The sequence below is a fragment of the Diorhabda sublineata genome, chromosome 9 (assembly GCF_026230105.1).
Source record: "Diorhabda sublineata isolate icDioSubl1.1 chromosome 9, icDioSubl1.1, whole genome shotgun sequence".
Lineage (NCBI taxonomy): Eukaryota > Metazoa > Arthropoda > Insecta > Coleoptera > Chrysomelidae > Diorhabda > Diorhabda sublineata.
Window position 1 is genome coordinate 550,637 of NC_079482.1, and position 137,377 is coordinate 688,013.

Genomic DNA, 137,377 nt, shown 5'->3' on the forward strand with positions numbered 1-137,377 from the left:
AGTTATTCAAAAACTATATACAATGAATGTCTTGATAATTAATCACACGTCATTTTTCTTCTTTTTATCAAATTTTTGTATTATTCCGTTATTAAATTAGTAACTTTTTGCTTTGTGTCTAAGGGACATATGGAATCGCTTAACTGTGACGTTGGTTCCCATTAGGAGCGATCAGTGTACAATAAATTTTAAATGGTTCTCATCAGAAGTGGTGAGATAATAAAAAAATGAAGACTAGTTTGTGTTGTGACTCGTGTAAAAAGCTAGTTATTCAAAAACTATATACAATGAATGTCTTGATAATTAATCACACGTCATTTTTCTTCTTTTTATCAAATTTTTATATTATTCCGTTATTAAATTAGTAACTTTTTGCTTTGTGTCTAAGGGACATATGGAATCGCTTAACTGTGACGTTGGTTCCCATTAGGAGCGATCAGTGTACAATAAATTTTAAATGGTTCTCATCAGAAGTGGTGAGATAATAAAAAAATGAAGACTAGTTTGTGTTGTGACTCGTGTAAAAAGCTAGTTATTCAAAAACTATATACAATGAATGTCTTGATAATTAATCACACGTCATTTTTCTTCTTTTTATCAAATTTTTATATTATTCCGTTATTAAATTAGTAACTTTTTGCTTTGTGTCTAAGGGACATATGGAATCGCTTAACTATGACGTTGGTTCCCATTAGGAGCGGACTTTACTTATTTCAAATTCACGTAGCTGCGAGGGTATATATTGTATATCGAAAATTGAAAATAATATATAATTACTGGTTCTTTGAAGAAGCTTTATCGATTATAATAACAATGATTAAGGATAATATAGGATTATTTTACAATTACGTTGTGTTAGGAATATAAAAGTTGGATACTAAGAAGACTTTTTCTCTAGGGGTTGTATTTTAGAAAATAAAAGGGTGTATCGTGCTTTGTAATCAAGTGATTCGCTAGACTTATAAATTCTTTGATATCATTTTATTACAGACTACAAATAACACTCCTAAAAATAAAAATCGGATAATGGCGATTTATTACGAGGGTAGATATTTTTGTAGTGACAATAATACAAAAAAAAACGATTAGAAATCACGAATTTGTCATATTTCATTCTACAATCAGTTTAATAGAAAAATCTAAGTGATTAAATCACGTCGCTCTTAATTATCAACCTTTAAATAACAATTTTATATGATATTTAATGTTTATATTAGTTTCTAAATCAGATCATGATCGCGCTGTCATGAACACAGTACTAACGAAACGTGACAGCTGACAGATACGTTAGTTCCGTTCGCGCGAACATCAGCTTTGACGCCATATTGTTCTAATTATGATGAAATGTCAATGTACGATACGGAAATGAAATTTCAAGCCTATTACATTGATAAATCGTCTGATTTTTTTCATCCATTTTACTTAAAATTGGTTTCTCGATTAGATAAAAATCGATCTTTTACAAAATACAGATATTATTGAAATTTTTTTGAAATTCCGCGTTTATGTGGTCAAATCATAATTTCTAGTGAATAATTTCACCATGAATTATATAAGTACAATTTCAGATATTTCAAATTTAATTATCAACCTTTAAATAACAATTTTATATGATATTTAACGTTTATATTAGTTTCTGAACAATCTCAATCAGATCATGATCGCGCTGTCATGAACACAGTACTAACGAAACGTGACAGCTGACAGATACGTTAGTTCCGTTCGCGCGAACATCAGCTTTGACGCCATATTGTTCTAATTATGATGAAATGTCAATGTACGATACGGAAATGAAATTTCAAGCCTATTACATTGATAAATCGTCTGATTTTTTTCATCCATTTTACTTAAAATTGGTTTCTCGATTAGATAAAAATCGATCTTTTACAAAATACAGATATTATTGAAATTTTTTTGAAATTCCGCGTTTATGTGGTCAAATCATAATTTCTAGTGAATAATTTCACCATGAATTATATAAGTACAATTTCAGATATTTCAAATTTAATTATCAACCTTTAAATAACAATTTTATATGATATTTAACGTTTATATTAGTTTCTGAACAATCTCAATCAGATCATGATCGCGCTGTCATGAACACAGTACTAACGAAACGTGACAGCTGACAGATACGTTAGTTCCGTTCGCGCGAACATCAGCTTTGACGCCATATTGTTCTAATTATGATGAAATGTCAATGTACGATACGGAAATGAAATTTCAAGCCTATTACATTGATAAATCGTCTGATTTTTTTCATCCATTTTACTTAAAATTGGTTTCTCGATTAGATAAAAATCGATCTTTTACAAAATACAGATATTATTGAAATTTTTTTGAAATTCCGCGTTTATGTGGTCAAATCATAATTTCTAGTGAATAATTTCACCATGAATTATATAAGTACAATTTCAGATATTTCAAATTTAATTATCAACCTTTAAATAACAATTTTATATGATATTTAACGTTTATATTAGTTTCTGAACAATCTCAATCAGATCATGATCGCGCTGTCATGAACACAGTACTAACGAAACGTGACAGCTGACAGATACGTTAGTTCCGTTCGCGCGAACATCAGCTTTGACGCCATATTGTTCTAATTATGATGAAATGTCAATGTACGATACGGAAATGAAATTTCAAGCCTATTACATTGATAAATCGTCTGATTTTTTTCATCCATTTTACTTAAAATTGGTTTCTCGATTAGATAAAAATCGATCTTTTACAAAATACAGATATTATTGAAATTTTTTTGAAATTCCGCGTTTATGTGGTCAAATCATAATTTCTAGTGAATAATTTCACCATGAATTATATAAGTACAATTTCAGATATTTCAAATTTAATTATCAACCTTTAAATAACAATTTTATATGATATTTAACGTTTATATTAGTTTCTGAACAATCTCAATCAGATCATGATCGCGCTGTCATGAACACAGTACTAACGAAACGTGACAGCTGACAGATACGTTAGTTCCGTTCGCGCGAACATCAGCTTTGACGCCATATTGTTCTAATTATGATGAAATGTCAATGTACGATACGGAAATGAAATTTCAAGCCTATTACATTGATAAATCGTCTGATTTTTTTCATCCATTTTACTTAAAATTGGTTTCTCGATTAGATAAAAATCGATCTTTTACAAAATACAGATATTATTGAAATTTTTTTGAAATTCCGCGTTTATGTGGTCAAATCATAATTTCTAGTGAATAATTTCACCATGAATTATATAAGTACAATTTCAGATATTTCAAATTTAATTATCAACCTTTAAATAACAATTTTATATGATATTTAACGTTTATATTAGTTTCTGAACAATCTCAATCAGATCATGATCGCGCTGTCATGAACACAGTACTAACGAAACGTGACAGCTGACAGATACGTTAGTTCCGTTCGCGCGAACATCAGCTTTGACGCCATATTGTTCTAATTATGATGAAATGTCAATGTACGATACGGAAATGAAATTTCAAGCCTATTACATTGATAAATCGTCTGATTTTTTTCATCCATTTTACTTAAAATTGGTTTCTCGATTAGATAAAAATCGATCTTTTACAAAATACAGATATTATTGAAATTTTTTTGAAATTCCGCGTTTATGTGGTCAAATCATAATTTCTAGTGAATAATTTCACCATGAATTATATAAGTACAATTTCAGATATTTCAAATTTAATTATCAACCTTTAAATAACAATTTTATATGATATTTAACGTTTATATTAGTTTCTGAACAATCTCAATCAGATCATGATCGCGCTATCATGAACATAGTACTAACGAAACGTGACAGCTGACAGATACGTTAGTTCCGTTCGCGCGAACATCAGCTTTGACGCCATATTGTTCTAATTATGATGAAATGTCAATGTACGATACGGAAATAAAATTTCATGCGTATTATATTGATAAATCGTCTGATTTTTTCTTAAAATTGGTTTCTCTAATAGATTAAAATCGATCTTTTACAAAATATAGATATTATAGCATTTTTTGTTAATTCCATGTTTATTATTATGGAGACTATACGTTTCGTCTAATAATGAGTTACTGATGATTATTTCAAAGAAAATATTTATTTAGTTAGACACCAAACATATTATGCCTACCATTAGGTCCGCAAATAATGATAAATAAACACCCTTTTTGATTTTATCAATATTGATGACAAAATCTTCGATATATCACCCTTATTTTATAATATACCTCGACAGTTGTTTGTATTTGAATATACAGGGTGGTTTATTGTTTAAACAAGATGTATGATCAAAATCATTCATTTCATATAAAGAAATCTCAACCTAACCTAACTTATACAAAACAACTTCTCCCCTCCAAATATTGCGGTATAATAATTGACGGCGCACAAATTTTGTCCTTTTATAATCAAAACATAAACATTCCAGTTTTTCTGTGCTTGGGGTGGAGTTAAATAAAACGCTGTTGATGTTGTAATGTTCGGTGTTTTTTTACCGCAATGAACCAATGAGAAACGGAAAATGTTTCTTGATAATACGCGCAGGACAACGAAGGCGGGGAAAAAGAATAAAGAAAACGCCTCGCTAGTGTTTTAATAGATTCATGGCAACGTTAATTTTTATAGTACAGGCATTTAAGGCACTGATCAGGGAATAATTGAGAATTTAGTAAACCTCGTGTTATAGTACCTCTGATTTAGATTATAAGAATCGTGTTTTGTAGGTTATTGTTCAGAAAATTGCTCATTTTTTATAACTCATAAGTAATATAACCTCAAACAGTTCGAAATTTAAATAAATATTGAATCAAATATCATAATTTCTATATTATTTTGAACGTTATATAATATTATACATAATTATGAGCGACAACTGACAATTGACAGTTAGATTTTATAAGTTTGCAAGACGCAATCGAAATGTGCTGTTATTAATCTCGATTCTCATCGCGTATTATCGGTTATAATATTTCAAATGTTTCGAAAATAATCGATTATTAAGAGTGCTGATACCAAAACCGCGATAAATCACCAGTGTGGTACGTCAAGTTATGAATGATAATCGATTATTTTCGACTACATAAAAAGTAGGAAACTGTCCTCTCATATTATCGATAAAAAAGGTTGAATTATATTCTGTGGTTTCAAAATGTAGTGCTATTACGATTATTAACCTTTTATAGTTAGTCTGTGGCGGACTCTATTCAATTATTTTATCTATGGACAGAAGTAATCAGCAAAAGAATACACTTGATCGAAAGTCAAATGTCATTCAATTTATTGAACGTATCATTCGTTTGGAAATATTGTTGATATATAATTTATCAAGGAAGGGTATAAGTCACGGTTACGGGTTGCCTATACATGAATTTGCATCGGTTATACCGATTAAAGCGCCATCTCTACATTTACGTATAAAATGTAGTTTACTGGATAATACATATCGACATAACCTTACTTTTCTACATTTCCTGGATCTCTATTTAACTTCTACAATCTGGCAACAGTAGGAGCATTGTTATTTGATTCAATGAGTTATATTTTATTTAATTCAGGTCGATTTTCTAATTTGACCGTACTAAATAAATATCGTAGTAACGTTACTTTGTGTAATCTAATATTCAATAATAACACAATTGAATTCTTGCACGAATAATTAGATTGTCAGTATTCGTCGAGGGAGCGTAATAACACACACATATATATATACACGGGGTGAATTTTCGAAATATGGATTCGCAGAGTCCAAATTTTCGGTTTACGGAAACGCAAAATTCCGTTTTGCCGGTTTCGGCTTTTACCACTTACAGCTTGTTGAGGAACTGCAATTATTTATTATCGGCACAATCTCAAGGTTGGTAGAAAATATTTTTAGGATTTTCGCGAATTCAAAAGTTTTTTTTATAGAAATATATTTAATTTTATATTGTTCGGGTTAATCATTTATCAAATTTCTGATTTCTTGCAATTCATAAACCATGAATTTTGCAAACTAGTTATTTCTATGAACTTCAATTACGAGGTATGTCGAAAAAATTCTCATCTACATGCATCCTCGAATCGAATTATTTTTGTGAGATTTCTTGTAGTAAAATTTCGTAGGGACTATTACGAAAATACTTCGAAACGTTTTTTTTTTCTTGAAGTTTCCTCACCTTCGGGAAAAACCAGGAATTTGTATCGTTCTTTATTTGCATCATTTCGATATGAATAAGTTTGTTCACTTCTTGTCCAGGGACGTCCTCGACAACTCATAAATGACTCATTATTATTTTTATTTAACACAAACGACTCATAATTTGTAATAATTGCCATCACCATTCAAATTTTAATATTTTGTGAGGTAATTTGGGACTTTTTTTCAATTTGAAACGAAACGTTGAAGTTTACACGATTCCACTAAATCACTTCTTGTTAAAAATCGTATAATTTTCCGATTTTTTCATGATCAATGACAAAAATCGTTATAATAGACAGAATGCACAAAATTTCATTAAAGAAATCGATGAAAATCTACGAGAATCGAATCGAAACTTCATAAAGCAAATCGATTTTAATCGAATCTAAATGATTTTAATCTACTTGAATCGAATTTCCATAAAAAGAATCGATTTTAATCGAATCTAAATGATTCTAATCTAGATGAATCGAATTTCCATAGAAAGAATCGATTTTAATCGAATCTATGTGAATCTAATTTACATAAATAGAATTTTCATGAAACGAATCGATATTATTCTAATTTACATGATTAATCGATCTTCAAAATAACGAATCTATAAGATTCAAATTTACAAGAATCGAATTCTCATAAAACTAATCGATTTGAATCGAATCTATATGATTCTAATCTAAATGAATCGAATTTCCATAGAAAGAATCGATTTTAATCGAATCTATGTGAATCTAATTTACATAAATAGAATTTTCATGAAACGAATCGATATTATTCTAATTTACATGATTAATTGATCTTCAAAATAACGAATCTATAAGATTCAAATTTACAAGAATCGAATTTTCATAAAACTAATCGATTTTAATCGAATCTAAATGATTCTAGTCTAGTTGAATCGAATTTCCTTAGAAAGAATCGATTTTAATCGAATCTATGTGAATCTAATTTACATAAATAGAATTTTCATGAAACGAATCGATATTATTCTAATTAACATGATAAATCGATCTTCAAAATAACGAATCTATAAGATTCAAATTTACACGAATCGAATTTTCATAAAACTAATCGATTTGAATCGAATCTATATGATTCTAATCTAAATGAATCGAATTTCCATAGAAAGAATCGATTTTAATCGAATCTATGTGAATCTAATTTACATAAATAGAATTTTCATGAAACGAATCGATATTATTCTAATTTACATGATAAATCGATCTTCAAAATAACGAATCTATAAGATTTAAATTTACACGAATCGAATTTTCATAAAACTAATCGATTTGAATCGAATCTATATGATTCTAATCTAAATGAATCGAATTTCCATAGAAAGAATCGATTTTAATCGAATCTATGTGAATCTAATTTACATAAATAGAATTTTCACGAAACGAATCGATATTATTCTAATTTACATGATTAATCGATCTTCAAAATAACGAATCTATAAGATTTAAATTTACACGAATCGAATTTTCATAAAACTAATCGATTTTAATCGAATCTAAATGATTCTAGTCTAGTTGAATCGAATTTCCTTAGAAAGAATCGATTTTAATCGAATCTAAATGATTCTAATCTACATGAATCGATTATTCATAGAAAGAATCGAATTTGTATGACAGATATCTCTCATTGAAGAATAAAATGAATTTTTGTCCAATCAGTATAAATAAAAATTGACTAACAATGTCATTTTTTATTAAAGTGTAAAAAAAACCTTTCAAATAAGGTATTACAAGTCCCATTTTTTAAATCAGAAATATTTACAAACACGTCACCACTTTAAAATTGGTGACATCATCATAATCTCATATTATTTCAAAAATTTGCCTTAAAAAACTAAAAATCAACATGTTTGATTATTTTTATAAAAAAAATTGTTTTCAAAGTGATGCATCGTTCGATAATTTAGCTACGCTCTGTATATTATATAGACTGAATATACATTTGAATTTATTTTTTTAATATAAATTATAAATCACGGAACATGTATTTCCACGTGAAAATAATCTTCGCGTGTATAAAAAATTTACTTCTGCTTGTAGTTCATGCAACAAGAAAATAACCATTTTAATTTTTTCGTGAAAAAAAAAAACATTCTTGCATGACGTCTTAAAGGCGTGATTCCTCATTTTCATGCCAGGTAATGTTTCCGAAATGATATTATTGTTTCTGAAATAAATTAATGTGGTCAGATAAAACAATCCGAACGTGCACAAATCGTCTGGATCTATTTAAATACCGAGAAATCAAATAAACGAACTGGTTTCAAGTCGAACGGGCGGTACCTGGTTCTGAAAAATTTTATAAATTCACACTTTAGAAATTCTTAATGAGAATAAACAACGAATTTACGAAAAAGTAATAAATTTATTTAATATCAACGATTAATTAAATATATATTTATCTATGGTTGTAGATGAATTATTTTATATGAAAAAAGAAGAATATATTGAAATGTCATAGCTAACTTCATATTAATAAATCAAAACATAAATGGCGCCAATTTACTGAATGCTTATGTTTTCTAGAACCTCATTTTAAATCATTCTTAAACCCAGATTTGTCGATACGATGTCCGTCTACAGAAAATACAAACAAATCCTTTTTAACACCATCTTCGATACTGAGATACCAACCGTCATTCCATTTTTTACCAGAACAAATACGTAAGTACAGCTGAAATGTTAAAAAACAATTTTGTATTTGAGTATATCATTTAAAGGTTCTCGAACACCTCCTGATATAACTCAATATTCACCTTTATACGATTCATCTAATAACAGAAGACAACGAGGTGAAAAGAAAGCTATACCGGACGAACAAAAAGATGACAAATATTATGAGAGGAGGAGACGTAATAATCAAGCGGCTAAAAAGTCGAGAGATGCCAGAAAAATGAGAGAAGATCAGGTAAAATTCACGGGAATTGTTTAATCTTTTCAAAATTTAACTATATATGAATGCGGTTTGTTGTAGATCGCTCTGAGGGCCACAATATTGGAACACGAAAACGCCATATTAAGAGCTCAAGTTTTAACTCTTAGAGAAGAATCTTCATCATTGAGACAGATGCTGTTACAGAAAAAAGCCATAGAAATTGGGTCGAGGGATCCACAACTCTGCATTTCTTGAAGATAAATTTTAAAATTGTGATATTTTTGTTTAATTTAGGTGTGTACATAATTTCTATTAAATTATTATTATGAACTAATTGAAATTTCATTTTTGTTCGTTTTCGATGTTTACTACAAGAAAATATACGTGGTATGAATACAGGGTGAATGAAAAATGTACGTATGATATTTTAATATACTGTTTCAAATTTTCCAAAACACACAAACAATGACCTCAAAAGGTACGTGATTTTCCATTTTATTTACTTACTTTTTACACACAGTTCTAAATTTAAATTAAGTAAATCGAAAATTACATATTTTTTCGCGTCTATATTATCCATTTCAATAAAATTAAGTATAGAAAACTTTTCTCGGTGTATTCTGTTGTGATTCCAACTTAGTAGTAGTAATTACTACCTCTCTTTATGAAGCTAGTATCTATAATTTGATAGAAAATAAAAAAAAACAAATAGTAAATGTATAAAATATGTTTAATTCGTTGTAAAAAGTATAATAATGGGCTATTACAATTATTTTGGTCACTTTGGCGTTAATAAATATCAAAATTATACTTAAAATTGATAAAACATTTCGTTAAAAGAAAAACGTATAATCATTCGAATGTGTTTGGTCGTACGAAGAAAAATTCAGTACATTCAAATGTTTATCGGTGGTAGAAAACAGAAATTCCGAATCAAACGCCAAACTATATACAGGCGAACTTCCATTATATCCTTTTCGACAGGATTCCATATAATACATCTAAAAATGAAATTCTCCTATCGTACAGCTCGTTTATTGATAAAATTCACATTTTATTCAACTCGAACAATATTTATTTGTAGTAATACCCTCGTATACATTATTCCATACCATAACGTCAAACGTGTTAGGTTATGTAAACAACATACATAATAGATAAAGTTTGTGAAACTTTTCGATTATACTGTACAATTATCAATAAATATTCCAACTTTTAAAAAAAAATGTTATTACACAATAGGAAGTGTCTTACCTGTACGGCTCTCCTTTGTCGTATATCCCATAATACGATTCTACCGTGCATGTTAACACCAGTCATAATTGTATTAACATAATCATAGTCTAAACAATATAATACGGAACCGAAGGGATCAAAAAAGTTTTGTTCACTTTTGCCTGTTCTGAGATCCCATCTTTTTAAAACACTATCGTAACCACAAGTCCACAATATTTGTGGACCATCCCACCGGATATCTAAAATTCCACTACCAACCACTCTATTTTCATTAAATAATTCAACGTGGTCCTTATTTTGTCTATAAAATGAAGAGATTTTTCTAAATTATTAAAAAAAAACGCACTCAAAAAGTCTGTTATATTTGACAGATTTATTAATACATAATGGCTGTACTTCCGTATCCGCCCGGTTTAGTATCATAGTAAATTTTACAAATTACATAAATTGTTTATTTTTAGCGGCCCATTTTTAAGACTTAGGGGCTTAACTGAAGAGGGTGCATTAAGAAAAAAGTCAAAAATAATTGGTTAAGTTTTTATTTACTCACTTTTATTTACATTCGTATTGGAAACTGTTTATTGTTTTTGTATTTTATAGTTAGGTTAGGTTCACTTTAGCTTCAATTATTTTACCTTAATTGGTAGAAAAAATTGAATTGATAAAAGATGTTTTTTCTAGAAAATGCGATATATTTTTATAATCATGACGAACTTCCGCCAAACCGGAAGTCAACTAATCAAATTATTGCTAAATTCGGAAGTGCTAATTTCCGCCATATTTGAGCTGAATAAATGAATTCTGCGCGGGCGAAAACGCAAACTTATTATAATTCTAAACCGAGGAACGTATTGGAAGTATTTATATTTTGATTACCTCGTTATGTCATAAATAAATAGAGAACTAGGATGTTCGTTTCCCGAGGTACCCACAGCTAATTTATTTTCGTCTGATAAACTAATTTTCCATATACGATCGGGACAGACGATTTTTGTTAAAGAATCATTTATTAATTGTCCATCAAGTATTTTAACAATATTTATTATACCATTTCTTTCTCCGGATACAATTATACATCCAAATCTATCAATATCTACAGAATTTATATCTGTATGATGCCAGTTGTCGAGTTCATAAATAGCATTTCGATTTTTCAAGTCGTGTATCCTCATAGTTCCATCTCTATATAATTTGTATAAATAAACAATATTTGTTATTATTAGATATGAAATTACCTTAAACCACCTACAATTAGATTATTTCTTAGTTGAAAATTTACGATATCGGCATTAGTTGCGCCTTTCAAAGTGTAAAATGATTTTTCAGTAATTATACCAGTTTCGTTTCTCTGATAACATTTTATTTCATCTCCACGACTCATCCACAAAAACCTATCTGATATTTTAAGATACGGAATATATTTTTTTCTGCTATACAATAAATTACTTTCGCAATATCTTGCCATTTGCCAATTTTTCGAAATTCTAAGTTTATCTAAATTATTTAGTGGTTTGAAACACCTAAAATATAATTTAAACATATACATATTATAATGTTTATATATTCTTACCTCGAAAGAAATATTTCGTTCGTTTGATTAGTAACTGCCGGAAGACGTTTAAATTTAACAATCACTTTATCCCATGTTGATATAATTTCTTTAAATCTTTTGCAGGTCACAGTTAAATGACACAAATCTTTAATATCTACATAGGAAAAAATTTTAATAAGTAATTCTGTTGATAGCTGATCTAAAGAAAATCCCGAAGTCATTTTAATTTGATTTTTTTCTTAAACTTCTTTTTCTTAATCATAATTTATTATCATAAAACTACATTTTATAACGAAAAAAAAAAAGTAAATACTTATATGATAATCGTATACATTTGAAGTTCGTTCATTTGTAGATACAGCAACGTTCCCGAACTATTCATTGACGTGCGAAAATTATAAGAGAAAAATTATAAAAGCAATAAAACGACTTATAATAGTAACGTTTATTTAAATTCGTATTCATTTATATTTATAATGTGTATTTAATCAAGTATATGTTACTATTAATTTATAATATTTAAAATAAAATAATACTTTAGTACGACTATGATTCTTCGTATGCGTCACTAAAGCGCCATCTTCACACATTTGGCACCTCCCTGCTGGTAAAATGACAGTTGCAGTATGACGTTTCGTATTGTAATGTAAATAAAAAATTGTTTGGATGAAATGTAATTTTAATTAAAAGGCACACAAAATAGAGGTAATTGAAAATTAATTGCCCGTCGATTTTTTTTTAAATTAATTTTCTTTTTAGAACAAAATGTCTCGTCAACTGAATCAATCAGAACGGAAGCTTGCCGAAAAATTGATCATTTTAAATGATCGTGGAATTGGAATGTTAACGAGGATATATAATATAAAGAAAGCTTGCGGAGATGCCAAATCTAAACCGGGATTTCTTTCCGATAAGAATTTGGAATCTTCTATTAAAAGTATTGTGAGAAGATTTCCTAATATAGACGTTAAAAGCCTTACGCCAATACAAAATTTGAAAAACGAAATAATCAAATCTTTATCTTTATACTACTACACATTTGTAGATTTGTTGGATTTTAAAGATCACGTTTGCGAATTATTAACCAGCATGGACGCTTTTCAGGTAGATTTAGATATATCTGTTAATTTTGAACTTACAAAACATTATTTAGACCTTGTAACAACTTATGTATCTCTTATGGTTTTATTATCGAGAGTCGAAGATCGCAAAGCTGTTTTGGGCTTATTTAACGCCGCTTATGAAATTGTACACGGTTCGCAAGATCAGAGTTTTCCTCGACTAGGAAACATGATCACCGAATATGATGTTCCGTTTAAAAAATTGTGCGAAGAATTCGTACCACATTCTAAACTCCTAGCTCAAGCAGTGCAATCTTTGATTCCGATCTACGCACCTAGAAACGTTTCGGCAGATAAATGGCGTTCAGAACAGAAATTAACCCTAGTAGGCAACCCTTCGATGTTATTAAAACCGGTACTTTCAGAAAGAATGTCTTGCGAGTTTTTATCCTTGGATACTATGGAGAAATGGATAATTTTCGGTTTACTTTTGATGCATAATTTATTACAGCAAGATCATTATAATAAATTGTTTTTAAACGCTCTAGAATCATCTTGGGTGATTCCTTTATTCCGAGATGAAGTTATTTATATCCATCAATATGTATTGGGGTTTTTTGATACTTTAAAAGGTTATAGTAAAAGAATATCCGAGGTTAAAGACGCTTATACTCAAGCTGTTCAAAAAGCTGGTTATAATCATAGAGAACGAAGAAAATTCCTAAGAACTGCCCTTAAGGAATTAGGTTTGATTTTTATGGATCAACCTGGTTTATTAGGACCGAAAGCCCTAATGATCTTTATGGGTTTATGTTACGGTAGAGACGAAGTTTTATGGTTATTAAGACATAATGATAACCCACCGACGCATAAAACAAAAGGGAAATCTACAGAAGATTTAGTCGATAGGCATTTACCGGAATTATTGTTCCACATGGAAGATTTGAGGGTATTAGTGAGAAAGTATAGTCAAGTTATGCAGAGGTACTACGTTCAGTATTTATCTCATTGGGATGCTTTAACATTGAAAGATATTATGCAGAAATTACAAAATTGTCCCGAAGATGAAGGTATCATATTATCTTCGTTGTGTAATACTATATCTAGTGTATCAGTTAAACAAGTTGAAGAAAATGAAACTTTTAATTTTTTCGCTTTTCGTTTGGATTGGTTTAGATTGCAAGCTTATACATCGACGTCCAAATCACCTTTGAGATTAATTGATAATAAAAATCTAGCTCAGTTACTTGATTCAATACAATTTCATACTAAAATGGTGGATAATTTAGATGAGATGTTGAGAGAAACTTCGGATTTATCGATATTCTGTTTTTATAATAGGATATTTGAGGATCAGTTTCACATGTGTTTGGAATTTCCAGCCCAAAATAGATACATAGTAGCTTTTCCTTCGATCTGTAGTCATTTCCAACATTGTACACACGAACTGTGTCCCGAAGAACGACACCATATTAGAGAACGAAGCCTTTCGGTGGTCAATATGTTTTTAGACGAAATGGCCAAAGAAGCTAAAAATATAATAACCGCTATATGCGACGCCCAATGCAAAATGAGCGACAAGTTATTACCGAAGAATTGCGCTCACTTAATATCACAACAGATCAATAGAAAAAAGAAAGAAAAAAATAAAAAGAACACGGCGGAATTCGAAAAACCCGGTAAGGAAAGTTATAGGAAAACTAGAGAAAATTTAACTACGATGGATAAATTGCACATGGCTTTAACCGAATTATGTTACGCCATCAATTATTTTTCAAATATAAACGTTTGGGAATATACGTTCGCTCCTAGGGAATATTTGCATCAACATTTAGAGAACAGATTCGCCAAAGCTTTAGTCGGAATGGTGATGTACAATCCGGACACAAACGAAATAGCCAAACCGTCCGAATTACTAGTTTCCGTCAGATCTTATATGAACGTGCTACAAACAGTGGAAAATTACGTACACATAGATATAACTAGAGTATTTAATAATTGTCTTTTGCAACAAACTCAACCGATGGATAGTCACGGTGAGAAAACAATAGCTTCCATATACACCCAATGGTATTCGGAAGTGTTATTGAGAAAAGTCAGCGCTGGCAATATAGTTTTTTCGATGAATCAACGTTCCTTCGTCAGTTTAACCGTCGAGGGATCCATACCGTTCAATCCCGAAGAATATTCGGACGTTAACGAATTAAGGGCGTTAGCCGAATTGATAGGACCGTACGGTATGAAGCAATTGAGCGAAACTTTAATGTGGCACATAGCTAGTCAAGTGATCGAACTTAAAAAACTGGCCGAAATAAATAAGGACGTTCTTTTATCGTTACGTACCAATTTCGATAAGCCGGAAGTGATGAAGGATCAATTTAAAAAATTAACGAACGTCGATAACGTCCTACAAAGGATGACGATCGTCGGCGTTATATTGAGCTTTAGACAATTGGCCCAATCTTGTTTGACGGATGTTTTGGAATTGCGTATACCGTTTTTGGTTAGTTCTATATTGGATTTTCGACATCACCTACCCAGCGGGGATCCGATGAAAATAGTTAGCGAAATGACTTCGGCCGCCGGTTTACCTTGTAAAGTCGATCCGACTCTAATAGCCGCGTTGAAACTTCAAAAACAAGAAGGCGAAAACGACAACGAGCATCTGCTCGTTTGTCTTTTAATGGTATTCGTAGCTGTTTCGATACCCAAACTGGCAAAATCCGATCAATCATTTTATAGAGCGTCCTTGGAAGGACATACGAATAATATTCATTGTATGGCCTTGGCCGTGAATCATATATTCGGGGCTTTGTTTACCACTTGCGGTTTGGGCGATATCGAAGATCGAATGAAAGAATTTTTGGCTTTGGCTTCTTCTAGTTTATTGAGATTAGGTCAGGAAGCCGATAAAGAAGCTATAAGGAATCGAGAATCCGTTTATTTATTGTTGGATCAAATAGTACAGGAATCCCCGTTTCTTACTATGGATTTGTTGGAATCTTGTTTCCCCTATGCCCTTATCCGTAATGCTTATCACGACGTATACAAATTGGAACAGAATATGTGAATTTTTTGTGTATATTATCTTCAATAAAAAAAAATACGCGACAGGTCCACGTACAACATACATTCCCTAGGTGTCTGAACGTAGTTACATCCTCGCTTCTAGGATTTGGGAACCTCGTAAACTCCCATACCTAGCTACGCCACTGTCTAATCATGAAACTCTTTCCAATATCTTATAATTTTATTTTTATTTCCCATATTTAGCTACGCCACTGTCTAATTATGTAAATCTTTCCAATATCTTATAATTTTATTTTTATTTCCCACATTTAGCTACGCCACTGTCTAATTATGTAAATCTTTCCAATATCTTATAATTTTATTTTTATTTCCCATATTTAGCTACGCCACTGTCTAATTATGTAAATCTTTCCAATATCTTATAATTTTATTTTTATTTCCCATATTTAGCTACGCCACTGTCTAATTATGTAAATCTTTCCAATATCTTATAATTTTATTTTTATTTCCCATACCAAGATACGCCACTGTCTAATTATGTAAATCTTTCCAATATCTTATAATTTTATTTTTATTTCCCATATTTAGCTACGCCACTGTCTAATTATGTAAATCTTTCCAATATCTTATAATTTAATTTTTATTTCCCATATTTAGCTACGCCACTGTCTAATTATGTAAATCTTTCCAATATCTTATAATTTTATTTTTATTTCCCACATTTAGCTACGCCACTGTCTAATTATGTAAATCTTTCCAATATCTTATAATTTTATTTTTATTTCCCATATTTAGCTACGCCACTGTCTAATCATGAAACTCTTTCCAATATCTTATAATTTTATTTTTATTTCCCATATTTAGCTACGCCACTGTCTAATTATGTAAATCTTTCCAATATCTTATAATTTTATTTTTATTTCCCACATTTAGCTACGCCACTGTCTAATTATGTAAATCTTTCCAATATCTTATAATTTTATTTTTATTTCCCATATTTAGCTACGCCACTGTCTAATTATGTAAATCTTTCCAATATCTTATAATTTTATTTTTATTTCCCATATTTAGCTACGCCACTGTCTAATTATGTAAATCTTTCCAATATCTTATAATTTTATTTTTATTTCCCATACCAAGATACGCCACTGTCTAATTATGTAAATCTTTCCAATATCTTATAATTTTATTTTTATTTCCCATATTTAGCTACGCCACTGTCTAATTATGTAAATCTTTCCAATATCTTATAATTTAATTTTTATTTCCCATATTTAGCTACGCCACTGTCTAATTATGTAAATCTTTCCAATATCTTATAATTTTATTTTTATTTCCCACATTTAGCTACGCCACTGTCTAATTATGTAAATCTTTCCAATATCTTATAATTTTATTTTTATTTCCCATATTTAGCTACGCCACTGTCTAATTATGTAAATCTTTCCAATATCTTATAATTTTATTTTTATTTCCCATACCAAGATACGCCACTGTCTAATTATGTAAATCTTTCCAATATCTTATAATTTAATTTTTATTTCCCATATTTAGCTACGCCACTGTCTAATTATGTAAATCTTTCCAATATCTTATAATTTTATTTTTATTTCCCACATTTAGCTACGCCACTGTCTAATTATGTAAATCTTTCCAATATCTTATAATTTTATTTTTATTTCCCATATTTAGCTACGCCACTGTCTAATTATGTAAATCTTTCCAATATCTTATAATTTTATTTTTATTTCCCATACCAAGATACGCCACTGTCTAATTATGTAAATCTTTCCAATATCTTATAATTTTATTTTTATTTCCCATATTTAGCTACGCCACTGTCTAATTATGTAAATCTTTCCAATATCTTATAATTTAATTTTTATTTCCCATATTTAGCTACGCCACTGTCTAATTATGTAAATCTTTCCAATATCTTATAATTTAATTTTTATTTCCCATATTTAGCTACGCCACTGTCTAATCATGAAACTCTTTCCAATATCTTATAATTTTATTTTTATTTCCCATATTTAGCTACGCCACTGTCTAATTATGTAAATCTTTCCAATATCTTATAATTTAATTTTTATTTCCCATATTTAGCTACGCCACTGTCTAATCATGAAACTCTTTCCAATATCTTATAATTTTATTTTTATTTCCCATATTTAGCTACGCCACTGTCTAATTATGTAAATCTTTCCAATATCTTATAATTTTATTTTTATTTCCCATATTTAGCTACGCCACTGTCTAATTATGTAAATCTTTCCAATATCTTATAATTTTATTTTTATTTCCCATACCAAGATACGCCACTGTCTAATTATGTAAATCTTTCCAATATCTTATAATTTTATTTTTATTTCCCATATTTAGCTACGCCACTGTCTAATTATGTAAATCTTTCCAATATCTTATAATTTAATTTTTATTTCCCATATTTAGCTACGCCACTGTCTAATTATGTAAATCTTTCCAATATCTTATAATTTAATTTTTATTTCCCATATTTAGCTACGCCACTGTCTAATTATGTAAATCTTTCCAATATCTTATAATTTAATTTTTATTTCCCATATTTAGCTACGCCACTGTCTAATTATGTAAATCTTTCCAATATCTTATAATTTTATTTTTATTTCCCACATTTAGCTACGCCACTGTCTAATTTCGAAAAACACGAAATTCTTTCCAATTTTATTTTTATTAGGAGGATACATTAATTTAAATAAGTTTTTTTTTATTATCAATTTTGTGAGACAATGAATCGACCTCAACTAAAAGTTATTGATGGAGCATATAATTTTGTTTCTAATTATTTTTAGTACAAATTTGGTATTACTTGATGTTTATATAACGTTAATAAATAAAATATCGTTTTTAATAACATTACTCTTGAGAATATTGAATATACAGTGCTTTTCAGATAAAAGTATCCACCTTTAATAACTTTTGTAATATTTATTTAGTATTTAGAAAAAATCCAAAAACACGTCAATTTATGTTGGAAGGGGCAAGCATTATGGCTTATTTGAACTTACTGGAAAAGCCACCCCCTCACCCCTAGCAGCATCCCCTTTATTTTTTTAAATTACTTTTCATATTTTTTTATATAAAATTTGGATACTCCTCTTTGAGCTGATTTCAAAAATGTATAATACTTATAGGTTAAAGTGGTTAGTTTATGAGATAAACAATTTTTCTTTTAAGAGCACAAATTTTACTTATTATTTACTTTCACCTTATTTGCCTGTACTAAAATGGGTTGTACAACAGTTCAAACTCTTTAATCTTTTTAACTGTGCTATTTATTATGAAGTTACAATAAGTGTTCAAAATGAGTACCATTCACTTCCATACAATGGTATAATCTATTTTGAAATGCCTCTCTGACATTGCTTAATACGGCTGGATTTAATTGTCGACATTCATTTTCTATCCTCTCTCGTAAATCATCCAGAGATTCTGGTTGGGTAGCATAAACTTTTGTTTTTAAATACCCCCATAAAAAGAAGTCTAGGGGTGTTAAATCCGGTGACCTAGGTGGCCACTCCATCATCTGCCCCCTTCTACCTATCCAACGAGCGGGGAATGTTTCGTTTAAAAATTGTCGGACAGGCATAGCATAGTGTGGGGGAGCTCCGTCTTGTTGAAATACCAGTAAATCTTCGGAAAGGTTATCATCATTTTCTATTATTGTTGTAATACGTGGGTCAACCCCTTCCCTGAGTAACTCAAGATATGATTCACCATTTAAATTTCCGTTGATGAAGAAAGGTCCGACAATGTGGTCACCTAGGATACCATACCAAACATTTAACTTTTGGGAATGTTGTGTATGGAATTCACGCATAATATGTGGATCACTTTCAGCCCAATATCTACAATTATGCCTACTTACTAAGCCATTTAATGACCATGAGCATTCATCAGAAAAGCAAATATTGTTTAACAATTGTGGATTGTTATTGATAATTTGCGTCATTGATTCGCAAAACTCTAGACGACGATCAAAATCATCTTCATTCAACTCGTGCACCAACTTAACTTTGTATGGGTGGTACTTGAATTTATGTAGAACTCGGAAAACTGTAGAAGATGAAACACCGATCGCTCTACTTATCGTTGACAACGATTGGGGTTGTTGAGCCTCTAAGCTGACTTGCCCTAAAGTTGCCACTTGGATTGCTTCGTTATTTACGAGTCCCTCTCGCTTATGCACTTTATTGCAAACAGACCCTGTTGTGGTAAATTTCTCCATCAGTTGAATTACATACTTATGAGTTGCATGTCTTCCGTCATGTAATTCGTTAAATATTCTAGCAGCAGCTCTTGCACAATTATTATTTTGGTAGTATAAACCTACAATTTCAATTCTTTCTTGCAAAGAGTAAACCATTTCAGAGAAACAAAATAAATAATGTATCAAATTACACTATCAATAGTGACTACAAATTCTAGTTGACAATGTCAAACTTTAATAAAAAGTAGAGTTTTGGATTTTTTAAGTAGAATAAATAGCACAGTTAAAAAGATTAAAGAGTTTGAACTGTTGTACAACCCATTTTAGTACAGGCAAATAAAGTGAAAGTAAATAATAAGTAAAATTTGTGCTCTTAAAAGAAAAATTGTTTATCTCATAAAATAACCACTTTAACCTACAAGTATTATACATTTTTGAAATCAGCTCAAAGAGGAGTATCCAAATTTTACATAAAAAATATGAAAAGTAATTTAAAAAAATAAAGGGGATGCTGTTAGGGGTGAGGGGGTGGCTTTTCCAGTAAGTTTAAATAAGCCATAATGCTTGCCCCTTCCAACATAAATTGACGTGTTTTTGGATTTTTTCTAAATACTAAATAAATATTACAAAAGTTATTAAAGGTGGATACTTTTATCTGAAAAGCACTGTATATATTGTAACAGAATAAGTAATTTTATTGTTTTTAGTTTAATATTGTAATTTTTATTATTAAATGTATCAGGTACAATTTTTATATAAATTTTTGTAACCATATCTGTGTTTTATTTTGTCCGATTTATTGTATTTTTGGAATAAACGACTAAAAAATGTTGTACATTTTCTTCTGAAGTTTGTCGAGTTAAAGTTGGGAAAAAATTAAGAAAAACATTTGCCAGTTTTGTTATAACTTACCTTTTTACCCTATATTTAATTAGCTTTATTATATTAGTTAAAAGAATCTTTCTATATAATCCATGTATAACATTTCTTTATTTTCCATACTAGTCATTCCGACAACGTTTGAAATATGACATGTAACTATTTTCATAGAAATGAAAAATAGACACGTCAGCTGATCTTACACATTCTGATTACGATTGGGTTAACTCGATCTTAGATTCCAGCTGCACCAGTATTTACACTGAGGCGCGTTTTGAAAAGTTAGAAGAGGATAATACACAACAAAATTTTAGTGAACCATATAAATTTAACAGATCTATGATTTTAATTACTGGGTTCCGTTATCTAATCTAATGACACTGACAGTTGAGTATCGTTCAACAATCTACTTTATTTCGATCTGACTGTTTGATTAGTGTTTGCTAATACACATTTTGACACGATTGTAGTGAACCTTCTAAATGTAACAGATCTATGATTTTAATTACTGCGTTCCGTTATGTAATCTAATGACACTGACAGTTAGGTATCGTTCGATAATCTACTTTATTTCGGTAATATACATTTTTGAGCACTGTGAGTAAGATTTCTTTGCCCCGGATCTTGAAAGCTATCAGAATTGTTTTGACTTTTGACGTTTCGTTTGACATTTCAATTGTTCTATTTTCAATACATAAAAATCCATTGAGTATAATATTTATTACCTCCATTAATATACAGCAAATAAGCATTTAAAAAGCCAATTTGTGTATCTATACTGTTCTGACCAGCTGACTTTAATTATTATAGGTTAAATTTTTTTCGTTATTCGTTTACTATTCGGCAATTATCTCAATCAATCTGTACAACGTATATCACGTGATATAAATCGCTCTTTGTTCCGTGATAAGCATTACCAAACGTACCTAATGTCATAAATGATTGAGTTGATTGCGGTGATGCCAGATTTTAAATTATATTTGCATTACTAGTAGGAAATATTATGGGAAATTGGGTTAAAAGAAAAAAAATTCAATTTTCGTATGAAAACAGCTATTTAATCGAATATGTACATATATTAATTTTTACAATATTTATCAATACAGAGGTTAGCATCAAATATAGATTATCTTTGAGTCTTTTTGTCTGTGAAGAGAAAATACAGATAAGAACAAAATTACCCGTAATTTTTTAAAAATTGGATAATAATCAATATTATAATACGAATTTTTGATTATTTATTGTAATTAATTTGAAATTAATCTCGTTCAACTTTTTTTAATAAATAAAAGTTGAATCATTTATTATTTTGTCTGTACTTCTTCACAGATAATTTTTCTTTTGGTTTTATCGAGACACAATTATTTTGAAACAATCAAAATTAATTTTATCACATCTTCAGATAATTTAACAATGGTACAAAGACAATGTCAAAATTTGGTTAATATAAAAATAGCAATTTTTTTCGGACAAAGAATTTTAATCAGAAATTAGATTACCCCCTTCTTTTATCTCGTTACATCCTTGTAAATCTGAAAAATGGTAATACTAATTTTTTTTTACAAAAATTTCAATACACAATTAAAAATATTAATCCAAATTATCTAATATTACCCAAATATTTTTCAATGACGAATAAATTTCTCTTAAAACCATATACAGAATAATAATTTCCACGGAAATGAATAAAAGAACGATGTTTTTATCTTAATACCCTCGTAGAAGTAGAATAACCAATGGTAGTGATGCGAGTGTGGAATATAACAGTGATTTAATCACAGATAATATTAAATCCAATGATAGTAATAAAAATTTTATTAAAAAGTATTGAAAATCAACTTCTCACCCGTAATATTAATTATTTAAACCTTCTAGTTAGTTTACTTGTCTAATATTTTATTTTATATCAATTTAATGAGTTTATGTTGTAGTGGACATCACTAGTTATTTTATTTTTCGACAGTTTACACTACTGTCATGTTTATTATTGGGAGAATATTACTGTGTTGCCATATTTTAAATATTTCTTAGATCTTCTGATATGTTTATGTTTCTAAATGTTCTTGATATTGTCTCTTCGGTTTCAAAATTATTTTTTTTTTAATATTCTTCATCTATCTTTTAAAAATTATCGAATAAAACTAATTTTGAAACAGAAGAGACTTAAAATCAAAAACATTCAGAAACATAAATTTTGATATAAGATCAGTTAAATTTGGCAACATTGTGTTTAGCGAATTTATTTTTTGACAGTTGATGTGATGATTACTTCTTTAAATTTGGATGGAAAATTTATAGGTTCGAACGATTGTTATTAGATGGCGTTAGCTACAACGTTTTCGTTATTATAGTGATTAGGTGGAGTGTATAGTTGAATTTGATAGGTAAAAATTAGTGAAAAACAATGAAATTTCATCAAAAAAAGATTTTTACTGCGAAAATTTAGTTTTTTTCTTCAAATTCGATTCGAAAATCGAAAAAATTAGAAGGATTTCCGATAGATGGCGTCAGCTATAACGTTCTCGGTATTATTTGGAAAAAAGTGGGTACGCGGTGTGAAGTTAAGTTTGATAGGTACCCATTAGTTAAAATCAATGAAATTCCACCAAAAAAAATTGTTCCAGGTGAAAATTCTTATCCCGTATATAGTTTTTTAAGGAGAAAAAAAAACAAAAGTGAAAATATTTGGAATTACATCAATATGTTTAAGTAAAAATCGAATAATGTACAAACATCTTCATAAATATCAATAAGAAACAAAACAATGTGGCATTTTACAAATTGGTCTAGTAACCGAACCCCAATCCAAAAGAAATTTGAATTTTTCGGTTCATATATCCGAAATTTTCGTCCCTCACTGTATTTTTTATTTCGGTTCCAATAATTTCCTCTTTCTTCAACTCATTTTTTTTTTAAATTATACGTTATTGCACTACAGTTCAACGGTACATATTAACCAGGAAAAGAAAAAGAAAATAAAAGTTGGACAGAGTTCAGTTCGAATGCAACATTAAAATGTTTTCGTTAAAAGGAACCGTGAACGAATTCTACAGAATTTTAACAATTAAAAAAAGTTTCACAAAAAAAAACTCTGCCAAATTCCTCCACGGGTACGAAAAATATATAAATTTTCCAAAAAAAAGTTATATTTCAATCGACGAGAGTTTTTTTAGAAATTTTAAGGTTAGGTTTGGTTAGGATTTCCTTTTTTCATATTTCATGCGATAAAAACTTTTTCAAAATTCTTAATAATTCTCAACTACGATATTCAATTGTTTTTTTTTTCAAATAGTTCGTTTTTTTATGTACTTTTCGAAAAAAAAAAATAGTTTTTGGAAACAAATCATGGAATATACGATTTTTGGATATTGTATAAATAAAAAATACTTATCAACTTTTCGATCTTTTATGAACAAAAATATGGTGGACACCATTTCCAAACTGTTACCATATTTTCTTCTACATTAGTTTTCTTTTGTCGTTTCTTTTTTTGTACAAAAAGATGTTTGTAGAATCCTTTTGATAATTAACGATTTTATTCACGATAATGTTTCCGTGAATACCGAGTGACAACTGACAGTTGACATTCGACATGTCATACCTTGTCAAATTTGTATTATTCAAAAATTCGACGGTTTCCATTCAATTCTGCTCATAATTATTTAGAAAATTGTATATATTCACTATTGTGTCTTCTTAAATACTGAGTGACAACTGACAGTTGACATGTCATACGTTGTCAAATTTGTATTATTTAAAATTTCGACACTTTCCATTCAATTTTGTTCATAATTATTCAAAAAATTTTAAATAATCTCGATAATGTGTCTTTATAATTAACGAGTGACAACTGACAGTTGACATTCGACATGTCATACCTTGTCAAATTTGTATTATTCAAAAATTCGACGGTTTCCATTCGATTCTGCTCATAATTCTTTAGAAAATTGTCTAAGTTTTTCCTTATAAATACCGAATGACAACTGACAGTTGACATTCGACATGTCATACCTTGTCAAATTTGTATTAATCAAAAATTCGACGGTTTCCATTCGATTCTGCTCATAATTCTTTAGAAAATTGTCTAAGTTTTTCCTTATAAATACCGAGTGACAACTGACAGTTGACATTCGACATGTCATACCTTGTCAAATTTGTATTATTCAAAAATTCGACGGTTTCCATTCGATTCTGCTCATAATTCTTTAGAAAATTGTCTATGTTTCTTCTTATAAATACCGAATGACAACTGACAGTTGACATTCGACATGTCATACCTTGTCAAATTTGTATTAATCAAAAATTCGACGGTTTCCATTCGATTCTGCTCATAATTCTTTAGAAAATTGTCTAAGTTTTTCCTTATAAATACCGAGTGACAACTGACAGTTGACATTCGACATGTCATACTTTGTCAAATTTGTATTAATCAAAAATTCGACGGTTTCCATTCGATTCTGCTCATAATTCTTTAGAAAATTGTCTAAGTTTTTCCTTATAAATACCGAGTGACAACTGACAGTTGACATTCGACATGTCATACCTTGTCAAATTTGTATTAATCAAAAATTCGACGGTTTCCATTCGATTCTGCTCATAATTCTTTAGAAAATTGTCTAAGTTTTTCCTTATAAATACCGAGTGACAACTGACAGTTGACATTCGACATGTCATACCTTGTCAAATTTGTATTATTCAAAAATTCGACGGTTTCCATTCAATTTTGCTCATAATTATTTAGAAAATTGTCTATGTTTCTTCTTATAAATACCGAATGACAACTGACAGTTGACATTCGACATGTCATACCTTGTCAAATTTGTATTATTCAAAAATTCGACGGTTTTCATTCAATTTTGCTCATAATTTTTCAGAAAATTTTAAATAATCTCGATAATGTCTCCTTATAATTAACGAGTGACAACTGACAGTTGACATTTGGCTATTTTATATATGTTGTCAAATTTGTGTTAATCGATTATGCTCATAATCATACAGAAAACTGTTTGTATATATTCTCGATAATTTCTCCTTATAAATACCGAGTGACAACTGACAATTGACATTACACACGTTTTCAAATTTGTATTGTTTACAATTTCGATGCTTTCCACTCGATTCTGCTCATAATTATTGAGAAAATTGTTTGTTTATATTCTCGATAATGTTTCCTTAAATATGACAACTGACAGTTGACAGTTGACATTACACACGTTGTCAAATTTGCATTGTTTACAATTTCGATGCTTTCCATTCAATTCCGCTCATGGTTATTCATAAAATTTTATATATTCTCGATAATGTCTGCTTAGAAATACCGAGTGACAGCTGACAGTTGATAAAGGACAATAATGAATGTTTTGAAAGATAAAATTTTCTCTAGTCGATTGAAATATGGTTGATCATCAGCCTTTCGTTCGAAGGAAGCTAATAATAAAAAACAATTTAAAAAATCGCTATTAAAATCTCGAAAAAATTTAATCAACCTTAAAAATTAACGGTGACTATCAATACAAATGCACCCGTTTTTTTTTTCCTTTTCTTTATTCGGATATTTTCAATATATTTAAATTTTTAAGTTTTCCCGCGCACTTTGAAAAAAAGTTCCCGCGTAACTTGTTTTTTTTTTATTTGATCACAGAGCGCGTTGGCCGAAAGATTTTTCAAATTTTTAATCAACAGTCATTGAATTGCACATTTCGATATTTTCGGTTATGAAGGCGATTCCTTTTTTTTTTTTCGAAAACCCCCGTATATTAGATCAAATTCGAAAATACACCGAGTGTTGAGAGAAAAAAAAATCGCTTTTGTGCGAAAACATCGAAATTAACGGTACCGAACCTACACAGTCGACCCGGCTTCACTATCTTTCCCCCCGGCTTCATTATCTTTCCCCCCGTTTCCCCTTTCCGCGTGATGTACGAGCAGAAATGAGGCCGATACATCGGCGATAGGAGTACCGGGATAATCGGGCGGCGGGGAACCTTGCTGCTGTTCCCCATCCTCGTTTTCTTCATGTCAGACTTTGTTTCTCATCTCGTATGCGCCTGCGTACAATTCAGGATGGTTCTGACGACCGTAATTCTGCGCAGGCGGCGCTGTTGCTAGTGGGGAATACGCTATTGTATTATAAACATTAAAAGTATTAATTTTTCAAGTTTGTTAGTAAATTTATCGAGACAATTCTAGGTTATATTTAATAAATTAAATAACCAATGACGGTATAGTCGGATATGTGGGCCTAAAGCGGTAAAGTAGAACTTGGAAATGGAAATTTGGTATCAATAAGAAGATAGAATACAGGAAACCAGATCCAAGATCAATTTAATCAAATTTGTAGACCTAAAAATGACAAAAATTGTCGAGAAAGGAAAAATTTGAATTCAGTAAGTTTGTAACCGATACCCAAAAACGGTATAGTCGGATATGTGGGCCTAAAGCGGTAAAGTAGAACTTGGAAATGGAAATTTGGTATCAATAAGAAGATAGAATACAGGAAACCAGATCCAAGATCAATTTAATCAAATTTGTAGACCTAAAAATGACAAAAATTGTCGAGAAAGGAAAAATTTGAATTCAGTAAGTTTGTAACCGATACCCAAAGACGGCATAGTCGGATATGTGGGCCGAATGCGGTAAAGTAGAACGTGGAAGTAATAAACGTGATCCAAGGTCAATTTAATCAAATTTGTAGACTTAAAATGGCAAAAATTGTCGAGAAAAAGTAAATTAATTTAAACAAATAAAGCTAAAAAGAAAAATATGATCGATAGTAGTATTTATTTACCTTTGGGAGCATGATAATGTCCCCTACCTTCACCGTACCCCGGTCTAGGTCCTTGACTAGCTGAAGGTCGACTAGAAGGGTCTCGACGACTTCTATTCGATGGAGGATTCGCCCCTCCCGAATTATGAGGACCTCCGTGATTATATCTCTAAAATTTCGATTAGGAAAAATATTTTCTATTTTTTTGTTTTACTTTCTACACGCTCACTTACCATTCTTCGCAGAGTATTCATGGGCCTCCTCAATGTGTCGGTGATGCGTTGAGCTTTTTTCAATTTTGGATTCGACGAGGGCGTATGTACGGCGCAACATTTAATGAACAGCCCCATGAATATGATAAAACCAATACCCATCAAGAGCACGGCCCACCAATATTCGGTTATCCATTGAGCGACGTTTATTAACGTTTCCTTGTTAAGGAGAAGGTTCATTAGACGTACCAACGGTCCGTCCGCGTCCACGGCGCGACATTTTAAGAAAACATCGCAATAACCCTGAGAAAATTTAGTCAAAATTCAACTTGGTGCACGTAAATGGCGATTCTTTAGGAGTTAGTTCCAACTACAGTGTAGCTGGAGCTCCATTAACGTTTATACAAGGAAAAATGGGTTGGAGGATTGGAGGGAAACCGGGATCACTAAGGAAATGGGATGTTGTAAAGGAGATCCAATGATTTAATCAAATATGCGACCCTATTGACGTGGAAAATGACTCGGAATGAGAAAATTTGGATCCACGAGGCAATCTGATGCTGCAAGACGGATCCGAAGGCAATTTCGTCCGATTAGTTGACCTAGTATGGTGAAGGAGTACTCAAAATGTGGAAATTTAGAATCTGTAAGGTAAAAGGATGCTCCAACTGAGATCCAAGGATGATTTAATCAAATATGCGACCCTATTGACGTGGAAAATGACTCGGAATGAGAAAATTTGGATCCACGAGGTAATCTGATGCTGCAAGACGGATCCGAAGGCAATTTCGTCCGATTAGTTGACCTAGTATGGTGAAGGAGTAGTCAAAATGTGGAAATTTAGAATCTGTAAGGAAAAAGGATGCTCCAACTGTGATCCAAGGATAATTTAATCAAATATGCGACCCTATTGACGTGGAAAATGACTCGGAATGAGAAAATTTGGATCCACGAGGTAATCTGATGCTGCAAGACGGATCCGAAGGCAATTTCGTCCGATTAGTTGACCTAGTATGGTGAAGGAGTAGTCAAAATGTGGAAATTTAGAACCTGTAAGGTAAAAGGATGCTCCAACTGAGATCCAAGGATGATTTAATCAAATATGCGACCCTATTGACGTGGAAAATGACTCGGAATGAGAAAATTTGGATCCACGAGGTAATCTGATGCTGCAAGACGGATCCGAAGGCAATTTCGTCCGATTAGTTGACCTAGTATGGTGAAGGAGTAGTCAAAATGTGGAAATTTAGAATCTGTAAGGTAAAAGGATGCTCCAACTGAGATCCAAGGATAATTTAATCAAATATGCGACCCTATTGACGTGGAAAATGACTCGGAATGAGAAAATTTGGATCCACGAGGTAATCTGATGCTGCAAGACGGATCCGAAGGCAATTTCGTCCGATTAGTTGACCTAGTATGGTGAAGGAGTAGTCAAAATGTGGAAATTTAGAATCTGTAAGGAAAAAGGATGCTCCAACTGAGATCCAAGGATAATTTAATCAAATATGCGACCCTATTGACGTGGAAAATGACTCGGAATGAGAAAATTTGGATCCACGAGGTAATCTGATGCTGCAAGACGGATCCGAAGGCAATTTCGTCCGATTAGTTGACCTAGTATGGTGAAGGAGTAGTCAAAATGTGGAAATTTAGAATCTGTAAGGAAAAAGGATGCTCCAACTGTGATCCAAGGATAATTTAATCAAATATGCGACCCTATTGACGTGGAAAATGACTCGGAATGAGAAAATTTGGATCCACGAGGTAATCTGATGCTGCAAGACGGATCCGAAGGCAATTTCGTCCGATTAGTTGACCTAGTATGGTGAAGGAGTAGTCAAAATGTGGAAATTTAGAATCTGTAAGGTAAAAGGATGCTCCAACTGAGATCCAAGGATAATTTAATCAAATATGCGACCCTATTGACGTGGAAAATGACTCGGAATGAGAAAATTTGGATCCACGAGGTAATCTGATGCTGCAAGACGGATCCGAAGGCAATTTCGTCCGATTAGTTGACCTAGTATGGTGAAGGAGTACTCAAAATGTGGAAATTTAGAATCTGCGAGGAAAAATGACTGGATCAAGAAATTTTGGATTCACAAAAAGAAGAAATTGGGAATAAACGAGGAGATCAGAACCTGCAAGGGAGATTTAAAGACATTGAAGTCAAATACGTGGACCTAATGAGGTAAAAGGGAACTTAGAAAGTGGAAATTTGAACTCAGTAAGAAATTATTTGCTGTAAATGATGTTAAAGGGGAGATGAAATGCTGCAAGCGAGATCCGAGCACGATATAGTCAAACATGTACCTCCAAAGTGACAAAAAATTAATAAAAAAGAAGAAATTAGGAATAAATAAAGAGATCAAGGACGATCTAGATAAATATGTAGACTTAAAACGGTAGAAGAAGAAGAAAATTCGCCAAAAAGATCCTTCGCGTTAAAGCTGGATCTGAATATCGGAATATTGTGACGGGTAAACAGCCGCACGCCATTTAACGGCACCAATTGTAAGTTTATACAGCAACATCTATCGGGCAATTATAGAATTATTGTTTTAGAAGTTTCTGGAATTATGAATCGGTGGTTTCTAGACATTTTGGAAGGTTCTACGATGTACTAGAACATTGGTGACAGGAATTTCAAAATAGGGGGGTGTAAAGTGATGATGATAATAATGATATTTTTTCTTTTGCTTACTTGGAAGTTATCGCAAGGCGATCCCGGTCTCAGACTGATACCCCCGGGTGGTAATCCGACTTTTTCGGAAAATTCGCTGGTACTCCTGCATATATCGGTACCATTTTGACAGGCCAATTCGCACAATTTCCTCTTATCGATATTAGGGTGATCTTGCGTGGTTAACGAACACGCTTCCAAATTCCATTCCAAACAAATCGAACCAGTGCATTCGCCTTTGATGCATAATTGAGTGCCGTTATTGCATCTGGTTTTATCGGGTCGAGGTGTCGGCGCCGGACATTCGGCGCTGGTTCCATTACATTTCGACGATCTCGAACAATCCGATTCCATTTTGCATTCTTCGTTATGGTAAGCGGATATGAATTTGCATTCGCTGCTACAACAAGGTCCTTGACTCGGACTGCATTCTGTGCCGTTTCTTCTCGTACACCCCACCGCCGATCTATTCGATTCTTTGTCTCGAATGCTGAGTATTCTCGGATAACAGCATTGGTCGTTGCATTCTTTGTCGTCGTATCCGCAATCGCATTCTTCTCCGGCTTCGACGATTTTGTTGCCGCAAAAAGCGCCGGCCGAAGCCGTGAAACAATTTCTTTTTTTCTTGTCTTCTATGGCGTCGAGGACGTTGCTGATGTTGCCTATGCTACAGCTGGAGAATTTGCTGTTGTTCGGCCGATCGCCGCTGGTCGCTGAAGCGAACATTATGTAGTTACCGCTCGGCCCGCCAGGTCGACATTCCGGCGGGTAGTCGTGCTATTAAAAAAAAAAAAAAAAGGTAAACTCAAAAATGCTTCGATTTTCCAGAAAACTTTGAAAATTATCAAGATATTATTTGATTTCTTCAGAATAACTGCATTTTTTTGTTTGGAAATTACCAGTTTTTGAAAAATTTCTTAAATTTAAAAAAAACAATTCAAAACGTTTACAAAAATAATCGAATAAGGTTACCTAAATTTGAAAAAACTACTTTAATTTCCAGAAATATCGAGCTTTGTCACTTTTTCCTCGAATTTAAAAAAAACAATTCAGTTTACCACATTTTGAAAAATTTGGTAAACTTGAGAAGAAATCCCAAATTTTCAAAAAATAAGGGAAAGTAGAAAACTATAGAGATACTGGTCGAATTTTCCAGAAAATCTTAGGAAGTTACCAGATTTTGAAAAAATTGTTCAGTTTTCCAAAAACTTGTTCGAATTTTCAAATAAACTATGAAATTTAATAACACAACGTCGTCGAAAAGTTGGAAAAGATTACCATAATTTGAAAAAACTGTCAAGAAATTATCCAGAAATATTCAGAACGTTTTTAATCATCTGAGAAATTGTTTAAATTTTGTTATTACTGCTTGAATTTTCCAGGAAAATTCAGGTCACCAGGTTTTGAAAACTTTCTAAATTTTCCAGAAATATCGAAAAGTTACCAAACCTTCAAGAAGTTGCTTGAATTTTCTAGGAAGATAGAAAATTATGGAACTTTCGAGATATTGTTCGAATTTCCAAAGTAATCTGAGAAGGTTACCACATTTTGAAAAAAATCGCTCAAATATCTTAAAAAGAAACGAAATTTTTTCAAGAGGAATCAGAAAGTTACCATAATTTGGAAAAAATATTTAAACTACTCAGAAGGTTACCATATTTTGATGAAGGTTACCATAATGTGGAAAAATATGGTGAAATTTTCCAAAAATATCTAAATAGTTTTAGAGAAAGTAGTTAAAGATAAGAAGTAATAGAGATATTGTTCGAATGTTACAAGAAATACTCAGAAGGTTACCATATTTTGACAAAAATCGCCCAAAAACATCCAAAATACTCAGAAGGTTACCAGATTTTGACGAAAATCGCCCAAATATCTCAGATGAAAACGAATTTTAGTCAAGATAAAACGAAATTTCGTCAAGAGGAATCAAAAAGTTACCATAATTTGGGAAATACGATCCAAAAACATCCAAAATACTCAGAAGGTTACCAGATTTTGACGAAAATCGCCCAAATATCTCAGAAAAAACGAATTTTAGTCAAGAAAAAACGAAATTTCGTCAAGAGGAATCAAAAAGTTACCATAATTTGGGAAATACGATCCAAAAACATCCAAAATACTCAGAAGGTTACCAGATTTTGACGAAAATCGCCCAAATATCTCAGAGAAACGAATTTTAGTCAAGAAAAAACGAAATTTCGTCAAGAGGAATCAGAAAGTTACCATAATTTGGGAAATACGATCCAAAAACATCCAAAATACTCAGAAGGTTACCAGATTTTAACGAAAATCGCCCAAATATCTCAGAAAAAACGAATTTTAGTCAAGAAAAAACGAAATTTCGTCAAGAGGAATCAGAAAGTTACCATAATTTGGGAAATACGATCCAAAAACATCCAAAATACTCAGAAGGTTACAGGTTTTGACGAAAATCGCCCAAATATCTCAGAGAAAACGAATTTTAGTCAAGAAAAAACGAAATTTCGTCAAGAGGAATCAGAAAGCTACCATAATTTGGGAAATATGATTCAAAACCATCCAAAATACTCAGAAGGTTACCAGATTTTGAAGAAATGTTTCGACGTTACGAAAAATTTTTCTAAGAAAATCGCCCAAACTTTCACAACGTCTTCAAGAAGACCTTAGAGTTTACCATGTTTTTAGTTTTCAAAACAAAACTCAATATTTCGTCAAAATTTACTAAAAGGGTTTAAAAACGATTTAGCTAAAAAACACAAAATGAAACTGCACGAAGTGAAAATTTGTCAAAAATAATTCAAATTTCGAAAAATCCTCAGATTTACATATTTGTTATTTCATTTTTCGTAACGATGTGTTTTTAATCTTTTCTACGAATATCATGATGTTTGTCCAACATAAACAACATCAAAAATGATTTTAACGCAATTTTTCCGGGTTTTCGGGGTGATTTTTCAAAAAAAAAAACACAAAATGAAACTGCACGAAGTGAAAATTTGTTAAAAATAATTCAAATTTCGAAAAATCCTCAGATTTACATATTTGTTATTTCATTTTTCGTAACGATGTGTTTTTAATCTTTTCTACGAATATCATGATGTTTGTCCAACATAAACAACATCAAAAATGATTTTAACGCAATTTTTCCGGGTTTTCGGGGTGATTTTTCAAAAAAAAAAACACAAAATGAAACTGCACGAAGTGAAAATTTGTTAAAAATAATTCAAATTTCGAAAAATCCTCAGATTTACATATTTGTTATTTCATTTTTCGTAACGATGTGTTTTTAATCTTTTCTACGAATATCATGATGTTTGTCCAACATAAACAACATCAAAAATGATTTTAACGCAATTTTTCCGGGTTTTCGGGGTGATTTTTCAAAAAAACACAAAATGAAACTGCACGAAGTGAAAATTTGTTAAAAATAATTCAAATTTCGAAAAATCCTCAGATTTACATATTTGTTATTTCATTTTTCGTAACGATGTGTTTTTAATCTTTTCTACGAATATCATGATGTTTGTCCAACATAAACAACATCAAAAATGATTTTAACGCAATTTTTCCGGGTTTTCGGGGTGATTTTTCAAAAAAACACAAAATGAAACTGCACGAAGTGAAAATTTGTTAAAAATAATTCAAATTTCGAAAAATCCTCAGATTTACATATTTGTTATTTCATTTTTCGTAACGATGTGTTTTTAATCTTTTCTACGAATATCATGATGTTTGTCCAACATAAACAACATCAAAAATGATTTTAACGCAATTTTTCCGGGTTTTCGGGGTGATTTTTCAAAAAAACACAAAATGAAACTGCACGAAGTGAAAATTTGTTAAAAATAATTCAAATTTCGAAAAATCCTCAGATTTACATATTTGTTATTTCATTTTTCGTAACGATGTGTTTTTAATCTTTTCTACGAATATCATGATGTTTGTCCAACATAAACAACATCAAAAATGATTTTAACGCAATTTTTCCGGGTTTTCGGGGTGATTTTTCAAAAAAAAACACAAAATGAAACTGCACGAAGTGAAAATTTGTCAAAAATAATTCAAATTTCGAAAAATTTTCAGATTTATTTAATTTTTCGTAACGATGTACGTTTAAACCTCTATACGAATATCATGATGTTTGTCCCACGTAGACAACAACACAATTGCATGGCGCGCACAATTTTCTATAATTTTTTTGATTAAATTTGCTCAATACTTTATACAGTGCGCATCAAAAATTGTTCCAACTTACCGGCGATCCAAAATTGTGTCCGATCTCATGGGCCAAAGTGAGTTGCGACACCTTGGGCGGTACCCTGCTGTTATAATTAACGAAAGTGATGATACCGGTGTTCAAAGACCTCTTCGTCGATTGGTACATACCGCCGATGGTCTCGGTGTAAGTCTTGTATTTCTCGCAAATGCCGCCGGATGCGCCCGAAGCGCTAGCCACCCACGCCAAACCCAAAGTACCCCCGGTGAAATCCCTGTAAGTGAATACGTAGGCGAGGCAGAAGTCTTCGTGGTTACCCAAAGAGTGGATGTTGAGGAAATTGCTCACGTCTATATTTTCCAAACAGAACTGGTTCATTTCGCCGCAACCCCTGTGGTAACATCTGCAAGACGCGTCGTCGTCGATCTGGAGAATTAATTAATTTTATTTTATTTTTCGAAATAAATAAAAATCATTTTTACGACGGTACTAACTTTGATTCTTTGCACTTCGAATTTGATATTGCGATGTTCGTTTTTTCCGTCGAACTTCGTGTCGCGGTATATATAATTGACGGCGGTCACGTGATGGGCGATTAGGGAGAGAATTTCTTCTTTCGTTTTTTCGTTGACTTCGGATTGTTTCTTCGGATCCAAATGCTGGAAAAAACGCGATCAATTTTTTATAATAATAATAATAAAGAAGAAGAATTGTACCAACCTCGGGAAATCCCTCCCTGATGTGTCTCCAAATAAGGGGATCCGTCTGTATGTATAACGAGCAAGTATTTTTGGTATCGTCTCTTCTGGTGGCTCTTCTGTGTCTGGTGTTGCTGCGTTCATTGGCTTCTTTGGAATATTTATTGAGTACGTCTTCGAAATTCGGCGATTTTTCTTCGGATTTATCTTTTTTGTATCGGTTCGATTTGTTGTATTTTTTGTGTTTTGTTGGTTTTTGGTATGGCGTCGTTGGAGCCGTTGGCGAATCTTCCGTTTCCGAATATTGTATTTTATTCATCCATTGGATGACGTCGTCGTTAATGCCGCAACCGGCGGAATGCCCTGATAATAACATTTAATCCTAAATTTCACTTTCTGATTATAACCGATAACATATACGAGGGTTATCTCAATAATTTGCGACCTCAATCTAAACTCTCGGGCTCTTAGGTTCTATTTGATCATCGTGGACCGACTACGAACGTTCGGGATGGTTCAAAACCAAAGATTTTATCCAAAAATTTGATAACTAGTTCTGGAAGACTATTAAATTGAGGTTAATCGTCCACTGGTTTCGCCAGATCTACTTTTTAATTTGTTTGGCTCAATTCAAACGTGGATTAATCACCTTGGTTGATGAAAAACCTTCGGGACAGTCCAAATTCGATGATTTTATCAAAAAAGTTGGACAATTATTTTGGGAGGACCATTAAATTGAGGTTAATCGTCCACTTTTTTCGCCGGATCTACTTTTTAATTTGTTTGGCTCAATTCAAACGTGGATTAATCACCTTGATTGATGAAAAACCTTCTGTACAGTCCAAAATCGATGATTTTATCAAAAAAGTTGGACAATTATTTTTGGAGGACCATTAAATTGAGGTTAATCGTCCACTTTTTTCGCAGGATCTACTTTTTAATTTGTTTGGCTCAATTCAAACGTGGATTAAACACCTTGGTTGATGAAAAACCTTCGGCACAGTCCAAATTCGATGATTTTATCAAAAAAGTTGGACAATTATTTTTGGAGGACCATTAAATTGAGGTTAATCGTCCACTTTTTTCGCCGGATCTACTTTTTAACTTGTTTGGCTCAATTCAAACGTGGATTAATCACCTTGGTTGATGAAAAACCTTCGGCACAGTCCAAATTCGATGATTTTATCAAAAAAGTTGGACAATTATTTTGGGAGGACCATTAAATTGAGGTTAATCGTCCACTGGTTTCGCCAGATCTACTTTTTATTTTGGTTGGCTCAATTCAAACGTGGATTAATCACCTTGATTGATGAAAAACCTTCTGTACAGTCCAAAATCGATGATTTTATCAAAAAAGTTGGACAATTATTTTTGGAGGACCATTAAATTGAGGTTAATCGTCCACTTTTTTCGCAGGATCTACTTTTTAATTTGTTTGGCTCAATTCAAACGTGGATTAAACACCTTGGTTGATGAAAAACCTTCGGCACAGTCCAAATTCGATGATTTTATCAAAAAAGTTGGACAATTATTTTTGGAGGACCATTAAATTGAGGTTAATCGTCCACTTTTTTCGCCGGATCTACTTTTTAACTTGTTTGGCTCAATTCAAACGTGGATTAATCACCTTGGTTGATGAAAAACCTTCGGCACAGTCCAAATTCGATGATTTTATCAAAAAAGTTGGACAATTATTTTGGGAGGACCATTAAATTGAGGTTAATCGTCCACTGGTTTCGCCAGATCTACTTTTTATTTTGGTTGGCTCAATTCAAACGTGGATTAATCACCTTGATTGATGAAAAACCTTCTGTACAGTCCAAAATCGATGATTTTATCAAAAAAGTTGGACAATTATTTTTGGAGGACCATTAAATTGAGGTTAATCGTCCACTTTTTTCGCAGGATCTACTTTTTAATTTGTTTGGCTCAATTCAAACGTGGATTAAACACCTTGGTTGATGAAAAACCTTCGGCACAGTCCAAATTCGATGATTTTATCAAAAAAGTTGGACAATTATTTTTGGAGGACCATTAAATTGAGGTTAATCGTCCACTTTTTTCGCCGGATCTACTTTTTAACTTGTTTGGCTCAATTCAAACGTGGATTAATCACCTTGGTTGATGAAAAACCTTCGGCACAGTCCAAATTCGATGATTTTATCAAAAAAGTTGGACAATTATTTTGGGAGGACCATTAAATTGAGGTTAATCGTCCACTGGTTTCGCCAGATCTACTTTTTATTTTGGTTGGCTCAATTCAAACGTGGATTAATCACCTTGGTTGATGAAAAACCTTCTGTACAGTCCAAAATCGATGATTTTATCAAAAAAGTTGGACAATTAGTTCCGGAGGACCATTAAATTGAGGTTAATCGTCCACTGGTTTCGCCAGATCTACTTTTTAATTTGTTTGGCTCAATTCAAACGTGAATTAATCACCTTGGTTGATGAAAAACATTCGGGACAGTCCAAAATCGATGATTTTATCCAAAAAGTTGGACAATTAGTTCTGAAGGACCATTAAATTAAGGTTAATCGTCCACTGGTTTCGCCAGATCTACTTTTTAATTTGTTTGGCTCAATTCAAACGTGAATTAATCACCTTGGTTGATGAAAAACATTCGGGACAGTCCAAAATCGATGATTTTATCCAAAAAGTTGGACAATTAGTTCTGAAGGACCATTAAATTGAGGTTAATCGTCCACTGGTTTCGCCAGATCTACTTTTTAATTTGTTTGGCTCAATTCAAACGTGGATTAATCACCTTGGTTGATGAAAAACCTTCGGGACAATCCAAATTCGATGATTTTATCAAAAAAGTTGGACAATTATTTTTGGAGGGCCATTAAATTGAGGTTAATCGTCCACTTTTTTCGCCGGATCTACTTTTTAATTTGTTTGGCTCAATTCAAACGTGGATTAAACACCTTGGTTGATGAAAAACCTTCGGCACAGTCCAAATTCGATGATTTTATCAAAAAAGTTGGACAATTAGTTCCGGAGGACCATTAAATTGAGGTTAATCGTCCACTGGTTTCGCCAGATCTACTTTTTAATTTGTTTGGCTCAATTCAAACGTGAATTAATCACCTTGGTTGATGAAAAACATTCGGGACAGTCCAAATTCGATGATTTTATCAAAAAAGTTGGACAATTAGTTCCGGAGGACCATTAAATTGAGGTTAATCGTCCACTGGTTTCGCCAGATCTACTTTTTAATTTGTTTGGCTCAATTCAAACGTGAATTAATCACCTTGGTTGATGAAAAACATTCGGGACAGTCCAAAATCGATGATTTTATCCAAAAAGTTGGACAATTAGTTCTGAAGGACCATTAAATTGAGGTTAATCGTCCACTGGTTTCGCCAGATCTACTTTTTAATTTGTTTGGCTCAATTTAAACGTGAATTAATCACCTTGGTTGATGAAAAACCTTCTGGACAGTCCAAAATCAACGATTTTATCGAAAAAGTTGGACAATTAGTTTCGGAGGACCATTAAATTGAGGTTAATCGTCCACTGGTTTCGCCAGATCTACTTTTTAATTTGTTTGGCTCAATTCAAACGTGAATTAATCACCTTGGTTGATGAAAAACCTTCTGGACAGTCCAAAATCGACGATTTTATCGAAAAAGTTGGACAATTATTTTTGGAGGACCATTAAATTGAGGTTAATCGTCCACTGGTTTCGCCAGATCTACTTTTTATTTTGGTTGGCTCAATTCAAACGTGGATTAATCACCTTGGTTGATGAAAAACCTTCTGGACAGTCCTAATTCGATGATTTTATCAAAAAAGTTGGACAATTATTTTTGGAGGACCATTAAATTGAGGTTAATCGTCCACTGGTTTCGCCAGATCTACTTTTTAATTTGTTTGGCTCAATTCAAACGTGGATTAAACACCTTGGTTGATGAAAAACCTTCGGGACAGTCCAAATTCGATGATTTTATCAAAAAAGTTGGACAATTATTTTTGGAGGGCCATTAAATTGAGGTTAATCGTCCACTGGTTTCGCCAGATCTACTTTTTATTTTGGTTGGCTCAATTCAAACGTGGATTAATCACCTTGGTTGATGAAAAACCTTCGGGACAATCCAAATTCGATGATTTTATCAAAAAAGTTGGACAATTATTTTTGGAGGGCCATTAAATTGAGGTTAATCGTCCACTTTTTTCGCCGGATCTACTTTTTAATTTGTTTGGCTCAATTCAAACGTGGATTAATCACCTTCATTGATGAAAAACCTTCTGTACAGTCCAAAATCGATGATTTTATCAAAAAAGTTGGACAATTATTTTTGGAGGACCATTAAATTGAGGTTAATCGTCCACTGGTTTCGCCAGATCTACTTTTTATTTTGGTTGGCTCAATTCAAACGTGGATTAATCACCTTGGTTGATGAAAAACCTTCTGGACAGTCCAAATTCGATGATTTTATCAAAAAAGTTGGACAATTATTTTTGGAGGACCATTAAATTGAGGTTAATCGTCCACTGGTTTCGCCAGATCTACTTTTTAATTTGTTTGGCTCAATTCAAACGTGGATTAAACACCTTGGTTGATGAAAAACCTTCGGGACAGTCCAAATTCGATGATTTTATCAAAAAAGTTGGACAATTATTTTTGGAGGGCCATTAAATTGAGGTTAATCGTCCACTTTTTTCGCCGGATCTACTTTTTAATTTGTTTGGCTCAATTCAAACGTGGATTAAACACCTTGGTTGATGAAAAACCTTCGGCACAGTCCAAAATCGATGATTTTATCAAAAAAGTTGGACAATTATTTTTGGAGGACCATTAAATTGAGGTTAATCGTCCACTTTTTTCGCCGGATCTACTTTTTAACTTGTTTGGCTCAATTCAAACGTGGATTAATCACCTTGGTTGATGAAAAACCTTCGGGACAGTCCAAAATCGATGATTTTATCGAAAAAGTTGGACAATTAGTTTCGGAGGACCATTAAATTGAGGTTAATCGTCCACTGGTTTCGCCAGATCTACTTTTTAATTTGTTTGGCTCAATTCAAACGTGAATTAATCACCTTGGTTGATGAAAAACCTTCTGGACAGTCCAAAATCGATGATTTTATCCAAAAAGTTGGACAATTAGTTCTGAAGGACCATTAAATTGAGGTTAATCGTCCACTGGTTTCGCCAGATCTACTTTTTAATTTGTTTGGCTCAATTCAAACATGGATTAAACACCTTGGTTGATGAAAAACCTTCGGGACAGTCCAAATTCGATGATTTTATCAAAAAAGTTGGACAATTATTTTGGGAGGACCATTAAATTGAGGTTAATCGTCCACTTTTTTCGCCGGATCTACTTTTTAATTTGTTTGGCTCAATTCAAACGTGGATTAAACACCTTGGTTGATGAAAAACCTTCGGCACAGTCCAAAATCGATGATTTTATCAAAAAAGTTGGACAATTATTTTTGGAGGACCATTAAATTGAGGTTAATCGTCCACTTTTTTCGCCGGATCTACTTTTTAACTTGTTTGGCTCAATTCAAACGTGGATTAATCACCTTGGTTGATGAAAAACCTTCTGGACAGTCCAAAATCGACGATTTTATCGAAAAAGTTGGACAATTAGTTTCGGAGGACCATTAAATTGAGGTTAATCGTCCACTGGTTTCGCCAGATCTACTTTTTATTTTGGTTGGCTCAATTCAAACGTGGATTAATCACCTTGATTGATGAAAAACCTTCTGGACAGTCCAAAATCGACGATTTTATCAAAAAAGTTGGACAATTATTTTTGGAGGACCATTAAATTGAGGTTAATCGTCCACTGGTTTCGCCAGATCTACTTTTTATTTTGGTTGGCTCAATTCAAACGTGGATTAATCACCTTGATTGATGAAAAACCTTCTGTACAGTCCAAAATCGATGATTTTATCAAAAAAGTTGGACAATTATTTTTGGAGGACCATTAAATTGAGGTTAATCGTCCACTGGTTTCGCCAGATCTACTTTTTAATTTGTTTGGCTCAATTCAAACGTGAATTAATCACCTTGGTTGATGAAAAACCTTCTGGACAGTCCAAAATCGACGATTTTATCAAAAAAGTTGGACAATTATTTTTGGAGGACCATTAAATTGAGGTTAATCGTCCACTGGTTTCGCCAGATCTACTTTTTATTTTGGTTGGCTCAATTCAAACGTGGATTAATCACCTTGATTGATGAAAAACCTTCTGTACAGTCCAAAATCGATGATTTTATCAAAAAAGTTGGACAATTATTTTTGGAGGACCATTAAATTGAGGTTAATCGTCCACTGGTTTCGCCAGATCTACTTTTTATTTTGGTTGGCTCAATTCAAACGTGGATTAATCACCTTGGTTGATGAAAAACCTTCTGGACAGTCCAAAATCGACGATTTTATCGAAAAAGTTGGACAATTAGTTTCGGAGGACCATTAAATTGAGGTTAATCGTCCACTGGTTTCGCCAGATCTACTTTTTAATTTGTTTGGCTCAATTCAAACGTGAATTAATCACCTTGGTTGATGAAAAACCTTCTGGACAGTCCAAAATCGATGATTTTATCCAAAAAGTTGGACAATTAGTTCTGAAGGACCATTAAATTGAGGTTAATCGTCCACTGGTTTCGCCAGATCTACTTTTTAATTTGTTTGGCTCAATTCAAACGTGGATTAATCACCTTGGAGAGATTGCTAAAAAGCTACCAGGTTTTCACCAATCGTTTTCACCCCTCCGGCTACCCTTCCATGTTTCTTAACCTCAAATTTCCATTCGCAATAAAGAAACGTCTTTTGTCTTTTTAGAGTTAGATCGGAAACTTTTCAAACAACCCTCGTACGACATTTATTTAAAAAAACTATTCCGCTCAAATTTAAACGAATCCAAATGTTCGTAATATATCGAATTTAGTAAAAAAATTGTATTCACCTTCCCGTAAATGGGCGTACGGATCTTCGACATCATCTTCGTGGTATATGACGCTGTGGAATGTTCTGTTGTAACGATCGGAATCAGGGAAATAGTGGCGCGCTTTTTCTACGTAGTAAGCACCTTTCTTTGGTAACATTATTTTGCCTTCGAACACGCCGTCGATTACAGACCCGAAGGCGACGCTGTCCACTTCACCTGCAGCAACACATTTTATAAGATACACACACAGATCTTTCGGTTACGTTGTCGAAGATTCAACAGTTGAGCTGTTCTAAAGACAAATAACGCTTTTATTATACAAGGATTGTTCCAGAAGTACCTGGCGTGACCTAGAAATGGCGGTAGTTTCAAGATTTGAAGACGCCACGTTGTTTGGCGCAGCTACTGGGGGGATTACGGAGCCACGACGGAGAGGTTGGTGTGATGAATGTTTTTGCCAAATTTTAGACTTCCGTTATAACCGAACAGTGCCAGTTTCACGGTACATGTAGTGGACGAATTGGACGTAACAATATGTGGATTGATAGTTTTTTATCTAAATCGAGTTTTTTTATTATTTTTTGATGGAAAATAGCACGTGAGGTGATTTTATCACGCGTTTAACTACAAAAGTTGTTGTATTCAAAAGTTTTTCTCGTTTTTCTCGTCGAAGTTTACATCGAGAACATATCGGAAAGTAGGAGTAAATCTCTGTTCGGATATCATCAATCATAAATCTACGAAAACTTCGTTGAATGGAAAATTCGATATTAAAACGTTTAAGAAACTGACTTTCGCCCCGTCTCAACCAAAAAGGTTGAAACTTTTAGGGTATTTAGTTTTCGAAACATAGTCTAGTCTACAAACACTGAAGATTTAGCTGAAATTCTAATAAAATATTCTGCAGTTACACTTTCGAGGATATTGGACGAAAATTTTAATGAATCTGTTAAAGAAATCAACGAAAACTAAATCGTTTAGCCACCAAAGGAAAAAATCCACAGGAATTTATGTAGTTTTAGTTTTAATCAAGATACGGTATCGTTTTTACAATTTATGATAAGATATGTGGACGTACGACAAAATTTACTTGCCTAAAATATGCCCATGATAAATATGGGAAGTATCGACATCTAAGGGTTCTCCTTGAGGACCGTGCACTTCGAGTCTATCGTTGAAAACTTGGAGGTCTCTTTTCAACCGTATTCGAAAATCGTGACCGTGAGCTTTGAATTGTACGTGAACGTAATCGTCGGAGATGAGCGAACGTTTCGCCCTCGAGTGTGCCCTATGTACTGGTTCCGTGTCGTAGTCGAGGGTTTCATAATGGCGGATGTACTCGTTCAGTCGATCGGCTGAAACAAAAGTTCAGAAATGACAATCACCATCCTAAATATCTCGGAAAATATTGATTTTACAGAAAAAACTTTCAAATGAAAAATGAAGCTCATAAAAAGCTCTACAAAAAAGATTATATACATTTTTTACGTAAATGTATTATTTTAAGCCGTTATGATATAAAGTATCTTGACAGGAATCAAATTATTAAATTTATCCCAGTGAATTTCCCCAAGTGTATAACGGCTAAAATAATACATTTACGTAAAAAATGTATATAATCTTTTTTGTAGAGCTTTTTAAGGGCTTTATTTTTTATTTGAAACTTTTTTCTGTAAAATTAATATTTTCGTAAATATTTAGGGAATTAGTTGTAACGTTAGGTCAGAGAAGAATAGAGTCTTCTATAACAATTTTCCTAAATATCTCGGAAAATATTGATTTTGCAGAAAAAAGTTTCAAATAATAAATAAAGCCCTTAAAAAGCTCTACAAAAAAGATTATATACATTTTTTACGTAAATGTATTATTTTAAGCCGTTATGATATAAAGTATCTTGACAGGAATCAAATTATTAAATTTATCCCAGTGAATTTCCCCAAGTGTATAACGGCTAAAATAATACATTTACGTGAAAAATGTATATAATCTTTTTTGTAGAGCTTTTTAAGGGCTTTATTTTTTATTTGAAACTTTTTTCTGTAAAATTAATATTTTCGTAAATATTTAGGGAATTAGTTGTAACGTTAGGTCAGAGAAGAATAGAGTCTTCTATAACAATTTTCCTAAATATCTCGGAAAATATTGATTTTGCAGAAAAAAGTTTCAAATAAAAAATAAAGCCCTTAAAAAGCTCTACAAAAAAGATTATATACATTTTTTACGTAAATGTATTATTTTAAGCCGTTATGATATAAAGTATCTTGACAGGAATCAAATTATTAAATTTATCCCAGTGAATTTCCCCAAGTGTATAACGGCTAAAATAATACATTTACGTAAAAAATGTATATAATCTTTTTTGTAGAGCTTTTTAAGGGCTTTATTTTTTATTTGAAACTTTTTTCTGTAAAATTAATATTTTCGTAAATATTTAGGGAATTAGTTGTAACGTTAGGTCAGAGAAGAATAGAGTCTTCTATAACAATTTTCCTAAATATCTCGGAAAATATTGATTTTGCAGAAAAAAGTTTCAAATAAAAAATAAAGCCCTTAAAAAGCTCTACAAAAAAGATTATATACATTTTTTACGTAAATGTATTATTTTAAGCCGTTATGATATAAAGTATCTTGACAGGAATCAAATTATTAAATTTATCCCAGTGAATTTCCCCAAGTGTATAACGGCTAAAATAATACATTTACGTAAAAAATGTATATAATCTTTTTCGTAGAGCTTTTTATGAGCTTTCTTTTTTATTTGAAACTTTTTTCTGTAAAATTAATATTTTCGTAAATATTTAGGGAATTAGTTGTAACGTTAGGTCAGAGAAGAATAGAGTCTTCTATAACAATTTTCCTAAATATCTCGGAAAATATTGATTTTGCAGAAAAAAGTTTCAAATAATAAATAAAGCCCTTAAAAAGCTCTACAAAAAAGATTATATACATTTTTTACGTAAATGTATTATTTTAAGCCGTTATGATATAAAGTATCTTGACAGGAATCAAATTATTAAATTTACCCCAGTGAATTTCCCCAAGTGTATAACGGCTAAAATAATAGATTTACGTAAAAAATGTATATAACCATTTTTGTAGAGCTTTTTATGAGCTTTCTTTTTTATTTGAAACTTTTTTCTGTAAAATTAATATTTTCGGAAATATTTAGGAAATTAGTTGTAACGTTAGGTCAGAGAAGAATAGAGTCTTCTATAACAATTTTCCTAAATATCTCGGAAAATATTGATTTTGCAGAAAAAAGTTTCAAATAAAAAATAAAGCCCTTAAAAAGCTCTACAAAAAAGATTATATACATTTTTTACGTAAATGTATTATTTTAAGCCGTTATGATATAAAGTATCTTGACAGGAATCAAATTATTAAATTTACCCCAGTGAATTTCCCCAAGTGTATAACGGCTAAAATAATACATTTACGTAAAAAATGTATATAACCATTTTTGTAGAGCTTTTTATGAGCTTTCTTTTTTATTTGAAACTTTTTTCTGTAAAATTAATATTTTCGGAAATATTTAGGAAATTAGTTGTAACGTTAGGTCAGAGAAGAATAGAGTCTTCTATAACAATTTTCCTAAATATCTCGGAAAATATTGATTTTGCAGAAAAAAGTTTCAAATAAAAAATAAAGCCCTTAAAAAGCTCTACAAAAAAGATTATATACATTTTTTACGTAAATGTATTATTTTAAGCCGTTATGATATAAAGTATCTTGACAGGAATCAAATTATTAAATTTACCCCAGTGAATTTCCCCAAGTGTATAACGGCTAAAATAATACATTTACGTAAAAAATGTATATAACCATTTTTGTAGAGCTTTTTATGAGCTTCATTTTTCATTTCAAACTTTTTTCTGTAAAATCAATATTTTCGGAGATATTTTAAAAAATTGTTGTAACTTTATATCGGTACTAATCTAGACATTTCATTAAAAAAAAACTTTTTTTATAGTATTTTATAAAGCACGCGTGATTTAGTATAAAAATTATAACCTCACTTTATACAAAACTTTTTCCAATTCGTTTAAATTTCCTATCGGGACAAGATGTTAAAAAAACTAACGTTATATACATACAATTTAACTGAAACCCCCTGTATATGTATATGATTAATCTTAATAATTACAAACGATAAAAAAAATTGTTTATATTTATACTAATGATAACTAGGTATCGATAATAATAGAATGAGCGAAACAATAAATGGTGTTTATCATGATTGAAAGTATTTCTAATGTCGTTTATTTGATTTGAAAATACCTTCCATGGAAACACTGTTAACTGAACTCAATTGACGTTGTTGGATTTAAAGATGACGAACATCTTTATTTGGTATACGGCGATAAAGTGAATGAACTTATACCGGGTGTCCCGATATCAAAACCGAGCAAAAAATTAGTCTGGAAATTGTTTTGACACCTTTCGTCAGAGGGCGTTTGTTCGTTAATGAATGAACCGTCAGTCACGGAATACGATTTGAATTTTAAGATATTGACGTTGCCACATTTTCACTTTGGTGTTTATTTTGAGGAAATTTGGATGTAATTAAAATTAGAGGTAATTTTATACTTTTGCGGTGACCTCGTTTTTTTTGGGTCAAGAAAATCGAAAAAGTATCCGATTTTTTTGTGAAATCTTCGTTTTTACGGCGGATTTACGAAAAAAATTATGGGAATGGAAAAAAATTGAAACTTATATTGGTTTCGGGGCTTTAAATGTTCATGAAAACGCACTCGTTCACATATAATTGTTGATAACTTTTTTCAAAATAATCAAATCAAGTTGTTGTATTTTTTTTCATAATCTACATAAAAAAACGGACAAAATGAAAAAAAAATTTTTACAAAAATGTTGATTTATCATGCCAGAAAACCATATGAAATATTTAAGTGAGATAAATAATGAATAAAAAAACATTTTTCGAATTTTTTTTCCCAAAATTTTCGTTTTTTATACAGATTACCAATTTCAATGAAATCTAACGATTTTTTTAAATTTTCTAGACCGTTTATGATGACATTTAAAGTCAGAAAATCATAAAAAATCATTAAATAAGATAAAAAATGAATAAAAAAATATTTTTCGAATTTTTTTTCCCAAATTTTCGTTTTTTATGTAGATTACCAATTTCAATGAAATCTAACGATTTTTTTAAATTTTCTAGACCGTTTATGATGACATTTAAAGTCAGAAAATCATAAGAAATCATTAAATGAAATAAAAAATAAATAAACAAACATTTTTCGAATTTTTTTTCCAAAATTTTCGTTTTTTATGTAGATTGCCAATTTCAATGAAATCTAACGATTTTTTTCAATTTTCTAGACCGTTTATGATGACATTTAGAGTCAGAAAATCATAAAAAATCATTAAATAAGATAAAAAATGAAGAAAAAAACTTTTTTCGAATTTTTTTTCCAAAATTTTCGTTTTTTATGTAGATTACCAATTTCAATGAAATCTAACGATTTTTTTAAATTTTCTAGACCGTTTATGATGACATTTAGAGTCAGAAAATCATAAAAAATCATTAAATAAGATAAAAAATGAAGAAAAAAACTTTTTTCGAATTTTTTTTCCAAAATTTTCGTTTTTTATGTAGATTACCAATTTCAATGAAATCTGACGATTTTTTTCAATTTTCTAGACCGTTTATGATGACATTTAAAGCCAGAAAACCATAAAAAATCATTAAATGAGTAAAAAAATGAATAAACAAACATTTTTCGAATTTTTTTTCCAAAATTTTCGTTTTTTATGTAGATTACCAATTTCAATGAAATCTAACGATTTTTTTAAATTTTCTAGACCGTTTATGATGACATTTAAAGTCAGAAAATCATAAAAAATCATTAAATAAGATAAAAAATGAATAAAAAAATATTTTTCGAATTTTTTTTCCCAAATTTTCGTTTTTTATGTAGATTACCAATTTCAATGAAATCTAACGATTTTTTTAAATTTTCTAGACCGTTTATGATGACATTTAAAGTCAGAAAATCATAAGAAATCATTAAATGAAATAAAAAATAAATAAACAAACATTTTTCGAATTTTTTTTCCAAAATTTTCGTTTTTTATGTAGATTGCCAATTTCAATGAAATCTAACGATTTTTTTAAATTTTCTAGACCGTTTATGATGACATTTAAAGTCAGAAAACCATAAAAAATCATTAAATAAGATAAAAAATGAATAAACAAACATTTTTCGAATTTTTTTTCCAAAATTTTCGTTTTTTATGTAGATTACCAATTTCAATGAAATCTAACGATTTTTTTCAATTTTCTAGACCGTTTATGATGACATTTAAAGTCAGAAAACCATAAAAAATCATTAAATAAGATAAAAAATGAATAAACAAACATTTTTCGAATTTTTTTTTCAAAATTTTCGTTTTTTATGTAGATTACCAATTTCAATGAAATCTGACGATTTTTTTCAATTTTCTAGACCGTTTATGATGACATTTAAAGTCAGAAAACCATAAAAAATCATTAAATAAGATAAAAAATGAATAAACAAACATTTTTCGAATTTTTTTTCCAAAATTTTCGTTTTTTATGTAGATTACCAATTTCAATGAAATCTAACGATTTTTTTCAATTTTCTAGACCGTTTATGATGACATTTAAAGTCAGAAAACCATAAAAAATCATTAAATAAGATAAAAAATGAATAAACAAACATTTTTCGAATTTTTTTTCCAAAATTTTCGTTTTTTATGTAGATTACCAATTTCAATGAAATCTAACGATTTTTTTCAATTTTCTAGACCGTTTATGATGACATTTAAAGTCAGAAAACCATAAAAAATCATTAAATGAGTAAAAAAATGAATAAACAAACATTTTTCGAATTTTTTTTTGCAAAATTTCCGTTTTTTATGTAGATTACCAATTTCAATGAAATCTAACGATTTTTTTCAATTTTCTAGACCGTTTATGATGACATTAAAAGTCAGAAAACCATAAAAATCATTAAATAAGATAAAAAATGAATAAAAAAACATTTTTCGAATTTTTCGAATTTTTTTTTCCAAAATTTTCGTTTTTTATGTAGATTACCAATTTCAATGAAATCTGACGATTTTTTTCAATTTTCTAGACCGTTTATGATGACATTTAAAGTCAGAAAACCATAAAAAATCATTAAATAAGATAAAAAATGAATAAACAAACATTTTTCGAATTTTTTTTCCAAAATTTTCGTTTTTTATGTAGATTACCAATTTCAATGAAATCTAACGATTTTTTTCAATTTTCTAGACCGTTTATGATGACATTTAAAGTCAGAAAACCATAAAAAATCATTAAATGAGTAAAAAAATGAATAAACAAACATTTTTCGAATTTTTTTTTGCAAAATTTCCGTTTTTTATGTAGATTACCAATTTCAATGAAATCTAACGATTTTTTTCAATTTTCTAGACCGTTTATGATGACATTAAAAGTCAGAAAACCATAAAAATCATTAAATAAGATAAAAAATGAATAAAAAAACATTTTTCGAATTTTTCGAATTTTTTTTTCCAAAATTTTCGTTTTTTATGTAGAATAACAAAAAAATATTAAAAAATTCGTTTATAATCACATTTAAAGTCGTTAAACTAAACGAAATATCCAGTTGACATATTTCCCATAATTTTTTTCATAAATCTGTGGTAAAAACGAAGATTTTTTAAAAAAAAAACACTCAAAAATGTTAAATTTTCGATTTTCCAGAGCCAAAAAAAAGCGAGGGAACCGCAAAACTATAAATTTAACAAAATAAATTATGAAAATTGTTGCTTTTAATTAAATCGAGTTCGCGTCAGCACACAACATTCCCCTTCGGTGTTGTTTATATCCTTTGTATGAATTTTTTATAAAAACAAAAACATTCGCGTTATCCTCTCGGAATCCTTCTCTAGCCGTTTTTCCGTTCGCAGAATCGACAGGGCGCATCCGCCGACGCTAATTTAATTTCCAGTTAATTGGACTGAATGCCCTGATTGTATACTTTCCGTTTTCCTTTTTTTCCCTCTGTCTGCGCCATCGAAAACCCGCCGTTCGTGTACCGGATTTCCACTTGACAAATTTTGTTGTCAAACAAGCAATTTATACCCGTACGTCTACGGTTGACAAAAAAATATACGTCGCTCAATGATACCAAGAAAAAAACGCAATTTTTACTTCAATTTCAGCGATTGCTTCTTCATTCCAGCTGAATTTCTCACCGACGATCATTTTTTTTACTTCAGTAGTCACTGGGGACCAGATCTGGACTATACGGTGGATTAGGAAGCAATTCGTTCGATATAACCATCGTTGCATAGTCTTGGTGAAACAATGGTTTTTTCTTCCGACATATTAGGCCGTTTTTCATCGATTTTCGCATTCAAACGATCCAAAAACTTTATGTAGTATTCGTTATTGATTGTATCTCCATTTTGGAGACAGTCGATGAACTATATTGCATGCGAATTCCAAAATACCGAAGTCATAACCTTCCCAACTAAATGTTGTGCTTTTGAACCTGGTTCGCCGACTGCAGTCCACTCAGTTCATGATTATTTTGATTCCGGAGTGAAATTATGGAGTCAATTTGGAAAAAAGCTTCTTCATGTTCAAGGATACTGCCTTCTAATAGCTTTACGGCCCCAGTTAACTCACGATTTTTCGATTTACGATTAAATATAATCATTTTGAGGATTTTTTTGATGTTTTTTGTAGTAATCGACCCAATTCGACGGCTAAAACGTTCACCGTCATCGGGGTGTGTACTACGACGTTTAAATTCAGTAAAACCAAAAACAAATCGTTCGTTCCGATGAAGCAGATTCAAAATAATAGTTTTGAAGTCATTATTGAGCTTGTACAGTGATGTACAATGATTAAATAACTTACTCCACTTAAATAGCTGTCACCATTTTCTGACATATCGAAATGTCATGACATTTGACACATAGTGTTTTAAAAGTTGGTACTTCGTAAACGTCGTATGGATTTGACAACGACAGCGCCAACTGTGTGTCAATTGCGTAATGTTTTTTTAGAATATACTAAAATTAATTAGAAATATATTTGAAACAGCCGCTGAATCGGTAAATTACGGCAACGTTGCAATATTAAGCGATGTATAGATCGTGACTTAAAACGTCAACCATTTTGTGGTGGCGGAGTACAAAAAAAAAACTTTATTTCACTTCTAATAAAATTTTAATTTATATAACGCAATGTTTGCCAATATGGCGGCTGATTGTGACGTCACACACCTATTGTTTCGGTGAAGATCTCGAGTCTAGCCGACGTGAATAAAAAACAGGACCGTACTGGCTGCAATATTTGACGATTAAATATTTAATTATGTAATAAAATAAAAAAACAAATAGGAAAATATTCGTCCGATAATTATTTTTTTAATACCTATGTAAACTACGTATTAAAACGTTCAATCAATTTTAATTGGAAATATATACAAGTTGTTCAAATAAAGATTCGAAATTAATATTTTTTTTTTGTTATTTTTCATAGTTTAAGCAATTTTTACAAATTATTAAGGTTATGTCAGGATTTATTTTTTTGTTTTTTAAACTTACGCCTTATTTTTATCGTAAAAACGCAAAAAAAATTATTGGGATTGTTAATTTTTGGATTTTTTTGGGCCCCAATTCCAAATAATTACCGAATATTCTATTTATACAGGGTGTTGCGTCGAGATAATGCCGTTTGACGGAATAAATAAATATCAAAAAGGCCAGGGTCGGATTATGCCCAATGGTTAACAATCCTTAACTCGTACAAGGACAACGAGATATTTAAATAAAACGCCGTTCGCTATAAAGAGACATTCTGAAGAAAATTATCGTAAATTGTGATTATTTATCGAAAATATCTACAGGATATGATACAGGAGGTATTGAAACATTCCTAATTGATTACGTAAAGAAAAAATTTAATTGTACATGTTCGAAATTGGTACACACACTTCCGGAGTCTACGTAGGATATTTCTTTGGACTTAAAAGGTTGTTCGAAGGTTTTACCTTTACCTTTATCGCTGGTAAACACTAGAAACGAAATAATAACTAGGAATCTTTCAATTTCAATTACTATAATTACATTTTTGGGGCTATTTGACAATTTTATTGCGGTTTCCCAAATACGCGGGGCTAGCCGATGACGGTTCTTTGCAGAATATGAAGGATTTCAACATTTCCAAACCGTTTTATCCTTATATAACGGAATTAATCGGTAGTCCTTTATCGAAGGCGACGTCAATGACAAATCTTCTGTCGCCCGATCTTTTCCATTCAACGTTAAAAGGGACAAACTGTCAGGAACTCGAGCACTTTATTTTTATCCATTCACGTGAGTTCATGGGCTTTTCGACTTCTTTTTTTTTTTTTTTGTCTTCCTTTAATCTTTGTCCCTTTAATCTCCGACGTCTTTTCTTCTAGTGGCGGCCCACTTGGGCGAATTGTTGTCGGGCTAATTGGAATTAGATAAATCTCGTCGTTTTTCAACGTTCAATGTCCATTAAGAAATTAAGATATACGAGGTGTGGCGATTTATACACGTCCCTATATCCCATTCGGTTCGTACAACGTTCAGTTTGTTTTTCGTGCCTTATTTTTCGAGATTTTATCAAAATTCCATCTTTCCGAATAATCATCGATCAAATTTCTATTAGCACAAGTTTGTTTTTTTTCGAAATCACGCCACCTGTTGTGGATTAAATCAAATTTATGACGGTTTTCCATTCCCGTACTAAATCTCTTCGAATCCACTAGAAAAATAAAGTAAACTTTAAAAATTCATTCCGTGACGGTAAATTCCGTGTCTCTTTCGTAAAACCCGGGGGTTGTTTTAACCCCTGTTATTAGAATAAGATAGTAGTGGCTGTTGCTCCGTCGAATCGAACTTTTACAATTCCAAAACAATATTCAGTATCCGGTTCGAGTCCCGCTGGTCTGTCAAATGTCAATCGCTGGAGAATCGATTGAATCGATTTTTCGATTGCATCGAGTTTTATATAATTTCGATTTTCGATACGGGATTTATTTCGTGGATATCGTCCGAAATCTGGATAAGAAAACTATAGGGGTATTTCGGGACGATAAAATCACAAAATGGTGGCTTGTTTTTGTCGAAAAAACGCTTTTAGTTCCATTAGAGCAACGTGGAACGGTCAAATCCGTTGCTTTTATTCTACCGCTCTGATCGGAGTGTTTGTTGACGGTGATCGGTTGCGGAGTCACTAACAAAAAAACAACCATTAACATAGATAATTTATTATCATGCAATTTAGCATTAATCCTCTCTTTGAACACAATGCGCCGCTAAGGGAAAGGGCGATTTGATATCAAACAATTCATTGGGGTCTAGGAAGGCGGACGTAAAAGATTGACGAGACAATTTGAAAGATAAGATTCAAAAATAATGTCATATTGTACGAATTTGCATAATATCGACTAAAAAAAGGTTTTTTTTTTGAGGAATTTTGGATAAATTGCTACTAATTTTGAAGTGGAGCAATCCTGACTTACACGATACATCAAAGGACCATATCTAGTGCCTAAATCACCGTTAAATCACGGTGCGATTCCTAATTTTCTGTCTCAACGTTTCTAAAACATTAAATCTCTAAAATGATTAAGGCAAGTCCTCCTGATTTGCGCTGAAATCAATTTCCAAAGAACCGAACTTATCCACTTAAGGGCTCGATAGTTTACAATGCAAAAATAATGCACAATCATTTGCCAATTGAATCGAAATCATAGTTTCCCGCATTCCGCAGTAATTTGATTTATATTTTTAGTTTTTACAAGCTTTTATCTACAATTTTTTTGACATTTAAAAAAAAGACACACTCTGTACCAACGGACTGTGACGATTCGCCCATTTTTCCGCGTTTCCGAATTCCTTAAGGTCGTTATTTCGGCCTTAATCCGGTCCTGGTGACGATAATAAAATGATTTTTGTTCAAAAAAAAGTTTAATCGGATCCCGGCCTGGTTATTATATACTTTAACCTTCTGAAAACGCACGTAGAACCCGATTATCGGGCGATAAAACACTTGGGGGATACTAGAACATCCCCCTTTCGTTCCGGACTTATCACCCTGCGATTACTACATATTTGGATAACTGAAAGAAGCTTTCGGATCGACGATGAGGCGGAGAAGTTACATTTGAAGCGCCCTCGTAAGATACGGTTAGAAATTTCGTGAATATGCTTCCGATTAGGTCCGGCGCTAAATTAAGTTCGCTCCGCCGAAAGCGATATTTCTGGATGGTAAACAGGGGGGCGGCGACGCGACTAGGGGTTCTCTTTAACTTTGTTTGGATCTCCTCGAGGCGAATGTCACATGAGTGTGTGCTCCATCGGCTTGTGGTGATGTTTACAAAGTTCAAACTAGATAACAATGTTGGAAACTGCCTTTGATAAAACGGTTTTTAAGCAGGTTACTCGGATCTGTAAGTAACCAAAGTTTAAAGTCGTAAAATTGATTAACTAAACTTGGTACTTTTAAAATTTTTTAGCCTTAAGCCCCATCCACATGCTTGTCGAACAATGGCAGAAAACAAATAGCGAGTTCGGCAGAGTTCGGCAACGGTGTCGGTAAACGATCTATCGGCACGCAGTGTTCCCAACTTAAGAATTTTCCCCCAAAATTTGGTGGGAAAAATGTGGGATGAGATGTTTTTTGGGTTGTTATTCAAGAAAATAATTTATGATTTGGAAGTTTTCGGTCATATATGAATGAAAAATTTAAAAAAATGACGTTACCGAATAAAATTATTTATTTATTGTTTCAAATTTATTATTCGTTTAATATTTTTTATGTATTATTTATTTAAAAATATTTATTTTATAATAACAAAGTTTTTTTAGGGGAAATCACTAGTAATTGTGGGAATTTTAGGGATTTTTTATGGGGAAATAAATTTTTGTGTGAAAAATATTTTGAATCGCGAATAACTCGAAACCTATGGGGAAATCGAAAAAAACTGCCCGAACAAAAAATGTAGAGCGTAAAATTCTCCACAAAAAAGTATTGCAGGTAATTGTTCTTAACCTCTAAATTACCACCTTAAAATGGGATTTTTTTTTGGGAAATAATGTTTGTTTGAAAAATATTTTAAATCGCGAATAACTCGAAAACTATGAAGAATTTGAAAAAAACTGCCCGAACAAAAAATGTAGAGCGTAAAATTCTCCACAAAAAAGTATTATACGTATTTGTTCCTAACCTCAAAATTTCCACCTTAAAATGGGTTTAGACTCAAAAATATTTTGGAACGCGAATAACTCAAAAACTATGAGGAAATCGAAAAAAACTGCCCGAACAAAAAATGTAGAGCTCAAAATTCTCCACAAAAAAGTATTGTACGTATTTGTTCCTAACCTCAAAATTTCCACCTTACAATGGGTTTATACACTCAAAAATATTTTTGAACGCGAATAACTCGAAAACTATGAGGAATTCGAAAAAAACTGCCCAAACAAAAAATGTAGAGCTCAAAATTCTCTACAAAAAAGTATCCTATGTATTTGTTCCTAACCTCAAAAGTTTCACCTTAAAATGGATTTTTATAATCAGAAATACTTTGAAACGCGAATAACTCAAAAACTACGAAGAATTCGAAAAAAACTGCCCAAACAAAAAATGTAGAGCGTAAAATTCTCTACAAAAAAGTATTGTACGTATTTGTTCCTAACCTCAAAATTTCCACTTTAAAATGGGTTTATACACTCAAAAATATTTTGGAACGCGAATAACTCAAAAACTATGAGGAAATCGAAAAAAACTGCCCGAACAAAAAATGTAGAGCTCAAAATTCTCCACAAAAAAGTATTGTACGTATTTGTTCCTAACCTCAAAATTTCCACCTTACAATGGGTTTATACACTCAAAAATATTTTTGAACGCGAATAACTCGAAAACTATGAGGAATTCGAAAAAAACTACCCAAACAAAAAATGTAGAGCTCAAAATTCTCTACAAAAAAGTATCCTATGTATTTGTTCCTAACCTCAAAAGTTTCACCTTAAAATGGATTTATACACTCAAAAATATTTTTGAACGCGAATAATTCGAAAACTATGAGGAATTCGAAAAAAACTGCCCAAACAAAAAATGTAGAGCGCAAAATTCTCTACAAAAAAGTATTGTACGTATTTGTTCCTAACCTCAAAATTTCCACTTTAAAATGGGTTTATACACTCAAAAATATTTTGGAACGCGAATAACTCAAAAACTATGAGGAAATCGAAAAAAACTGCCCAAACAAAAAATGTAGAGCTCAAAATTCTCCACAAAAAAGTATTCCAGGTAATTGTTCCTAACCTCAAAATTACCACCTTAAAATGAGATTTTTTATAGGGAAATAAATTTTTGTGAGTTGGGAACACTGTCCGAGCGATTGACAGCAATCAGTAAAGCGCGGGATGTTATTGACGAATTTTTATCAACCATCATCCTCTGCGCTTTCTTCTTTTTATTTCATTTTATTTGAAATTGTACTAAAAAAATTATTAACCCGAAAGTACGAACTGCCAAAAGCTCGTCGACCGCCATTTTCGGTTCGTTGATGTTCGTGACAAATCAACAACGTGTGAATAAGGCATTAGAACTCTAAATTTACGTCAGTCTATCTGGTGAAGTGTATTTTGGTTATTTAGTTAATATTTTCGATATTTCTACTATAAAAATAATGGCTTTTCTTTTTTGTATATTGGTGGAATGATTCCTAATTGCCGGTCCTCAAGAACCGTCCCAATTTTCATTATATCTTTGATTAGATTTTGTAAGTACTTCGTAGCTTTTTCTGGTAAAAATTTTATCGTTTCCTGATTTTAGAAAATATCATCGCCAACTCTTCAAAACTTGGTTTTTCTCTGTGTTTATGGAAGCAATATGACCTGGCGCTGTCACGTGACCGATTTAGCCAAGGCAGCTCCGCGAAAACTTGGAGCCCTTTACAAGACCAAAAAACTGTGTACTCAGCAGCAACTTCTGATCCTCTACAAGGCCCAAATTCATCCATTTTTGGGTGAACTTAGCTTGCACATTTGGAGCTCGACTTCCAAGCAAACCCCGAAGATGCTTGGCTCAATATAGAAGAGATCAGTTCGACTTATAGGCCAGCCGGAGCTGACTAGAAACTTGGACAGTCTAAAGTAGTTTTAGCAGCACCTGCTCTACAGGTAGAGATGGCTCATGGACACAGAGTTAGCCTGCAGACACCTAAAACGTCAATTGATTGGGAATCGTTTCCTTTCCCGAACCTTACAGCCTACAGAAGTTCGAGATCAATGTCCACAGGAATCAGCACACGGCTGGAACCAATCGAATTACTCGATGAGAAATTTCAAACATTGAACACTCAATATCAAACGAAATAAAAAGTGCAGGTGGCGTTGTCTGCAAAAATCGATCGGGGTCTGGATTTGTCTGTTATTTCGACCGACGGCCACGCACGCAGGCATGAAATAGGAAACTGCATTGTTGAAATGTTGGGAATTGTCGATGTTGTTCGACTACATGAGAGTTTGAACATGTGGGATCAACAGAAATAATTTATATAGAGAGCTGTCGACGTTAAGCGGAGATTTGTATTTGCATTTAGTTATAAAAATAATGAGTACGCACGTTTATTTAGAAAATATCGCCGAAAATACGAGGGCCTAGCAAATATATATATATATATATATATATATATATATATATATATATATATTATGGGGAAATCGAAAAAACAAAAAATGTAGAGCTCAAAATTCTCCACAAAAAAGTATTCCACGTATTTGTTCCTAACCTCAAAATTTCCACCTTAAAATGGGATTTTTTATGGGGAAATAAATTTTTGTATAAAAAATATTTTGAATCGCGAATAAATCGAAAATTATGGGGAAATCGTAGAAAACTGCCCGAAAAAAAAATGTAGAGCTCAAAATTCTCCACCAAAAAGTATTCCACGTATTTGTTCCTAACCTCAAAAGTTTCACCTTAAAATGGGTTTATATACTCAAAAATATTTTGGAACGCGAATAACTCGAAAACTATAGGGAAATCGAAAAAAACTGCCCAAACAAAAAATATAGAGCATAAAATTCTCCACCAAAAAGTATTCCACGTATTTGTTCCTAACCTCAAAAGTTTCACCTTAAAATGGGTTTATATACTCAAAAATATTTTGGAACGCGAATAACTCGAAAACTATAGGGAAATCGAAAAAAACTGCCCAAACAAAAAATATAGAGCATAAAATTCTCCACCAAAAAGTATTCCACGTATTTGTTCCTAACCTCAAAAGTTTCACCTTAAAATGGGTTTATATACTCAAAAATATTTTGGAACGCGAATAACTCGAAAACTATAGGGAAATCGAAAAAAACTGCCCAAACAAAAAATGTAGAGCTCAAAATTCTCCACAAAAAAGTATTCCACGTATTTGTTCCTAACCTCAAAAGTTTCACCTTAAAATGGGTTTATATACTCAAAAATATTTTGGAACGCGAATAACTCGAAAACTATAGGGAAATCGAAAAAAACTGCCCAAACAAAAAATATAGAGCATAAAATTCTCCACCAAAAAGTATTCCACGTATTTGTTCCTAACCTCAAAAGTTTCACCTTAAAATGGGTTTATATACTCAAAAATATTTTGGAACGCGAATAACTCGAAAACTATAGGGAAATCGAAAAAAACTGCCCAAACAAAAAATGTAGAGCTCAAAATTCTCCACAAAAAAGTATTCCACGTATTTGTTCCTAACCTCAAAAGTTTCACCTTAAAATGGGTTTATATACTCAAAAATATTTTGGAACGCGAATAACTCGAAAACTATAGGGAAATCGAAAAAAACTGCCCAAACAAAAAATATAGAGCATAAAATTCTCCACCAAAAAGTATTCCACGTATTTGTTCCTAACCTCAAAAGTTTCACCTTAAAATGGGTTTATATACTCAAAAATATTTTGGAACGCGAATAACTCGAAAACTATAGGGAAATCGAAAAAAACTGCCCAAACAAAAAATGTAGAGCTCAAAATTCTCCACAAAAAAGTATTCCACGTATTTGTTCCTAACCTCAAAAGTTTCACCTTAAAATGGGTTTATATACTCAAAAATATTTTGGAACGCGAATAACTCGAAAACTATAGGGAAATCGAAAAAAACTGCCCAAACAAAAAATATAGAGCATAAAATTCTCCACCAAAAAGTATTCCACGTATTTGTTCCTAACCTCAAAAGTTTCACCTTAAAATGGGTTTATATACTCAAAAATATTTTGGAACGCGAATAACTCGAAAACTATAGGGAAATCGAAAAAAACTGCCCAAACAAAAAATGTAGAGCTCAAAATTCTCCACCAAAAAGTATTCCACGTATTTGTTCCTAACCTCAAAAGTTTCACCTTAAAATGGATTTATACACTCAAAAATATTTTGAATCGCGAATAAATCGAAAATTATGGGGAAATCGTAAAAAACTGCTTGAACAAAAATGTAGAGCTCAAAATTCTCCACAAAAAAGTATTCCACGTATTTGTTCCTAACCTCAAAAGTTTCACCTTAAAATGGGTTTATACACTCAAAAATATTTTGGAACGCGAATAACTCGAAAACTATAGGGAAATCGAAAAAAACTGCCCAAACAAAAAATATAGAGCATAAAATTCTCCACAAAAAAGTATTCCACGTATTTGTTCCTAACCTCAAAAGTTTCACCTTAAAATGGGTTTATACACTCAAAAATATTTTGGAACGCGAATAACTCGAAAACTATAGGGAAATCGAAAAAAACTGCCCAAACAAAAAATATAGAGCATAAAATTCTCCACCAAAAAGTATTCCACGTATTTGTTCCTAACCTCAAAAGTTTCACCTTAAAATGGGTTTATACACTCAAAAATATTTTGGAACGCGAATAACTCGAAAACTATAGGGAAATCGAAAAAAACTGCCCAAACAAAAAATATGAGAGAATGAGAATCTAGAAAATCGGAATCGCCCAATTTAATTTCGAATTTAAACCCATTTCACCTCTACTATTAGAAATATCCGAAATATATACCTACGAGCCGCCACTGATAAAGTTTCTATCCATAAAATGTATCCCCTCGTAATCTAACATTCTTAAAAGTACTTTTGGAAACGATCATTAAAATTATTCCGATTAAATTATATTTAACAGTATTTTTATTTTCTTTCTCTTTATACCGCCGCGTAAAAACAGATCTGCGCCGATAAAATTTTAATGAGATTCTTAGGAAATTGCCGTTTTTCGTCTTTCCTGGAAATTTTACGTGTTCAAAAGAAAACTTTACAAAGAGATATATTTTTTGTTCGTCTTCATTTGCTCATAAAATATACGAAATACCACGAAACAAAAAATGTACAACAAAATTTGACATTTGACACTTGACACTTGAACATTAGTCCAGGCGCCGGATGGAATCGAGTATACAAAACCGGCAACTATGCCTTTTTCCGGCTTATATGATCAATTTCCGTGAATACAAGGCGATAAATCGGGTGAATAGGGCGGAACGGAATGATTCTATACGATAAAACTCTTCCTCATAGTACACCCGGCGGTTTGAGCACCCCGACTTTCGGTTACGTCAAATTCCTTAAAACGACTCACGTATTAGATCGTCGAACTGAAAATAAGCGTCCGAAACGGCCGAAATTTTGATGAGAATTCACATGGAACCGAATCTGGATAAAAACGTGTCTTCTATATCATCAGAAATTGTTTAAATTAGTTGGATTTTCGGAAAGCTTAGTGCTTGAGTATAACTTCAAAACCCTTTCGTGCCGATGAGATTATAATCCGATCGCGGCTTTTGGTTACGCAAATTCAGAAATAAGGGTTGTTTGGTTGTTTCCAACTAGATATATATATATATATATATATATATATATATATATATATATATATATATATATACCGAAAACGGTAGTTGGACGGTAATCCCTCATTTACAACTGTCTCGTGCACAGAATCTTATTATAGCATTAATATTAATAGTCCAATTCTCTCTTGTACAAAGCGGAATATAATATGAAAGTTACTTTGTTAACCAATTTTAAATTTCTACTGAGATAATATACGATATCGCAAATCTGACAACGCTGTCGATAAATATTAAAAAGACAGTATGGAAAACGTACAAATAATTCTTAAAAACGGGCTCTGTTAACGACGCGTCGCGTTCCGGACCTATAATTTACCCGGCGCGTCTTTTCCGATGATAATTTCGATCGCAGATTGGAATTTTGCGAGTCGGGATGATCGGCATTCCATTTTGTGGTCGGATAAAGCTAAACAGTACGTTTAATCGGCATAACTGCGGATATTTCGAATTGCCGGCAAACGTTAACTAGTTTCGATATTGGTGAGTCTCATCAGAGCGATGTAATAACCTCTAGTCCGAAACGATCGTGTATTTAAACTATACCGACGAATTTTTCGGTTCACCGTGTATACAATTGGTCGAAAATACACTTCCTGATTGTTGCTTACCGTTGCGTGACTACGCTTTCCGTATTATCTGTTACCAAGAATAGACCACGACGCTTTATGCGGGTTATTTTCAAAATTTGCGAATATTTAACGACTTTTTTACATATTATGGTAATTATTTCGTCACGGTATACACCGGTGGTCTTTAAATATTAAATAAAAACGTTAATTTTCACAAAAAACTAACCAGAAAGACCATTTGGGTCCACTGTAATTTCTCTCCACTTATTTAGATCCCTACTTTATATTTCTCTTACCCCCCGGTATCTTCCATGCAACTCGTTTGAAAAGTCTGTCTTCGTCTATTCGTAGAATACCCCTCGAGTTTTAAAATCGCGAAAACAGAACTTATATTTCAGTATATTTTAATGGTTAACAATCCGTAGCTTTTACAGGGACAACCTGTACAAACTAAACATAACAAAACTTATTTTTTCCCCCGTATACATCTATCTACCTGCTTGGGATCGTAATTTTTTGTTTTGGGTTGTGAGTTTTATAGATACGAAGTTAATTATGAAATGGAAACGAAAAAAATATATCGTCCACCCTGTATGAAATTATTCGAATCGATTTCGTGCTACTTTTATATAATCTATATGAAACACAGTTAAAGGAGAGGTCAGTTAACCTAACCTCATTAATAAATGAAATAATATGATTCAATCTTTAAATTCCGAACAATTTTCGTATCGTTGATTTTTGTCGCAGTCGCTTATTTAGATATTAATATGTAGTTCAAAGTTCAAACGTTTTCGATGAGTCGATTTTATGTGTCCATATGGTGTTCGCGCCGACGTTTATAATCTAGACAACAGAATCCACATTTTGTGTGTTATTCTGAGCAGTATACAAAGAGACGCGGAGGGATATGGAAATAATGATCAATGACCTCTGTTGTCAATAACAGTCATACTAGGAAACTTCGCACATACATATATATACATCGTTACGTGGTCTTCGATATTATAAATTTAGGTTAATAATATTTAGATATAATTTGCTTTAGTGTTTATTTATGATGAAGGAACTGTCACCTTTCAAATGTGTCATATAAAGCAGCGTTGCCAACTCAAAGTTATAAACTAAACTTTAATTTCATTTTATATGTACTGAATATAGAAGCTACATTTTGAATCAATTTTTTTTTTAATAAATAGTTTTACTACCTCAGGTACTTCGTATTTCATTAAATTTTATTTTATATTTATTCACGAGTAAGAATGTATATATAAATTGGTGTAATTCGCAATTAAAAATTGCAATTGACACTAATTGACGTTACTTTATTCTGATGAGATCCAAATAAATCAAAATCGGTCGAAGAAGTCAGCGTTTTTTTAATACAAATGCGAGACGTTTTCGAAAAATATATAATTCAATCTCCCTCGTGACATTTAGCAACGAGAGTAGTTGTTGGGATTCGATTTTCGAAATTACGATTTTCTAGAAATCTAAAAATACACCACACGAAATGTCCATTCATATTTATCAGGAAATAAAAAGTAATTGTTTCCAGTTTGGATTTTAAATTTCGGAAATAAAATTACTTGGGTCTGATGAGATCCAAATAGATCAAAATCGGTCGAAGACGTCAGCGTTTTTTTAATACAAATGCGAGACGTCTTCGAAAAATATATAATTCAATCTTCATCTTGGCATTTAGCAATGAGAATAGTTGTTGGGATTCGATTTTCGAAATTACGATTTTCTAGAAATCTAAAAATACACTACACGAAATTTCCATTCATATTTATCAGGAAATAAAAAGTAATTGTTTCCAGTTTGGATTTTAAATTTCGGAAATAACATTACTTGGGTCTGATGAGATCCAAATAGATCAAAATCGGTCGAAAACTTCAGCGTTTTTTTAATACAAATGCGAGACGTTTTCGAAAAATATATAATTCAATCTCCCTCGTGACATTTAGCAACGAGAGTAGTTGTTGGGATTCGATTTTCGAAATTACGATTTTCTAGAAATCTAAAAATACACCACACGAAATGTCCATTCATATTTATCAGGAAATAAAAAGTAATTGTTTCCAGTTTGGATTTTAAATTTCGGAAATAAAATTACTTGGGTCTGATGAGATCCAAATAGATCAAAATCGGTCGAAGACTTCAGCGTTTTTTTAATACAAATGCGAGACGTCTTCGAAAAATAAATAATTCAATCTCCCTCGTGGCATTTAGCAACGAGAGTAGTTGTTGGGATTCGATTTTCGAAATTACGATTTTCTAAAAATCTAAAAATACACCACACGAACTTTCCATTCATATTTATCAGGAAATAAAAAGTAATTGTTTCCAGTTTGGATTTTAAATTTCGGAAATAACATTACTTGGGTCTGATGAGATCCAAATAGATCAAAATCGGTCGAAAACTTCAGCGTTTTTTTAATACAAATGCGAGACGTTTTCGAAAAATATATAATTCAATCTCCCTCGTGACATTTAGCAACGAGAGTAGTTGTTGGGATTCGATTTTCGAAATTACGATTTTCTAGAAATCTAAAAATACACCACACGAAATTTCCATTCATATTTATCAGGAAATAAAAAGTAATTGTTTCCAGTTTGGATTTTAAATTTCGGAAATAAAATTACTTGGGTCTGATGAGATCCAAATAGATCAAAATCGGTCGAAGACGTCAGCGTTTTTTTAATACAAATGCGAGACGTTTTCGAAAAATATATAATTCAATCTTCATCTTGGCATTTAGCAATGAGAATAGTTGTTGGGATTCGATTTTCGAAATTACGATTTTCTAGAAATCTAAAAATACACCACACGAAATTTCCATTCATATTTATCAGGAAATAAAAAGTAATTGTTTCCAGTTTGGATTTTAAATTTCGGAAATAACATTACTTGGGTCTGATGAGATCCAAATAGATCAAAATCGGTCGAAGACGGCAGCGTTTTTTTAATACAAATGCGAGACGTCTTCGAAAAATATATAATTCAATCTCCCTCGTGGCATTTAGCAACGAGAGTAGTTGTTGGGATTCGATTTTCGAAATTACGATTTTCTAAAAATCTAAAAATTCACCACACGAACTTTCCATTCATATTTATCAGGAAATAAAAAGTAATTGTTCCCAGTTTGGATTGTAAATTTCGGAAATAACATTACTTGGGTCTGATGAGATCCAAATAGATCAAAATCGGTCGAAGACGGCAGCGTTTTTTTAATACAAATGCGAGACGTCTTCGAAAAATATATAATTCAATCTCCCTCGTGGCATTTAGCAACGAGAGTAGTTGTTGGGATTCGATTTTCGAAATTACGATTTTCTAGAAATCTAAAAATACACCACACGAAATTTCCATTCATATTTATCAGGAAATAAAAAGTAATTGTTTCCAATTTGTATTCTAAATTTCGATAATAACAGTACTTTGGTCTGATGAGATCCGAAAATATCGAAACCGGTCGTAGGATTATGAGTGTCTTGATGCAATATTGAACTTTCGATATTCAAGAAGGTCGATTAGCGCCACGTTAGTAATTTTTTTTTTCTAAATTATTATTTTTTATAAATAAGAAGGTCCCATTGATACTATAATATAATATAATAGCAATATTCGTCAGTTTTGATTCCGGGATTACGAACTTTCAGTTACTCCGTTCTGATGAGATCCAAACAAATCAAAACTGGTCGAAAGATTATGCTATTATGTCCATTTATGTAATAATATGTAGTTTTACGAATTTTTAAATAAAAAAAAGCTGAAGAAGTAGTAGAAATCATCTAAAAACACATCGAACGTTGTGATATTTCTCTAAAATTATATTTTACATAGAAACGTATCCGTATATTTGTATATAATCATATATGAATCCATCTCCCTTTTCAGCTCAACGATTCGTTTCAATATTTCAATATTCCAAAGGTAACTAAGTCGTTCTGAAATAAAATCGATTTTGTAGCAAACGCAGTTATGCCGTTTAAGTCCACCCTTTAAGTTCTGACCTACTTTAGCGCCAATTCACCATCTTTCGGATTAATTTTTAGGGATACTCGCGAACGGAAACGGAAATATTTCATTTAAGACCGACAAACATTATTTTGAGAATGCCGTTTTCCTGGAATCTTCCACGGAATACTTTTTTGCCGTATTTACTACTGAGTCAAAAAAGACATACACGACTCGAAATCTACAAAAGTTATTCGATGTCAAAACTTTAGGATTTTTGGGATTTTTCTCGAAAACTGTGAGTTTTATCGAATAAAACCTCAAATCAAAGTTGTAGATCTCGAAATTTTGTACAAAAATGGTCTTCGAGATTATTTTTCTAAGAATTACCATTTCTGAAAAATCCTGAATCCCCTCTACACAGATTACCGGTGGTTAAGAACGCGGCGCGTCGGCAACAGAGCCCGTTTTTAAGATTTTCTTGTAAGTATTCGTAATACTATTTTTTTCCATTACAGTTTCTCATTACTATAATTAAATGACTTATAGTAATTACTGTATGTGTGTATTACTTTCGTTTCTCGTATTTTCAAATTATTGACCTTGTTTAATGTAATACTTACTTTCAATATCGATTAAATCGTGATTTTTGAATACATACGAGAAAGTAAATGAATATTTTCACCTCGGTGCCATCTGTTGAAGTATTAGGTAGGCAAATAGAATTTTTCTACCTCAATTATATCTAGTTTTAAGGTCAATTTCTTCAAATCAAACGCTCTAGAGAAACTTTATAATTAAAATATGAGTTTACATACACTCAACAACTAACTACCTAAAAATATTCATATAAATAAAGAATAAACAAGAACAAGAATAAATAAGAACGCACGCTTCGTCAACGATTCACCCTGTATATACAGTTCTATCCACCCTGTACAGACAGTTCTATAGTTCAAAGTTTGAGCTTGATTTATAAAGATACAACGTTTTTAAAATAAAATATTATTAGTCTCAGTTGGGTAGTCGGTTTTGTTCGAATGGACTATATCAATACACGACAGTTTTAACTAATTTTGAATTCAATTAATTTATTTTCAATACAGTTGAATGTAATTTTAAATAAATAATTTATTTCTTGAATAACACTATATATTTTGATAAGGTAGCTTTTACTTTTAATAATTACATAATAATAAACGAAAAAGAAGCGGAATTAATAATAAATTAACACAGATGTTTTTATTTTTTGGTTGTGAGCATTTAACCATGGAAAGTACTGGAATTTGTACACTTACTAAAAGCAAATAATCCTTCTGAATGCATACACAGCTCTACGTAATTATTTTTATTTGTTAAAATGTATATTTTTGTGGATCTTTCATGTACTTTTTACGAATATAATTCGATCTTATATATATTTTTGTAAAATTTTGATAGATAACAACGAAAAACGAATCAAATTGTCAATCACCTCATAGTTCTTCTTCTTTTTAAAGTTGTGAAGGCCTCAGCTGTCAGGGCTATTCGGCCTGTTTTTCTGTATGCATACAAAATAATTTTTATTTGTTAAACCGGATATGTTTGTGTATTTTTCATGTTTTCAAGTGTACTTATATATCGTTTTGCTAATTCTAACCAATTTCTAGCATTATAATTTAATATTTGAAAAATTTCACACTTCTTAGTTACATAAATATATTTTGAAAATCAGGAACGCAGAAAAATAAAAAGTGATTTAGATACGCGATTATTCACGGGGAAACGAATAACGGCAAATGTAAGTATTATACTACTTCCGCTTCTACTGATAAACAACAATCGATAGATTTTCAGATTGAAACAATAGTCGTTTCCAAATAGAATCTAGATACCAATTTCCTTAATAAACCGTTAAGAAATAAAGAAACAAAATCGTATTATATTGAGCTATTAAACCAAACATTATTATAAATAAATAAAATAACTATTCAATTAATTAGAATTCTAGATTTTTCGTCGTGGTTTAACTGTCTGTTGTCGTAACCCTATCGATGTATGCATCATTACACAGATAATGACATCGCTGTCATTGTGCGGCTAGACGCATCGGGTTTACGAACCGACTATTATTGAATTTAGAACTAATGATATCGAGTGGAATTCCTCATCATTAGTATCACGTTTTTTTTTTTAATCAACACGTTCATTTCTATTTATTTGTATGAAACAAAATCTGCCACTATAATAAATAATAAGACAACGAAGTTTAATGTATTTGATCGGTGACGTCACGCGAAACGAGAATATGCACTTCCTCTCACAAGTAAGGTTCATACATAGAAGTTAGGTTACGACGTTTTTAAAACTTCTAGTGTTTAAAACCGTATATAATAAATAATATATGTATTGGGCGTTTAAAAAACTGTGACAAATTAGATTTATATAACGTAAAAGTAGATATGACAATAATGTAAATATAACCATAGAAAATTATTGAAATGTAATATGCGATTCTATGTCAATTGACCGTACTTGATGTTCCATGATAAACAAGGAGTTTCTTTACTTCACTACGGCACAATTAACTCTTCTTTTTTTTTCATGGTTATTCTATTAATAACACACTACGTCTCTGTTGGTTAGTTAGTCATGCAAAATCACTGAATCATGACATAAATTAATTCTAGAATCATAACCTTGAAAAAAATTCGATAAGAAATCGAATGTGGCAAATTTATATATTTGTAATCTGGCAAATTACGAAATTGAAGTATAGGGTGACTCACGTTTTGTTTCGTCTATTTGTAATTAAATTTTGGATTTTCCCTTTTGGTTCTGCATATATTATTATTATTATTATTATTATCGTTTAGTAATAATTTATGGAAGTAATTTTGAAATGTGTCATAGTTAAAAATTTCACAGTAAAATGGAACAAATTTGCTTATGTAAATTGAGAAAATTCGAAACCGCAATTTCAACGATTTCGTAAAAATAAACAAAAAGCATGAATGGTCGACTTGATCAATTATTAATCGATAAAATACAGGGTTACTACTAAAAATTCATTGATCTTACTCTGGTCACTGTGAAATTAAATTCTATTCTATTCTAATGATCCTGGCAAGGATAATCGTACTAATTCGTGAAATTATTATTCTTTATCAAGCTTTTAGTAATTATATACGATTTCAAATTATTCGTACGTTTAGAAATGGGGAAAATTCGAGTTTAAAGATTCTACAACATCTTATTCTTATGATCCTGGCAAGGATAATGATATTATTTATAGTATTATCACGTGTCTTTCATAGGAACACAAAATTTTTGAATTAACTGATCGTTTAAAGCGAGTAAAATAAGAAAAAAAGACCAAAAAGTTCATTTATAATGATCCTGATGGTTCTGGCAAGGATAATTGTTACGAATTTGTGAAATTATTATTCTTTATCAAGCTTTTAGTAATTATATACGATTTCAAATTATTCCTATATTTACAGGGGTACCAATTGAGAAATATGACGTCATTTTGTTAAACGGCAACCCTGGTACTTTATTAAATGACAACACTGTTATTTTGTTGAATGACAACACTGTCATTTTGCAAAGTATCTTACTTTGCCCCGAAAATAAATACTAAACATATTCTGATGTATTATTATACAATCAAAATGGGTCACACTATATATAATAAAAACAAAATATACCTTAAATGGTATGTGCTTTTAGATGTAGTAATTTAAAGCCAATTGATAACCTTGAAACAACTAGAAATTTATAAAAACGAGGGTTAATTGTGTACTTTTTCTCGAGTATACGTAATTAGTTCGATTTTCATATATATTTTTGTAAAATTTTGATAGATAACAACGAAAAACGAATCAAATTGTCAATCACCTCATAGTTCTTCTTCTTTTTAAAGTTGTGAAGGCCTCAGCTACCAGGGCTATTCGGCCTATTTTTTAGTGACTTCTGAATGCATACAAAATCATTTTTCTTTGTTAAACCGGATATTTTTGCTAATTCTAATCAAGTTCTAGGATTATAATTTAATATTTGAAAAATTTCACGCCTCTTAGTTACATAAATATGTTTTAAAATGTGACTAACATCAGGAACGCAGAAAAATGAAAAGGGATTTGGTATATGCTTCTAGATGTAGTAATTTAAAGCTATTAATAACCTTGAAACAACTAGAAATTTATATAAACAAGGGTTAATTGGAAAAAGATAGAGAAAACGTGTCATTTTCGTAAATAATTCTCAAAACAATCGTTACAAACATAAAAATTGAATCATTTATGTATATACTGTAAAATAATTTCCAGAAATAATTTGTTGAAATAGAAATGAGTTTTCCAGTTAACCAAACACGATAACCTAACAAGAAATTGATAATTCTATGAATCACTTTATTATTCTCAAGGTTACATCGACACAGAAAACGAAGAAGAAAAGTACCTAGAAATTGTTTTTATTCGGAATGGATAATTCTAAGAAATATGCTTTTTAATACAATTCTATTGACTGTTTTCATGGAATTAACGTCCCAATCATTAGGTACATAAAATTAGAGGGCAAAAAATGATTTATTTGACGTTAAAATAAATTTAAGACAATCAAATTGAAAATAAAACCAACATTTTTTGTTGTTGCACCTTACTAAAAAATGTTTCTAATCAAAAATTTGAACTTAATATGAATTAAGTTATAATGACATTGACTACGTTTTCTTTTGCTTAAAATTCAATTAAACATGTCTGTATTGTAATAACACAACAAAAAATAAATATGCATAAATTATTTAACAAAACAATACGTTAAGTAACAACTGCTTCGACCTACATTTCTTCTATAGAAATTCGAATGGGTACAAAAAAACTATTTGGATTTGAATAAAAAGTGTTTGTTTTAATTTAAAAACCAATAAAATCTCATTAGTACAATAATTTTTATATTGACCTTATAACTATACCATATGGAGTGTAATTTCCATCCTTTAGGAAACATTTTAGGTTAGAAAATTAGGTTAGGTCAGTCCAAACAAACCAATTTTAATAAGAACTAAACAAGATTAAGATAATTATTTATTTAAAAGTAACTTTGAACGAAGTTTTTTGTTCTAATCAATAATTTACGACGTTAAGATTCATATTTTTTTATAAACCTCGTATAAGAATAAAATTATGATTTTATTTTAGTTTTTTGATCACGCAATAATAGCTTTCTTCTTATAAATTAATGATAAATAACGGTTTCCGTTATATGGTACACTCGTTGTTTTCCAATCTCCATTTTTTCCATTATTTCCTCTAATATTATTATCTATACTTTCTTTTTAACTTAATCTTTATTTTGATTTGAACAATCTACCATTTTCTAACCTAACCTCTCTGATCTAATTATTTCCCATCTCTAGATTCATGATGGTATCTCTAACACCCCATCTCTATTTGTGGCCCAACAATTTTGTGGTTTTTTTTATTAAGTAAATGGCAAGATTTCACTTCTTAACTTTAACTATCCCGGTATAATATAACGTGTTTTTAGGGTGTTTTTGATCGACAAGACTCAATTAAAAATTATAACAAATTGAATTATTAATCATTAATTAAGACAAACAAAAACCTAATTGATTTTGATCTATTAGGCAAACTGCAATACATGAACCTCGAAGCAACAATATTCAATTATTATTTTTTATCAAGGTATAAAATATTCAGAGATAAATAATTAATCAATATGTTTATTGGGAATACAAGATTTTATAAAATAATCCCATATCCTGTTATTCACACATTATTAAAAACAAACAACAAACTCAGATTCATAACCAAAAATTTATTTTACGAACTTTTTCTTCTACTGTATTGATAATTTTAAATTTCGTCTATTAATTTTATATTTACCAAAATAAGGTCGTAATTATATAAATATGAAATTAATAAAATATTTGCAGTTATTTAAATATAACAAGCAATGAATTTATAGTTATATATAATATATTAAACATAATGTTTATTGTTTTCGATACAATGGCTTTTTGTGTAGATTGATACCCCAAGTAGAACAATAAATAGGTGAATATCCTGTACAAGCCTTGAAATTGAATAATTCGAAATCGAAAACAGGAAAACCATATCATCATAGTGGTTTTTATAAATGAAATTGGCGGATTTATCAACACAAAGAATAAAGATAGGTTACAATATAACGTCAACAAGATAGGGGGTGGAAACGTCTACGTAAAAAAATCGAGTTTACTCACCACTTCCAATAAATGGTAGAACTATAAGTAAGCACAACACAAAAACACAATCACTAAACATTGTCTCCACTTCACAATTCGATAATGTACACAAAACTATTGAAAAACACACCCAAAACGACTTTTATCCCATATTACCATTTCTAAATACGCTACAGCTGACCACGGACGAAGAACGGATTCAGAGAACAACACACAACACACCAAACAACTAAATGTTTTGGGTTTGCGTGTTGAAAACTGCGCAAGCGAGAATAACTAGAGGAAATGATTGATAAAATAAATGAAATTGAATACACGCATGACATTATTGTTCTTATATGAACTAACTTATTTTGTCACATACATCTTTTTTTATTCGTGTAAATGAACTATTAAATAAATATAATTAAATAATAATTTATTTAAAAGCATCCCGTCAGTTTGACTAGTAGCGCTCTCTTTTGTTCAGAAGTAGAATCAGTTAAAAATGCAATGTCAATGTACAAGTTCATGTTTAATGAATAATCAGTTACCAAGAATTAAAAGTAACCTATCGCGTCGATTAACGATTAATACAGGTCACTAAAGCTACGGACTGACACCTAAAAATTAAAAAATCGACAATATTTAGATAAAAAAACTTGTATATTCTGTTGCGATAGTTTATGAGTAATATTATTTACGATCAATTAAAATAATGGATAAGAAAAGGAAGAACTTTACCAGTCGTGCTACATTAGTGCACTATAAACAAACGTAGTTCATTGGACAAATTTGTTTTTGTATTAGTCAAATGTCAAAGTAACGTTAAATGATTTTAGAGAAACGTATTTAATATATTATAAAAAGACATTGCAGAAATAATTAAATTATAAAAAATGTCTGCACAGACAAACCAGGAAACTAAAAAAGAGGAAGAACCTTTCGGTTTGGGATGTGCTTTAGAATATTTTTCAGAGCAGGAAGAAATTTTTAAAATGATAGATAACCTGGAAAATCTTGTAAACAGCGATACTTCATTAGTGGAAAGAACACATGAAAAGTTTTCTTTTATACTTAACCAATACATCGAACAACCACATTTAATAGACTCTCACATTAACGAATTGCTAGAAAAATTTATAAACATTGTGAGAAATCCAGATAATAGCGTAGAACTAAAACATTTGGCTTTCAAATTTATGTTCGTAGTTGTTAATGTTAGAGGATTCAAAGTAGTAATAAGACATTTACCACATGAAGTAAGTATCGAATTCTTATTAAAATAATATAGTTTTACACAAATATTGCGATATTTAGGTAACGGATTTTGAGCCTGTATTACAACTTTTGGAAGCTCAAACTCCCGACGATGCCGATACGTGGACAACACGTTATATTTTATTATTATGGTTATCTATAATTGTGATGATTCCATTTCATATGTCGAGATTTGACGGATATGATCCCAAAGAATCTGAAAAACCAACCGTTATGGATCGAATATTAAAAATTATTAAAATATACGCTGTAGTGCCTGATAAATGCCGAGATGCCGCTGCTTACTTATCACATCAGTTTATCACTAGGTATGTATTGATGATTTTTACGATTTTCATCAAATATTTCTGTTTTTTGTGAAGCTGCTTCCCAAAAATGATCTGCTCGAGTTCTACCACAGTAATAATTCTTTATATTCACCACTAGGCTTTGTTGCTGTTACTGTGAGACTACTTTTAGACCACTTATATTATTGTAAGACCACCTTTAGGCTGCTGCAGTTACTGAATGACTACTTTTAGACCTCTCTTGTTACTGAACTTTTAGATTATTTTATTACTATAAATCTACATTTAGGTCATTGTTATTACTGTAAGATCCCCTTTAGATGGTTGCTGTTACTGTAAGACTACCTTTAGATCATTGCTATTATTGTAAGACCACCTTTAGGCTGCTGCTGTTACTGTATGACTACTTTTAGACCACTGTTGTTTCTGTAGGTCTAATTTTACATCATACTTCTTACTGTGAGTACTTTTAGATCATTGTTATTGCTGTAAGATCCCCTTTAGGTGGTTGCTATTACTGTAAGACTACCTTTATTGTTTATTTTACATCTTAAAAACACAGTTCTTCTTCTAATTCTCATATTTTGTTTTGCCAAAAATCTATTTGTGTAAAAATGAATTTTTAACAATTTACCCGATCCTAATATTAGTTGAGGGATGCTACTTAAAGAAAAACAGGGTTGAAGTTATGGTAAAATGAAAGTATTTAATTGTAGGAGTGATGTTAAAGAGAAACATTTGTGTTCGTTTCTGGATTGGGCGAAACAATTGAGTACATCAAATGATAGCAACGTGTTTGTTATATACGGCGCCTTAGCTTGTGTAGCGACAATATTAAAACACGGAAAACGTGAAGATTTATTACCGTATACAAGAAATTTATTACAGTGGGTAGTGAACGCTGAATTTAGAAACAATTCCGGAGCTAATATTCAAAAACTCGTCTACAAAATTATCCAGAGAATTGGTATTATTCATTAATTCATCTAACTATCAGATTTTATTACACCTATTTCTTAGGATTAACGTTTCTTGCTCCGAGAATAGCGACTTGGAGATACAAAAGGGGTAATAGATCTCTGGCTGCTAACTTGAGTTCCGGCGATAGTACTGTATCCTCAACTTCGAATCATATCGAAGAAGAAATAGATGTTGAAGATACTATAGAGGTACCCGATGAAATAGAAGAAGTTATTGATCAGTTGATTCAAGGTTTGAGGAACTCTGACGGTGTAGTCAGGTAAAATATCTTTCAGAAAGTAAAAACTAGATCAGATTTATAATACCCTAGGTGGTCGGCTGCGAAAGGAGTTGGTAGAGTAACTGGGAGGTTACCTAAGGATTTAGCAGATGAAGTAGTAGGTTCCGTTTTGGAGTTGTTCAGTCCTAGGGAATCCGACGGTGCTTGGCAAGGTGGATGTTTAGCTTTAGCGGAATTAGGTAAGTTGAGGTAAATATCGATTTATGCGGGATAATTTTCGGATTTGATTTAAGGTAGAAGAGGTCTTCTCTTACCGGAACGTTTACCTCAAGTGGTACCGGTAGTATTGAAAGCATTAGTTTATGACGAACCGAGGGGATATTCATCAGTAGGTTCTCATATAAGAGACGCAGCTTGTTACGTGTGCTGGTCTTTTTCTAGGGCTTACGAAAGTACCGTACTGGCTCCTTATGTAAACGATATAGCTAGTACTCTATTGATTGTGACTTGTTTCGATAAAGAGGTAATTTATTAAATCAATAATAAATATTTTATATATAATTATCTTTTTTTACAGATTAATTGTCGTAGGGCAGCTTCAGCGGCGTTCCAAGAAAACGTCGGTAGACAAGGGAGCTTTCCACACGGTATCGATATATTAACTGCTGCTGATTTCTTTTCCGTTAGTGTCAGAAGTCACGCCTTTTTAAATATAAGCGTTTATATTGCGCAATTTGATGAATATTCGGAAGCTTTGATCGATCATTTGACTGTTAGGAAAGTAGATCATTGGGATCTTAGTATAAGGGAATTGACTGCAAAGGCTTTGTTCAATATTACACCGAAGGTGAGAAATTATAAAAAAAATTCCTATATTTAATTTTTGATTAAATGTCAGTGTCTAGTTTTGTCACAATCCCACTACAAATATGTTCATAATCCACGAAGTCTGCCAGCTAGATCGTGAGAGTTTTCGTAGTGGAATTGTCACAAAATTAAACACCAAACTCGATGTACTCAATTTTTCATGCCTTTAAAACAACGTTATTACCAAAAAATTCTATTTTGTTTCGATATTTCGTCACTTGAACAATTATAGATACGGGGTTAATACAAAAAGTTGTAGATATTTGTGATTATTTAAAATGATCTTAATTCGTTTGATTTTCAATATCCTGATTATATTATATCAAAAACGATTCCATTTTTACTAGAAGAAAACTAATTCGATAAATATTTTTTCATATAATTTCATTAAACCAAAAAAAAACGAAACTTAGTTAATTTAACCTCAAAATATATACATACATAGTTTATTTTAAAAAAAATAGGATTTACTCAATTTTTCATGCCTTTAAAACGACGTTTTCATCAAAAAAGTCCAATTGGTTTCAACTATTATAGATACAGGGGTAATAAGAAAAGTTGTAGATATTTGTGACTATATAAAATGATCTTAAATCGTTTGATTTTCAATATCCTGATTATATTATATCGAAAAACATTCCATTTTTACTAGAAAAAACTAATTCGATAAATATTTTTTCATATAATTTCAATAAACCAAAAAAAAACGAAACTTAGTTAATTTAACCTCAAAATATATACATACATAGTTTATTTTCAAAAAATAATAGGATTTACTCAATTTTTCATGCCTTTAAAACGACGTTTTCATCAAAAAAGTCCAATTGGTTTCAACTATTATAGATACAGGGGTAATAAGAAAAGTTGTAGATATTTGTGACTATATAAAATGATCTTAAATCGTTTGATTTTCAATATCCTGATTATATTATATCAAAAAACATTCCATTTTTAATAGAAAAAAACTAATTCGATAAATATTTTTTCATATAATTTCAATAAACCAAAAAAAAAACGAAACTTAGTTAATTTAACCTCAAAATATATACATACATAGTTTATTTTCAAAAAATAATAGGATTTACTCAATTATTCATGCCTTTAAAACGTTTTCATCAAAAAAGTCCAATTGGTTTCAACTATTATAGATACAGGGGTAATAAGAAAAGTTGTAGATATTTGTGATTATTTAAAATGATCTTAAATCGTTTGATTTTCAATATCCTGATTATATTATATCGAAAAACATTCCATTTTTACTAGAAAAAACTAATTCGATAAATATTTTTTCATATAATTTCAATAAACCAAAAAAAAACGAAACTTAGTTAATTTAACCTCAAAATATATACATACATAGTTTATTTTCAAAAAATAATAGGATTTACTCAATTTTTCATGCCTTTAAAACGACGTTTTCATCAAAAAAGTCCAATTGGTTTCAACTATTATAGATACAGGGGTAATAAGAAAAGTTGTAGATATTTGTGACTATATAAAATGATCTTAAATCGTTTGATTTTCAATATCCTGATTATATTATATCAAAAAACATTCCATTTTTAATAGAAAAAAACTAATTCGATAAATATTTTTTCATATAATTTCAATAAACCAAAAAAAAAACGAAACTTAGTTAATTTAACCTCAAAATATATACATACATAGTTTATTTTCAAAAAATAATAGGATTTACTCAATTTTTCATGCCTTTAAAACGTTTTCATCAAAAAAGTCCAATTGGTTTCAACTATTATAGATACAGGGGTAATAAGAAAAGTTGTAGATATTTGTGATTATTTAAAATGATCTTAAATCGTTTGATTTTCAATATCCTGATTATATTATATCGAAAAACATTCCATTTTTACTAGAAAAAACTAATTCGATAAATATTTTTTCATATAATTTCAATAAACCAAAAAAAAACGAAACTTAGTTAATTTAACCTCAAAATATATACATACATAGTTTATTTTCAAAAAATAATAGGATTTACTCAATTTTTCATGCCTTTAAAACGACGTTTTCATCAAAAAAGTCCAATTGGTTTCAACTATTATAGATACAGGGGTAATAAGAAAAGTTGTAGATATTTGTGACTATATAAAATGATCTTAAATCGTTTGATTTTCAATATCCTGATTATATTATATCGAAAAACATTCCATTTTTACTAGAAAAAACTAATTCGATAAATATTTTTTCATATAATTTCAATAAACCAAAAAAAAACGAAACTTAGTTAATTTAACCTTAAAATATATACATACACAGTTTATTTTTAAAAAAATAATAGGATTTACTCAATTTTTCATGCCTTTAAAACGACGTTTTCATCAAAAAAGTCCAATTGGTTTCAACTATTATAGATACAGGGGTAATAAGAAAAGTTGTGACTATATAAAATTACTTTAAATCGTTTTATTTTCAGAATCCTGATTATATTATATCAAAAACGGTTCCGTCATTATTAGAAAAAACTAATTCGATAGATTTGAACGCTCGTCATGGTAGTATACTTGCGATAGGAGAAATTTTACATGCGGTGTCAAAAATCGCCTCCGAAACCAATAAATCCATAAATTCTCTAATAGGAGACGATATATTAGAAAAAGTGAAACTATTGATACCGAAATTTAAGGAAAAATTGTATTTCCGAGGTTTAGGTGGTGAATTGATGAAACAAGCTTGTTCCGATTTTATAGAAAAATGTTCGTTAGCTCGTTTACCTTTTCATCAAGATTCAATAATAGGTGAGTCGCTATTAATAAATTACCAACAAAATAATTTTCGTTTAATGATATTATTTTTAGACGATTGGTTACAATTACTCAACGATTGTCTATCCTACGAAGTAATCGGTATACGTTTAAGCGCCATAACGGCTCTGTCTACTCTATTACAAGAATACTATTTGGATAAACAGGAACGTTGCGACGAAATCGTTCGACAATACGTCAAAGAATTGACAACAACCACCAACGAACAAAGCAGAATGGGTCATTGTTTAGCTTTGGGGGTGTTACCTAAGCCGATACTGAAACGAAATTTCGATTCGATCGTTGACGTTTTGATCGAATGCGCCGCTATTACCCCGAATACCTCGAAATGGGCGGAATGTAGAAGAGACGCCGTTAAAGCTCTCACTTCCGTAGTTGCGACTATGTCGGATAGTATCGGAACGGATTGTACGGATAGTCACATCGAAAGTATTTATAACAGTTTTTTGGAGGGTTTGAAGGATTATACGCAGGATAAAAGGGGCGATATCGGTGCTTGGATGAGAGAAGCGTCAGTTACGGGTTTACAATCGCTTACTTTTCTATTGAGCGATAGATATCCGAAGGTATTGACGCCGGAATTGATGGGGCGGGTATTGGGTGGTATAGCGCAACAAGCCGTGGAAAAAATTGATAGGACCAGGGCGTTGGCGGCTAAAGTTTTTTATAGTTTTATATTCAAGTAAGTTTTAACAAAAATTGATGACATAAACATTTTTTTTCTACTGGTGCGTTCAGATATATTTTTTTTTGTATTTTTTTTTTTCAAATATGTTTGATGTTACGCGATTTGTATGAGAAATATTTTTTTGTTTATTGTGTACATATACCTAAAATTATGAAGTATCTACAAAATATCTTCTTTTTTATGGAATTAAATAGACGTTGCTTGTAATTTTTAAAATTTCTTCTTTTTTCCTCGGATTTCATTGAAATTTCTTCTTTTTTTCTCGATTTCTATTCAATTTCTTCTTTTTTTCTTCAGTTTTTTTTTACAATTTCTACTTTTTTTCTTCACATTTTCCAAAATTTCTTCTTTTTTCCTCGGATTTTATTGAAATTTCTTTTCTCGATTTCTATTCAATTTCTTCTTTTTTTCTTCAGTTTTTTTTACAATTTCTACTTTTTTTCTTCACATTTTCCAAAATTTCTTCTTTTTTCCTCGGATTTCATTGAAATTTCTTCTTTTTTTCTTCAGTTTTTTTTACAATTTCTACTTTTTTTCTTCACATTTTCCAAAATTTCTTTTTTTCCTCGATTTCTATTTAATTTCTTCTTTTTTTCTTCAGTTTTTTTTACAATTTCTACTTTTTTTCTTCACATTTTCCAAAATTTCTTCTTTTTTCCTCGGATTTCATTGAAATTTCTTCTTTTTTTCTCGATTTCTATTCAATTTCTTCTTTTTTTCTTCAGTTTTTTTTTACAATTTCTACTTTTTTTCTTCACATTTTCCAAAATTTCTTCTTTTTTCCTCGGATTTCATTGAAATTTCTTCTTTTTTTCTTCAGTTTTTTTTACAATTTCTACTTTTTTTCTTCACATTTTCCAAAATTTCTTTTTTTCCTCGATTTCTATTTAATTTCTTCTTTTTTTCTTCAGTTTTTTTTTACAATTTCTACTTTTTTTCTTCACATTTTCCAAAATTTCTTCTTTTTTCCTCGGATTTTATTGAAATTTCTTTTTTTTTTCTCGATTTCTATTCAATTTATTCTTTTTTTCTTCAGTTTTTTTTACAATTTCTACTTTTTTTCTTCACATTTTCCAAAATTTCTTCTTTTTTCCTCGGATTTTATTGAAATTTCTTTTCTCGATTTCTATTCAATTTCTTCTTTTTTTCTTCAGTTTTTTTTACAATTTCTACTTTTTTTCTTCACATTTTCCAAAATTTCTTCTTTTTTCCTCGGATTTCATTGAAATTTCTTCTTTTTTTCTTCAGTTTTTTTTACAATTTCTACTTTTTTTCTTCACATTTTCCAAAATTTCTTTTTTTCCTCGATTTCTATTTAATTTCTTCTTTTTTTCTTCAGTTTTTTTTACAATTTCTACTTTTTTTCTTCACATTTTCCAAAATTTCTTCTTTTTTCCTCGGATTTTATTGAAATTTCTTTTTTTTTTCTCGATTTCTATTCAATTTATTCTTTTTTTCTTCAGTTTTTTTTACAATTTCTACTTTTTTTCTTCACATTTTCCAAAATTTCTTCTTTTTTCCTCGGATTTCATTGAAATTCCTTTTTTTTTTCTCGATTTCTATTCAATTTCTTCTTTTTTTCTTCAGTTTTTTTTACAATTTCTACTTTTTTTCTTCACATTTTCCAAAATTTCTTCTTTTTTCCTCGGATTTCATTGAAATTTCTTCTTTTTTTCTCGATTTCTATTCAATTTCTTATTTTTCTTTTGATTTTAATTAAATTTCATCTTTTTTCTCGGATTTTATTGAAATTTCTTCTTTTTTCTTAATTTTGAAAAAAATTCCCTAATTTTCCTGAAATTTGTAAAAATTTTGTTATTTCTTGTTTTCTATTGAAATTTATTATTTTTATCTTCAGTTTTTTTTACAATTTCTACTGTTGATCTTTTCCAAAATTTCTTCTTTTTTCATGAATTTCATTCAAATTTCTTTTGTTTTGTTGAATATTTTCTGAGATTTTCAGTTTTCTTATCGATTTTACTAATTTTTCCACAATTTTTCTTCTTTTTTCGTGACTTTTATTGAAATTTTTTCCTTCGTCTTCAATTTTTCTAAACTTTTTTTTTATGGATTTTACTCAAATTTCATCTTTTTTTTTTTTCTCGATTTCTATTTAAATTTCTTCTTCTTTTCCTCCAGTTTTTTACAATATCTATTTTTTTTACTTTTGTATTTTGTTTTTTCTTCATTTCTTCAGTTTTGCTTTTCAGTTTTCTTCGATTTTCACTGAGTTTTTCAGTTTTCTCATCGATTTTACTAATTTTTCTTACATTTTCTTCAATATCTATGAAAATTTTTTCTTTTTTTTTATTGCGTCTTAATAAATTTTCTCTTTTTTCTTGCAATTTTTCTGGTATTTCTTTTTTTTGAGATTTTAATCAAATTTCTTCTTCAGTTTATCTAAAATTTTAACTTTTTCCTTCATACGTTCCAAAATTTCTTCTTTCTCTATGGCTTTTATTCAAATTTTTTATTTTTTGTCCATCTTTTGCAGCATTTCTGTTTTTTCATCGATTTTACTAAAATTGTACGAATTTTTTTGTATTTTCATCCCTTTTTTTGAGTTTTCATGAAATTTTTTCTTCAATTTTTCTAAAATTTCTTTTTTCCTTGATTTTACTGAAATTTCTTATATCTTCTCAGTTTTTTTATTTGAAATAATTTTTCCTTGAATTTAGTGAAATTTTATCTTTTTTCTTCATCCTTCCCAAACTTTCTTCTTTTTCATCAATTTTTTTGAAATTCCATCTTATTATCTTCTTTTTTCCCAAATTTTTCGTTTTCCATCAATTTTACTGAAGTTTCTCTATTTTTGTTGAATGGAAATTTATTTTCTTTTCGATTTTAATGAAATTCCTTCTGAAATGTCTTTTTTTTCTTTTAATTTTTTTTTCGATTATACTGAAACTTTCCTTTCCTCAATTTTTTCTGTTTTTTTTTCTTTTCGTTTCCTCCGAATTTTCTCCTTATTTTCATGAATTTCTTCTATTTTATTAATTCTTCATGATTTCTACAATATTTTTTTGTGGAAATTTCTTCTTTTTCACATATTTTCCCATTTTTAATTCAATTTCTTCTTACACGCGAAAATTTTTCAATTACTTGCAATTTTTCCGGAATTTTCTAATTTTCCTCTCAATTTTTTCAAAATTTATTCTTATTTATTGTTTTTTTTATAATTATATCCCAAGTTTCCCTTTTTCTTCTCACATTTTTCCGAAATTATCTTTTCATTTTAGAGTTTTTTTTTCCGAAATTTCTTCATACGTCATAGACCTGACCCCCCCTCGGCCCCGAATTATTCAATTTTTTTCCTTACTTCCAGTTTTTATTAATTTTCTCCTTTTTTCCTTAATTCATATGAAATTTCTTCTTTTCTAAAATTTTTGTATTTTAAATTTTTCCAAATTTTCTTCTAATTATTCTCTATTTTTTTGATTTTTTTAACGAAATTTCTTCTTTTTCACATATTTTCCCATTTTTAATTCAATTTCTTCTTACACGCGAAAATTTTTCAATTACTTGCAATTTTTCCGGAATTTTCTAATTTTCCTCTCAATTTTTTCAAAATTTATTCTTATTTATTGTTTTTTTTATAATTATATCCCAAGTTTCCCTTTGTTTTCTCACATTTTTCCGGAAATATCTTTTCATTTTCGAATTTTTTTTTATTTTTCCGAAATTTCTTCATTCGTCATAGACCTGACCCCCCCTCGGCCCCGAATTATTCAATTTTTTTCCTTACTTCCAGTTTTTATTAATTTTCTCCTTTTTTCCTTAATTCATATGAAATTTCTTCTTTTCTAAAATTTTTGTATTTTAAATTTTTCCAAATTTTCTTCTAATTATTCTCTATTTTTTCGATTTTTTTTTAATTTATGCGAAATAGAGTTTTTTACAGAAATTCCTTCTTTTCCAATATTTTTCCATATTTACTTGATTTTCTTTTTACCTGCGAAAATTTTTCAATTGTATTCAATTTTCTAATTTTCCTCTCAATTTTTTCTTATTTATTGTTTTTTTTATAATTATATCCCAAGTTTCCCTTTTTCTTCTCACATTTTTCCGAAAAAATCTTTTCATTTTTGAATTTTTTTTTTTATTTTTTCCGAAATTTTTTCATGTCATATACCTGACCCCCCTCGGCCCCCAATTTTTTCAAAATTTATTCTTATCACATGAATATTTATAATTGTATTTCGAGTTTCCGAAAATATCTTTTCATTTTCGAGTTTTTTTTTTTTATTTTTTCCGAAATTTCTTCATATGTCATAAACCCCCCTCCGAATTATTCAATATTTTTGACGAATTTTTTTCAATTTTTCCACCGTAGCGATCCTCCCGTTCCGAATTTACCGCATCGCGAAGAACTAACGAAAATTTTCGTAAAAACCGATTGCGACGAATTAAATTGGAATTCGTCATCGGTGACATTTCCGAAATTCGTCCAACTAATCCAGTTTCCGGGATTCGTTCACCACGTCATGGTTGGATTAATTTGTAGTATCGGCGGTTTAACGGAAACATTGGTAAATAAACGAATTAATCGGCGATCGTTTTCCGAATTTAATTAACATTTTCCGATGATATTTCAAGGTGAAAGATTCCAGTTCGTCGTTTTTCGCCTACCTGAAAGAAGAATATAGAACGAAAGGACCGGAACCGATTCGTCGAATATGCGACGTCATTTTGAAAATATTCGTCGATTATCAAAAAATCGATAGAATAACTGTGCCCCTGTTCAGATTTTTGGATAAATTGTTCGATTCCGGGTGTATCGAATGCGTCACCGTTACGGAAAATTCCGAATTCGTCAGGGACATTTTGAAATTGATACAACAAGAAATTTCCGGTTGTAAAGATATTTATAAATTGATCGACGGTATTCACGTACTTTGTCAATTTATTCAGGTGAGTTTTTTTTTATTTATTTTTATACAAATATGTGTTTGTGTACTAACTCTAATATATACCCGAGCTTTCGTATACTTATTGTATTCTTCATATTCCGGGAATTAATTAATTTTTAATTAAAAAAAAATATTATTATAAAAAATCGATATTCAAAATATCAACAATCAATTTGAATTTAATATTTTTATTTTATTACTCAAATTTCTTAGATCTTTTCGGTTTTTCTTCAAATTCTTCCTTTTTTTTTTTCATAAATTTACTGAATTTTTCTTCTTTTATCCTATTTTTTCATAATTTCTTTTTCTTCATTCGTTCTCAAATTTCTTCTTTTTTTTTCATGGATTTTACTGAAATTTTTTTCATTTATTTCCAAATTTTCTATAATTTCTTCTTTTTTCTTCATCCTTTCCAAATTTTCTTTTAATTCATCGATTTTATTGAAATTTTTCCATTTATTCCCAATTTTTTTATAATTTCTTATTTTTTTTCATCCTTTTCGAAATTTCTCCCTTTTTGATGGATTTTACTAAATTTTTCTTCTTTTATTTCCTATTTTTTCATAATTTCTTTCTTTTTCTTCATTCGTTCCCAAATTTCTTCTTTTTTTTTCATGGATTTTACTGAAATTTTTTTCATTTATTTCCAAATTTTCTATAATTTCTTCTTTTTTCTTCATCCTTTCCAAATTTTCTTTTAATTCATCGATTTTATTGAAATTTTTCCATTTATTCCCAATTTTTTTATAATTTCTTATTTTTTTTCATCCTTTTCGAAATTTCTCCCTTTATGATGGATTTTACTAAATTTTTCTTCTTTTATTTCCTATTTTTTCATAATTTCTTTCTTTTTCTTCACTCGTTCCCAAATTTCTTCTTTTTTTTTTCATGGATTTTACTGAAATTTTTTTCATTTATTTCCAAATTTTCTATAATTTCTTCATTTTTCTTCATCCTTTCCAAATTTTCTTTTAATTCATCGATTTTATTGAAATTTTTCCATTTATTCCCAATTTTTTTATAATTTCTTATTTTTTTTCATCCTTTTCGAAATTTCTCCCTTTTTGATGGATTTTACTAAATTTTTCTTCTTTTATTTCCTATTTTTTCATAATTTCTTTCTTTTTCTTCATTCGTTCCCAAATTTCTTCTTTTTTTTTTTCATGGATTTTACTGAAATTTTTTTCATTTATTTCCAAATTTTCTATAATTTCTTCATTTTTCTTCATCCTTTCCAAATTTTCTTTTAATTCATCGATTTTATTGAAATTTTTCCATTTATTCCCAATTTTTTTATAATTTCTTATTTTTTTTCATCCTTTTCGAAATTTCTCCCTTTTTGATGGATTTTACTAAATTTTTCTTCTTTTATTTCCTATTTTTTCATAATTTCTTTCTTTTTCTTCATTCGTTCCCAAATTTCTTCTTTTTTTTTTCATGGATTTTACTGAAATTTTTTTTATTTATTTCCAAATTTTCTATAATTTCTTCATTTTTCTTCATCCTTTCCAAATTTTCTTTTAATTCATCGATTTTATTGAAATTTTTCCATTTATTCCCAATTTTTTTATAATTTCTTATTTTTTTTCATCCTTTTCGAAATTTCTCCCTTTTTGATGGATTTTACTAAATTTTTCTTCTTTTATTTCCTATTTTTTCATAATTTCTTTCTTTTTCTTCATTCGTTCCCAAATTTCTTCTTTTTTTTTTCATGGATTTTACTGAAATTTTTTTCATTTATTTCCAAATTTTCTATAATTTCTTCATTTTTCTTCATCCTTTCCAAATTTTCTTTTAATTCATCGATTTTATTGAAATTTTTCCATTTATTCCCAATTTTTTTGTAATTTCTTCTTTTTTCTTAATCCTTTACACAATTTCTTCTTTTTTCTTAATATTACTAAAATATATTCTCATTTTTTCATCAAATTCTTCATTCTTTTCTGGAATTTACTAAAATGTTTTCTTTATCTTCAATTTTTCGATAATTTCTTCTTCTTTCTCCGTCCTTTCCAAAATTTCTCCCTTTTTCGTGGATTTTACTAAATTTCTCATAATTTCTTTCCTTTTCTTCATTCTTTCCAAAATTTCTTCTTTTTTTTTCATGGATTTTACTGAATTTTTTTATTTATTTCCAAGTTTTCTATATATTTTTATTTTTTCTTCTTCCTTTCCAAATTTTCATCATTTTTCATGGATTTTACTGAATTGTTCTTTATTTATTTCCATTTTTTTTCATAATTTCTTTCTTTTTCTTTATTGTTTTCAAAATTTCTTCTCTTTTTTCACGGATTTTACTGAAATTTTCCGTTTTCTCATCGCTTTTACTAAAATTTCTTCCCTTTTACTAAAATTTCTTCCCTTTTACTAAAATTTCTTCCCTTTTCTCCAGTTTTTATAGATTTTTTTCTTTTGTCTTCAAATTATTCTTTCTTTTCTCCAATGTTACTATAATTTTTTCTTTTTTCTTCATATTTTACAATATTTCTTCTTTTTTATGGATTTTTGTGAAATGTTTCTATTTATTCCCAATTTTTTCATAATTTCTTGTTTTTTTCTCCATCCCTTCTACTAAATTTTATTTCAAAATTTCTTATACCTTTTCAGTTTTTCTTCAATTTTTTTCTTTTTTTATAAATTTTTTTATTTATTCCTAATTTTTTATAATTTCTTCTTTTTTATCCATCCTTTACAAAAGTTTTCTTCCCTTTTCTTCAATTTTTATAATTTTTTCTTCTTCATTCTTTTCTGGAATTTATTGAAATTTTTTTACAGTTTTACAATAATTTCTTCTTTTTTCTTGTCCCGCTTCAAATTTTTTTCATTGATTTTACTAAAATTTTTGCTTCTCAATTTGAATGAAATTCCTTGTTTTTTCTTAATGTTGAGAAAATTTTGTTTTTTCTTGATTTCTTTTGAAACTTTTCTTCTTCTTTTTTTAATGTTTCCTCTGGGTTTCACTGCAATTTTCCGATTCCTCATCTTTTCTACCCTTTTCTTCTGTTTTTATCAAATTTTTCTGTTTTTACTGAATCTAATAAATTTTTTTTCTTTTTCCTCGATTTTACTCAAATTTCTCAGATCTTTCTAGTTTTTCTTTAAAATCTTCCTTTTTCTTGAATTTACTGAATTATTCTTTTTTTACTTTAAATTTTTTATAATTTCTTCTTTTTTCTTCACCCTTTCCAATATTTCTTCTTTTTTCATAGATTTTGTTAGAATTTTTCTCAATTTTTGTTTTTTCTTAATTTGAATTCCTCGATTTTTATGAATTTTAAGAAAATTTCTTTTTTTTTTTTCAATTCTCAATTTTACAAAATTCTTTATGTTTAAGTACATCCTTTCATTCTGGCAACATTATTTGTACAACAGTGTTGCCAGAGTATTTTTAACGATTTTTTTATTGTTAATGAACGACAAACATTTTTCATGCGTGTCATAACGTTATATGACGATTAAACCATAATAAAATACCATAAAACATTGTAATGTTTTAATCAAAATTTCGAAAAAAATTAAAGTCGATATTCAAGAAACTTCTTCAATTCCGGCAACGTTGCTCTCTACAATCATGAAACAATATATCTGTAGCAGTGTTGTCAGACTTTTTTGACCATTTTCTTGATAATAGCACAATGGAAACGGCGTTTCGTATTTATTTTAAAAAGTCTAAAACCGTTTAAATAATTGCTAAAAATTAAATTTTATATTATCACTAATACAACAATAGTTAACATTAAAGAGAAACTACCAATTCTGTCAACGTTGTATATTGGTTAACATTAAAGAGAAACTTCTAACTCTGGCAACGTTGTGCAGCGATTTCTACTTTATCGACGTGCTGTTATGCGAAATGGGAAATACGTCATGGTCTTAAAACAACGTTGCCGGATTGAAAATATTTCCCTAATTTCAGATGAAAGGTGCTGTCTGTGATATAGCTTTAGTCCAATTGAGTATTCTCCTTTGTCACCGACAACCTTACATAAGGAGGACGACTTCCAGCAAATTTTACGAAGCTCTATTAGTTTACGGCGAAGACACTAAAATCAGTCCCGATAATATCGAGACGGTTATGACCGTTTTGAGTTCTACAGATTGGGAGCAACCCGTCGAACGGATTCGCCCTATCAGAAATGAGCTGTGCAATTTGATGGGTATCCGGGTACCGGTGCCTGCCAAAAAGAAAACTTAAGGTACCAGTTATTCGATAAAATAAAAAATCCTTTAGAAAAAGGAACCGATTATAGAGGTTGTCTCAACTTATTCCGAAACTAATTTATTAATCGGTTAATTGTTTTGTATGGACATGTGAATTTATTAATTAATTTGATTAAATAAATATAAAAGTTTCGAAAGGCTTTCGATTAATTTTATAATGTACGCTTTTTTATTTCAATCGTAACAAATAAATAATTTTTATAAATTTTTTTTTTCATTTCATTAAATTTTTCCCACTGTATTTCCAAACCTTTTACTTTGTTGTCCCATACTTCAAAAATTTCATCTCTAATGGAAGCTCTATACATAAACATGTCGAAGAAGATTCGAACCTCCGATCTCCGTGTTGGAAATTAAGCACTTCGACGACCTCACCATCTACACCCTTACGGCTCGATACAAGTTTCGACGAGAAGTAAGTATATAAGTAGCAAATTTTCCTCAATTTTATTTTTTCATTTATCAGATGCCCCCACTTTGATGCCCCATATTTAAAAAAAAAATCATCTCCAAAGAAAAAACTGTTGGCGAAGATCTGCTTTTTGTGAAAATATCGTTTTTATTCTTAAAAATGTCGCAGAGGATTCGAACCTCCGATCTGCGTGTTGGAAATTAAGCACTTCGACGACCTCACCATCTACACCCTTACGGCTCGATACAAGTTTCGACGAGAAGTAAGTATATAAGTAGCAAATTTTCCTCAATTTTATTTTTTCATTTATCAGATGCCCCCACTTTGATGCCCCATATTTAAAAAAAAAATCATCTCCAAAGAAAAAACTGTTGGCGAAGATCTGCTTTTTGTGAAAATATCGTTTTTATTCTTAAAAATGTCGCAGAGGATTCGAACCTCCGATCTGCGTGTTGGAAATTAAGCACTTCGACGACCTCACCATCTACACCCTTACGGCTCGATACAAGTTTCGACGAGAAGTAAGTATATAAGTAGCAAATTTTCCTCAATTTTATTTTTTCATTTATCAGATGCCCCCACTTTGATGCCCCATATTTAAAAAAAAAATCATCTCCAAAGAAAAAACTGTTGGCGAAGATCTGCTTTTTGTGAAAATATCGTTTTTATTCTTAAAAATGTCGCAGAGGATTCGAACCTCCGATCTGCGTGTTGGAAATTAAGCACTTCGACAACCTCACCATCTACACCCTTACGGCTCGATACAAGTTTCGACGAGAAGTAAGTATATAAGTAGCAAATTTTCCTCAATTTTATTTTTTCATTTATCAGATGCCCCCACTTTGATGCCCCATATTTAAAAAAAAATCATCTCCAAAGAAAAAACTGTTGGCGAAGATCTGCTTTTTGTGAAAATATCGTTTTTATTCTTAAAAATGTCGCAGAGGATTCGAACCTCCGATCTGCGTGTTGGAAATTAAGCACTTCGACAACCTCACCATTTACACCCTTACGGCTCGATACAAGTTTAGACGAGATGTAGGTATATAAGCAGCAATTTTTTCGTTCATCAGCTACCCCCCACTTTGCCGCCCAATACTTAAAAAAATTTCATACCCAACGGAAACCCTGCGGGCGAAAATCTACTTTTTGTAAAAATGTCGTTTTTACTCTTAAAAATGTCGCAGAGGATTCGAACCTCCGATCTTCGTGTTGGAATTTATGCACTTCGATAACCTTACCATCTACACCCTTACGGCTCGATACAAGTTTCGACGAGAAGTAAGTATATAAGTAGCAAATTTTCCTCAATTTTATTTTTTCATTTATCAGATGCCCCCACTTTGATGCCCCATATTTAAAAAAAAATCATCTCCAAAGAAAAAACTGTTGGCGAAGATCTGCTTTTTGTGAAAATATCGTTTTTATTCTTAAAAATGTCGCAGAGGATTCGAACCTCCGATCTGCTTGTTAAGCACTTCGACAACCTCACCATTTACACCCTTACGGCTCGATACAAGTTTCGACGAGATGTAGGTATATAAGCAGCAATTTTTTCGTTCATCAGCTACCCCCCACTTTGCCGCCCAATACTTAAAAAAATTTCATACCCAACGGAAACCCTGCGGGCGAAAATCTACTTTTTGTAAAAATGTCGTTTTTACTCTTAAAAATGTCGCAGAGGATTCGAACCTCCGATCTTCGTGTTGGAATTTATGCACTTCGATAACCTTACCATCTACACCCTTACGGCTCGATACAAGTTTCGACGAGAAGTAAGTGTATAAGCAGCGCGGCCATTATGCGATATCAATTGAATAAATATAGTTTAAAAAACTAAAAAAGGCAATATTATAGCATATGCAGCTGAATAGTGAAAATTAAATTTAGTTTTTAACAAATTATATTTATTTTCCCTAAAAATGCAACAACTAAAGTTGCCTCGATTTTATTTTTTTGTTTTTGGTGCCCCATATTTCAAAAAATTGCATCTTCAAAGAAAACTCCGTTGGCGAAAATCTGCTTTTTGTGAAAATGTCGTTTTTTCTCTAAAAATCCGACAAATTTTTCTTTTTCTTCTAATACTCTTGCTTTAACGCCACAATTTCAAAAATTTTCATCTCTAACTGAAACCCTATTGACAAAAATCTACTTTTCGAAAAATATTTCGAAAATATCCCTCATTTCCTTGGAAATGCGACAATTTTTCTCGACTTTCCCTTACTTTGATGCCCCATTCACACATACACTGTTTTTCAAAATACTAACAATCTACACACAACTGGTTTTTTAAAATAAATTTGAACTTTATAATTCACTGAAATACACTCAGTCCGCTCCTGTACAAAATAATTAACAAGGTATTTTAAATAAAACTATCATCGTGATTCAATATGTTTTACTTCCTTATTACACTGTATAGAGAATTTCAGTACAATTTATAATGTATATAATATTTAATTCCAGCAGCGTTACATGCTTTATTAAATTAATAAAAAATTGGTTAGAAGTTGAATGAATAATTTTGTAAATGGCAACATGGTAGTTGTATACATGATTGTCGGATGTGACGTATCCACTTATAATAGTTACCTACGCTCTACTCGATCTAAAGCTGTAGATTTTTATTCTGGATCATTGGATAGACAATCTTTATATAAATGTAATTATTTTATAAACGGCTTTTACGTTTTTAATTTTCAACATTTGTGGTAGATCACTGAAAAAAATTCAAGTATACAAAGTGTAAGTGAAATCATTATTTCCGTTCAGGGAAAATAACATTCTAAACGTTGGTAGCCGTGTCGTATCAGTCTTCGGCGTTGCAAGATTTATTGATATCAAAATAGGACAATTGTATCAAATATCAGAATTTCTTATTTTCATGTTCGTCGTTTTTTAGTAATAACATGTTTATTTATCATTATTTTATTTTCAGAACTATTAATTTATCATTTTATGACAACAATTTGGAAAAAAAATTATATTGGCAACAATGTTGTACATCTGTCAAATGATCGTAAAACTAGAAAAGGTAGCAAATTAAAATTATAAATATTGATCTGATTGTTTATTTATTTATCAACAAGAATAATTATTATAAATTACGACTGATATGTATTTAGTAAACATCCGAAAAATTAGAAACTAACTTAGACACGTTATTGAATCACAGATTAGTCAAGAAATGTTTACATTTTAAATCGAATAATAATGATTTAATGATAAAGAATGTTTTTTATAAAAAATAAAAACGATAATTTACATAATGTCTGCGTATTTATTCCAGTAATCGACAAAGATATAAACACGTTATAAAATCGCTTTTTCACTAGTTATCTAACAAGTATATAAAAAACCAGAGGTGGCGTATTAGAATCAGCAAGTCATTATATTTACATGAAATATACATTGTTTTGTGATAAGGAGAGTTGAATTAAGCAAATTAAATTGAAAAGAATAATCTTTTATTTGTTGAAATGTAAACGTAATAATAAATCTTAAATTTTACACAATCTGGCAACGACGTATAACCTTGATCCAATAACGCCAACATTAACAAAAACAGCGAAACTAATTATAACCTAAGAGTCACAACAAATGTATGATTATTAATAAATTTGTATTTTTCTTTAATGAAAATATAGTATTTCAAAACTTGAAAACAAAGTGTAAAAGGAGATCTCAAAATAGGTGAATTCTAATGTAAAACAATATTTTGCTTTTACCTTATAATATCATAATTGCGACTTATATTTAATATGTAAAACTAGATAAAAACTTTGTTTATCATCTCAAGTAATTTTAATTGAGTGTCAATATACAAAGTCGTCAAATAGAAGTCTTGGATTACTGAAATCACCTATGTCGGTAAGTTTTAATGATTTGTTTGTATTCTAAATCGCAGTTTTGAATATTTTTCAACTTTCAAATCCCCGTTAATAAATTTCTAGTTACTACTTTGCCAATGGTGAAATAAACTGTATTGCACTTTGTACCATTTATTAAAAACAACAAAAAAATCCTTACGACATTGGCAATGACAACGTGTTTTGTTCATTGCATCCGACACACCTACTTTTTTCACTTTCATTACTGTTGATTTCGAGGTTTCTTAACGTGTTGAGTTTATTAACCCGCCGTAACATTCTGCTGAGTAATTGTACGGGGACCGGTCGATTGATTTAAAACTAACTTAGACATAACTCCAACATTCATAGATAAAAATAAACTGAAGAAGTGAATTTAGATCAAGATTAAAGTTATATCCATGATAATTGTTTATGTTAATAGATAGTTATTAATATTCATAAATGATTTTATTTTTTCTTCTAGAAAATAACGCAATGGCTGACGATTATTTTTAAGATATTGCATTTATCGACAAAAAATTATTTAAATCAAAAATCAGGTTTTTCAAATCATACATCTAGTGATGTAATATTTTGTATTGTTACTTTAGATGTTTATAGATAATGTATGCATACCAATAACCGTAGCAATAATATATCATCTTAATTATCGTGTTTTTATCTAGTAGAGATCGAAAAGTGTATAAACAACGAAATATTCATCATAAAAAAAACCGAAAACGTAATTTTTGTAGTACATAACCTCACATATCTCAAAATATTCTTGTGATAGATTTATACTGACACCATATTTGGATTCTGCGCAAACAATAACACGAAACGTAATTGTATGGTATGGGAAAAAACGGTGCCAACAATATTTATTTTCTCTCTCTCATTCCAGTCATTTTATCTATACTGCGCATGCTTGAGAATGCACAGAACCGAACTGAAATCTCTCTTCACTTAAAACTATTTTATCAGCACGTGCAAATTGTGACAGTTGTGAAATCTTATTTAACGATCCGTCAAAATATATTGAAACAATTTTTTACTTCCGAGAAACTCTTGACCCATTTTCGAAATAGTAAATAGTGTTCCGGAACAAGGTCGAAACTTTTATCTAAACCACATTTTAAAATATCATTCATTGAAATATGAAGAAAAACAATTTATTATAATTTTAGTGACGTAATATTGATCTAAAAATCATTACAATTTAATACTTATTAGAAATACATATTTATATAACATTATAACGATTGTGCTTATTGATATTATTTGAAATGTCGTAAATCACCTACGCCACTGGTAAGCGATGTATTTAAATATGTCAAATTTTTATATATAATCGTCCAAATATAAAAATTGGTTAATTCAATATTGAAAAATGTCCTAAAAACAATGATATGTTCACAATATAATAAATATATACGTATAAACAATCGTTATAAGCTAAATGAATAATTTTGTAAATGGCAACATGGTAGTTGTATACATGATTGTCGGATGTGACGTATCCACTTATAATAGTTACCTACGCTCTACTCGATCTAAAGCTGTGGATTTTTATTCTGGATCATTGGATAGACAATCTTTATATAAATGTAATTATTTTATAAACGGCATTTACGTTTTTAATTTTCAACATTTGTGGTAGACCACTGAAAAATATTTAAGTATACAAAGTGTAAGTGAAATCATCATTTCCGTTCAGGGAAAATAACATTCTAAACGTTGGTAGCCGTGTCGTATCAGTCTTCGGCGTTGTATATTATATTTATATAACGTTATAACGATTGTGCTTATTGATATTATTTGAAATGTCGTAAATCACCTACGCCACTGGTAAGCGGTGTATTTAAATTTGTCAAATTTTTATATATAATCGTCTAAATATAAAAATTGGTTAATTCAATATTGAAAAATGTCCTAAAAACAATGATATGTTCACAATATATTAAATATATACGTATAAACAATCGTTATTATTCATACACGCGTCGTGTTTATTATAAAAAAAACAGTTTTTACCGGCAAAAAACGTACACAACTAATAAATTCATAATCGGAATTATTTACATACAAAATATCAACATTCACGCCCCCCTCTAACATACTGTTTACAACCTCCTTATAATATAAAGCATCACACTTGACTTGACTTCCAACATTGTTGTCTAAAAATCGTTTCAAACTTATTTTTATACTGATAATTGGAACTGATCCAATTCATTTATATATGTTTACGTATATTTAATTTACGTTTTAAATAATACTGTGCGGAGGAGATGAATTCTAGTAAATTTTTACGTTTTAACGATTCGGAAACTATTACTTCCGTTTATATTCGTTTCATTGAACCAGATCCAACGAATTATGATACTTTTTTCAACGGAAACGCGGTCGTAGATTTTTTCAAAGGACTAGGACGGATGTTCTATATAGTGAATCCTTCCGAAACTACGTATAATGATCCGCAAGCAGTTCCGCAATTTTTTAAAAACGTAAGTAAATATTAGAATTATTCGAATCTCTTAAAAGCAACCGGGTATTCGTTTTCACATAAATAAATTCGAAATATCGACTGTAGCATCAGAAGAAAAAAACAATAAACTGTATACGTTGATTTTTCAATTAGCAAACAATAAGAAAGTGTAAAAATAATTACGTACTTGACACTACGATTATCCGATATTTATTAGTTCTCACAAATTTCACGTGCTTCAAATATTTATTACACATTTTACACTTTCCTGTCATGTATTTGATATTCGTTAACCAAATGGTGAAGATAAACTAAGGTTATGATAAGTATTTCAACAGAATAGGTTTCGCGCCCAACGTAATTTTAGCGGGAAATTTGATATTTATTGTAAAAATAATAAATTGAACAAAATAAGTGGTTTTATTACAAAATGCTAATAACAATTTCACTATTTTATTATAAATTATGTAATAAATTTTTGGCTATGAAATATATTCATCTCTCCTGTTTTAGTTTTCTAAATAATCGATTTGACATTGACCGGAAGTCATTTACACTTTTCTATACAGTACTTTCATTTTTTTTTCAGGCATGGCCGTACTTCCTCTTGTTTATGCTTATAGAAAATATAATTCTTTGGATTGAAAACAAACCGATATATAGATTAAATGACAGTTTAACAAGTTTTTCTCATGGTCTTATTCAACATTCAGGAAAGTATGTAACTAACCTTTATTTATATTTATTTTATTTCGTATTTAAATCTTCCGGAAATGTTCCGTATTTTATTATAGGAAGTGATCTTCAAGAAAAAAATCTTTAATACGCCGGCTATTTTTAGTTTTACCTTCATATAAGTACTTTCCGTTCCTCGTTATTCTTTAAAGCAATTAACATTACGTGAGGTCAATGATATATAATGTGAGAATAATCTGATTTAATTATGGTTGAACAGTTAACGAAATAACTTATATTTATACTGATAAATATTTATAAATTATTTTAAATCTGACAACGTTGTATAAGTTCTGTTATCTGTCAAATTTAAAAATAATAACAAACATTCGAAAGTCGGTTAACGTAAGGTCAAAAATTATTAATTTTCTACTATTATGTGTAATATATTTTATTAATTTGTATTTCAGGTTAGTTTTTAGAAGTGCGGAAAGTTACGCTTATTTCTATTTATATCAAAATTTTCGTATAATCAATTTACCTTGGAATAATCCGGTGACTTGGTATTTAGCTGCTATAGGAGTTGATTTTTGTTATTATTGGGTTCATAGAGCATGTCATGGTTAGTATTATATTAATTTCGAATTCACAAAATTTGATATAAATACGAATATAATTTACAGAAGTACATATTTTATGGGCACAGCATCAAGTACACCACAGTTCTGAAGAATTCAATTTAGCCGTTGGTCTGAGACAATCAATTTTCCAGGGATGGTGTGGCTTCGTAAGTTTTTATATTCATATAAATTAGTATAATTTTAAATATTTTTTTGTTTTTTCTTTTTCAGTTGTTTTATTTACCATTAGCTTTCGTTATCCCGCCAGCTCATTTTGTAACACATCAACAATTCAACCTCTTGTATCAATTTTGGATTCATTCAAAGACTATTACTACTCTTGGGCCATTGGAGTACGTATTCAATACTCCTCAACATCACAGAGTACATCATGGTGAGTATTATTTACGTTAAGTCGTACAATGTGATTTTATTTTTTTATAATATGTAAGGAAAAATATGAAATTTTTAGTTTATATAGAGTAACGATGTTATTGGGTCATCTTGTACTTATCTGGGAACAAATAATAAAACATTCTTATCTGTAATGCGAGTAATAAAAAATATTTTATAAGAGATAAAACTTTTCCTTCGTTCTAATAATAAAATATTTATTACTACAAAAAAGTTTTAAAGAAAAATTACATACAATCATTTTTTTACTTAAAATATTAATTATTTCATTGTGTGAGGTTTTACATTATTATAATGTTTAAATAACTATTACTACCTGTTTATAGGAAGTAATATTTACTGTTTGGATAAAAACTACGGTGGTGTGTTGATCATTTGGGATCGTTTGTTCGGGACTTTTGCTAGCGAGAAGAAGGACGAAGAAATTATTTATGGTCTCGTCTTTAATCAGCCATCTTTTAATCCGTTACATTTACAAGTGAGTTTTTTGTTATTTTGTATTGAAGATTTTTTATTATTGATTTTTTTTCAGACTTTCTACACTGAATATGTTATTCAGAGATTCAACGCCATGACTACTTTGAAGGAGAAGTTCGCCGCTTTATTTTATGGTCCGAGTTGGCAACCAGGCAAACCTCGATTAGGTTTAGAAGAAGATAAAGTGAAGGTAAGTTTCCATAAATTGTTCGTAGGGTATAATGAAATCGAAACTCTTTCCATATATTTGTTTTTGATAGTTTTTTTTATTATATAATCATTTAAATTTTTCGCAGGTGACTAAAAGAGAAAAATACGACGTCCAGTTACCGTTATGGTGCAACGTTTATCTGTTTATACACTTTTGTTTGGTAGTATACGGATACCAACAACTGGCAACTCTGCATTTGGTAAGTAATAATCAAATCTCTTGTCTTAGATTCTTTTACTGTTCCTATATTCTTTTAAATCTTTTTTTTTATTCAATGTTTTTTCTTTCTAGGTCCTGTTCTCTCTTCTTAGACTCTTTTAGATCCTTCTTTCTCTTCTTAGATTATTTGGGTCTTATTTTCTTACTTTTCAAATCCTGTCTTATTAACTACTATTCCAGATACTCTTTTCTCTCTTTCGGTTACCGTTTATCTTAACCTAAACTATTTTAGATTCTGTTTACTTTTCCATGATTTAATTTTATTATTGTTTCTATCCCAATCCCTTCATTCACTTTTTCCAGAACATATTCTTTCTCTTTCAGGTCCCATAATCCCTTATAACAGATAATTTGTTCTCCCTTTTGATCTTTTTCTTTCTTTCAAATCTATTATATCATCTTTTCTCTATTTGGACTTTTTCGCATCCTATTTTATCTTCCTATGCTATTTTATGTTTCCTTTTCTCATTCTAGATCCTTTCACCTTATTCAAAACTATTTCATATTCTGTTTTCTCTCTTTTAGACACTGTTTATCTTTTCCTACATTATTTTATATCCTATTTTATTTCCTTTAATCTTTAGATCAATTTGAAATTCCTTTTTCCCTAAACTCTTTTAGATCTTTTCTTCTTCAGTATCATGTTTTCTCTTTCAGTTATTTTACTCTCGTTCTCCCTTTTAATCTTGTATTTTCTTTTTGGACTTTTTAGATGTTTTTTCTCGCCTTTAGATCCTGTGTTGTCTCTTTTAGATTCTAGTTTGGCTTCTCAGTATTTTTTAGCGTCTTTCTCTCTTCATAAACTCTTTTATATTGTGTTTTTCTGAATAATTGGGAGGTTCTGTTTTCTCTTTTAAGTTCCCTTTCTTTTAGATCCTGTTTTGTCTCTTTTAGGTTATATTTAGCCTCTTTCAGATTATGTTTTCTTTTTTTAGTACCTTTTACATCCTATTTACTATCTTTTAAATCATTGTCTCTATTCGTAGCTAGTTTTAGATCCCGTTTTGTGTCTTTTAGATCTTATTTGATCTCTTCCATGTGTTGATTTATTTTTCTGATACCTTTTCCATCCCGTTTTCTACCTTACAGATCAAGGTTCTTACTTCCAAATTGTTTTAGATCCTGTTTTGTTCCTTTTAGATTATATTTTACCTCTTTCAGTTACTGTTTTGTTTCTAGTACCTTTTACATCCTATTTACTACCTTTTAAACCATTTTCTCTTTTCGTAGATAGTTTTAGATCCTGTTTTGTGTCTTTTAGATCCTGTTTGATCTCTTCCAGGTCCTGATTTCGTTTTCTAATACCTTTTCCATCCCATTTTCTACCTTACAGATCAAGGTTCTCACTTCCAAATTGTTTTAGATCCTGTTTTGTACTTTTTAGATTATATTTTACCTCTTTCAGATCCCGTTTTCTTTTTTTAGATCTTTTAAATCCTATTTACTATCTTTTATTGTCTTGTCTCTTTTTGTAAATAGTTTTAGATCCTGTTTTGTGTCTTTCAGATCCTATTTGATCTCTTCCAGGTCTTGATTTATTTTTCTGATACCTTTTCCATCCCGTTTTCTACCTTACAGATCAAGGTTCTTACTTCCAAATTGTTTTAGATCCTGTTTTGTTCCTTTTAGATTATATTTTACCTCTTTCAGTTACTGTTTTGTTTCTAGTACCTTTTACATCCTATTTACTATCTTTTAAACCATTTTCTCTTTTCGTAGATAGTTTTAGATCCTGTTTTGTACTTTTTAGATTATATTTTACCTCTTTCAGATCCCGTTTTCTTTTTTTAGATCTTTTAAATCCTATTTACTATCTTTTAAATCATTGTCTCTATTCGTAGCTAGTTTTAGATCCCGTTTTGTGTCTTTTAGATCTTATTTGATCTCTTCCATGTGTTGATTTCTTTTTCTGATACCTTTTCCATCCCGTTTCCTACCTTACAGATCAAGGTTCTTACTTCCAAATTGTTTTAGATCCTGTTTTGTTCCTTTTAGATTATATTTTACCTCTTTCAGTTACTGTTTTGTTTCTAGTACCTTTTACATCCTATTTACTACCTTTTAAACCATTTTCTCTTTTCGTAGATAGTTTTAGATCCTGTTTTGTGTCTTTTAGATCCTGATTGATCTCTTCCAGGTCCTGATTTCGTTTTCTAATACCTTTTCCATCCCATTTTCTACCTTACAGATCAAGGTTCTCACTTCCAAATTGTTTTAGATCCTGTTTTGTACTTTTTAGATTATATTTTACCTCTTTCAGATCCTGTTTTCTTTTTTTAGAACTTTTAAATCCTATTTACTATCTTTCATTATCTTGTCTCTTTTTGTAGATAGTTTTAGATCCTGTTTTTGTCTTTTTGTACCTTTTCCATTCTGTTTTCTACCTTACAGATCCAGGTTCTTACTTCCAAATTGTTTTAGATCCTGTTTTGTACCTTTTAGATCCTGTTTTCTTTTTCTAGTATTTTTTACATTCTATTTACTATCTTTTAAACCATTGTCTCTTTTCGTAGATAGTTTTGCGTCTTTTAGATCCTATTTGATCTCTTCCAAGTCCTGATTTCATTTTCAAGAACCTTTTTCATCCTGTTTTCTACCCTACAGATCCAGGCTCTTACTTCCAAATTGTTTTAGATCCTATTTTGTCCCTTTTAGATTATATTTCACCTTTTACAGGTCCTGTTTTCTTTTTCTAGTACCTTTTAAATAATAATTACTATTTCTTAAACCATGGTTTCTTTTTCACGATAGTTTTGTGTCTTTTAGATCCTATTTGATCTGTTTTATACCTTTCACATCTAGTTTCTTTTTTCGAAATTGTTTTACATTCCGTTTTGTGTCCTTTAGATCCTGTTCCCATTTTATAGGTTATTTTAAATCTTATTTCCTTGTTTCTTTTTTCATGTTTCAAAGCTTGATCTGTTTTCCAGTATCTTTTACATACTGTTTCCTACCTTTTAGATTCTTATTTTTCTAGTTTTTTCTCCTTTTTTCTTTCGGTTACATCCTGTTTTCCAAATTATTTTCAAGTCTTTTTCATATCCTTTTTGATCGTTGTCGCTTTCCCTAGACTCTTCTAGATACAGTTTTCTACCCCAGACTATTTTAAATCCTGGTTTCTCCTCCTATATTCCTCTCTAAATTTTTTATTTTTTCATTTTGTTTGTTTATTTTCTTACAGAACCTCAATCCGTTGACAGTTCTTTCGTTCGTGATTTACATAATCGCGTCTCTGACGACGATCGGTATGCTGTTCGATGACCGTCCTTACGCATGCGTTTTCGAACTGCTACGTTGCATGCTTTTGGTCACGGCTATACAACGCGTCAACTTTTCAAAAATCGACGACAATTTATTAACCAGCATCGAAGTTTTTTTTTTGATATCGGCGATTTTTTGGTTCCTTCAAAGCATCAAAGTCCTTCAAGTTTTGAAAATAAAAACGAAATGATTGTTTGTTTTTTTATTTTTTAACGGAATATTGTTATAGTTCGACTGATATTTATTGTGTGATAACAACGGCGGTTCATTGAAAGAAAAGTATTTACAAAAACGTACCATTTTGTTTAACAAACTTTTTTGTTTTTTTATCGAATCGTTGTTAAATTTTAGTGATAGTATGCCAAAATGTACTTAATATTTATTGTTAATATATTTATTCAAATTTTTGTACTGGTTTTATTCATTGACCTTCTAACATTTTTTAGAATTTTTTTCGAATTTTATTAAATAAAATATGGCTTTGAAAATCAGCGTTACAAATTTTCTCTGGATTCGAATTTCGCGCCTGATTTGAATCATCGTGTACTGTCAATTGCTAGTAAACATCGTTGCCACGTTTATATAGATGTATTTAATACTCTGATATTTTCATTTGTCGTCGAGTTGAATTGAGATATTGCCGAAATGAAAAAAAAAACAAATTTTACAAAAAAGTTCATAATAAACTTAATCATATTAATTATAAAACGTTTTTTAATGGATTTTTCAACTCAAAATTTTTATTACTGTGATAATCAGCGTTACAAGTTGTCTCTGGATTCGAATTTCGCGCCTGATTTGAATCATTCGTGTTCTGTCAAATGCTAGTAAACATCGTTGCCACGTTTATATAGATGTATTTAATACTCTGATATTTTCATTTGTCGTCGAGTTGAATTGAGATATTGCCGAAATGAAAAAAAAAACAAATTTTACAAAAAAGTTCATAATAAACTTAATCATATTAATTATAAAACGTTTTTTAATGGATTTTTCAACTCAAAATTTTTATTACTGTGATAATCAGCGTTACAAGTTGTCTCTGGATTCGAATTTCGCGCCTGATTTGAATCATTCGTGTTCTGTCAAATGCTAGTAAACATCGTTGCCACGTTTATATAGATGTATTTAATACTCTGATATTTTCATTTGTCGTCGAGTTGAATTGAGATATTGCCGAAATGAAAAAAAAAAACAAATTTTACAAAAAAGTTCATAATAAACTTAATCATATTAATTATAAAACGTTTTTTAATGGATTTTTCAACTCAAAATTTTTATTACTGTGATAATCAGCGTTACAAGTTGTCTCTGGATTCGAATTTCGCGCCTGATTTGAATCATTCGTGTACTGTCAAATGCTAGTAAACATCGTTGCCACGTTTATATAGATGTATTTAATACTCTGATATTTTCATTTGTCGTCGAGTTGAATTGAGATATTGCCGAAATGAAAAAAAAACAAATTTTACAAAAAAGTTCATAATAAACTTAATCATATTAATTATAAAACGTTTTTTAATGGATTTTTCAACTCAAAATTTTTATTACTGTGATAATCAGCGTTACAAGTTGTCTCTGGATTCGAATTTCGCGCCTGATTTGAATCATTCGTGTACTGTCAAATGCTAGTAAACATCGTTGCCACGTTTATATAGATGTATTTAATACTCTGATATTTTCATATTATCGTCGAGTTGAATTGAGATATTGCCGAAATGAAAAAAAAAACAAATTTTACAAAAAAGTTCATAATAAACTTAATCATATTAATTATAAAACGTTTTTAATGGATTTTTCAACTCAAAATTTTTATTACTGTGATAATCAGCGTTACAAGTTGACTCTGGATTCGAATTTCGCGCCTGATTTGAATCATTCGTGTACTGTCAAATGCTAGTAAACATCGTTGCCACGTTTATATAGATGTATTTAATACTCTGATATTTTCATTTGTCGTCGAGTTGAATTGAGATATTGCCGAAATGAAAAAAAAAACAAATTTTACAAAAAAGTTCATAATAAACTTAATCATATTAATTATAAAACGTTTTTTAATGGATTTTTCAACGCAAAATTTTTATTACTGTGATAATCAGCGTTACAAGTTGACTCTGGATTCGAATTTCGCGCCTGATTTGAATCATTCGTGTACTGTCAAATGCTAGTAAACATCGTTGCCACGTTTATATAGATGTATTTAATACTCTGATATTTTCATTTGTCGTCGAGTTGAATTGAGATATTGCCGAAATGAAAAAAAAACAAATTTTGCAAAAACGTTCATAATAAACTTAATCATATTAATTATAAAAAGTTTTTTAATGGATTTTTCAACTCAAAATTTTTATTACTGTGATAATCAGCGTTACAAATTTTCTCTGGATTCGAATTTCGCGCCTGATTTGAATCATTCGTGTGCTGTCAAATGCTAGTAAACATCGTTGCCACGTTTATATAGATGTATTTAATACTCTGATATTTTCATTTGTCGTCGAGTTGAATTGAGATATTGCCGAAATGAAAAAAAAAACAAATTTTACAAAAAAGTTCATAATAAACTTAATCATATTAATTATAAAAAGTTTTTTAATGGATTTTTCAACTCAAAATTTTTATTACTGTGATAATCAGCGTTACAAGTTGTCTCTGGATTCGAATTTCGCGCCTGATTTGAATCATTCGTGTGCTGTCAATTGCTAGTAAACATCGTTGCCACGTTTATATAGATGTATTTAATACTCTGATATTTTCATTTGTCGTCGAGTTGAATTGAGATATTGCCGAAATGAAAAAAAAAACAAATTTTACAAAAAAGTTCATAATAAACTTAATCATATTAATTATAAAAAGTTTTTTAATGGATTTTTCAACTCAAAATTTTTATTACTGTGATAATCAGCGTTACAAGTTTTCTTTGGATTCAAATTTCGCGCTTGATGTGAAACAGTTGTATACTGTCAAATGCTTGTATACACTGTTGCCACGTTTAAATATTTATACCTAATATTTGATATTTTCCTATTACTGTAGTTGAATTGAGGTATTGAGGTATAAAAAACATATTTATGTATAACATAATATATTATCCACTATTATGAATTAATACAAATATAATAAACACTTAAAAATATCATATACGGATTTGAAAAAATAATTAAAATCGTAATAAAATATTAACAAAATATTATATGGATGAAATTTTTTAAAAAATTTCATCGTATTCAAAATATGTATATATAATAATTGTTATTATTTTTTCTTTAATTAATTTTTATTTACCATATACTGTCAAGCGGTTCTTGATAGCTGCTAAACTATTTTCTATAAAAAAAAACTGTCCAAATAACAAGAAGTTTCATTAATGCCACTTTTAACTACCCTTAAAAAATTTAGTTCGATGAAACCATCAATAAAAACACTAGATCAACCTAATGGTACCTAAGGGATGATTCACAAGCGCAGTACTGGAAAGCCATCCGAAGTACTGCTTTAGAAGCAATCCTCCAACCTACAGAATTCTTCATAAATATTATAACCTCAAAAATCATTCTCCGATTGAAGGTGGTGTGTTTTGGAAGGAACTGGACATCCTGAACTGTATATACTGAAAACTGGATGAAATATCCAGATTGTTAATGAAATACAAATAACATTAAAAACAAAAATAAGAAAATGAAGGGGGTTTCGAGGTTATTGCTGTTACCACCGATAGAATGGAATGGAAGAAGAAGATTGAAGAGGTAACAAAGTTAAATCATCTGGGACTCTGGGTTATGTGAAGACTGGACAGAAAAAGCAAGAAGCTCCATGAACTTTGACCTCAAACTCAAAATAAGTTTCAAAAAATGGTCTGTGGTATTGTACGGTATGGAATGCTGGACACCATGAATAAATTGGGATCCACCGAAGAATTTTGAGAGTTCAAGTGAAACACAAGAAGAAATTCGGAGGAAAGTAAGAGGAGAACGTGAATTGGGGTCAGGATTTGCTTCAACTTTTGATAGAGAGAAGAATGGATTGGACAGAATTGGATAGGAATGCTGGACACCATGAATAAATTGGGATCGACCGAAGAATTTTGAGAGTTCAAGTGAAACCCAAGAAGAAATTCGGAGGAAAGTAAGAGGAGAACGTGAATTGGGGTCAGGATTTGCTTCAACTTTTGATGGAGAGAAGAATGGATTGGACAGAATTGGATAGGAATGCTGGACACCATGAATAAATTGGGATCCACCGATGAATTTTGAGAGTTCAAGTGAAACCCAAGAAGAAATTCGAGGGAAAGTAAGAGGAGAACGTGAATTGGGGTCAGGATTTGCTTCAACTTTTGATAGAGAGAAGAATGGATTGGACAGAATTGGATAGGAATGCTGGACACCATGAATAAATTGGGATCGACCGAAGAATTTTGAGAGTTCAAGTGAAACCCAAGAAGAAATTCGGAGGAAAGTAAGAGGAGAACGTGAATTGGGGTCAGGATTTGCTTCAACTTTTGATAGAGAGAAGAATGGATTGGACAGAATTGGATAGGAATGCTGGACACCATGAATAAATTGGGATCGACCGAAGAATTTTGAGAGTTCAAGTGAAACCCAAGAAGAAATTCGGAGGAAAGTAAGAGGAGAACGTGAATTGGGGTCAGGATTTGCTTCAACTTTTGATGGAGAGAAGAATGGATTGGACAGAATTGGATAGGAATGCTGGACACCATGAATAAATTGGGATCCACCGATGAATTTTGAGAGTTCAAGTGAAACCCAAGAAGAAATTCGAGGGAAAGTAAGAGGAGAACGTGAATTGGGGTCAGGATTTGCTTCAACTTTTGATGGAGAGAAGAATGGATTGGACAGAATTGGATAGGAATGCTGGACACCATGAATAAATTGGGATCGACCGAAGAATTTTGAGAGTTCAAGTGAAACACAAGAAGAAATTCGAGGGAAAGTAAGAGGAGAACGTGAATTGGGGTCAGGATTTGCTTCAACTTTTGATAGAGAGAAGAATGGATTGGACAGAATTGGATAGGAATGCTGGACACCATGAATAAATTGGGATCGACCGAAGAATTTTGAGAGTTCAAGTGAAACCCAAGAAGAAATTCGGAGGAAAGTAAGAGGAGAACGTGAATTGGGGTCAGGATTTGCTTCAACTTTTGATGGAGAGAAGAATGGATTGGACAAAATTGGATAGGAATGCTGGACACCATGAATAAATTGGGATCCACCGATGAATTTTGAGAGTTCAAGTGAAACCCAAGAAGAAATTCGAGGGAAAGTAAGAGGAGAACGTGAATTGGGGTCAGGATTTGCTTCAACTTTTGATAGAGAGAAGAATGGATTGGACAGAATTGGATAGGAATGCTGGACACCATGAATAAATTGGGATCGACCGAAGAATTTTGAGAGTTCAAGTGAAACCCAAGAAGAAATTCGGAGGAAAGTAAGAGGAGAACGTGAATTGGGGTCAGGATTTGCTTCAACTTTTGATGGAGAGAAGAATGGATTGGACAAAATTGGATAGGAATGCTGGACACCATGAATAAATTGGGATCGACCGAAGAATTTTGAGAGTTCAAGTGAAACCCAAGAAGAAATTCGGAGGAAAGTAAGAGGAGAACGTGAATTGGGGTCAGGATTTGCTTCAACTTTTGATGGAGAGAAGAATGGATTGGACAAAATTGGATAGGAATGCTGGACACCATGAATAAATTGGGATCGACCGAAGAATTTTGAGAGTTCAAGTGAAACCCAAGAAGAAATTCGGAGGAAAGTAAGAGGAGAACGTGAATTGGGGTCAGGATTTGCTTCAACTTTTGATGGAGAGAAGAATGGATTGGACAAAATTGGATAGGAATGCTGGACACCATGAATAAATTGGGATCGACCGAAGAATTTTGAGAGTTCAAGTGAAACCCAAGAAGAAATTCGGAGGAAAGTAAGAGGAGAACGTGAATTGGGGTCAGGATTTGCTTCAACTTTTGATGGAGAGAAGAATGGATTGGACAAAATTGGATAGGAATGCTGGACACCATGAATAAATTGGGATCGACCGAAGAATTTTGAGAGTTCAAGTGAAACCCAAGAAGAAATTCGGAGGAAAGTAAGAGGAGAACGTGAATTGGGGTCAGGATTTGCTTCAACTTTTGATGGAGAGAAGAATGGATTGGACAAAATTGGATAGGAATGCTGGACACCATGAATAAATTGGGATCGACCGAAGAATTTTGAGAGTTCAAGTGAAACCCAAGAAGAAATTCGGAGGAAAGTAAGAGGAGAACGTGAATTGGGGTCAGGATTTGCTTCAACTTTTGATGGAGAGAAGAATGGATTGGACAAAATTGGATAGGAATGCTGGACACCATGAATAAATTGGGATCCACCGATGAATTTTGAGAGTTCAAGTGAAACCCAAGAAGAAATTCGAGGGAAAGTAAGAGGAGAACGTGAATTGGGGTCAGGATTTGCTTCAACTTTTGATAGAGAGAAGAATGGATTGGACAGAATTGGATAGGAATGCTGGACACCATGAATAAATTGGGATCGACCGAAGAATTTTGAGAGTTCAAGTGAAACCCAAGAAGAAATTCGGAGGAAAGTAAGAGGAGAACGTGAATTGGGGTCAGGATTTGCTTCAACTTTTGATGGAGAGAAGAATGGATTGGACAAAATTGGATAGGAATGCTGGACACCATGAATAAATTGGGATCGACCGAAGAATTTTGAGAGTTCAAGTGAAACCCAAGAAGAAATTCGGAGGAAAGTAAGAGGAGAACGTGAATTGGGGTCAGGATTTGCTTCAACTTTTGATGGAGAGAAGAATGGATTGGACAAAATTGGATAGGAATGCTGGACACCATGAATAAATTGCGATCCACCGAAGAATTTTGAGAGTTCAAGTGAAACCCAAGAAGAAATTCGGAGGAAAGTAAGAGGAGAACGTGAATTGGGGTCAGGATTTGCTTCAACTTTTGATGGAGAGAAGAATGGATTGGACAGAATTGGATAGGAATGCTGGACACCATGAATAAATTGGGATCCACCGAAGAATTTTGAGAGTTCAAGTGAAACCCAAGAAGAAATTCGAGGGAAAGTAAGAGGAGAACGTGAATTGGGGTCAGGATTTGCTTCAACTTTTGATAGAGAGAAGAATGGATTGGACAGAATTGGATAGGAATGCTGGACACCATGAATAAATTGGGATCGACCGAAGAATTTTGAGAGTTCAAGTGAAACCCAAGAAGAAATTCGGAGGAAAGTAAGAGGAGAACGTGAATTGGGGTCAGGATTTGCTTCAACTTTTGATGGAGAGAAGAATGGATTGGACAAAATTGGATAGGAATGCTGGACACCATGAATAAATTGGGATCGACCGAAGAATTTTGAGAGTTCAAGTGAAACCCAAGAAGAAATTCGGAGGAAAGTAAGAGGAGAACGTGAATTGGGGTCAGGATTTGCTTCAACTTTTGATGGAGAGAAGAATGGATTGGACAAAATTGGATAGGAATGCTGGACACCATGAATAAATTGCGATCCACCGAAGAATTTTGAGAGTTCAAGTGAAACCCAAGAAGAAATTCGGAGGAAAGTAAGAGGAGAACGTGAATTGGGGTCAGGATTTGCTTCAACTTTTGATGGAGAGAAGAATGGATTGGACAGAATTGGATATGGATAAGAACCACCAGAGAATTAATTCATACCATTAGAGACAGGATAAAATGGTTAGAATGATGGGAAACATAACCTAAAAAAAGGAAAAGGGGTTAGGTAGTTAATTAAGAGATATTTCCATTGTTAAATGTTAATGAAACACCTTGTATTATTGAAAAAGTCTTGAATAGATAGGTAGTACGAAAGCCCCACGTTTAACACCGAATTTTAAGCTTCTTCTACGCGGTTTTTTGAATTAGCGTTGATCACAACCAAATTTGTTTCTATTGGAAACTTATAATTATTATACTGTACACGAAAAATCAAAAACTTACACAAAAATACAAAAAATGAAATTCGAAAAAGTGTTTTACTTTATTTTTGGTATTATTCGGTCGGATTTAACCGATTTTATCTGGTCTTTCGAGCCTTGTAGTTAAAATCCGGCTCGAAGGACCAGTTTTAGTGAAAAGTGTATTTAAAGGGAAGCGAATCGTATTTTTTCGAAAAATACTTATTGAAAATGTAGAGGTGCAACGTAACCAACGATTTCCATTAGTTTTTATGATCCTTTTTTATTTTAATCGTAATTATTGTTAATTTTGTATGAAAAAAAAATAAACAAACATGCAAATTTACTTACCTATTTCGTTTTCACTCTTACTCCTTTTAATCTGTTGTAGTTTTGTGTAAGTTTTCCGGTTTTTTTTTTGTTAAAAAAATCTACGGGGGCAGTGTATAAAGTTCATACATTTTTGTTTATTAATCTTGTGCAATTTTCTAAATCAGACGTTTCCTATTTTTCCAACCGTAACCGGATGTTCAAATACATTTTTTTTTTTAATTTTTATTTGCAGTTGACTGAAATTTTATTTAAAAAAAACTGAAATACAAAAAAAGTTTTTGAAAGATTTCTTTGAAATATTATTTAAAAAAAAACACGATTGAAATAGCTACAGATGTGTAATTAATATGAGGGTGCTCGAGAAGTATGTGCTAAAAAAATCCACAGTGACATACGAGGGGTATTTAAAAAGATTATAGTACAAAATTAAATCAATGAAAATGATAAGTTAAAATACTGTGTGTAGAAAAAGTCCCAACATACTTGATTATTTCGAAAATATAATCTGCATAAAAGTTATGTATCAATGGAAATTTTGTAATTATATAGGGTGGTTCAAAAAGTTTTTTTTTTTAATTCGATTTACAAGGTATTATATTAGTAGTTTTAAGTGTGTCAATTAATGACAGATTATGTTGATTCAAAGATACATTCGACGTAATTGGAACAAAAATTAACATTCTAGAACGTTGTAGAAACTTCTAGATCGTTTTTAGAACTGTATACGTCGATTTATGTCGTTCTGGTACATTTTTGTTATTCCAAACCGTTTTAGACTATATTAGATTTTTTCAAGTCGTTTGAGGTTGTTTCGTATTATTCTAGGTCGTTCTAGAAACGATTCAGTTCATTTTTTGAATATTTGGGATCGTTCTGGTTCGTTTTGTGGACCTAATCCATCAATCTGGATCATTCTAGAACGTTGTAGAAACTTCTAGATCGTTTTTAGAACTGTATACGTCGATTTATGTCGTTCTGGTACATTTTTGTTATTCCAAACCGTTTTAGACTATATTAGATTTTTTCAAGTCGTTTGAAGTTGTTTCGTATTACTCCAGGTCGTTCTAGAAACGATTCAGTTCATTTTTTGAATATTTGGGATCGTTCTGGTTCGTTTTGTGGACCTAATCCATCAATCTGGATCATTCTAGAACGTTGTAGAAACTTCTAGATCGTTTTTAGAACTGTATACGTCGATTTATGTCGTTCTGGTACATTTTTGTTATTCCAAACCGTTTTAGACTATATTAGATTTTTTCAAGTCGTTTGAGGTTGTTTCGTATTATTCTAGGTCGTTCTAGAAACGATTCAGTTCATTTTTTGAATATTTGGGATCGTTCTGGTTCGTTTTGTGGACCTAATCCATCAATCTGGATCATTCTAGAACGTTGTAGAAACTTCTAGATCGTTTTTAGAACTGTATACGTCGATTTATGTCGTTCTGGTACATTTTTGTTATTCCAAACCGTTTTAGACTATATTAGATTTTTTCAAGTCGTTTGAAGTTGTTTCGTATTACTCCAGGTCGTTCTAGAAACGATTCAGTTCATTTTTTGAATATTTGGGATCGTTCTGGTTCGTTTTGTGGACCTAATCCATCAATCTGGATCATTCTAGAACGTTGTAGAAACTTCTAGATCGTTTTTAGAACTGTATACGTCGATTTATGTCGTTCTGGTACATTTTTGTTATTCCAAACCGTTTTAGACTATATTAGATTTTTTCAAGTCGTTTGAGGTTGTTTCGTATTATTCTAGGTCGTTCTAGAAACGATTCAGTTCATTTTTTGAATATTTGGGATCGTTCTGGTTCGTTTTGTGGACCTAATCCATCAATCTGGATCATTCTAGAACGTTGTAGAAACTTCTAGATCGTTTTTAGAACTGTATACGTCGATTTATGTCGTTCTGGTACATTTTTGTTATTCCAAACCGTTTTAGACTATATTAGATTTTTTCAAGTCGTTTGAGGTTGTTTCGTATTATTCTAGGTCGTTCTAGAAACGATTCAGTTCATTTTTTGAATATTTGGGATCGTTCTGGTTCGTTTTGTGGACCTAATCCATCAATCTGGATCATTCTAGAACGTTGTAGAAACTTCTAGATCGTTTTTAGAACTGTATACGTCGATTTATGTCGTTCTGGTACATTTTTGTTATTCCAAACCGTTTTAGACTATATTAGATTTTTTCAAGTCGTTTGAGGTTGTTTCGTATTATTCTAGGTCGTTCTAGAAACGATTCAGTTCATTTTTTGAATATTTGGGATCGTTCTGGTTCGTTTTGTGGACCTAATCCATCAATCTGGATCATTCTAGAACGTTGTAGAAACTTCTAGATCGTTTTTAGAACTGTATACGTCGATTTATGTCGTTCTGGTACATTTTTGTTATTCCAAACCGTTTTAGACTATATTAGATTTTTTCAAGTCGTTTGAGGTTGTTTCGTATTATTCTAGGTCGTTCTAGAAACGATTCAGTTCATTTTTTGAATATTTGGGATCGTTCTGGTTCGTTTTGTGGACCTAATCCATCAATCTGGATCATTCTAGAACGTTGTAGAAACTTCTAGATCGTTTTTAGAACTGTATACGTCGATTTATGTCGTTCTGGTACATTTTTGTTATTCCAAACCGTTTTAGACTATATTAGATTTTTTCAAGTCGTTTGAGGTTGTTTCGTATTATTCTAGGTCGTTCTAGAAACGATTCAGTTCATTTTTTGAATATTTGGGATCGTTCTGGTTCGTTTTGTGGACCTAATCCATCAATCTGGATCATTCTAGAACGTTGTAGAAACTTCTAGATCGTTTTTAGAACTGTATACGTCGATTTATGTCGTTCTGGTACATTTTTGTTATTCCAAACCGTTTTAGACTATATTAGATTTTTTCAAGTCGTTTGAGGTTGTTTCGTATTATTCTAGGTCGTTCTAGAAACGATTCAGTTCATTTTTTGAATATTTGGGATCGTTCTGGTTCGTTTTGTGGACCTAATCCATCAATCTGGATCATTCTAGAACGTTGTAGAAACTTCTAGATCGTTTTTAGAACTGTATACGTCGATTTATGTCGTTCTGGTACATTTTTGTTATTCCAAACCGTTTTAGACTATATTAGATTTTTTCAAGTCGTTTGAAGTTGTTTCGTATTACTCCAGGTCGTTCTAGAAACGATTCAGTTCATTTTTTGAATATTTGGGATCGTTCTGGTTCGTTTTGTGGACCTAATCCATCAATCTGGATCATTCTAGAACGTTGTAGAAACTTCTAGATCGTTTTTAGAACTGTATACGTCGATTTATGTCGTTCTGGTACATTTTTGTTATTCCAAACCGTTTTAGACTATATTAGATTTTTTCAAGTCGTTTGAGGTTGTTTCGTATTATTCTAGGTCGTTCTAGAAACGATTCAGTTCATTTTTTGAATATTTGGGATCGTTCTGGTTCGTTTTGTGGACCTAATCCAGCAATCTGGATCATTCTAGAACGTTGTAGAAACTTCTAGATCGTTTTTAGAACTGTATACGTCGATTTATGTCGTTCTGGTACATTTTTGTTATTCCAAACCGTTTTAGACTATATTAGATTTTTTCAAGTCGTTTGAGGTTGTTTCGTATTATTCTAGGTCGTTCTAGAAACGATTCAGTTCATTTTTTGAATATTTGGGATCGTTCTGGTTCGTTTTGTGGACCTAATCCATCAATCTGGATCATTCTAGAACGTTGTAGAAACTTCTAGATCGTTTTTAGAACTGTATACGTCGATTTATGTCGTTCTGGTACATTTTTGTTATTCCAAACCGTTTTAGACTATATTAGATTTTTTCAAGTCGTTTGAGGTTGTTTCGTATTATTCTAGGTCGTTTTAGAAACGATTCAGTTCATTTTTTGTATATTTGGGATCGTTCTGGTTCGTTTTGTGGACCTAATCCATCAATCTGGATCATTCTAGAACGTTGTAGAAACTTCTAGATCGTTTTTAGAACTGTATACGTCGATTTATATCGTCCTGGTACATTTTTGTTATTCCAAATCGTTTTAGACTGTATTAGATTTTTTCAAGTCGTTTGAAGTTGTTTCGTATTATTCTAGGTCGTTTTAGAAACGATTCAGTTCATTTTTTGTATATTTGGGATCGTTCTGGTTCGTTTTGTGGACCTAATCCATCAATCTAGATCATTCTAGAACGTTGTAGAAACTTCTAGATTATTTTTTGTACTGTATACGTCGATTTATGTCTATCTAGTACATTTTCCCGTTATTCCAGATCGTGTTAGAAAATACTATATTCTTTTAGTTTGTTTGGGATTATATCGTGTCATTATAATTTGGTTTAGAAACACTTTACATCATTCTAGTCCATTTTGAAACAATTCAGAGCATTCTAGTTCGTTTTTGGAAACTGTGGGATCGTTTTAGAGATCTAATTCAACAGTCTGGAACATTCTAGAGCGTTGTAGAAACTTCTAGATCGTATTTTGGACTGTATATTTCGACTTATTTTGTTCTATTACATTTACACGTCATTCTATATGGTTTTAGACCATATCAGATCCTTTTAAGTCGTTTGAGATTATGTGGTACCATTCTAAGTCATTTTAGAAACACTTTACTTCATTGTAGTTCATTTTGAAATAATTCAGAGCATTCTAGTTCGTTTTTTGGATATTTGGGATCGTTCCGGGTTGTTTTAAGGATCTAATTAATCAATCTGAAACATTCTAGAACGTTGTAGAAACTTCTAGATCGTTCCTGAATGAATTTAATTACCGTTTCTCGGAATTTTTAAGCTATAATTAATTTTTATGCACGTTTCTTTACATTTATTGATCTTTTTAGGTCTCCAAAACCATTTTTAAGGCATTTTGATTATTTACTTTGAACTAAATCGAATTAAATGTTTGGTAATTTCGAGTTTTACCACCCTGTATAACAATAAAAGTTCTGATGTGAGAGATTTTTTTATATACTCGGTATATGGGACGAAAAAAGAGATGAATTTTCAAAATCCGTCTTGTCTTGTTGGACTACAACAAAGAAGAGGATTCGACCACGAATTTTCATAAAAACAAGCTGCCCTGTATGAAATAATTAGATATAAGAAGAAAAGCTGTTTTATTTTTCTTTAAATTTATAAAAAGAGAAGATACTATACAAAAAAAAAGTATCGAACTTGTGCCACCTGTTCCCTATACAAACCAAAACGATTACATCGAAAAAAACTCAATTTTTTTGTATAAAAACTCGAAACTGACCGATTTAGATCTATTTGGACCCCTTCAGAACAGTCTAATACCAAAAAAAACTAAATCATCATTTTGTTTTGTATAAAAATTCGAAACTGACCGATTTAGATCTATTTAGATCCCTTCAGAACAGCCTAATACCAAAAAAATCTAAATCATCATTTTGTTTTGTATAAAAACTCGAAACTGACCGATTTAGATCTATTTAGATCCCTTCAGAACAGCCTAATACCAAAAAAATCTAAAATATCTTGTTTTTTTATATAATAGCTCGAAACTGACCGATTTAGATCTATTTGGATCCCTTCAGAACAGTCTAATACCAAGAAAATCTAAATCATCATTTTGTTTTGTATAAAAACTCGAAACTGACCGATTTAGATCTATTTAGATCCCTTCAGAACAGCCTAATACCAAAAAAATCTAGAATATCTTGTTTTTTTGTATAATAGCTCGAAACTGACCGATTTAGATCTATTTGGATCCCTTCAGAACAGTCTAATACCAAGAAAATCTAAATCATCATTTTGTTTTGTATAAAAACTCGAAACTGACCGATTTAGATCTATTTGGATCCCTTCAGATCAGTCTAATACCAAAAAAATCTAAATCATCATTTTGTTTTGTATAAAAACTCGAAACTGACCGATTTAGATCTATTTAGATCCCTTCAGAACAGCCTAATACCAAAAAAATCTAAAATATCTTGTTTTTTTATATAATAGCTCGAAACTGACCGATTTAGATCTATTTGGATCCCTTCAGAACAGTCTAATACCAAGAAAATCTAAATCATCATTTTGTTTTGTATAAAAACTCGAAACTGACCGATTTAGATCTATTTAGATCCCTTCAGAACAGCCTAATACCAAAAAATTCTAGAATATCTTGTTTTTTTGTATAATAGCTCGAAACTGACCGATTTAGATCTATTTGGATCCCTTCAGAACAGTCTAATACCAAGAAAATCTAAATCATCATTTTGTTTTGTATAAAAACTCGAAACTGACCGATTTAGATCTATTTAGATCCCTTCAGAACAGCCTAATACCAAAAAAATCTAGAATATCTTGTTTTTTTATATAATAGCTCGAAACTGACCGATTTAGATCTATTTGGATCCCTTCAGAACAGTCTAATATGAAAATCTAAATCTCATTATTTTGATTTGTATAAAAACTCGAAACTGACCGATTTAGATCTATTTGGACCCCTTCAGAACAGGCTACTACCACAGAAAATCTGGAACATCAGCTTTTTAGCGTCTCAAACTTCCAATAATTAGTTAATACCAGTCTCAAAGCTCAGTTAATATACTAAATGCATATATTTCACCTCTGACATCGTTTAAAATATTGATAAGACGAAAACAAGGTGTTCTTGGGATAATATAGAGGTTTGTCTTTTTTTAAATACATTAACAACGTAGCGGTTGCAAACTAAAAATTATTACACGCTTCTGAAGAGTCCCAACAAAATTAAAACTGGTCGGAGGAGATATCGAAACCTTAGGTCGGATGCAATTCAATAATCGTCGAGATAGTAGATAGACATGCAATTGTTTTCCTCTTCAAGGTTTTTTTTTTGAATTTTTTTGTTGATAAATTTTGATTTTTTATATTTAATTTTTGATAAAGGTCGTAATTAAATAGCTTTAAACGTTTTTTTCGATGTACGTAAAAGGATAAAAACGAAAAAAAAAATAATGTATAATAATCTATTTGCACATTTTTTTTTTCTGATTATTTCTAAATATAACAAAACAATAGCAAAGACTCGAAGATAAAAGCTAAAAATTTACATAAATAAAAATAATTTGTATACTCGGTAAAAATAGAAAATTCAAAAAACTGAAAAAAATTAGCAATTAAAGTGTATAAAGAAAAATTTCCATAACCTAAAAAAGTTCATTCGTTTATTACACATTAGTTTAACGTTTTCGAAGTCGTTGAATCCATTTATCGATATCCCAAATGTTGGATTTTTGGAATAAATTACAAAAATTTTATTTTGGGGGGACTTGTACGATGAGGGGAAAGACATACTGTCACAAATAATCAACTTTACAAGTTTTAAACCGAACGAAAAACAAATTTTCTAAATAAGTTAGGTTAAGTTCAACTTTAGATTAGATTAGGATCTCGATAATTGGATTCTACCATATCGAAAACGCTAAATTAACGAGTTTAATTATTAATTTATACCGGGTAGATACGAAAGTGTGTTTCAAATATGTACAGGGTTAATCATTATAATTTCTAATCGTTTATCAGCGTTTTTGGTCGTAGAAAAAATACCGTTTCGTAATATTGAAGATTTTCTCGCCATTACAGACTATTAAATCATTGAAAAGGATAAAATTTTCCGGAATATTGTTATCACAACGTTTACCGTCGAAACTTATATCCTAATTAAACCAATTTTATCATCGATTGATGTAATAAAGAAAAATTTCCATTTTTCTGTGTTATATTATTTCTTTTTCTTCATTTATTTTCAATTTGACTTTCGTTTGGTCAAAATTTTTGGGTTTGTTGGTAACCAAACCCGGTCCATGAATAAACTTGACATCGAAGGTTGTACTCCGGGTAATTACAAAGACACGTTTAAGCAAAATTTTTGGATCGTACCATTCGTCGACCGGATATTTCATTGATAAAGAATGAAAAAATATATATAATTAGTATATTGTGATCAATAAAAACAAATTCAACCGACCCTTCCTATTTCGACTTCGGATGCTAGTGGGAACGGTTCATAGTTGATGGTGGGCGGCCAAGGGGCCGTTGAGCCCCACTGGGGGTTACCAAAGGCCGATGTACTTTGAGGAATCGATCTAGTAGGAACGATATTTTTGAAAATTTTCAAGGATTTCAACGTTTTTGATCGAAAGATATCGTGGAACACGATAAACACGGACAATTACAGTAATTACCGTCTTTGTAGAGTGAAAATTAACAGTTTCCTTTGAATAGCGCCTCAAACTGTGATTCTGGAGTTAACACACTGTTTTCACACTACATCGGTACTTACAATTACACGTTTCGATGATCAATTTATAGTCTTCATTTTTTTTTAGGTTACCTTCGGTATAAATTAAGGTGGAAGCCTTTAAAAATGATGAAAAGTGGATAAAAAGATAAGTAGGATGAAAGTATAATGAAATCACATAAAAAAATGATTTATGTCGAGAAGGAGATGGGGGGGGGGTGAGTTTTTGAGGGTAAAAAACGATTTATCTCGTTTCGTGGCGAAACTATGAGTCGTATGAAAATAAGTTTAATAGAAAAGTTGTAGGTAATAAAAAGATCTACAACTTTTGTATTTACACTTTTATCACATAACCTCAAAATTTATGCGAAAAATTCAAATAATCGAGATTTTGGTTTTTATTTTTATCTTTTACAAAAAAAACATTTTTATTTTCTCGAAATATGGTAAAACCTTAATTTTTTATGTACCAAATACGCCGTAATTAATTTGATTTGAAATATTTATTGTTTCAAGTTATTTTGACTTAACCATCACAATTTTTCTCCGGTTAAAAATTATCAACCCTGGTCTAGTCTCTGAAGACGATAAGATGGTTATCGAAACGCGCGTTTTAGTACTAATTCTAACAAGAAAATAATTTTTTCATACACAACCCCGTATATTTTAAGGTTATGTTAAAAAATCAATTTCTTGTACCCCTTCAAAATCGGTACGCCACTGTACTTTCCTCAACATTTTCAATAAAATCCCGCCATTACCGAGTAACTTTCAATTTTTTTATTTATAGAAAATAATGACGTTTATAATGCGTTATAATGAATAACCCTGTATACGGAGCTAATTTTTTTTCATTTTTGAATCGTCTATTTTTTTTTCTACACATATAGAATATATTAAACCACTATTATCTCGCACTTTGAAAGTTAATATTAAAAAATCTTTTATGGTTTTTCCTGTACAGATAAAGCTTAAATATAATTTATTGTAATATATTTTTTTTTCTCTTCAAACTCGACAAAAATGCAGTTCAATGTCACAGATATAGTGCAAAAATCTTAGCCGCACCAAATTTATATATATATTTTTTTAATACTAAACTAAAACTGAATTGCTGGCAGTCTCGATGGAGGCGGTTTTTTTTTTGTTTTGAAAAAATTCTTTTTATTCCGACCTATAAAAAAATTTTGATAACAGAAAACCAAACGGAAAAGAAATTAAATATTGTTGTCATTAGAATGAAGATACATTTCACTATATTTCTTTTTTAAATATTAAACGAGGTGTGATCGAAAAATACACTATTGAAGGCTTCTTCCAAAATTTTATTTGTTCTATTGTGACCTTATAAATGTCGAGGTCAATTTTTTTAATCGTCGATTGAATGGTACTAAATTTGATAATCAACACAGATATGGTACAACTTTTTTCAACGTAAAGAAGAAAGCAGTCAAGCTATTTTTGGAATTCTCTTTCTTCGTATATTCCAACATTCCCTTGTAAAATTTGGAATACCAGTTTTTCCATTTTGATTGTACTATAAACGTTTTGCGAACTTCGTGTATCGTTTCATGAACTTTTAAACCCCCCTTGTAAAATATAGTGGAAATTTTCTTCTTTTTCGAATGAATTATGAGCTTGATGTTGGACTGGTCTTTTTAAAACTAATTTTCCTTCCAAAACTTTGAATTTCCCCTTCTGTATCCAAATAAATATTCTTCGTGCTACGTTTCATTAACTTTTAAACCGACCCTTGTAAAATTCAGTGGAAATTTTCTTCTTTTTCGAATGAATTATGAGCTTGATGTTGGACTGGTCTTTTTAAAACTAATTTTCCTTCCAAAACTTTGAATTACCCCTTCTGTATCCAAATAAATATTCTTCGTGCTACGTTTCATTAACTTTTAAACCCCCCCTTGTAAAATTTAGAGGAAGTTTTCTTCTTTTTCGAATGAATTATGAGCTTGATGTTAGACTGGTCTTTTCAAAACTAATTTTCCTTCCAAAACTTTGAATTTCCCCTTCTGTATCCAAATAAATATTCTTCGTGCTACGTTTCATTAACTTTTAAACCCACCCTTGTAAAATTCAGTGGAAATTTTCTTCTTTTTCGAATGAATTATAAGCTTGATGTTAGACTGGTCTTTTCAAAACTAATTTTCCTTCCAAAACTTTGAATTTCCCCTTCTGTATCCAAATAAATATTCTTCGTGCTACGTTTCATTAACTTTTAAACCCCCCTTGTAAAATTCAGTGGAAATTTTCTTCTTTTTCGAATGAATTATGAGCTTGATGTTGGACTGGTCTTTTCAAAACTAATTTTCCTTCCAAAACTTTGAATTTCCCCTTCTGTATCCAAATAAATATTCTTCGTGCTACGTTTCATTAACTTTTAAACCCACCCTTGTAAAATTCAGTGGAAATTTTCTTCTTTTTCGAATGAATTATAAGCTTGATGTTAGACTGGTCTTTTCAAAACTAATTTTCCTTCCAAAACTTTGAATTTCCCCTTCTGTATCCAAATAAATATTCTTCGTGCTACGTTTCATTAACTTTTAAACCCCCCCTTGTAAAATTTAGAGGAAGTTTTCTTCTTTTTCGAATGAATTATAAGCTTGATGTTAGACTGGTCTTTTCAAAACTAATTTTCCTTCCAAAACTTTGAATTTCTCCTTCTGTATCCAAATAAATATTCTTCGTGCTACGTTTCATTAACTTTTAAACCCCCCTTGTAAAATTCAGTGGAAATTTTCTTCTTTTTCGAATGAATTATGAGCTTGATGTTGGACTGGTCTTTTTAAAACTAATTTTCCTTCCAAAACTTTGAATTTCCCCTTCTGTATCCAAATAAATATTCTTCGTGCTACGTTTCATTAACTTTTAAACCCACCCTTGTAAAATTCAGTGGAAATTTTCTTCTTTTTCGAATGAATTATAAGCTTGATGTTGGACTGGTCTTTTCAAAACTAATTTTCCTTCCAAAACTTTGAATTTCCCCTTCTGTATCCAAATAAATATTCTTCGTGCTACGTTTCATTAACTTTTAAACCCACCCTTGTAAAATTCAGTGGAAATTTTCTTCTTTTTCGAATGAATTATGAGCTTGATGTTGGACTGGTCTTTTTAAAACTAATTTTCCTTCCAAAACTTTGAATTTCCCCTTCTGTATCCAAATAAATATTCTTCGTGCTACGTTTCATTAACTTTTAAACCCCCCTTGTAAAATTCAGAGGAAGTTTTTTTCTTTTTGGAATGAATTATAAGCTTGATGTTAGACTGGTCTTTTCAAAACTAATTTTCCTTCCAAAACTTTGAATTTCCCCTTCTGTATCCAAATAAATATTCTTCGTGCTACATTTCATTAACTTTTAAACCCACCCTTGTAAAATATAGTGGAAATTTTCTTCTTTTTCGAATGAATTATGAGCTTGATGTTAGACTGGTCTTTTCAAAACTAATTTTCCTTCCAAAACTTTGAATTTCCCCTTCTGTATCCAAATAAATATTCTTCGTGCTACGTTTCATTAACTTTTAAACCCCCCCTTGTAAAATTTAGAGGAAGTTTTCTTCTTTTTCGAATGAATTATAAGCTTGATGTTAGACTGGTCTTTTCAAAACTAATTTTCCTTCCAAAACTTTGAATTTCCCCTTCTGTATCCAAATAAATATTCTTCGTGCTACGTTTCATTAACTTTTAAACCCCCCTTGTAAAATTCAGTGGAAATTTTCTTCTTTTTCGAATGAATTATGAGCTTGATGTTGGACTGGTCTTTTCAAAACTAATTTTCCTTCCAAAACTTTGAATTTCCCCTTCTGTATCCAAATAAATATTCTTCGTGCTACGTTTCATTAACTTTTAAACCCACCCTTGTAAAATTCAGTGGAAATTTTCTTCTTTTTCGAATGAATTATAAGCTTGATGTTAGACTGGTCTTTTCAAAACTAATTTTCCTTCCAAAACTTTGAATTTCCCCTTCTGTATCCAAATAAATATTCTTCGTGCTACGTTTCATTAACTTTTAAACCCCCCTTGTAAAATTCAGTGGAAATTTTCTTCTTTTTCGAATGAATTATGAGCTTGATGTTGGACTGGTCTTTTCAAAACTAATTTTCCTTCCAAAACTTTGAATTTCCCCTTCTGTATCCAAATAAATATTCTTCGTGCTACGTTTCATTAACTTTTAAACCCACCCTTGTAAAATTCAGTGGAAATTTTCTTCTTTTTCGAATGAATTATAAGCTTGATGTTAGACTGGTCTTTTCAAAACTAATTTTCCTTCCAAAACTTTGAATTTCCCCTTCTGTATCCAAATAAATATTCTTCGTGCTACGTTTCATTAACTTTTAAACCCCCCCTTGTAAAATTTAGAGGAAGTTTTCTTCTTTTTCGAATGAATTATAAGCTTGATGTTAGACTGGTCTTTTCAAAACTAATTTTCCTTCCAAAACTTTGAATTTCTCCTTCTGTATCCAAATAAATATTCTTCGTGCTACGTTTCATTAACTTTTAAACCCCCCTTGTAAAATTCAGTGGAAATTTTCTTCTTTTTCGAATGAATTATGAGCTTGATGTTGGACTGGTCTTTTTAAAACTAATTTTCCTTCCAAAACTTTGAATTTCCCCTTCTGTATCCAAATAAATATTCTTCGTGCTACGTTTCATTAACTTTTAAACCCACCCTTGTAAAATTCAGTGGAAATTTTCTTCTTTTTCGAATGAATTATAAGCTTGATGTTAGACTGGTCTTTTCAAAACTAATTTTCCTTCCAAAACTTTGAATTTCCCCTTCTGTATCCAAATAAATATTCTTCGTGCTACGTTTCATTAACTTTTAAACCCACCCTTGTAAAATTCAGTGGAAATTTTCTTCTTTTTCGAATGAATTATGAGCTTGATGTTGGACTGGTCTTTTTAAAACTAATTTTCCTTCCAAAACTTTGAATTTCCCCTTCTGTATCCAAATAAATATTCTTCGTGCTACGTTTCATTAACTTTTAAACCCCCCTTGTAAAATTCAGAGGAAGTTTTTTTCTTTTTGGAATGAATTATAAGCTTGATGTTAGACTGGTCTTTTCAAAACTAATTTTCCTTCCAAAACTTTGAATTTCCCCTTCTGTATCCAAATAAATATTCTTCGTGCTACGTTTCATTAACTTTTAAACCCACCCTTGTAAAATTCAGTGGAAATTTTCTTCTTTTTCGAATGAATTATGAGCTTGATGTTGGACTGGTCTTTTCAAAACTAATTTTCCTTCCAAAACTTTGAATTTCCCCTTCTGTATCCAAATAAATATTCTTCGTGCTACATTTCATTAACTTTTAAACCCACCCTTGTAAAATTCAGTGGAAATTTTCTTCTTTTTCGAATGAATTATGAGCTTGATGTTGGACTGGTCTTTTCAAAACTAATTTTCCTTCCAAAACTTTGAATTTCCCCTTCTGTATCCAAATAAATATTCTTCGTGCTACGTTTCATTAACTTTTAAACCCACCCTTGTAAAATTCAGTGGAAATTTTCTTCTTTTTCGAATGAATTATGAGCTTGATGTTGGACTGGTCTTTTTAAAACTAATTTTCCTTCCAAAACTTTGAATTTCCCCTTCTGTATCCAAATAAATATTCTTCGTGCTACGTTTCATTAACTTTTAAACCCCCCTTGTAAAATTCAGAGGAAGTTTTTTTCTTTTTGGAATGAATTATAAGCTTGATGTTAGACTGGTCTTTTCAAAACTAATTTTCCTTCCAAAACTTTGAATTTCCCCTTCTGTATCCAAATAAATATTCTTCGTGCTACATTTCATTAACTTTTAAACCCACCCTTGTAAAATATAGTGGAAATTTTCTTCTTTTTCGAATGAATTATGAGCTTGATGTTAGACTGGTCTTTTCAAAACTAATTTTCCTTCCAAAACTTTGAATTTCCCCTTCTGTATCCAAATAAATATTCTTCGTGCTACGTTTCATTAACTTTTAAACCCCCCCTTGTAAAATTTAGAGGAAGTTTTCTTCTTTTTCGAATGAATTATAAGCTTGATGTTAGACTGGTCTTTTCAAAACTAATTTTCCTTCCAAAACTTTGAATTTCCCCTTCTGTATCCAAATAAATATTCTTCGTGCTACGTTTCATTAACTTTTAAACCCCCCTTGTAAAATTCAGTGGAAATTTTCTTCTTTTTCGAATGAATTATGAGCTTGATGTTGGACTGGTCTTTTCAAAACTAATTTTCCTTCCAAAACTTTGAATTTCCCCTTCTGTATCCAAATAAATATTCTTCGTGCTACGTTTCATTAACTTTTAAACCCACCCTTGTAAAATTCAGTGGAAATTTTCTTCTTTTTCGAATGAATTATAAGCTTGATGTTAGACTGGTCTTTTCAAAACTAATTTTCCTTCCAAAACTTTGAATTTCCCCTTCTGTATCCAAATAAATATTCTTCGTGCTACGTTTCATTAACTTTTAAACCCCCCTTGTAAAATTCAGTGGAAATTTTCTTCTTTTTCGAATGAATTATGAGCTTGATGTTGGACTGGTCTTTTCAAAACTAATTTTCCTTCCAAAACTTTGAATTTCCCCTTCTGTATCCAAATAAATATTCTTCGTGCTACGTTTCATTAACTTTTAAACCCACCCTTGTAAAATTCAGTGGAAATTTTCTTCTTTTTCGAATGAATTATAAGCTTGATGTTAGACTGGTCTTTTCAAAACTAATTTTCCTTCCAAAACTTTGAATTTCCCCTTCTGTATCCAAATAAATATTCTTCGTGCTACGTTTCATTAACTTTTAAACCCCCCCTTGTAAAATTTAGAGGAAGTTTTCTTCTTTTTCGAATGAATTATAAGCTTGATGTTAGACTGGTCTTTTCAAAACTAATTTTCCTTCCAAAACTTTGAATTTCTCCTTCTGTATCCAAATAAATATTCTTCGTGCTACGTTTCATTAACTTTTAAACCCCCCTTGTAAAATTCAGTGGAAATTTTCTTCTTTTTCGAATGAATTATGAGCTTGATGTTGGACTGGTCTTTTTAAAACTAATTTTCCTTCCAAAACTTTGAATTTCCCCTTCTGTATCCAAATAAATATTCTTCGTGCTACGTTTCATTAACTTTTAAACCCACCCTTGTAAAATTCAGTGGAAATTTTCTTCTTTTTCGAATGAATTATAAGCTTGATGTTAGACTGGTCTTTTCAAAACTAATTTTCCTTCCAAAACTTTGAATTTCCCCTTCTGTATCCAAATAAATATTCTTCGTGCTACGTTTCATTAACTTTTAAACCCACCCTTGTAAAATTCAGTGGAAATTTTCTTCTTTTTCGAATGAATTATGAGCTTGATGTTGGACTGGTCTTTTTAAAACTAATTTTCCTTCCAAAACTTTGAATTTCCCCTTCTGTATCCAAATAAATATTCTTCGTGCTACGTTTCATTAACTTTTAAACCCCCCTTGTAAAATTCAGAGGAAGTTTTTTTCTTTTTGGAATGAATTATAAGCTTGATGTTAGACTGGTCTTTTCAAAACTAATTTTCCTTCCAAAACTTTGAATTTCCCCTTCTGTATCCAAATAAATATTCTTCGTGCTACGTTTCATTAACTTTTAAACCCACCCTTGTAAAATTCAGTGGAAATTTTCTTCTTTTTCGAATGAATTATGAGCTTGATGTTGGACTGGTCTTTTCAAAACTAATTTTCCTTCCAAAACTTTGAATTTCCCCTTCTGTATCCAAATAAATATTCTTCGTGCTACATTTCATTAACTTTTAAACCCACCCTTGTAAAATTCAGTGGAAATTTTCTTCTTTTTCGAATGAATTATGAGCTTGATGTTGGACTGGTCTTTTCAAAACTAATTTTCCTTCCAAAACTTTGAATTTCCCCTTCTGTATCCAAATAAATATTCTTCGTGCTACATTTCATTAACTTTTAAACCCACCCTTGTAAAATTCAGTGGAAATTTTCTTCTTTTTCGAATGAATTATGAGCTTGATGTTGGACTGGTCTTTTCAAAACTAATTTTCCTTCCAAAACTTTGAATTTCCCCTTCTGTATCCAAATAAATATTCTTCGTGCTACGTTTCATTAACTTTTAAACCCCCCTTGTAAAATATAGTGGAAATTTTCTTCTTTTTCGAATGAATTATGAGCTTGATGTTAGACTGGTCTTTTCAAAACTAATTTTCCTTCCAAAACTTTGAATTTCCCCTTCTGTATCCAAATAAATATTCTTCGTGCTACGTTTCATTAACTTTTAAACCCCCCCTTGTAAAATTTAGAGGAAGTTTTCTTCTTTTTCGAATGAATTATAAGCTTGATGTTAGACTGGTCTTTTCAAAACTAATTTTCCTTCCAAAACTTTGAATTTCTCCTTCTGTATCCAAATAAATATTCTTCGTGCTACGTTTCATTAACTTTTAAACCCCCCTTGTAAAATTCAGTGGAAATTTTCTTCTTTTTCGAATGAATTATGAGCTTGATGTTGGACTGGTCTTTTCAAAACTAATTTTCCTTCCAAAACTTTGAATTTCCCCTTCTGTATCCAAATAAATATTCTTCGTGCTATGTTTCATTAACTTTTAAACCCACCCTTGTAAAATTCAGTGGAAATTTTCTTCTTTTTCGAATGAATTATAAGCTTGATGTTAGACTGGTCTTTTCAAAACTAATTTTCCTTCCAAAACTTTGAATTTCCCCTTCTGTATCCAAATAAATATTCTTCGTGCTACGTTTCATTAACTTTTAAACCCCCCCTTGTAAAATTTAGAGGAAGTTTTCTTCTTTTTCGAATGAATTATAAGCTTGATGTTAGACTGGTCTTTTCAAAACTAATTTTCCTTCCAAAACTTTGAATTTCTCCTTCTGTATCCAAATAAATATTCTTCGTGCTACGTTTCATTAACTTTTAAACCCCCCTTGTAAAATTCAGTGGAAATTTTCTTCTTTTTCGAATGAATTATGAGCTTGATGTTGGACTGGTCTTTTCAAAACTAATTTTCCTTCCAAAACTTTGAATTTCCCCTTCTGTATCCAAATAAATATTCTTCGTGCTATGTTTCATTAACTTTTAAACCCACCCTTGTAAAATTCAGTGGAAATTTTCTTCTTTTTCGAATGAATTATAAGCTTGATGTTAGACTGGTCTTTTCAAAACTAATTTTCCTTCCAAAACTTTGAATTTCCCCTTCTGTATCCAAATAAATATTCTTCGTGCTACGTTTCATTAACTTTTAAACCCCCCTTGTAAAATTCAGTGGAAATTTTCTTCTTTTTCGAATGAATTATGAGCTTGATGTTGGACTGGTCTTTTCAAAACTAATTTTCCTTCCAAAACTTTGAATTTCCCCTTCTGTATCCAAATAAATATTCTTCGTGCTACGTTTCATTAACTTTTAAACCCACCCTTGTAAAATTCAGTGGAAATTTTCTTCTTTTTCGAATGAATTATGAGCTTGATGTTGGACTGGTCTTTTTAAAACTAATTTTCCTTCCAAAACTTTGAATTTCCCCTTCTGTATCCAAATAAATATTCTTCGTGCTACGTTTCATTAACTTTTAAACCCACCCTTGTAAAATTCAGTGGAAATTTTCTTCTTTTTCGAATGAATTATAAGCTTGATGTTAGACTGGTCTTTTCAAAACTAATTTTCCTTCCAAAACTTTGAATTTCCCCTTCTGTATCCAAATAAATATTCTTCGTGCTACGTTTCATTAACTTTTAAACCCCCCTTGTAAAATTCAGAGGAAGTTTTTTTCTTTTTGGAATGAATTATAAGCTTGATGTTAGACTGGTCTTTTCAAAACTAATTTTCCTTCCAAAACTTTGAATTTCCCCTTCTGTATCCAAATAAATATTCTTCGTGCTACATTTCATTAACTTTTAAACCCACCCTTGTAAAATTCAGTGGAAATTTTCTTCTTTTTCGAATGAATTATGAGCTTGATGTTGGACTGGTCTTTTCAAAACTAATTTTCCTTCCAAAACTTTGAATTTCCCCTTCTGTATCCAAATAAATATTCTTCGTGCTACGTTTCATTAACTTTTAAACCCCCCTTGTAAAATATAGTGGAAATTTTCTTCTTTTTCGAATGAATTATGAGCTTGATGTTGGACTGGTCTTTTTAAAACTAATTTTCCTTCCAAAACTTTGAATTTCCCCTTCTGTATCCAAATAAATATTCTTCGTGCTACGTTTCATTAACTTTTAAACCCCCCTTGTAAAATTCAGAGGAAGTTTTCTTCTTTTTCGAATGAATTATAAGCTTGATGTTGGACTGGTCTTTTCAAAACTAATTTTCCTTCCAAAACTTTGAATTTCTCCTTCTGTATCCAAATAAATATTCTTCGTGCTACATTTCATTAACTTTTAAACCCACCCTTGTAAAATTCAGTGGAAATTTTCTTCTTTTTCGAATGAATTATGAGCTTGATGTTGGACTGGTCTTTTTAAAACTAATTTTCCTTCCAAAACTTTGAATTTCCCCTTCTGTATCCAAATAAATATTCTTCGTGCTACGTTTCATTAACTTTTAAACCCCCCTTGTAAAATTCAGAGGAAGTTTTTTTCTTTTTGGAATGAATTATAAGCTTGATGTTAGACTGGTCTTTTCAAAACTAATTTTCCTTCCAAAACTTTGAATTTCCCCTTCTGTATCCAAATAAATATTCTTCGTGCTACATTTCATTAACTTTTAAACCCACCCTTGTAAAATTCAGTGGAAATTTTCTTCTTTTTCGAATGAATTATGAGCTTGATGTTGGACTGGTCTTTTCAAAACTAATTTTCCTTCCAAAACTTTGAATTTCCCCTTCTGTATCCAAATAAATATTCTTCGTGCTACGTTTCATTAACTTTTAAACCCCCCTTGTAAAATATAGTGGAAATTTTCTTCTTTTTCGAATGAATTATGAGCTTGATGTTGGACTGGTCTTTTTAAAACTAATTTTCCTTCCAAAACTTTGAATTTCCCCTTCTGTATCCAAATAAATATTCTTCGTGCTACGTTTCATTAACTTTTAAACCCCCCTTGTAAAATTCAGAAGAAGTTTTTTTCTTTTTGGAATGAATTATAAGCTTGATGTTAGACTGGTCTTTTCAAAACTAATTTTCCTTCCAAAACTTTGAATTTCCCCTTCTGTATCCAAATAAATATTCTTTTTGCTACGTTTCATTAACTTTTAAACCCACCCTTGTAAAATTCAGTGGAAATTTTCTTCTTTTTCGAATGAATTATGAGCTTGATGTTGGACTGGTCTTTTTAAAACTAATTTTCCTTCCAAAACTTTGAATTTCCCCTTCTGTATCCAAATAAATATTCTTCGTGCTACGTTTCATTAACTTTTAAACCCCCCTTGTAAAATTCAGAGGAAGTTTTTTTCTTTTTGGAATGAATTATAAGCTTGATGTTAGACTGGTCTTTTCAAAACTAATTTTCCTTCCAAAACTTTGAATTTCTCCTTCTGTATCCAAATAAATATTCTTCGTGCTACATTTCATTAACTTTTAAACCCACCCTTGTAAAATTCAGTGGAAATTTTCTTCTTTTTCGAATGAATTATGAGCTTGATGTTGGACTGGTCTTTTTAAAACTAATTTTCCTTCCAAAACTTTGAATTTCCCCTTCTGTATCCAAATAAATATTCTTCGTGCTACGTTTCATTAACTTTTAAACCCCCCTTGTAAAATTCAGAGGAAGTTTTTTTCTTTTTGGAATGAATTATAAGCTTGATGTTAGACTGGTCTTTTCAAAACTAATTTTCCTTCCAAAACTTTGAATTTCTCCTTCTGTATCCAAATAAATATTCTTCGTGCTACATTTCATTAACTTTTAAACCCACCCTTGTAAAATTCAGTGGAAATTTTCTTCTTTTTCGAATGAATTATGAGCTTGATGTTAGACTGGTCTTTTCAAAACTAATTTTCCTTCCAAAACTTTGAATTTCCCCTTCTGTATCCAAATAAATATTCTTCGTGCTACGTTTCATTAACTTTTAAACCCACCCTTGTAAAATTCAGTGGAAATTTTCTTCTTTTTCGAATGAATTATGAGCTTGATGTTGGACTGGTCTTTTTAAAACTAATTTTCCTTCCAAAACTTTGAATTTCCCCTTCTGTATCCAAATAAATATTCTTCGTGCTACGTTTCATTAACTTTTAAACCCCCCTTGTAAAATTCAGTGGAAATTTTTTTTCTTTTTCGAATGAATTATGAGCTTGATGTTGGACTGGTCTTTTCAAAACTAATTTTCCTTCCAAAACTTTGAATTTCCCCTCCGGTATCCAAATATTCTTCGTGCAACGTTTCATGAACTTTTAAACCCCCCCTTGTAAAATTCAATGGAAATTTTTTTTCTTTTTCGAATGAATTATGAGCTTCATGTTGGACTGGTCTTTTCAAAACTAATTTTCCTTCCAAAACTTTGAATTTCCCCTCCGGTATCCACATAAAAATTCTTCGTGCAACGTTTCATTAACTTTTAAACCCCCCCTTGTAAAATACAGTGTAAGTTTTTTTCTTTTTCGAATGAACTAAGCCAGATATTCAACCGATCTTTTTACAACCCTTTTTCCATCTAAATTTTTACCCTTATGTCCATATAAATATTCTTCTTCTATCGTTTAGTAAACTTTTTTACACTCCCTTATAAAACTCAGTTTAAAGTTTTTCCATTTCGAATGAACTATAACCTTGATGTGGAACTAGTCTTTTAAAACTAATTTTCCATAAAAAATCAAAATTAGATGTCAAAGGACTTATAAGTAGCGAATTGAATTAACTATTATTTTTATATCACACCTCGTATTTTGTGTAACTTTACCTATGCTTCACGTGCCGCTTTCTTTTCTTTCTTTTTCTTAAGGAACGAAGGTGTTCTTAAACCTTTCTTCTTCTTTTTGTCTTTTTTGGGCGACCCTTCGGATATTGAATGATCCTAGAAAAATGCCAAACGAAAATGTAAATGAAAAACTTTTCGGAAAGATCTTTCGAAGTAGATTAATATGATTATTTTATTTAGTTTTCTATTAAGTACCGTGCTGTATTTTTTTGGTCACTTTGATAATAGTACGAGAAAATTTGGAATTAAAAATTGGAAAACTAAAAATAAAGTTTTTATTGCTTACAAAGGTGGGTTTGAGGGATGATTAGGGGAGAAAAAATTAAAACAATGTTTTTTTTCATTATAGTAGTGCCATTATTGAAATTTTAAGCGCTAAAAATCTTTTTATGCACTAGATACGGTTCTTGAGTGAAAATACAAACGAAAAACCTTCCGGAAGGATTTTTTGAAGAAGATTAATTCAATTATAGTGATTTTATTTAGTCACTGTTATTTTTTTGCACTTTTTATAAAATTCTTATCGGTTATAGTACGGGAAAATTTGTGATTAAAAATTGGAAAACTAAAAATAAAGTTTTTATTGCTTACAAAGGTGGGTTTGAGGGATGATTAGGGGAGAAAAAATTAAAACAATGTTTTTTTTCATTATAGTGGAGCAGTTATCGAAATTTTGGGCGATAAAAATCTTTTTATGCACTAGATACGGTTCTTGAGTGAAAATACAAACGAAAAACCTTCCGGAAGGATTTTTTGAAGAAGATTAATTCAATTATAGTGATTTTATTTAGTCACTGTTATTTTTTTGCACTTTTTATAAAATTCTTATCGGTTATAGTACGGGAAAATTTGTGATTAAAAATTGGAAAACTAAAAATAAAGTTTTTATTGCTTACAAAGGTGGGTTTGAGGGATGATTAGGGGAGAAAAAATTAAAACAATGTTTTTTTTCATTATAGTGGAGCAGTTATCGAAATTTTGGGCGATAAAAATCTTTTTATGCACTAGATACGGTTCTTGAGTGAAAATACAAACGAAAAACCTTCCGGAAGGATTTTTTGAAGAAGATTAATTCAATTATAGTGATTTTATTTAGTCACTGTTATTTTTTTGCACTTTTTATAAAATTCTTATCGGTTATAGTACGGGAAAATTTGTGATTAAAAATTGGAAAACTAAAAATAAAGTTTTTATTGCTTACAAAGGTGGGTTTGAGGGATGATTAGGGGAGAAAAAATTAAAACAATGTTTTTTTTCATTATAGTGGAGCAGTTATCGAAATTTTGGGCGATAAAAATCTTTTTATGCACTAGATACGGTTCTTGAGTGAAAATACAAACGAAAAACCTTCCGGAAGGATTTTTTGAAGAAGATTAATTCAATTATAGTGATTTTATTTAGTCACTGTTATTTTTTTGCACTTTTTATAAAATTCTTATCGGTTATAGTACGGGAAAATTTGTGATTAAAAATTGGAAAACTAAAAATAAAGTTTTTATTGCTTACAAAGGTGGGTTTGAGGGATGATTAGGGGAGAAAAAATTAAAACAATGTTTTTTTTCATTATAGTAGTGCCATTATTGAAATTTTAAGCGCTAAAAATCTTTTTATGCACTAGATACGGTTCTTGAGTGAAAATACAAACGAAAAACCTTCCGGAAGGATTTTTTGAAGAAGATTAATTCAATTATAGTGATTTTATTTAGTCACTGTTATTTTTTTGCACTTTTTATAAAATTCTTATCGGTTATAGTACGGGAAAATTTGTGATTAAAAATTGGAAAACTAAAAATAAAGTTTTTATTGCTTACAAAGGTGGGTTTGAGGGATGATTAGGGGAGAAAAAATTAAAACAATGTTTTTTTTCATTATAGTAGTGCCATTATTGAAATTTTAAGCGCTAAAAATCTTTTTATGCACTAGATACGGTTCTTGAGTGAAAATACAAACGAAAAACCTTCCGGAAGGATTTTTTGAAGAAGATTAATTCAATTATAGTGATTTTATTTAGTCACTGTTATTTTTTGCACTTTTTATAAAATTCTTATCGGTTATAGTACGGGAAAATTTGTGATTAAAAATTGGAAAACTAAAAATAAAGTTTTTATTGCTTACAAAGGTGGGTTTGAGGGATGATTAGGGGAGAAAAAATTAAAACAATGTTTTTTTTTCATTATAGTGGAGCAGTTATCGAAATTTTGGGCGATAAAAATCTTTTTTTTATTAGATACGGTTCTTGAGTGAAAATACAAACGAAAAACCTTCCGGAAGGATTTTTTGAAGAAGATTAATTCAATTATAGTGATTTTATTTAGTCACTGTTATTTTTTTGCACTTTTTATAAAATTCTTATCGGTTATAGTACGGGAAAATTTGTGATTAAAAATTGGAAAACTAAAAATAAAGTTTTTATTGCTTACAAAGGTGGGTTTGAGGGATGATTAGGGGAGAAAAAATTAAAACAATGTTTTTTTTTCATTATAGTGGAGCAGTTATCGAAATTTTGGGCGATAAAAATCTTTTTTTTATTAGATACGGTTCTTGAGTGAAAATACAAACGAAAAACCTTCCGGAAGGATTTTTTGAAGAAGATTAATTCAATTATAGTGATTTTATTTAGTCACTGTTATTTTTTGCACTTTTTATAAAATTCTTATCGGTTATAGTACGGGAAAATTTGTGATTAAAAATTGGAAAACTAAAAATAAAGTTTTTATTGCTTACAAAGGTGGGTTTGAGGGATGATTAGGGGAGAAAAAATTAAAACAATGTTTTTTTTCATTATAGTAGTGCCATTATTGAAATTTTAAGCGCTAAAAATCTTTTTATGCACTAGATACGGTTCTTGAGTGAAAATACAAACGAAAAACCTTCCGGAAGGATTTTTTGAAGAAGATTAATTCAATTATAGTGATTTTATTTAGTCACTGTTATTTTTTGCACTTTTTATAAAATTCTTATCGGTTATAGTACGGGAAAATTTGTGATTAAAAATTGGAAAACTAAAAATAAAGTTTTTATTGCTTACAAAGGTGGGTTTGAGGGATGATTAGGGGAGAAAAAATTAAAACAATGTTTTTTTTTCATTATAGTGGAGCAGTTATCGAAATTTTGGGCGATAAAAATCTTTTTTTTATTAGATACGGTTCTTGAGTGAAAATACAAACGAAAAACCTTCCGGAAGGATTTTTTGAAGAAGATTAATTCAATTATAGTGATTTTATTTAGTCACTGTTATTTTTTTGCACTTTTTATAAAATTCTTATCGGTTATAGTACGGGAAAATTTGTGATTAAAAATTGGAAAACTAAAAATAAAGTTTTTATTGCTTACAAAGGTGGGTTTGAGGGATGATTAGGGGAGAAAAAATTAAAACAATGTTTTTTTTTCATTATAGTGGAGCAGTTATCGAAATTTTGGGCGATAAAAATCTTTTTTTTATTAGATACGGTTCTTGAGTGAAAATACAAACGAAAAACCTTCCGGAAGGATTTTTTGAAGAAGATTAATTCAATTATAGTGATTTTATTTAGTCACTGTTATTTTTTTGCACTTTTTATAAAATTCTTATCGGTTATAGTACGGGAAAATTTGTGATTAAAAATTGGAAAACTAAAAATAAAGTTTTTATTGCTTACAAAGGTGGGTTTGAGGGATGATTAGGGGAGAAAAAATTAAAACAATGTTTTTTTTTCATTATAGTGGAGCAGTTATCGAAATTTTGGGCGATAAAAATCTTTTTTTTATTAGATACGGTTCTTGAGTGAAAATACAAACGAAAAACCTTCCGGAAGGATTTTTTGAAGAAGATTAATTCAATTATAGTGATTTTATTTAGTCACTGTTATTTTTTTGCACTTTTTATAAAATTCTTATCGGTTATAGTACGGGAAAATTTGTGATTAAAAATTGGAAAACTAAAAATAAAGTTTTTATTGCTTACAAAGGTGGGTTTGAGGGATGATTAGGGGAGAAAAAATTAAAACAATGTTTTTTTTTCATTATAGTGGAGCAGTTATCGAAATTTTGGGCGATAAAAATCTTTTTTTTATTAGATACGGTTCTTGAGTGAAAATACAAACGAAAAACCTTCCGGAAGGATTTTTTGAAGAAGATTAATTCAATTATAGTGATTTTATTTAGTCACTGTTATTTTTTGCACTTTTTATAAAATTCTTATCGGTTATAGTACGGGAAAATTTGTGATTAAAAATTGGAAAACTAAAAATAAAGTTTTTATTGTTTACAAAGGTGGGTTTGAGGGATGATTAGGGGAGAAAAAATTAAAACAATGTTTTTTTTCATTATAGTAGTGCCATTATTGAAATTTTAAGCGCTAAAAATCTTTTTATGCACTAGATACGGTTCTTGAGTGAAAATACAAACGAAAAACCTTCCGGAAGGATTTTTTGAAGAAGATTAATTCAATTATAGTGATTTTATTTAGTCACTGTTATTTTTTTGCACTTTTTATAAAATTCTTATCGGTTATAGTACGGGAAAATTTGTGATTAAAAATTGGAAAACTAAAAATAAAGTTTTTATTGCTTACAAAGGTGGGTTTGAGGGATGATTAGGGGAGAAAAAATTAAAACAATGTTTTTTTTCATTATAGTAGTGCCATTATTGAAATTTTAAGCGCTAAAAATCTTTTTATGCACTAGATACGGTTCTTGAGTGAAAATACAAACGAAAAACCTTCCGGAAGGATTTTTTGAAGAAGATTAATTCAATTATAGTGATTTTATTTAGTCACTGTTATTTTTTGCACTTTTTATAAAATTCTTATCGGTTATAGTACGGGAAAATTTGTGATTAAAAATTGGAAAACTAAAAATAAAGTTTTTATTGCTTACAAAGGTGGGTTTGAGGGATGATTAGGGGAGAAAAAATTAAAACAATGTTTTTTTTTCATTATAGTGGAGCAGTTATCGAAATTTTGGGCGATAAAAATCTTTTTTTTATTAGATACGGTTCTTGAGTGAAAATACAAACGAAAAACCTTCCGGAAGGATTTTTTGAAGAAGATTAATTCAATTATAGTGATTTTATTTAGTCACTGTTATTTTTTTGCACTTTTTATAAAATTCTTATCGGTTATAGTACGGGAAAATTTGTGATTAAAAATTGGAAAACTAAAAATAAAGTTTTTATTGCTTACAAAGGTGGGTTTGAGGGATGATTAGGGGAGAAAAAATTAAAACAATGTTTTTTTTTCATTATAGTGGAGCAGTTATCGAAATTTTGGGCGATAAAAATCTTTTTTTTATTAGATACGGTTCTTGAGTGAAAATACAAACGAAAAACCTTCCGGAAGGATTTTTTGAAGAAGATTAATTCAATTATAGTGATTTTATTTAGTCACTGTTATTTTTTGCACTTTTTATAAAATTCTTATCGGTTATAGTACGGGAAAATTTGTGATTAAAAATTGGAAAACTAAAAATAAAGTTTTTATTGCTTACAAAGGTGGGTTTGAGGGATGATTAGGGGAGAAAAAATTAAAACAATGTTTTTTTTCATTATAGTAGTGCCATTATTGAAATTTTAAGCGCTAAAAATCTTTTTATGCACTAGATACGGTTCTTGAGTGAAAATACAAACGAAAAACCTTCCGGAAGGATTTTTTGAAGAAGATTAATTCAATTATAGTGATTTTATTTAGTCACTGTTATTTTTTGCACTTTTTATAAAATTCTTATCGGTTATAGTACGGGAAAATTTGTGATTAAAAATTGGAAAACTAAAAATAAAGTTTTTATTGCTTACAAAGGTGGGTTTGAGGGATGATTAGGGGAGAAAAAATTAAAACAATGTTTTTTTTTCATTATAGTGGAGCAGTTATCGAAATTTTGGGCGATAAAAATCTTTTTTTTATTAGATACGGTTCTTGAGTGAAAATACAAACGAAAAACCTTCCGGAAGGATTTTTTGAAGAAGATTAATTCAATTATAGTGATTTTATTTAGTCACTGTTATTTTTTTGCACTTTTTATAAAATTCTTATCGGTTATAGTACGGGAAAATTTGTGATTAAAAATTGGAAAACTAAAAATAAAGTTTTTATTGCTTACAAAGGTGGGTTTGAGGGATGATTAGGGGAGAAAAAATTAAAACAATGTTTTTTTTTCATTATAGTGGAGCAGTTATCGAAATTTTGGGCGATAAAAATCTTTTTTTTATTAGATACGGTTCTTGAGTGAAAATACAAACGAAAAACCTTCCGGAAGGATTTTTTGAAGAAGATTAATTCAATTATAGTGATTTTATTTAGTCACTGTTATTTTTTTGCACTTTTTATAAAATTCTTATCGGTTATAGTACGGGAAAATTTGTGATTAAAAATTGGAAAACTAAAAATAAAGTTTTTATTGCTTACAAAGGTGGGTTTGAGGGATGATTAGGGGAGAAAAAATTAAAACAATGTTTTTTTTTCATTATAGTGGAGCAGTTATCGAAATTTTGGGCGATAAAAATCTTTTTTTTATTAGATACGGTTCTTGAGTGAAAATACAAACGAAAAACCTTCCGGAAGGATTTTTTGAAGAAGATTAATTCAATTATAGTGATTTTATTTAGTCACTGTTATTTTTTTGCACTTTTTATAAAATTCTTATCGGTTATAGTACGGGAAAATTTGTGATTAAAAATTGGAAAACTAAAAATAAAGTTTTTATTGCTTACAAAGGTGGGTTTGAGGGATGATTAGGGGAGAAAAAATTAAAACAATGTTTTTTTTTCATTATAGTGGAGCAGTTATCGAAATTTTGGGCGATAAAAATCTTTTTTTTATTAGATACGGTTCTTGAGTGAAAATACAAACGAAAAACCTTCCGGAAGGATTTTTTGAAGAAGATTAATTCAATTATAGTGATTTTATTTAGTCACTGTTATTTTTTGCACTTTTTATAAAATTCTTATCGGTTATAGTACGGGAAAATTTGTG

General features: G+C 30.6%; 6 protein-coding genes across 11 annotated transcripts; 4 read left to right on the forward strand and 2 right to left on the reverse strand.

Moving 5' to 3' along the window:
- The first annotated feature begins 5,071 nt into the window (after positions 1-5,071).
- On the forward strand, positions 5,072-9,372 carry LOC130449088 (transcription factor ces-2). Its single transcript, XM_056786756.1, has 4 exons — positions 5,072-5,863; positions 8,728-8,865; positions 8,922-9,109; positions 9,176-9,372. Exons 1-4 carry the CDS (start codon positions 5,740-5,742, stop codon positions 9,329-9,331), a joined length of 606 nt encoding a protein of 201 aa, XP_056642734.1. The 5' UTR covers positions 5,072-5,739; the 3' UTR covers positions 9,332-9,372.
- Positions 9,373-9,787: 415 nt separating this feature from the next.
- Positions 9,788-12,217, reverse strand: LOC130449089 (F-box/WD repeat-containing protein 4). The gene is made up of 5 exons (XM_056786757.1): positions 11,883-12,217; positions 11,548-11,832; positions 11,189-11,494; positions 10,331-10,613; positions 9,788-10,077 (listed from the first exon to the last, which is right to left on the reverse strand). The coding sequence occupies exons 1-5, from the start codon at positions 12,083-12,085 to the stop codon at positions 9,910-9,912; spliced, it is 1,245 nt and encodes a 414-aa protein (XP_056642735.1). The 5' UTR covers positions 12,086-12,217; the 3' UTR covers positions 9,788-9,909.
- Positions 12,218-12,409: 192 nt separating this feature from the next.
- Positions 12,410-19,286, forward strand: LOC130448630 (membrane-associated protein Hem). The gene is made up of 2 exons (XM_056786071.1): positions 12,410-12,569; positions 12,624-19,286. The coding sequence occupies exon 2, from the start codon at positions 12,630-12,632 to the stop codon at positions 15,993-15,995; it is 3,366 nt and encodes a 1,121-aa protein (XP_056642049.1). The 5' UTR covers positions 12,410-12,569; positions 12,624-12,629; the 3' UTR covers positions 15,996-19,286.
- Positions 19,287-22,125: 2,839 nt separating this feature from the next.
- On the reverse strand, positions 22,126-72,616 carry LOC130448810 (disintegrin and metalloproteinase domain-containing protein 10). Of its 2 annotated transcripts, none has more exons than XM_056786339.1 (10): positions 72,267-72,616; positions 43,648-43,908; positions 42,572-42,769; positions 35,666-36,006; positions 35,440-35,604; positions 34,985-35,371; positions 30,769-31,524; positions 28,083-28,364; positions 27,871-28,018; positions 22,126-27,202 (listed from the first exon to the last, which is right to left on the reverse strand). In XM_056786339.1, exons 1-10 carry the CDS (start codon positions 72,325-72,327, stop codon positions 27,102-27,104), a joined length of 2,700 nt encoding a protein of 899 aa, XP_056642317.1. In that variant the 5' UTR covers positions 72,328-72,616; the 3' UTR covers positions 22,126-27,101. The 2 variants fall into 2 exon arrangements, with proteins under 2 accessions (XP_056642317.1, XP_056642318.1); XM_056786340.1 differs by having other exon boundaries at positions 22,126-27,187; positions 72,267-72,605.
- A 159-nt stretch (positions 72,617-72,775) lies between these two features.
- Positions 72,776-88,670, forward strand: LOC130448856 (tubulin-specific chaperone D). Its single transcript, XM_056786400.1, has 12 exons — positions 72,776-73,489; positions 73,548-73,816; positions 74,512-74,762; positions 74,816-75,035; positions 75,087-75,235; positions 75,290-75,519; positions 75,574-75,843; positions 78,298-78,619; positions 78,680-79,328; positions 83,668-83,863; positions 83,931-84,245; positions 88,161-88,670. Exons 1-12 carry the CDS (start codon positions 73,127-73,129, stop codon positions 88,437-88,439), a joined length of 3,513 nt encoding a protein of 1,170 aa, XP_056642378.1. The 5' UTR covers positions 72,776-73,126; the 3' UTR covers positions 88,440-88,670.
- Positions 88,671-91,426: 2,756 nt separating this feature from the next.
- Positions 91,427-101,501, forward strand: LOC130448851 (alkylglycerol monooxygenase-like). Of its 5 annotated transcripts, none has more exons than XM_056786392.1 (10): positions 91,427-92,747; positions 95,096-95,235; positions 95,806-95,933; positions 96,362-96,513; positions 96,575-96,678; positions 96,743-96,905; positions 97,252-97,403; positions 97,458-97,592; positions 97,699-97,812; positions 101,014-101,501. In XM_056786392.1, the coding sequence occupies exons 2-10, from the start codon at positions 95,164-95,166 to the stop codon at positions 101,281-101,283; spliced, it is 1,290 nt and encodes a 429-aa protein (XP_056642370.1). In that variant the 5' UTR covers positions 91,427-92,747; positions 95,096-95,163; the 3' UTR covers positions 101,284-101,501. The 5 variants fall into 5 exon arrangements, with proteins under 5 accessions (XP_056642370.1, XP_056642372.1, XP_056642369.1 ...); XM_056786391.1 differs by lacking the exon at positions 91,427-92,747 and adding an exon at positions 94,461-94,576; XM_056786394.1 differs by lacking the exon at positions 95,096-95,235 and having other exon boundaries at positions 91,428-92,747.
- Positions 101,502-137,377: the final 35,876 nt, after the last annotated feature.

Bases quoted from the DNA above. Each gene is read 5' to 3' on its own strand.
- LOC130448630 (XM_056786071.1), top strand. From the start codon at position 12,630: ATGTCTCGTCAACTGAATCAATCAGAACGGAAGCTTGCCGAAAAATTG.
- LOC130448810 (XM_056786339.1), bottom strand. From the start codon at position 72,327: ATGTTTAGTGATTGTGTTTTTGTGTTGTGCTTACTTATAGTTCTACCA. The intron at 36,007-42,571 runs GTGAATACAATT...TGTTATTATCAG, and splicing joins GTACGCCCATTTACGGGAAG to GGCATTCCGCCGGTTGCGGC. The intron at 31,525-34,984 runs GTAAGTTGGAAC...TTTTTTTAATAG, and splicing joins GACACAATTTTGGATCGCCG to CACGACTACCCGCCGGAATG.
- LOC130449089 (XM_056786757.1), bottom strand. From the start codon at position 12,085: ATGACTTCGGGATTTTCTTTAGATCAGCTATCAACAGAATTACTTATT. The intron at 11,495-11,547 runs GTAATTTCATAT...CAAATTATATAG, and splicing joins CTAATTGTAGGTGGTTTAAG to AGATGGAACTATGAGGATAC. The intron at 10,078-10,330 runs GTAAGACACTTC...TTTCATTTTTAG, and splicing joins GACAAAGGAGAGCCGTACAG to ATGTATTATATGGAATCCTG.
- LOC130448851 (XM_056786390.1), top strand. From the start codon at position 95,020: ATGAATTCTAGTAAATTTTTACGTTTTAACGATTCGGAAACTATTACT. The intron at 96,679-96,742 runs GTAAGTTTTTAT...TTTCTTTTTCAG, and splicing joins TCCAGGGATGGTGTGGCTTC to TTGTTTTATTTACCATTAGC. The intron at 97,813-101,013 runs GTAAGTAATAAT...ATTTTCTTACAG, and splicing joins AACTGGCAACTCTGCATTTG to AACCTCAATCCGTTGACAGT.
- LOC130448856 (XM_056786400.1), top strand. From the start codon at position 73,127: ATGTCTGCACAGACAAACCAGGAAACTAAAAAAGAGGAAGAACCTTTC. The intron at 79,329-83,667 runs GTAAGTTTTAAC...TTTCCACCGTAG, and splicing joins TTTTATAGTTTTATATTCAA to CGATCCTCCCGTTCCGAATT. The intron at 83,864-83,930 runs GTAAATAAACGA...TGATATTTCAAG, and splicing joins GCGGTTTAACGGAAACATTG to GTGAAAGATTCCAGTTCGTC.
- LOC130449088 (XM_056786756.1), top strand. From the start codon at position 5,740: ATGGATTCGCAGAGTCCAAATTTTCGGTTTACGGAAACGCAAAATTCC. The intron at 5,864-8,727 runs GTTGGTAGAAAA...TATGTTTTCTAG, and splicing joins ATTATCGGCACAATCTCAAG to AACCTCATTTTAAATCATTC. The intron at 8,866-8,921 runs GTAAGTACAGCT...TATCATTTAAAG, and splicing joins TTTTTTACCAGAACAAATAC to GTTCTCGAACACCTCCTGAT.